General features: G+C 44.7%; 2 long non-coding RNA genes and 1 pseudogene across 2 annotated transcripts; 2 read left to right on the plus strand and 1 right to left on the minus strand.

The window, feature by feature from the left end:
- Positions 1 to 21,965: 21,965 nt before the first annotated feature.
- Positions 21,966 to 22,951, minus strand: LOC146026275 (uncharacterized). Its single transcript, XR_014454406.1, has 4 exons — positions 22,592 to 22,951; positions 22,402 to 22,490; positions 22,250 to 22,311; positions 21,966 to 22,144 (listed from the first exon to the last, which is right to left on the minus strand). It is a non-coding gene; the product is annotated as an uncharacterized LOC146026275 (long non-coding RNA).
- Positions 22,952 to 25,770: 2,819 nt separating this feature from the next.
- LOC146058429 (uncharacterized) lies at positions 25,771 to 117,413 on the plus strand. The gene is made up of 5 exons (XR_014469860.1): positions 25,771 to 26,066; positions 26,713 to 26,793; positions 38,954 to 39,101; positions 64,825 to 64,879; positions 116,642 to 117,413. It is a non-coding gene; the product is annotated as an uncharacterized LOC146058429 (long non-coding RNA).
- On the plus strand, positions 87,415 to 87,531 carry LOC146040925 (5S ribosomal RNA; annotated as a pseudogene).
- Positions 117,414 to 144,179: the final 26,766 nt, after the last annotated feature.

The raw sequence follows: 144,179 nt of genomic DNA on the forward strand, positions 1-144,179 counted from the left end.
AAAATCGCATTTTTCAGCCTAAATGCGCATATTTAATGTGATGCGCATTGGAGGCTGAAAAGTGCGAATAGGGGCGATTTGCAGCGAAGTGGTGCGCTGTTTTTAGTCCTGAAAATGTGCGATTTTCATGTCTGAAAATCGCACATTTGCAGGACAGCGCAAGGTTGTAAAAAAAAGAACCGAGCGCGGGGTCCCCCGCCCGAGTCTAACCAGCCCCGGGCTCACTGAGCCGGTGCTGGTGACATAAAATCAGGGTCCCCGACAAATAGGGGTCCCCTTGATTTTATGAAACCAGCACCGGGCTCAAGGTCCGGCGCTGGTTCCCAAAATACGGGGGACAAAGTGACTAGGGGTCCCCCGTATTTTAAGAACCAGCACCGGACACAACCAGCCAGCAGGGTAATGCCACAGCCGGGGGGAGACTTTTTATACAAGTCCCCCGGCCAAAGCATTAACCCCCTGGCTGGTCAGCATGGGCAGGGGTCCTGGGGAAGTGGGGACCCCCCCAATGAAGGGGTCCCCCCCCCTCCAGGTCTTACCAGCCCATGCTGATAGTCCGGGGCTGTCCCCGATGCCCCTGGGCGGTGGGCATCGGGCTGATGCTTTGTGTAAAAAAAAGAATGAAAACTATTGTTTTACACTGGCGAACTATGAGTCCCAGCAAGCCTACCCCGCATGCTGGGACTTGGGGAACCACAAGTCCCAGCATGCGGGGCATTAAAGGGCCCGCTGGCACTTGTAGTTCTGCAGTGTAAAAAATAGTGCACAAAATCACACTGACACCCTGTAAAATAAAACTTTAATACACACAAAACACACACACACTGATACTTACCTACCTTGAGCCCGTAGGTCGGTCCCTGGATCCTGGGTCCGTCCTCCGGGGCTCCAGGGCAGAAGAGTCCGGTTCCGGGGCCTTGGTCCTGGTTCCGGGGCTGGTCCTGGGGTTCCGGGGCTCCTGGCGTGAAGAATCCGGGGTCCGGGATCCGTGGTAGTCCCCAGGGGTACCTTGGGAGGAAAATCCAACTCACCTGCTCCCCGGCGGCGACCTCCGGTGACAGCGCTGCTCCAGACTGGTACCCGGCTTGCAGGAGTTTGTCCGGCGCTGAGATGTTTCCTCCTCGCCGTCTCTGCACAGAATGATTTCTCGGCCAATCAGGAGCCGAGAAAGTCGGCTCCTGATTGGCCAGAAATCATTCTGAATACAGACGCCGAGGAAGTAACATCTCAGCGCATCCAGAGCAGAGATGTTACTTCCTTGGCGTCTGTATTCAGAATGATTTCTGGCCAATCAGGAGCCGACTTTCTTGGCTCCTGATTGGCCGAGAAATCATTCTGTGCAGAGACGGCGAGGAGGAAACATCTCAGCGCCGGACAAACTCCTGCAAGCCGGGTACCAGTCTGGAGCAGCGCTGTCACCGGAGGTCGCCGCCGGGGAGCAGGTGAGTTGGATTTTCCTCCTTAGGTACCCCTGGGGACTACCACAGATCCCGGACCCCGGATTCTTCACGCCAGGAGCCCCGGAACCCCAGGACCAGCCCCGGAACCAGGACCAAGGCCCCGGAACCGGACTCTTCTGCCCTGGAGCCCCGGAGGACGGACCCAGGATCCAGGGACCGACCTACGGGCTCAAGGTAGGTAAGTATCAGTGTGTGTGTGTTTTGTGTGTATTAAAGTTTTATTTTACAGGGTGTCAGTGTGATTTTGTGCACTATTTTTTACACTGCAGAACTACAAGTGCCAGCGGGCCCTTTAATGCCCCGCATGCTGGGACTTGTGGTTCCCCAAGTCCCAGCATGCGGGGTAGGCTTGCTGGGACTCATAGTTCGCCAGTGTAAAACAATAGTTTTCATTCTTTTTTTTACACAAAGCATCAGCCCGATGCCCACCGCCCAGGGGCATCGGGGACAGCCCCGGACTATCAGCATGGGCTAGTAAGTCCTGGAGGGGGGGGACCCCTTCATTGGGGGGGTCCCCACTTCCCCAGGACCCCTGCCCATGCTGACCAGCCAGGGGGTTAATGCTTTGGCCGGGGGGACTTGTATAAAAAGTCTCCCCCCGGCTGTGGCATTACCCTGCTGGCTGGTTGTGTCCGGTGCTGGTTCTTAAAATACGGGGGACCCCTAGTCACTTTATCCCCCGTATTTTGGGAACCAGCGCCGGACCTTGAGCCCGGTGCTGGTTTTATAAAATCAAGGGGACCCCTATTTGTCGGGGACACTGATTTTATGTCACCAGCACCGGCTCAGTGAGCCCGGGGCTGGTTAGACTCGGGCGGGGGACCCCGCGCTCATTTTTTTTTTGTATTTAACTATTTCTTTTATTTTTTACAGCAGAACCCTGCACGGAACATTGCGATCTGTGCAGGGTTCTGGCTAATTCGCCTAACAGACCCAGGTCTGAAATAAGTGCGATAATTAGTCACTTAAAAAATGCGATGTGCAAATGCGCATAGCATTAAATAAGCGACTTGTATACTTTTCTGTGCGAAAACATCTGGATGCGAAAAAAATGCGAATTAATCTTGCATTTTTATTCAACAGACCTTAACGCACATAATATGCGATTTCAGCCCCTGTGCGCATCCCATTAAATCAACGATTTAATGGGAAAATGCGATATCGCCATTTTGTGGTCTAATTACAGCAAAATAACGATACTCGCATAGCATAGAATGTCACCCTTCACCTCACATGTGGAATTGAAATGGTAGATATTAGTAGTTTTTATTTTTTTGCATAACGCTTATAAGAATTTTTGGTACTTGTTTTCTAGCACGGCGCCACCGATTTTGATCGAAGTGCATCTTATTGCATTGCATGCAAAATAGCGACATACGATGCATGCGATGCAATTCGATTTTAATTGTACAAGCACCCTGATGGGTGCTTACAATGTTAAATGCACCCCAATTGTCAACGCCACCCCCACTATCAATGCCCACCCGAAGCGTGGCGAGCGCAGCAAGCTCGCGAGGGGTGGCGGTACGCATCCTCCGACCTTTTCATACCCCCACTATCCACGTCGGCGTGGAGTTAATTTTAGATAGTGTGGCGAGCACAATGGGGTTGGCGTTGACAATGGGGGTGCATTTAACATTGTAAGCACCCATCAGGGTGCTTGTACAATTAAAAATCGCATTGCATGCCATTTGCTGGCATGCGATGCTATGCGATATTTCATTGTACAAGCACTCCTGTTAATTTAACGGGAATATCGCATCACACGCATCGCATTCCACTAAATACGGTATGCGATGGTATGCGATGGTATGCGATGAGGGCCGAATTTTTTCTTTATTTTACTTTATTTTATTTATTAAGATGGTATCCATTGTTTAGCTGTTTTCTATGTAGTATATTGCCATTAGATTGCTTTCTGTTTTCTATAAGGAACACCAGAATGCTTTTCAGTTGTATAAGAAAGTTTTTGCCCTCTTCCGGATTTCTTATATTTTTGCGTATTGGTCAGACTTAATTGTTTCAGATTTTTGATTTAAAATTTAATATAAGATGAGGTCAACCTGAGTAAACACAAATACAAATTTTAAATGATTATTTATTTTATACATGAAAAGAATTTGCACTTATGTTAAAATAAATTGCCCTTCTAAATATAATAACTGGCTGTGCAACCTTTAGCAGCAACAACTGCCTACAAATACTTCTGTTAATTTCAGATCAGTCTTTCGCTGTTTAGGAATTCTGTTCCACTCTTCTTTGTAGAATTGCTTTAGCTCACATTGGTGGGTTTATGAGCACGAACTACCCATTTAAGCATCTCAATTAGATCATTCAAGTCTGGACTATGACCACTTCAAAATGCAGTTGCGCTTGAGCTTAGGATCACAGACATGTTCGGACAGTTTCCCTGAGAATTTTTTTCTGGTGTAGAGTAGAATTCATGATTCAGTTAATGATGATAAGTTGTTTAGGTCTTGAAGTACAGTAGCAAGTCATCTCCACCCCATCACACTACCAAGTTGGGGAATGCTGGGTTAGCTTAATGCCATGCTTCCAAAATGTTCTAGTTTTTACTCATCAATTCACAAAACACTAGCCCCTGGCTTGGGGGTTATCTATGTCTTTTTTTGGCAAATGTGAAGTGAACCTTCATGTTCCTCTTGGTTATCAGTGGTTTTTGTTTTGTAACTCTCAGCAGAGGCGTAGCGAGGGTGGAGCCGGCGGAGCACACGCTCCGGGCGCTGGAAGATTGCATGGCGCCGGAGCTGTGCTGTGGCACCGCCAGCTCGCCCTCTCGCTCGCCAGCCAGCTCCCCCGCCCGCCCGCTAGCTCCCCCGCTCGCCCACCAGCTAGCTCCCCCACTCCGTCCGGTGAGAGAGATGTGCTGCACGCTGCTGCTATGTAAAATTCACGGGTCCCGTTGGACCGCTAGCCAATGGGCGCTTGCAGTCCAGCAGCCAATCAACTGATGGCTGCTGGACCACTAGCGCCTATTGGCTAGCGGTCCAGCGGGAGATATGAATTTTACATAGCCGCATCTCTCTCCCGGACACAGCGCAGCGGGGAGTGCCGTGAGTGGGCGGGCGGGGGCGGTGCACACTGGCAGGGGGGAGGAGAGGGGAGGAGAGGGGAGGGATGCACAGCACACATGCTGCAGTGCATCGACTGTCTCTGTCAGCACAGGCAGGGGGGGGGGGCTGGCTGTCTAAGTATGGTGTACTCATACCCTCCACCCACCCTGCTGCACCCACCCTGCTGCATCCGCCCACCCTGCTGCACACTACTGCAATCCTCCCTGCTGCACCCACCCTCCTGCACACTACTGCACTCACCCTCCTAACCACATAACCCACCCACCCTGCTGCACCCACAAACCCACCCTACTGCACCCACCCACGCTGCTGCATCCTACTGCAAGCTGCATCCTACTGCAAAACCCTGCTGCATCCTACTACACCCTACTGTACCCGCCCACCCTGCTGCACCCTACTGCCCCCTTGGCATCGAGCATGAAGCCCCTTGGCATCGAGCATGAAGCCCCTTGGCATTGAGCATGAAGCCCCTGGCAATGAGCATCTAGGTAAGTGGCACATGTGTCAAATGTGTAATCGGCATTATGGTGTGTTGTATGTAATGGGCATTGCGAAGTGTTATATAGTATGTCATGGGCATTGCGGAGTGTTTTATAGTATGTCATGGGCATTGCAGAGTGTTATATAGTATGTCATGGGCATTGCGGAGTGTTTTATAGTATGTCATGGGCATTGCAGAGTGTTATATAGTATGTCATGGGCATTTTGGAGTGTTTTATAGTATGTCATGGGCATTGCGGAGCTTTATATAGTATGTCATGGGCATTGCGGAGTGTTTTATGGTATGTCATGGGCATTGCGGAGTGTTATATAGTAGGTCATGGCATTGCGTAGTGTTATATGGTATGTCATGGGCATTGCGGAGTGTTATATAGTATGTCATGGGCATTGAGGAGTGTTATATAGTATGTCATGGGCATTGCGGAGTGTTATATAGTATGTAATGGGCATTGCGGAGTGTTATATAGTATGCAATGGGCATCATGTGTGGGCTTATGTGTAATTGGAATTACAAAGTTCACTAAAATGTGCAATGGGCATTACGGTGTGTGGTATAATGTTGGTCCATGCCCACTTTTCACTGTGCAGGAGCCTCACCCACTACAAATTGGGGGGGAGGGGGCGCAAAACATGCCCTTGCTCCGGGCGCCGTGGCACCTAGCTACACCACTGACTCTCAGGATACCATTTTTATACAGTCTCTTTCCTAAATGGTGACATTAACTGAGGTTATCGAGGCAGCTACTTAGATGTCCACCTTCTGTAACTTCCTGGATGAGTCATTGAGAAATTTGGTAGACAGGCCACTCATGGGTAGATACACCAAATTTTCAGGATTTCTACATTTGAAGATACAGTATATCTTATGCTGTGTACACATGGGGTAATATGATTGCTGGGGATATATTGCTATGCTAGCGATGAAAAGGAGACACTGCTACGGGGCGGAGGGGGAGCGCAGCAGCAGCAGACGCTGCTGCTGTCACTTTGATCGGAGGAGGGAGGGAGCAGCGGCACGGGGCTGGGGAGATCAACGCTGACCTCCCGGCACAGCGATCGCCGGGGAAAGCCTCTGGTCGCAGGAGCATGTCCCTGCGACCAGCGACCATTAGGCAGTGCACACGGGAGGGCGCAGCTGGCGATTTATCACCAGCTGCGCTCCAAATCACTGGCAATATGGTCGCTCAGCGACCATATTCCCAGCGATTTTACATGAAATTGCACCCGTGTGTACTCACCTTTACTGTGATTTGCTGGAATCCCTGGACATTATAAATACCTTTGTAAACATTTTTGAGACAGACATATTTTATTATTTTCTAATTTCTTCTTCTTTTGATCATGGTATACAGTGCTGTATGTTAAGATCTTTAAGTTGCTATTGTTGAAAAGGTTCTATTTGAGTGATGTTTTAGATTCATCGGGGCTTGAAGTAATCAAGCCCGATTAACCAAATCTCATTTAGGCTGATTTAAATTCAGTGTAAATATTTTCTTACCATATTACAAGGATTTGGTAGCAATTTCAAATCATTGGATGGCTGATTTCTAATGATAATTAGGCACTTGTTTCCTAGCACGGCGCCCAGATTTTGTACATACGGTAACGTACTAAAATCGCATCGCATGCCGCGATATAGTGACATACTGTACGATGCGTGCAATGCGATTTCACTCACTCCTGTTCCCGCTCACTGTCTCCCGCTCCCTGGCTCACTGTTAATCCCGCCCTCTGTCACATCCTCACAGAAATCACTCTGAGGTGATTTTGTTAGAGGAGTGGACGTACATTTGTGAGCTAGTAATTTGTTCTTGGTGTTTTCCTAATTTCGACTGCTAATTTGGTACTTATGTATTATCTGGGCTCCCATGTTAAATGCACCCCATTTTTTCATACCCCTACTATCCAACTATGCATGGAGTTGATTTTATATAGTGTGGCGAGCGCAGCGAGCCACCGCGCCCGAAGCGTGGCGAGCGCAGCGAGCCCCGCGAGGGGACGCGGTCTCATAAGAAAAATGGGAGCCCAGATATTACATAAGTACCGCTAATTTCAACTGAAATTGCTGCTGCGCTGAATTTGTTTTCATTGCCGCAGACGGAGGCAATTAATTTCTTTCAGCGCAATCATCTACTGCCGGTGGCGGTGAATTGCGCCAATGGACACAGTATGCGGCTGAGTCTTAAGGAAGGTATGTGGCAGTGCCATGTGAAGGTTTGTCGGCTAAAGGCAAGCCTTAGAGCGGCACACTTTTTCCCAGGGAGCCACTTACCCTTCCTCACATTGGTAAAGTTCATCTTCTCCTGGGCGCAAGAGATGACCTCGATAGAGTACTGCCAGCAACAGCTGGATATGTCCAAGAAAACAGCAGTACTCTACAAGAAGTGGATGCAATGGCCTGCTTGATGGATCTAATGGCGCAGCCACACCGTCGTATCGGTGGCCCAGACCGCATAGTGGAGGTGGATGAAACCTTATTCGTCAGGAGGCAAAGCAATGTAGGGCGGATGTTACCCCAGCAGTGGGTATTTGGGGGAATCTGCAGGGAAACAGGGCAGTGTTTCCTGACGATGGTGGCGACACGCGATGCCACCACATTGATGTCGGCTATCATCGACAACGTAGAGCCTGGATCTACTATATACACGGACTGTTGGAGGGCGTATAGCACAGAGCAGCTCCAATTAGCCGGATATGAGCACGTCCAGGTGAACCACTGATACAATTTCATCGACCCATCAACGGGTGTCCATACACAGAACATTGAAAGGATGTGGGGCGCATGTTAATGGCGCAATAAATGCCATAGGGGCACTGCAAGGCACATATTACAATCATACCTTGAGGAGTTCATGTGGCGGAAAACTTTGGGTGGGGATGACCCTTTTCAGCGTATCCTCCATGCCCTGACACTGCTACCGAATGTCAATTTAATTATTTGATCATGATTACATTTCCTTAATTAATCTTTACTGTTTTAAATGAATTGTTTTTATTACCTGTTATTTTATGGTTTATGAGTTGTTTAAGTAAATTATACTTCTTAGTCAACGCATGTCGTCCTTACTGTGTCAGTTGCATGATTTCGCAGGGGTGAATGTGTTCATAAAACACCACTATCAACGCCACCCTGAAGCGTGGCGAGCGGCGGCGGAACGCATTCTCTGATCTTATCATACCCCCACTATCCACGTCGGCGTGGAGTTGCTTTTATATAGTGTGGCGAGCGTAGCGAGCCACCAAGCCTGAAGCGTGGTGAGCGCAGCGGAATACATGTAAAGTAATCCGCGTCCCCTCGTGGGGCTCGATTCGCTCGCCTCGCTACGCTCGCCACACTATCTAAAATCAACTCCACGCCGACGTGGATAGTGGGGGTATGAAAAGGTCGGAGGACGCGTTCTGCCGCCGCTCGCCACGCTTCGGGGTGGCGTGGATACTGGGGTTGATGCTAAACAATGGCGTATGTGCAGGTGCTTACAATTGTACAATTGTAAGCAACCATCACATCACATACTGGCCCTTATTCAGATCTGATCGCAGTAAAAATTTGATCTCAAAATGGGAAAAACCATGTGCACAGCAGGTGGGGCAGATGTAACTTGTAAAGAGAGAGTTAGATTTGTTTGAGTTATTTTGTTTTTGTGCAGGATAAATTCTGGCTGCATTATGTTTACACTGCAATTTAGATTTCAGTTTCAACACACCCCACCCAAATGTAACTCTCTGCACATGTTACATCTGCCCCACCTGCAGTGCAAATGGTTTTGCCTATTTTGAGAACAAATTTGTACTGCGATAAGATCTGAATAAGGGCCTTTATGCACACATCACATCACATAACATCATATCTCATTGTAAGCACCCATCACATCTTGTGGCATGGGTGCTTGTGCAATGAAATATCGCATTTGGTGCCATGCGATCCTATGCGATATTTCATTGTATAAGCACTCCTATGCAGTTAACATGGACATCGCACCGCATCGCACGCATTGCACAGCACTATAGACGGCATGCGATGCAATTTTCCTACTCAGAATAGCACACTAAGCTATTTGCGTAGTAGGTACCCTGCTAGGAATCAAGTACTGATAATTAATTTTCATCTAAAAGGCTTGTCAGCTTTCTACAGATTGGAATATAGCAATTCATAGTATTTTAATGAAATTAAAACTTATCAGTCCTTCAGTTGTGTAGAAGTGAACTAGAACAATAGTTTATCCTAATAAAAGAAAATTCTTAGTAATTAGTAATATTTCAAAGAGTCTCTTTTCTGTTGCATAATTCTTATTTAATATGTAAATAATATATCTTGATGGCAGAGTACACTTAGACAGCTATTAGTTCATTTCCTTTTAATATATATTTTTTCTAATGAAAAAGTTAAATGATGTATATCTGGAACATTTAAAGTATATTAAGTGAGCTGGTAATGAAAAGAGCTGCAATTGTTGCGGCAAAATGATCAGATTGTTTCTTTTTCATTATCAACTCAAATGATGAGGTTTTTTTGTTTGTTTAATCATTCAACGTATAAATGAACTTTAATTGTAATTTCTATTCAAAACTATTAATAACTGTTTATGACAGAAAGAAAAATTCAACATTACTTTATTTTCTTCACGTTAATGATGAGCAACTTGATAAACTTCAAGTGCCATGTGTGTTGCCTTGGTCACTGAAAGACTAGCCACTAAAGTTATAGATAATTATTGGGGATCTTGGGGAACTTAAAGACAACCTGCACCTACTCTTTGTACAACTAACTCTATGATCATACAATGTTGTATGGGACGGCATGGTGGTACAATGGCTAGGGTTGATGTCTCACAGAAAACTGGTCCTGATGAAGCTGCTAGCGACACGCACGTCGACCATACGCACGTAGTGTGTGAACCCCAGTGTCCCCTTCCCCAATTGAATGCATTTTGATCTGTGATAATACTTATTTTCCACAGCCTCTGGTCAGAAGGGTTGCCAGGTGCAGAGACGTGGGTTACTCATTGACAGTGATCTCTCTCACCACACGCCACACTATCAGCGTGTAGGCGCAGATACACGCGCACCTCACGCTGCCCCTTCTAGACGTGTGGTGACCGGCGGACACTCGCTGGCAGGCTGTGTGTGACAACCCTGTTGATAGCAGGACTTGTGTCCGCCTTGGGGGTGTGCCGCAGCAAGGACCTGCCGGGAGCATGTCCCCAGTCGCTCACCACTGTTATTAAACAATTACAGCTTTATATCAAAATCTTGCAGGCAGATACGCAGAATTTAATGTTTGATTGATGGTGGCATAACCTTCCATTATACAGGAAGGTGGTACTCATAATTTTTATGTTGAATCACTCACATTGCTGAATAAATACTCAGGGCTTTTTCACTTTTTTCCATGACATGATATAGAGTGCAAGGGAGTACAATACTTGGACAGCAAGTTAAATCATATACTGTAAATAATTCCAACTTTATTTAAAACCCTTGTTTACCACAGGGGGATAGTGGAATTTGCCCTTAATACATAGAGTAACCAGTTACTGATAACGGACATATAACCCATGCATATAACGTGGTTAATAATGTCCACAAAGGTTACACCTTTGAGACAGCTTAACCAGGGTAGCTTAGATATAACATATTGAACATATAGTCCCATTGCAGGACAGAACCAAGGGAGTACCAATCCACCATAACACCCACGGACTCACAATTTTTGCGATATCTGCCTAAACAGATGAATATAGCTATATGGTAAAGTGAGAAGATGCACTACTGTACTGTTATGTGGATTCATTATAACGTAGCAAATTGGGATATCAGTGACACTGGGGTCCCACCATGTTAAGATTTACATCCTTTTTAAGACACTTGTCCCATGTCTTCATCCCTATATGTAATTGGTTTTATATGTCGCTTTTTTAATAAACACGAATAAAAGTTAATTTTTACCATCCATTTTCTTCTTGGTGCACCACAAATAGACAATCTTTTCTTGTCTTTATTTACTATTGTCTGGTGGTAGAAAACCCCCACGATACAACCATACCATAGAGTATAAATCCATTACTAAGGGGGTCATACTAAAAAACTAACATCACCTATCCAGTGCCACCGGCAAAACCCTTTGGGGCGGGAAGGAGGTGGCAAAAGCCTCCATTTCTTAAAATGGAGTTGTGTCGCCGGAGTTGTGGGGGCGAGAATAGGCCAGGATATCCGTCAGAGGAGGTGATTTCCTGGCCTCTCTGTACCAAATGCAGATGTCAGCTTGCACAACCACAAGGGTCAGGCAGCCAACTGTTGGTGTTTATTACTGCTTCCGTTTGAAGCAGAAGGTGTGATGCCTCCTGCTACATTACCGTAATAGAGCTTTCACTGCTGCTTCCAAGGAGCAGTGATAGCAACTCCAACCATATATGAATGAGGGCCCATGTATGCACAGAGCATTTCAATCTGTTGTGGAGAAATAGTAACAAAAGGTTGACAAATGAGAAATAAAGAGATAAAATGTACCTGGTATAAATATTAATTATAGTTATTATATGGCCCACTTGAGTCTCAATACTAGAGAGCATGCAAACTTTCTGAATAACTTGCTGCAAAGTGTCATAACAGCTTACTTATCATCACTGCAGATTCTCCAGTCCGGGCATGATCAGTTCTGGCTCCTTATATTGTACTGTAGCTAAACTTTCAGTAAATCAGCCAGATAATGAACCCTCTGCACTCAAGTGTTAAAGCAGAGTCCAACATATATTGCAGTTGAAATTAATTAACAATACTGCAGCTGTCATGTTAGATGGGGCAACTGTGATTCCAAGTAAAGAAGATTAGGCTAATTCACTAATTTGCACTAACCTATACCAAGATGTTAATGACCCCATACTAATTATACTTTAAAATGCCAACATTTGTATTAAATCAAGGATTGTTAGTTTCAAATATATCAATATGTTGGCCAAGCTAACTGTGTGTGCAGTGTGGGTAATTATCTAGGTCTGCAAATATATTTATAACATGAGGATACTGCACATACACACAATCTAAGGCTATATGCACACAATCCATCTAACCCCAGCTGCCTTTTTATGTAAAAAATGTCCCTTTAATATAATTGCAATATCATTCTGAATGAATATCATTTATCATTGTGTAGATGTACAATGACATTAATTATAAATGATTGAGAGACCATAACTTTCTGTATCATATTGTGATCATGGTATTATGTTTCCACATGTACTAGCAGGGGTATGCCGGGCCCCGGTAAAATTTGGGGGGTACGGCCTAATTGTGGGAGGCATGGCCACCTCCCTCGATTTGGGGTGTTAATGGGTCCTCCTTCCCCCTCAGCAGCAGCACACCTACAGCATGTGCAGGCTCAGCATGAGCTCTCACGTTGTCAGTGAGACACCCATGCTGAGCCTGCTGTCAGCACAAATAATACTTATTCAAAGAGTTATATTAACATTAAGTTGAAGTAGCTAAATGTAGTTCACATTGGACAGACCACAGAAGTTGGACTGGGACATGAAGGGTCTCCTTGGGTAATGCAGTGGTAGGAATCCACATGGTAATCCATCCATATATATATATATATATATATATATATATATATATATATATATATATATATATATATATATATATATATATATATATATATATATATATATATATATAGTAATATACAAAGAAAAACAAATTGATAATGCACAAATGTTTCTCTACCGGTCCTTCTTGTGGAACTACAAGTCCCAGGTTCAGAGAAAAGTGTACTTTTCCTCTCCAGACAGCTTCTTTGCACTTAGACCAAAATTGAAGTTGGCTGCTCCTAAATTACCCAAACTCCTCCTGGATCCAAATGACAACAATTTTCTAGAACAATAAAAAGGAGCGCTCCATAGTGCGATTATCAGAGTTAAAAAGTTTTTATTTCCTAAAAGCATTCCACGATACAGATGGGCATGAATCACATACCATGTGGGGCAGTATCAACGCCGCAGGAAAGACAGCATAAACCGGCAGTAACAGACTGCAAAGTCGGAGTGGTTACACTCTCCCGTCCTTCTCCTCCAAGTGATTGATGCTAGGCCACGCCCCTACTCATTTCATCACTTCGGACTTCGCAGCATATGTTTCATTAATAATTCAAGTTTACAGTCTGAATTTTGATCCCTAGATAGCAGAAGGGCCCCACCTTTAGGCATTGGGACACACTAGGGTTGTCCCCTGTACCCCTGTGGGCCAGTCAGGCCCTGGAAGCAAGCACCAGTGACTGTAACACTCTTACATATATCCAGAGATTGATGTTATTGATAGTCTGACTAAGGAGGGTCCCATAGGCATGGCTGGCTCTACCAATAGTTAGCCAGCTGCCTAGGTTGTTGGCATCTGGGGGATCCATTGAGTCGGCCTATCACAAAATTGAGAATGTCTATTAGGAAGAAATATTTGTTGTAATACAGGTGGAAGCTGTGGAACTTCTAAGATCCCATCTTCATACTTTCATTTGAAGGACAGCAAAGTGGGTATTAATGGCAGTGTGTGGTTGTGGTAAATACAGATTTTAATTAAGTTTAGGAGCACAGAAACAGGAGCCAACTCATTTATCCGGTAAACTTTACTAAGTTTACCCCATAACCATCTCCAAATCTCCAATATATTACAGGTTGAATATCCCTTATCCAAAATGATCGGGACAAGAAGAATTTTGGATAATGGATAATTCCATATTTTGAATATTTTTATATTTGAATGAAGTATCTTGAGGTATCTTGCATTTATGTTGTATACACCTCCAACACATGAAATACACACAAATATATTTTATTTGCACATGAAAGAAGGTTTCAAAACATGAAGCAAAGTTTGTGTACTATCTCAGGCACTGATTTTGAATGCCAAGCAATCATGTCCTTCCACATATTTAGTGCCAGTTACATGTTGTTTCCTCTGTAGTGCCAGTTATAGATGTAGCCAGTAGGTTTTTAGCAAAAAATTAAACATAAAAGTATATTTTGGAGACTATGGTTTTTTAATTAATTTGGATAATGGATATTTGGATAAGGGATACTTAACTTGTAATAGCAAACAGGTGATTTTGGGCCAAAAGTAATAGGGTGTAAAAATCAGAAAGTGAGAAATATTTTTTTTTAAGCAGCAATCAAAATCAACCTGACTATTCAGTTGCTGCTTTAAACAAATGGGAAAACTCTCCCAAAATCTCTCACTTTCTGATTCGCACAACCTATAACATTTGGCCCGTTAGCTTCTAAACAACATTCTATTTCCTAAACCTTCATTATGATGCAAATGTGGAGTGGAGATGATGGACACGCCGATGATTTTGAAATTAAGCACATGCGCCAAATGTTCTATGGGGAAAATTGTGATTGTTTTTTCATGTGGGGCTAATGTGATTGATTGTTTGTTCATTTGGGAACCCATGGGTTTGTTTTTTTCCTGTGGGGACCAGTGTGTGGGTGTATTTCCCCATGGGGGAATGATGGAGTGCCTTGGCAATTTTAAAATCTCGTTCGGTGCGCTGCGAAAAAGGTTGAAAATCAATGTATTACAGTATACTTTACCCTACAGTATATATAAAGCTGTTTTACTCATTAATTTTTAACATACCTGCTTAGTCAATACATAATGGCCCTTATTCTAATTGTCACAGGATGGTGAGCGATGTGCATATACCGTTATGCGCATTTGCAGCCACTTGGTGCGACTAGGCATGGCAAACTGCTTGTTGACTGTCCCTACGCACCAAGCAGGGTGGGGCGGTGGGTGGGGCAGCGGTGATGGGACTCACCCATTGGAACGCCCAGCATTTCATGGCATGGGTGTTCCCATGAAAACGCTGGGCATTCCCATGCTAATGCTCCTGTGATGCAGGTGCGGGGGGCAGGCAGCTGACATCAGCGAATGTCAGCTGCCAGCCTGCTTCCTGTACAGGGCACCAGCAGACCTAAGACCGAGGAGTTTTAGGTCTGCGAGTGCTTGCAAAATCACACGATGGTCGGTGACCATCGAATAATTTTTTCCCCGCACGCAAGCCTATGAATTGATGTATATGCAAAACATCCATTTGCATGCGTGCAGGGATATTCGGCATGCGAGGGGGGGGGGGGGCTGTGGTAGTGTGGGCGGCGTTTGAATGACACACAAATATGCGACTTGTGCAGCTTTGCATGTCAACCAGAATAACCTCCAATGACCCAAACACAGAGCTAAGGACAGACCACTTATACTGCCCATTCCCACTATATATACTATATATATATATATATATATATATATATATATATATATATATATATATATATATATATATATATATATATATATAATCCGGAGAGAGGGAGGCACTCAGAATAAAGAAATCAGACATCTTTGCAGCAAAACATGTGTATTAAGCGCCTAGCGCTTTCAGGGTTCCTGAGCTTCTCTCTGTGTATTTGCTGCCCTGAGGATGGGGGGAACCCCGAAAGCGCTAGGCGCTTAATACACATGTTTTGCTGCAAGATATCTGATTTCTTTATTCTGAGTGCCTCCCTCTCTCCAGATTATACATGCAAGTTTTCTGGGATTGGCACCTGTAATTTATGTATTTATGTTGAGTGCAGGCAAATTGTGGATGTATATATATATATATATATATATATATATATAAAAATATATATATATATACAGTATATATATATATATATATATATATATATATATATATATATATATATATATACAGTATATATATATATATATATATATATATACATATATAATTATCTTAATGTGTGTCATGTGATGTTATTCATTCAGTTAATCTGCGCAGCAAATACAGTATCAGGGATAAAAACATTACTGTATGTCAACATATTTTGGGTGTCAGTTCTACAAGTACTGTATTTTGAACTGCCCTTGTGCTGTATAATTTATTTATTTCTTTGGCTATTTTGTTACGACAACTTGCCGTCAACAAGAATCTCCTACTGCATTTTGATTTGTTTTGTAGGTACTTGTTTCCTAGCACGGTGCCCACGATATTCAGTCGTATGGCATCTTATGCATTGTATCGCATCGCATGCCATATACCCGCATGCGATGCGATGCAATATTAAATTGTATAAGCACCCTAATGGGTGCTTACAATGTTAAATGCACCCCCACGCCACCCCCACTATCAACGCCAACCCGAAGCGTGGCGAGCGCAGAGAGCCTGCGAGGGGACGCGTATTACTTTACATGTATTCCGCATCCCCTCGCGGGGCTCGCTGCACTAGCCACACTATCTAAAATCAACTCCACGCCGACGTGGATGGTGGAGGTATGAAAAGGTCGGAGAATGCGTACCGCCACCCCTCGTAGGCACGCCATGCTTCGGGTTGGCGTTGATAGTGGGGGTGGCGTAGGGGTGCTTTTAACATTGTAAGCACCCAATTATACAATTAATAATCTTATAGGGGGCCCATTTAACATTGAAAACACCCATTAGGGTGCTTATACAATTTGACATCGTATACCATTGTATATGGCATACAATGCAATGGTATACGATTTAAAATTGTATAACATCGGCTGCCATCGCGTAACATCGCATCGCATACCATTGTATGGCTTATGGTATGTGATGCGATGGGCGCCGTGCTAGGAAACGAGTACCGTTTTGTATGCTTAGAATATTGCCAGAGAGACTCATGTTTTTTATGAAACAGCTAATGTTATGGCTGATATGTAGTATAAGGAGTAACTAGAGCCAAGTGCAAATGTAAGTTATCTTTGTGTATTTCCTAATTTCTGATTTTGGAGAGAGCAAAAAAGAAAAATACTTTCCTCTCCTATAACCCTACACTCAGTTGAAGGGAACTGCAACAAATTGTATATTAAGACATTAATAAGAACATTGACTCCATGATTTACATTTTCCGCTACTCAAAGGTCCATGGGAGGAGCTGCTGTGGTTGGGCATGACCAGTGGCTCCCCTTGACAATCTTGAATACAGTGCACATATTGATATTGATATATATATATATATATATATATGATATTTTAATTCCCTACAAATGAAGGACTGACCAGTGTCGGATTATCCAAAGGCTGATTAGGCTACCGCCTGGGGGCCGCTGGGGAGGTGACAGCCAAGGAATAAAATTAAGGCCTAATTTATTCTTTGCTTGTTAGCTATCACCTATTCTGATGTACTATGTGGGGTAAAGCTTTTAAGGTGACTGCCAGGTGGCTGTGCCAATGTAACTTACTGATGGAACCATTACCTTGTATATTGTGCTACAGCGCCAGCTGGGCAGCCTAAAGCCAAAGCTTCCTTCAGACACCATAAGCATTAGATCATACATGCCAGTAATAATAATATAATGATAATATATATTTATATATATATATATAATAAGCTTATAATAATAATATATACCGTATATACTCGAGTATAAGCCGAGTTTTTCAGCCCTTTTTATTTGCTGAAAAAGCCCCACTCGGCTTATACTCGAGTCAGTGGCTTTAATACTGTAGCCGTGGCTTAGGGAAGATGGCCGCGGCTACAGAAACATGGCCGCCGGCCTCCTGCATTTAGGACATCTATGGTGCAGGAGGCCTGGCCATTACAGAATGGAGCAGGGCATCTGCGCCACAATGGAAGTCAGCAGCTGCCGCCGCGTACCCCCTCCCCCACATGGAGCCGGTCAGCGGCACCCGGCCTCTACCTCCCTTGGACACTGCGAGCAGGGCATCGGCGCCGCAAAAGGAAGTCAGCGGCTGCCGCCGCGCACCCCACTCCCCTGTGGAACCGGTCAGCGGCACCCGGCCTCTACCTCCCTTGGACACTGCGAGCAGGGCAGCGGCGAGCAGGGCAGCGGCGGACACACCAGGAGGACAGCGGCGGCCGTGCACCCTCCTCCCCTGCCTCTCTGTGGAGCCAGACAGCGCGGCAGCTGCACCCCCCCTCCAGTACAGAGGTCAGTAAAAACCGAGCAGCCTGTGGTGTCCCATCAAGGGTGAGAAACCTGTGGTGTCCCATGCAGGGGGAGAAACCTGTGGTGTCCCATGCAGGGGGAGAAGCCTGTGGTGTCCCATGCAGGGGGAGAAGCCTGTGGTGTCCCATGCAGGGGGAGAAGCCTATGATGTGCTGTCCCATGCAGGGGAAGAAGGCTGTGGTGTCCCATGCATGGGGAGAAGCCTGTGGTGTCCTGTTATTATGTAGGGGGAGCAGCTTGTGGTGTCCTGTTATTATGTAGGGGGAGCAGCCTGTGGTGTCCTGTTATTATGTAGGGGGAGCAGCCTGTGGTGTCCTGTTATCATGTAGGGGAAGCAGCCTGTGGTGTCCTTGTATTATGTAGGGGGAGCAGCCTGTGGTGTCCTTGTATTATTATACAGGGGAATTTACCAGTAGCTGCTGCATTTCCCACCCTCGGCTTATACTCGGGTCACTAAGTTTTCCCAGTTTTTTTAGGTAAAATTAGGTGCCTCTGCTTATATTCGGGTCGACTTATACCCGAGTATATACGGTATATATATATATATATATATATATATATATTTATATAGCAAATGATGCGGCACTCAAGGATTTCCTTCTGTTCAAAACGTGTGCAGTTTATTGCATACTGGTCATCCTACATCAGAAATGTCCAAACTGTGGCCCTCCAGCTGTTGTGAAACTACACATCCCAGCATGCTTTGCCATAGATTTAGCATTCCTAATAGCAAAACGGTGGCAAGGCATCGAGGGTCATAGTTTGAACATGCCTGTCCTACATGTTTCGAGCGTAGCCCGTCCTCAGGGATCACTGATCCCTGAGGACGGGCTACGGCTGGAAACATGTAGGATGACCAGTATGCAATAAACTGCACGTTTTGAACAGAAGGAAATCCGTGAGTGCCGCTTCATTTGCTATAGGAATGTATTGCTTGGCAGTGCATAAAGTGGAGTGCCGGAGTCTATATGAAATATATATATATATTATTTACAAGACCCTTTGAGTGCCGCAATTCTTCCGCAACATATATATATATATATATATATATATATAGAAAAAAGATACTGTTGTGAGCAGCGCTGATGATAAGTCCAATATTAGTCCAACCACAACTTTTTTTCACAAGAAGGGTATATGTGAAAAAGTAAGCACTAAAGTCCAATTTGATGAACTGCTGCAACCTCTCACGCAGGGGGCATCCAGGGTCAGGATGAAACAAATATCTAAAATATACAGGAAAGAGAGGTGCGCCTCATAGTGCAGGTAAAAGACTTTTTTTAATGATACATATAAAATGAATCCAGGTATATACAGACAATTGCTCGTACCATATATAAAATCACTGTGGGCTGATTACCACATGATATAAACAATACCCAAGGCAAAGCAGCTCCTCTCACGCCAAGGACGTCTTCAGGACAGGTAGTGGGTGCAGACGCTGGATTGCGCCGCAGGAACCAACCGCACAAGCCGACGGAAAGGCAGGTAAGCCGGAGAGATGCCAGGGGGTGGACAAGACGGGTGTCACAAGCCAAGTGGCTTGTGACACCCGTCTTGTCCACCCCCTGGCATCTCTCCGGCTTACCTGCCTTTCCGTCGGCTTGTGCGGTTGGTTCCTGCGGCGCAATCCAGCGTCTGCACCCACTACCTGTCCTGAAGACGTCCTTGGCGTGAGAGGAGCTGCTTTGCCTTGGGTATTGTTTATATCATGTGGTAATCAGCCCACAGTGATTTTATATATGGTACGAGCAATTGTCTGTATATACCTGGATTCATTTTATATGTATCATTAAAAAAAGTCTTTTACCTGCACTATGAGGCGCACCTCTCTTTCCTGTATATTTTATATATATATATATATATATATATATATATATATATATATATATATATATATATATATATATAAATAATAGCAATGATAACTTGTAACATTCACAGATTTATAAAGTAAAGTTCAATACTAAATGAAACTGGCCTTTACTGTAAATGGGTTTTATAGAACTGACTGAACTAAACAACAGGTGATTTTTACTTTACTTTCTTTGTGTGCTGTATACAGTGGTTCCCCATTTATATTAAGCGAAGCCATTTATACTGTGTTGCATTCATGTGAAGAGATTTTTAATAGTGCTTTTAATACCTCAAATAATGAATAAATAACTAAAGACGATTTTATTTCCGAGCAGTAGAATGTTGCTAGTCCCCACATTAAGGCACCAATTAAGGTATTAGAAATCACATGAAGTTATTTTACTCTAGTAGTAGCCATTTAGGTTTTAAAAGGCTTCTTTTAGGATACTGCAATCAAGATGTTTTGTGTACATAGAAAAATGCTTTCAGTCTACTGGTGCATTAAGGCGCCTATTGGATTATTGCGCTTTACCTTAACATAAAACTGATTACCCCTAGAAATAACTCACACGGACACCTTATCTAAAAATAAACACGCAGACAACAACTGCATAAGTTTAAAGGTCAACAGTATTTATTGCTGGTATGAACCTATTGAAAGGGATGGCCAGGAGAGCGCTTGTAGACCAGCTAAGTCACAAACGTTACCAATGGCAGCGACTGCAACGCCCCAACTTGTAACCAGGGCGATGAACTGCCCCCATTGAAATCGAAACACAGCCTGCACTGTGACGGTCTTACCAATCCTCCTAGTGCATGGTAAGGACAGTTCTAGTAAGTGGCCATCGTCCCCCCTCGGGAGCAGGACTCACCAGCCTTCCTGGCAGATGGTGGCAATACCGCACAGTGACCTCCTGCACTTCAAACTTGACCGCTGGTCGAGAGTGCCCTCCCGCCACAGCTAGGTTCAAAAATTGCCACTAAAGGCAATTACTTATAGAACCGCCGCCCGCCAACCCTAACAATAGCCTATGCTTAGACCTAAACAGAACAAAAAACCCCTAACCGAAAACTCTAAACAGGTCCTGAAGAAGAACTGTCATGCCTGAGTCTGATAATGCACTCCATCCCTCCTGTAAAAGGAAGGGGACTCCCGGACTAAAGAAGGGTGCCTGACGGCGATGCCGCCCAATGATGATACAACTTTGGAAACCGCAAAACTCACCTTACGCCTAATCTTTTCCAAAGCCTTAGGATCCCAGCAACCTCTCCAATTAAATCGAGGAACAATGTCGGACCAAATAATCCATAGCTCAGGCCAACGGCTGACTAATGACCCGAGATCTGCCTCAATCCTCAATATGAGGCCAATGCTGGTACCCTGGCCCAAGTCGTTACCCCCTAGGTGAATCACCAACACGTTGGGGCGGCCCCACTTCCGCTCCTTCTCGCTAAGCAAGGACGACAAACCATCCCACTTGAGTCCCCTGACCCCAAACCAATGTACGGACTTAGCCCTCAACACTGCTTGAGCCCCGGCCGCTAGCTGATGTTTACACGCCCAGAAAATGTAGCAAAACGGTGGCAAGGCATGGAGGGCCATAGTTTGAACATGCCTGTCCTACATGTTTCGAGCGTAGCCCGTCCTCAGGGATCACTGATCCCTGAGGACGGGCTACGGCTGGAAACATGTAGGATGACCAGTATGCAATAAACTGCACGTTTTGAACAGAAGGAAATCCGTGAGTGCCGCTTCATTTGCTATAGGAATGTATTGGGACCTTACAAGTCTTTGTGGATGGCACCGGGTCTGAGATTGCTTGGCAGTGCATAAAGTGGAGTGCCGGAGTCTATATGAAATATATATATATATTATTTACAAGACCCTTTGAGTGCCGCAATTCTTCCGCAACATATATATATATATATATATATATATATATATAAAGATACAATCAGGCCTACGTATTGCGCTAAAGGATCGATTAATAGCTGCTACTCCGATAAGGCTCCCCTGTTAGTGAGAGTCTAACAACAAAGATACAAGAAAAAAGAATTTATCGGAGAGCGCTGGACTTAGTACCACCTAGTCAATTATACACTGGTTACTGAATGAAACACCAATCACATTTCATTTGACAGTTCTTTGTCCCCTTCCAGAATGATACTTGAGATTCGTTCAAGATTGAAGTTCTTTATTAAAAACCCAACGCGTTTCGTCAGAAGACTTCATCAGGGGTGTGACTAAAAGTGGTACAGAAAGGAAAAACGGGGTGTACTATAAGTATTACAGTACATAATATCGATAGTGATACAGAAATGTACAAACAGTTTACAAAATATACATACCAAAAAGGTTAATTTATTAGGCCTGCACGGCAATTAATATTTCATTCACGACAACGTAAAATCTAAAATATTAAAAATTATAAAAATCAATGAATATATGAGACAGAGCAAGCAAGAGGATATCATAACTGGCAGGTGACTGAATTACATACCAGTAATGTGGTGGATAAGAGGGAAGCCAATTCGGCTTAATAATTAATTCCTGTGGGGATACGGTCCTTCAATGGTGGGCTCACAGCGCCTGAAAGTGTTAAATCACCACTGTATTAAAATCTCGATAGAATATAATTTACAAAGATTAGGAGTTTTTGTATATAGAAGAGAGATAACCTAATTACATACCAATCCGGTGATAGATTGGGGGAACCCCGTCTGGTTCAGTTTGTCCGAAAATTACTGTAGTATTGAGGTCTTCAGATATCGGGCTCACAAGGCCAATAAAGAGATGGATTTTAAGGGAAGCCAATCCGGCCTATTTTGTCTGTAAGTGTGAAACCATTGAATATTAGGCTCGCCAGGCCTGAAAGTGTTAAATCACCTCTGTATTATTATGTGGATGTAATTACAATTTTTCATACATATATAAAAAGTGGGGGGGGGGTGGGTAAGTATAGAGGTGGTATTAGAACCATCCACACCTACCGTATTCATACGAATGGACTTTTTAGATCCAATAGAAAAAAGGGGAGGGGTCCAGATGTGAATGACACCTCTCAAAATCACCTAAAGAAATAAAGTCAAAAAGATAAGGGATTTCAAGGACCAGTAGCATGGATCCCAATTGTCAACAATTCCTTTATATAATGGCAGTTAGGTGCACTCTATGCCAATCAATAAGCGTCTTATCATGAAGACAAATTAATAGACGGTATCCCGTGTGCATGCATGTATTTATCTCAGTCATGGGATGACAACCAATGTGCATATAAATATTCCATGAATTCATCATAGATGCATAATGGTAGTGAGCCTATGGTGTTCTGTCAAATTTATAAAAGTCATTCATTTCTACACAATATGTTCAGTCTATGGTCATATTCCATGAATTCATCATAGATGCATAATGGTAGTGAGCCTATGGTGTTCTGTCAAATTTATAAAAGTCATTCATTTCTACACAATATGTTCAGTCTATGGTACATCAGGGCTAGATTTTTCAATGCAGACTCTGCAAGCTGATACATCATATAAAGCAGTAACACATGTTGTTCTAAACAGAGCTACTCCTTTGGTCTAAGGCACAATAGGTATTCCAATGTAGATTTTAAATGCAGACTCTATGTGAGTTGAAGAGTATACAGAATGCAAGATAGTGACACATATGCTTCTATACAAAGTAACAACATCTACTCTGAAGGTATGCACTCACCACAGTGTAGTATAAATCCCAAGCTCCTTCACTGGCTGATAGTAATTGCCTAGTGAGCTATTGAGCATTTTTATAGGAAAATGTGACCAGACTCACTTCCGGTTCTAATTGTTACAGGATGGTGTTAGTGAGACGTGATTATATGTTTCTAACTATAGGGGAAGGACATCCAGTACCCGATTCTGCCTATTTAAATGTAGTCACGATTAAGGCCATAGTGATGTGCTAATATAGCTCATATCTGCAGTGGAACGCACGCCCGCCGCTGTGCGTTCCACCCAGCTATTTCCTGTGTGTCTTAGGCCCTTATTCACATTGGCGCGTACACATGCGAATTCGCACGTTTCACCCTGCTACCCCCATTGCGCATGTGCAGCTAGCGCACTGCGCATGTGCAATGTAATGAAAAAATACTTGCAAGCAAACTTTCGCGGAGACTTCTCCGTGCGAATGAGTGCATCGGTAGTAGGCGTGCAGTGGGCGTTAGCATGGGCGCGACCATTATAATGAGCAAAAGTGGGCGTACACATGGGCGTACACATGGGCGTTCACTATGAGTGGTGGGAGTGCTTTCGCATGAGTGCAAGAGGGATTGTTCCCCTCCATTGCAAAACTTTTCGCCAGCTCAAAGCAGGTTTTTAGTTTCGCACACCTTGCTCCTTGTAATGTGCTCATTCGTACGGAGAAAACACACGCACAAAATGGCTAAATCAATGGGTAAATCAATGGCACCTGCACACTATTGACACCAATACATGGTTGATTTCATGAGACAATTACCTCAGCACAACTTCTGATTGCATACTACCAGCAATCAAGTGTTAGCATATACAAACAACTTCTGTTGCTAAAGTTATTTTGACCAAACCAATGCGCTAAAACCAAACAAATCCCACCCTTATAAATTTGCCTTATGTAACATACCACCACTATTGTCATTTCTACTCTGCTATATTTAGCATGTTGCCCCTGTCAACATTAGTCGACATGTGTCACCTCACATGCAACATAGATATCAGATACTTCCTTTACAACACAACACATGTGCATACTAGTATTTGGTTTGCTAACATTTGGGGAGTAGAGCATGTTCGTTAGCAGCTTGAGGTGAGTGTGCGTGCGCAAATGTGTGGGTGCGTGCGACCAGTTACACGTACGCGCAATGATAGACCACCCCCCTTCTTAGTATGGTTGCGTGCGAATGATTTCGCAAGCACTGTAGGCGTGCCTTCGCCCGATGCGTGCGTGTGGTTTTTTCCGTAAGAGTGCTTGCGAATGTGCATGCGAGCGCATGAACCTGAATGAGGGCCTTAGTCTTGTGCATGGCTAAATCCGTTCCCGCTGATCCCGGAGGACAGTTCCGCCGGGTATGTGATATTAGCTAGTAGGTTAGTATTATAGGGGAGCGTCATGGAACGCACGCCCGTCGTTGTGCGTTCCACTTAGCTACTTCCCGTATAATTGGAGATGTATAAGGCTTAATCAGTCCCTGCTAGTCCCGGAGAGTAATACCGCCGGGTGCATAATACTTAAAAGGAGGTGCACATCCCTACGTGGTATTTTGGAACGCATGCCAGCCGTTGTGCGTTCCACATAGTAGTTCCATATGTTAAGGTCATCTCTACTGGTACTAGAGATGTGTTCACTCGGGTGTATATATTACCATCCTAGAAATAATCTGACATCTATATTAACCCCTTGAAAGTGAATGTGCTGGTAACCCTTGGAGTGCCATATAAAGCACCTTCGCTGTTATTTATACTAATATGCTAGACTATTATAGTATATGGAGTTAAACTTATTATTTTTTTTTTTTTTAATTCTCAGTGGGATAACTTAGGAGAAGTGTGTGCCAATCTTAATGAGATATTAGCTGAGACTTGGCTCATGGTGGTGCGTTCCAAAATACCACGTAGGGATGTGCACCTCCTTTTAAGTATTATGCACCCGGCGGTATTACTCTCCGGGACTAGCAGGGACTGATTAAGCCTTATACATCTCCAATTATACGGGAAGTAGCTAAGTGGAACGCACAACGACGGGCGTGCGTTCCATGACGCTCCCCTATAATACTAACCTACTAGCTAATATCACATACCCGGCGGAACTGTCCTCAGGGATCAGCGGGGACGGATTTAGACTAAGACTAAGACACACAGGAAATAGCTGGGTGGAACGCACAGCGGCGGGCGTGCGTTCCACTGCAGATATGAGCTATATTAGCACATCACTATGGCCTTAATCGTGACTACATTTAAATAGGCAGAATCGGGTACTGGATGTCCTTCCCCTATAGTTAGAAACATATAATCACGTCTCACTAACACCATCCTGTAACAATTAGAACCGGAAGTGAGTCTGGTCACATTTTCCTATAAAAATGCTCCATAGCTCACTAGGCAATTACTATCAGCCAGTGAAGGAGCTTGGGATTTATACTACACTGTGGTGAGTGCATACCTTCAGAGTAGATGTTGTTACTTTGTATAGAAGCATATGTGTCACTATCTTGCATTCTGTATACTCTTCGACTCACATAGAGTCTGCATTTAAAATCTACCATGGAATACCTATTGTGCCTTAGACCAAAGGAGTAGCTCTGTTTAGAACAACATGTGTTACTGCTTTATATGATGTATCAGCTTGCAGAGTCTGCATTGAAAAATCTAGCCCTGATGTACCATAGACTGAACATATTGTGTAGAAATGAATGACTTTTATAAATTTGACAGAACACCATAGGCTCACTACCATTATGCATCTATGATGAATTCATGGAATATGACCATAGACTGAACATATTGTGTAGAAATGAATGACTTTTATAAATTTGACAGAACACCATAGGCTCACTACCATTATGCATCTATGATGAATTCATGGAATATTTATATGCACATTGGTTGTCATCCCATGACTGAGATAAATACATGCATGCACACGGGATACCGTCTATTAATTTGTCTTCATGATAAGAAGCTTATTGATTGGCATAGAGTGCACCTAACTGCCATTATATAAAGGAATTGTTGACAATTGGGATCCATGTTACTGGTCCTTGGAATCCCTTATCTTTTTTACTTTATTTCTTTAGGTGATTTTGAGAGGTGTAATTCACATCTGGACCCCTCCCCTTTTTTCTATTGGATCTAAAAAGTCCATTCGTATGAATACGGTAGGTGTGGATGGTTCTAATACCACCTCTATACTTACCCACCCCCCACTTTTTATATATGTATGAAAAATTGTAATTACATCCACATTATAATACAGAGGTGATTTAACACTTTCAGGCCTGGCGAGCCTAATATTCAATGGTTTCACGCTTACAGACAACATAGGCCGGATTGGCTTCCCTTAAAATCCATCTCTTTATTGGCCTTGTGAGCCCGATATCTGAAGACCTCAATACTACAGTAATTTTTGGACAAACTGAACCAGACGGGGTTCCCCCAATCTATCACCGGATTGGTATGTAATTAGGTTATCTCTCTTCTATATACAAAAACTCCTAATCTTTGTAAATTATATTCTATCGAGATTTTAATACAGTGGTGATTTAACACTTTCAGGCCCTGTGAGCCCACCATTGAAGGACCGTATCCCCACAGGAATTAATTATTAAGCCGAATTGGCTTCTCTCTTATCCACCACATTACTGGTATGTAATTCAGTCTCCTGCCAGTTATGATATCCTCTTGCTTGCTCTTTCTCATATATTCATTGATTTTTATCATTTTTAATATTTTAGATTTTACGTTGTCGTAAATGAAATATTAATTGCCGTGCAGGCCTAATAAATTAATCTTTTTGGTATGTATATTTTGTAAACTGTTTGTACATTTCTGTATCACTATCGATATTATGTACTGTAATACATATAGTATGCCCCGTTTTTCCTTTCTGTACCACTTTTAGTCACACCCCTGATGAAGTCGTTCTGACGAAACGCGTTGGGTTTTTAATAAAGAACTTCAATCTTGAACGAATCTCACGTATCATTCTGGAAGGGGACAAAGTACTGTCAAATGAAATGTGATTGGTGTTTCATTCAGTAACCAGTGTATAATTGACTAGGTGGTACTAAGTCCAGCGCTCTCCGATAAATTCTTTTTTCTTGTATATATATATATATATATATATATATATATATATATATAAATAATAGCAATGACAACTTGTAACATTCACAGATTTATAAAGTAAAGTTCAATACTAAATGAAAACTGGCCTTTACTGTAAATGGGTTTTATAGAACTGACTGAACTAAACAACATGTGATTTTTACTTTACTTTCTTTGTGTGCTGTATACAGTGGTTCCCCATTTATATTAAGTGAAGCCATTTATACTGTGTTGCATTCATGTGAAGAGATTTTTAATAGTGCTTTTAATACCTCAAATAATGAATAAATAAATAAAGACGATTTTATTTCCGAGCAGTAGAATGTTGCTAGTCCCCACATTAAGGCACCAATTAAGGTATTAGAAATCACATGAAGTTATTTTACTCTAGTAGTAGCCATTTAGGTTTTAAAAGGCTTCTTTCAGGATACTGCAATCAAGATATTTTGTGTACATAGAAAAATGCTTTCAGTCTACTGGTGCATTAAGGAGCCTATTGGATTATTGCGCTTGACCTTTACCTTAACATAAAACTGATTACCCCTAGAAATAACTCACACGGACACCTTATCTAAAAATAAACACGCAGACAACAACTGCATAAGTTTAAAGGTCAACAGTATTTATTGCTGGTATGACCCTATTGAAAGGGATGGCCAGGAGAGCGCTTGTAGACCAGCTAAGTCACAAACGTTACCAATGGCAGCGACTGCAACGCCCCAACTTGTAACCAGGGCGATGAACCGCCCCCATTGAATTCGAAACACAGCCTGCACTGTGACGGTCTTACCAATCCTCCTATTGCATGGTAAGGACAGTTCTAGTAAGTGGCCATCGTCCCCCCTCGGGGGCAGGACTCACCAGCCTTCCTGGCAGAGGGTGGCAATACCGCACAGTGACCTCCTGCACTTCAAACTTGACCGCTGGTCGAGAGTGCCTCCCCGCCACAGCTAGGTTAAAAAATTGCCACTAAAGGCAATTACTTATAGAACCGCCACCCGCCAACCCTAACAATAGCCTATGCTTAGACCTAAACAGAACAAAAACCCCCTAACCGAAAACTCTAAACAGGTCCTGAAGAAGAACTGTCATGCCTGGGTCTGATAATGCACTCCATCCCTCCTGTAAAAGGAAGGGGACTCCCGGACTAAAGAAGGGTGCCTGACGGCGATGCCGCCCAATGATGATACAGCTTTGGAAACTGCAAAACTCACCTTACGCCTAATCTTTTCCAAAGCCTTGGGATCCCAGCAACCTCTCCAATTAAATCGAGGAACAATGTCGGACCAAATAATCCGTAGCTCAGGCCAACGGCTGACTAATGACCCGAGGTCTGCCTCAATCCTCAATATGAGGCCAATGCTGGTACCCTGGCCCAAGTCGTTACCCCCTAGGTGAATCACCAACACGTCGGGGCGGCCCCACTTCCGCTCCTTCTCGCTAAGCAAGGACGACAAACCATCCCACTTGAGTCCTCTGACTCAAAACAAATGTAAGGACTTAGCCCTCAACACTGCTTGAGCCCTGGCCGCTAGCTGATGTTTACACGCCCAGAAAATGTAGCAAAACGGTGGCAAGGCATGGAGGGCCATAGTTTGAATATGCCTATCCTACATGTTTCGAGCGTAGCCTGTCCTCAGGGATCACTGATCCCTGAGGACGGGCTACGGCTGGAAATATGTAGGATGACCAGTATGCAATAAACTGCATGTTTTGAACAGAAGGAAATCCGTGAGTGCCGCTTCATTTGCTATAGGAATGCATTGGGACCTTACAAGTCTTTGTGGATGGCACCGGGTCTAAGATTGCTTGGCAGCAGTGGCGGATTCAGGGGGGGGGGCACCTGGGCACGTGCCCCCCCTGTCATTCAACGAGCCCAGCCCCATGTCTCTAGCCCCCTGGGAACCGGAGATATCGCCAGGCAAAGCTGTAACATTTTTCCCCCATAGGATAATATGGGACCCGTCAATTCCGACCCCCACCCGGTTCCGACGGCTGCCAGTTCCCCCCCTGGCATCACAGGAGCTTGTGGTTGAAGTCATTCAATTCCAAATCGCTGGTCCTTCAATATGATACCAGGATGGTCCATATCGGTCAATCGGTTCCAGAGATATAGCATTTTTTTATTTTTTTGAAATGTAATTTCATGGCTGTTCATGTTTTTTGAGGGCAGATTACTCTGGAACCAAACGTTCCAGTTTCACTGGACCAAAATCATTCAAAGCCCACTCAAAAGTTCTTCAATATGATACTTGTCTCATGTAAATGGGTCAGTTAGTTCCGAAGATATAGCCGGTTAAATGAGATAACTGGTTAAAGTTGGGGAGGGGTGGTTTTCTCTCCCCCTCACACCAGAAAATGCAGGGACTAGGCTGGTGTAAAAGGGGCCAACCTGGGAACGCATTTTCTGGTGTGAAATGGGTATTATTTCAAATAGCTGGGACCTGCAGTGCTCGGAATACAGCCAGGCTCTGCCACTGTCAGTGGCTATCACTTCTGCCTGGCGGCGGCTGTCCCCCATTTACCACGAGCATGTATTCCCCGTTGGCAATGAGCATGTAATCCCACATGACAACGAGCATGGAATCTCTAGCAATGAGCATGGAACCCTTGGCAATGAGCATGTAGATAAGCAGCACTTACTGTATGTAGCATAATTTTTAATAGGCATTATGGTGTTTGGCATAATACATAATGGACATCATGCTGTGTAACTTAACGTGCAATGGACATTATGGTGTAAATGTTTAATGCGCGCCTTTGGTAGACAATGTCCATGTTTATGAATTTTGTCTTAATCTGTGTGGCATTATGTGAATTCTGGCTCAATCCATGTGGCATTATGTGAATTTTGTCTCAATCCGTGTGGCATTATGTGAATTTGGGCTCAATCCGTGTGGCATTATGTGAATTTTGGCTCAATCCGTGTGGCATTATGTGAATTTTGGCTCAATCCATGTGGCATTATGTGAATTTTGGCTCAATCCATTTGGCATTTTATGAATTTGGCTCAATCCATGTGGCATTATGTGAATTTTGACACAATCCATGTGGCATTATGTGAATTTTGGCTCAATCCATTTGGCATTATGTGAATTTTGGCTCAATCCATTTGGCATTATGTGAATTTTGGCTCAATCCGTGTGTTATTATGTAAATTTTGGCTCAATCCGTGTGGCATTATGTGAATTTTGACACAATCCGTGTGTTATTATGTAAATTTTGTCTCAATCCGTGTGGCATTATGTGAATTTTGACACAATCCATGTGGCATTGTTTGAATTTTGGCTCATTCCATTTGGCATCATGTGTAATGGGCAAGTATAATGGGGTCTAGTATTTTGTTGCATAATGTGTAGAAGTTGTATATGGTGTTGTACACTACACTCAAGGACATGCCCCCTGTTGAGTGGCCACACCCCCTTTTCCAGAGCGCGCCTTCGGCGCACGCACAACTACACCCTTCACTTTTGTTGCCATGGTGGGCCTGTGCACTTTAAATGCCAGGGCCTATTTTTAATCCTATTGCCACCCTCTCTCTGCCGATCTCTTAGCATGTACACTGGCACCACTAACACTGGCCCTCCCCCACCTAAACCCTCTATTATCATGGTGCCCCCCCTGTCATTTTATCCTGGATCCGCCCCTGCTTGGCAGTGCATAAAGTGGAGTGCCGGAGTCTATATGAAATATATATATATATTATTTACAAGACCCTTTGAGTGCCGCAATTCTTCCGCAACTTATATATATATATATATATATATATATATATATATATATATATATATATATATAAATAATAGCAATGACAACTTGTAACATTCACAGATTTATAAAGTAAAGTTCAATACTAAATGAAAACTGGCCTTTACTGTAAATGGGTTTTATAGAACTGACTGAACTAAACAACAGGTGATTTTTACTTTACTTTCTTTGTGTGCTGTATACAGTGGTTCCCCATTTATATTAAGCGAAGCCATTTATACTGTGTTGCATTCATGTGAAGAGATTTTTAATAGTGCTTTTAATACCTCAAATAATGAATAAATAAATAAAGACGATTTTATTTCCGAGCAGTAGAATGTTGCTAGTCCCCACATTAAGGCACCAATTAAGGTATTAGAAATCACATGAAGTTATTTTACTCTAGTAGTAGCCATTTAGGTTTTAAAAGGCTTCTTTCAGGATACTGCAATCGAGATGTTTTGTGTACATAGAAAAATGCTTTCAGTCTACTGGTGCATTAAGGCGCCTATTGGATTATTGCGCTTGACCTTTACCTTAACATAAAACTGATTACCCCTAGAAATAACTCACACGGACACCTTATCTAAAAATAAACACGCAGACAACAACTGCATAAGTTTAAAGGTCAATAGTATTTATTGCTGGTATGACCCTATTGAAAGGGATGGCTAGGAGAGCGCTTGTAGACCAGCTAAGTCACAAACGTTACCAATGGCAGCGACTGCAACGCCCCAACTTGTAACCAGGGCGATGAACCGCCCCCATTGAATTCGAAACACAGCCTGCACTGTGACGGTCTTACCAATCCTCCTATTGCATGGTGAGGACAGTTCTAGTAAGTGGCCATCGTCCCCCCTCGGGGGCAGGACTCACCAGCCTTCCTGGCAGAGGGTGGCAATACCGCACAGTGACCTCCTGCACTTCAAACTTGACCGCTGGTCGAGAGGGCCCTCCCGCCACAGCTAGGTTCAAAAATTGCCACTAAAAGCAATTACTTATAGAACCGCCGCCCGCCAACCCTAACAATAGCCTATGCTTAGACCTAAACAGAACAAAAAACCCCTAACCGAAAACTCTAAACAGGTCCTGAAGAAGAACTGTCATGCCTGGGTCTGATAATGCACTCCATCCCTCCTGTAAAAGGAAGGGGACTCCCGGAGTAAAGAAGGGTGCCTGACGGCGATGCCGCCCAATGATGATACAACTTTGGAAACCGCAAAACTCACCTTACACTTAATCTTTTCCAAAGCCTTGGGATCCCAGCAACCTCTCCAATTAAATCGAGGAACAATGTCGGACCAAATAATCCGTAGCTCAGGCCAACGGCTGACTAATGACCCGAGATCTGCCTCAATCCTCAATATGAGGCCAATGCTGGTACCCTGGCCCAAGTCGTTACCCCCTAGGTGAATCACCAACACGTCGGGGCGGCCCCACTTCCGCTCCTTCTCGCTAAGCAAGGACGACAAACCATCCCATTTGAGTCCCCTGACCCCAAACCAATGTACGGACTTAGCCCTCAACACTGCTTGAGCCCTGGCCGCTAGCTGATGTTTACACGCCCAGAAAATGTAGGAATGCCTGACGAACCAGACAGTGGCATGAGTCAAAGAGGGATGGGAGGGGGCTGAAAAGAGAAAACCTGACCTGTTAGCATCAATATAACTGTACTGTAACACAACTTAAGGTTAGGACAGGTGGTACACAACTTAAATTAGTACACTAGGACCCAAGTGAAGGTGAAAACCTTAAAAAACCTCCGGTGGGCTTGGGGGGGGGGAGCCAATTGTAATTAGCCCACTATCGGAGGAAAAAGTAAAAAATTCCCTTCACACCCTCGATTCTGGAACGCTGCCGTTCCAAAACCGAGTGTAAACTGCGTTTTTGGATCCTGCGCAACAGGCGCGTGCTAAATCGTATCTAAACGTATGTAAGATTTATAAGCGGAGGACTTCCAGCGGCCGAGCTCTTGTATGGCATTCACTGGAAGTCCCGCCGCTGCTGCGCTGGTGGCCGCACCCATACGGAACGGATGCGTCCCGTAATCGGCGACCTCCAAACCCAGCGCAGCCACACAACGCTTAAATACAGCATTAAACTGAAAACGCGTTAACAGCGATGCGTCAGCATGCGCAAGGAATTGAGTCGGCCCCGTAGGCCTCTTAGGCAAATAAGCCCTGGCCAGCTGGACGGGACATATGTCCCCCTCTGGCTGAGTCTTTAGGGTCACCCAGCGGCCTCTGCCCAACTGATCGGTTTTAGACCGGCGGAGCTTACATAGGACTAGATCGTCCCTGAAGACCATGTCTTCATACCGCAAACCGGAATCAGAGGCCCTCTTGTTGGCTGCTACCAGGTCGCTGACCCTAAAAGCTCCAAAAAACGCTAAAGAGAACGCCACTCGAAAGAGTGACGCCTCCTCAGCGTTTTCTGCTACACCCTGGACACAGGCTATCAACCTGCGCAGCATCTGCCGGTCGACTGGCTTCCGCGAGTCTGCCGCTGTTGGCTATTCTTTGGCCCACCCCTTCAAAGCCTTCGACAGCACGAAGGATTTGGTGGGATACTGTTCACCGCTAAGCCTTGCGTGGAAAGCTATCCCTGCTAAGGCCGCCGCCATGGCAGATTTTGACCGGCCTGCGCTATAGTGACCCCACACGAATGCCAGCAAACGGTCTTCGACCGACTTACCGCCATTCCCTGGGGCCTTCTGAAATGCCACCCAGTCCTGTTGCGCTGCTGCGTATGCTCTACGGGTGGAAGGGGCCAGGGATCGCAAGGCTAGTCCCATCATGGCTGCTCTACGATCTGCCACACAGAACATGGACAAGTGAGCCCCAGAGGCGACAAGGTCGGGACTAATTCGTGAAATTTCACGAAATTGAACCGAGACAGAGCGTCAGCGATGCTGGTCTCGACCCCCGGAACATGACGCGCCATGAAATGTATGTTATGCTTCAAGCAATGCAGTACCAAATGCCTGAGCAACCGGAGGGCAGGGGGCAAAGAGGTGCGCTGATTGTTAATAGCGTGAACTACACACAATGGTCTGGTTTGCCAACCAGGGAGCCCATAATTCCACTGCCACAATGATGGGGAACAGCTCTAATAGCAAGAGATTAGCCGTGAAACCCCTCTCTACCCATGATTGGGGCCATGGGGCGACGCACCAATCCCCTTGGAAGAATGCCCCGAAACCCGTGGACCCTGCTGCATCCGTAAACAGCTGAAGCCTAGCGTTAGGGGAGGGTTCCGAGGGCCAAATGAGTTCCCTGTTAAAGTTTACCAGGACCAGACTGAGAGGTCGTCGCGTATCTCCCGGGTCAGCCTAACCAGGTGATGGGGTTCCCGTGTACCCGCAGTGGCACGTTCCAACTTGCGACAAAAGACCCTCCCCATGGAGATGACCCGGCAGGCGAAGTTAAGGGATCCCAACACAGTGGCAAACGCAGGATTTTCAGAAGGGGGTTTCCAGAGGGGTGGAGAAAAGCATGGAGATGGACACATAGGTGACCCAGTATATGCCGGGTCAGTTAAACTATTATAGATAGACCAAATGTATATAAATAATAATAATAGTAATATACACACACACACACACACATATATATATATATATACATATACATACATAACAGCAGTGTAGACCCCTGGGCATAGCAATGTATAGGGGCCCCTACCGATCCTGCAGCGGTAGGAGTTGGGGAAGCTTTGATGTCCCGCGGGTGGTAGGGGGTATTATATCAACCGCTCAGCATGTAGGGCCTGGATCAGTAATTTCCACTTATTACCCCTTTACTGCACAGATGGTGGGAGATGGGGTGGGAGAAGGGGCATTGGGCTGAATGAAGGGGCCCTGATATATAACTTCCAGGGTGGTAGAGGATGTTTAATATGCAGAGGAGGGGTGTATAGTGGAGTGGGCTTATTATTCATAATTCTCTGGTGGGAGGACAGCTTGCTTGACTGCAGATATCTCCAGTTCCCAGAAATAGATTTCTTAGATTTTAATGGAATTAAAATCTAGAGGATCCCACCTACCAAATGGTATTGGGGACTAGAGGATCAGAGTTCAGCAGAGCAATCTGCCCACGAGTATATAAAACTACATACCAGGTGTGTGGAGCTGGAGCAGTAACCAGCTGCTGGAAGGCTGATATCTCTGGTTCTGGGCATAGTAGAGACAAGCTACTAGTGTCCATCAAAGGGGGAGAGTCCCAGATTTTGGAATATACCCTCAGAAAAACTCTAAGTCAGAGAGAACCTGAAATATCTGACTGGGAAAAGCAATTAACAGGCTTGGATGGGGGCCACTGCTTTGAAGTCAGATATCTCCGGTTCCCAAGGGCCGATTTTTAAAATTCTTGTACCCATAGAAAGAGGGGACCCTCAGCTTTCAGCCTAAGGCCCTTAGACTCCTTGGGGGGTTTCTGGGTACTCAGAAACCCCCCCTGCGTGCGCTACTGTCAACAGGGACTGAACCTGGCGAAGCCTGGTTTTCTTCCTGGGGGCGCAGTCCTGTATGAGGAGCAACAATTTGCTGACCTTGTCGGCCGGTAGGCGACAGCAGCCGGCAATCGTGTCGATCTCGATGCCCAGGTAAGATATAACGCAGGTGGGTCCCTCAGTCTTGTCGCAGGAAATGGGCACTCCTAGGCCCCAAAATACCTTGATTGCCGAGGACAAGATGAGGGAGCAGGTGCTGCTGTCTCTTGGCCCCACAAAAAGAAAGTCGTCCAGGTAGTGAGCTACACCCTGGCAGCCGGTAGCGTCCTGGACGCACCAATGTAGGAAAGTGCTAAACCTCTCAAAATAGGAGCAAGAGACAGAGCACCCCATGGGCAAGCATTTATCGAAGTAGATACCCCCATCTAAATGGAAACCCATGAAACAAAATGAACCTGGGTGCAACGGGAGGAGGCGGAAGGCGGATTCGATGTCCAACTTGGCCATGAGCGCCCCCCCTTCCAAAACTGCGGACTAAACAGAGTACCTCATCAAATAGTTGATAACGTACACTGCAAACCTCCTGAGGAATGGTGTCGTTGACGGATGCCCCGTGTGGGTAAGACAGGTGCTGTATGAGCCGGTATTTACCCGGCGTCTTTTTAGGAACTACCCCTAGGGGCGAAAAACACATGTTTGGCAATGGCTCCGATGTAAAGGGGCCCACCATCCTACCGAGATCAACCTCGGCCTGCACTTTCTGTCTTACCACCTCCGGGAAATACGCTGCCGACTTTAAATTCCTATGGGAAACAACTCTAACGGAGTCGGGGATGGGCAAAGGAAACCCGTAACTAAAACCCTGAAGCAAGAAAAGAGCCCCGTTCCTATCGGGGTATGAACGCAAACGGCGCTCCAATTCTAACAGAACAATGGGAGATGGGGCCTTACTTAGTGCCTGGGTTGGATTCGCCAGGGGCAGAGACCTTGCAGGTTTTTGCTGGGTGATTGGCACTGCAATTGCGGCACTCATGACGAAAGCGGCATTTTGCGCCCCTGTCGCACTTCGAGTCGTTAAAGGCGAAACACTTTCCCTTGGCGGGGGGGGGGGGTTTCGCACCCTTCTTGCTAGCAGGAAATGGCTTTTTGGTCTGAGTGTCGGCAGCAGCGTGGCCCTTGCCGATAACCTCCAACCATATCTCCACGTGCTTCAGCCCCATGGGCATGACGCGGACGCCATCGTGGGCACAACGAAATTTCTCATCGTAATCCCGCCATGCCGTGCCCTTGTACGCGAGAAAAGTCTCGTTTACTAGGAAGATATACCGGAGAACATTATGATGTTCCCCGGGACTGGTATCCAAGTAGCAAGAAGCAAAAGTGAGAAACCCCCTGAGCCAATGGTGAAAGCAGTTGTACGTATTTTCCCCGGAGCTAGATGCTTTTCTGGCCTTGTCAAACTCAGATTTGGTGTCGCTCATCAACGTGAACACGTTGACGAACTTCCCTTTGGCTATTTTACACTTAATGCCCTTCCTGAGCCCCCTAGACACCGCCGTGTTGCTGCAGTGAACCATATCTGAGGATGTCTGAGGCTCCGCAGGGGTTTTGGCCTTGCTAGCACGCTTACCTACTCCCATTTTTTTTGCCACCGCACGCGCCACTAACTTGGCCAATTTGCGGGGGCGCTTCCTAGCACCTGACTCATTGCTGCTAGCCGAAGAATGCCCCGAGGAAGAATCAGAGGTATTATCATCATCATCATCATCATCATGAGCATGCTCACCATCACCCGGAAGGTTAACTTCTTCCATCGAGCAAGCTTCCTGTGATGTCCCAGCCGTAGCCGACCCGGCCCTGGTGGTTTCAGCACCTGAAGAAGCAGCCGCCGTCGTGGACCCCTGTCCAGCCGCCCCCACTTCTGCCATGGCTCCTATTTCGGAAGTATTCACTCCTGATGCGTGTTCTTCCTCAGTGGCTGCCTGCCGGGCAACCGTGGATACCTCTCCAGAAATGCACATAGAGGTTAGCGGTGCACCCTGAGAATGTGACCAACCCACCCCACCCCGTGAACCGGTGGGAGCGACTGTACGGGCTAATTGAGGAGGGGCCTGTAAGTGGTGGGACCCTGACGAGGCAGGAGGGTATAAGAAACCGCCCGTGGCCTCTGGCTGCCACGTGGGGGGGGGGGGGCGTGAGGTAAGGAACTGATGGATGCTGATGTTGTGGCCCTCCCCCCACGGGGGTATGTGAACCCGGCTGCATTTGCCCGGGGAACAAACCCCCGAATGGCAGGCTGAAGGGGCCATGTTGCAGGGCACCTGCAGATAACGCACCAGCAGAGGGCAGCAATGCCCCACCACTGGAGTGTATGGTGCCCTGCAGGGGATCCAGGAAACCCTGATATCTGGGCGTCCTGGATCCACCCTGAATTACTATAAGGTCAGCCTCCCCAGGCGTGGACGCCCTGGGGGGCTGTAAGGGCGATGAGTCATTGCCAGGCGATCCCGCCACCCCGCCCGCAACCCCCCCAGCCGCCGCTTGACTGTTGGCATCATCGTGCGCGGCGGGGCTGGGGAGGGGAATAGGAGGCCGGGTAACAGGGGCCGCGCCGCCAGGCGAGGCGCGCGCTGCAGAGGGCACAGGCGACGGAGCTTGAGTGAGGACCGCACTCCCCCCACCCGCCACAGCGTTGACGCTGCGTGCGGACAGATCCAGGGGGGAGCGCGGCGGGGATGCACCTGACTTAGAAGATGCCGTGGACGGAGACACGTCCACGGCGGTGCGACGCCTGGCTGGTGCTGGACTGGGCTGGGGGTAGATAGGTGGCCTGGCCGCCCGCCTGCCACTGCCTCGTGCTGCAGCCGCAGACAACGGTCGAGCTGACTCGGCGAGCCATCGGGGAGGGGGAGCAGTGCGGCCGGAGCGTCTCATGCTGCACTAGTATGCTAACTGCTTAACAGAGGGCAGTTGAATGGTTATGGCACACTTAACTTTTGCTTTATGTCTCCGCAGTCAACTCCTCCAGCACCTTGATCCAGATTACAGCAAAATCCGGACTCAAAGAGGAAGTAGAAAGCCCTGACTACCCTTTATATAACCTGCCCAAGCTACCACCCATTCTACACCTGATTGGCTGCACCTAACTGCCGTGGATTCTGGGGTAAGAAACTTTATCAACTACCTTTATCTGACAATCACAAAATCCTCAGGCTCTTAAATGCCCTCGTGCCTATGCAGCCCTCGCTTAATCTAGCCTTTATTTTATAAAATGGCAACAAGCTCTATTCAGGGGGCTAGACTGCACACACTTATACCAACTATAATGAGAGATGCTGAGACTTGTAGTTCCACGCAGAAAGAGGACAAATTGTACAGTACACATCCTTGGCACCAAGCACTGCTAGTAACAATAATAATGAACAAAAATAGAGCATAGAGCAAAGATTAGGGGGGAAATGTAATAGGATGAGAGAATCAGAAAGTGAGAGATTTGGTAAAGAATCTCCAGTTTTTTAAAGCGGCAATCATTTACACTGCAAAAAAAAAAAAGGTTTGATTTTGAAATTTAAATGATTCAAACTTTAAAAAACCCTGGATATTTCTTACCAAATCTCTCACTTTCTGATTCTCTCATCCTATTACATTTCACCCAAGGTGTTTGGAATCATTTTTGGGCAGAAGTATATGGTCCTATCCACTGCGTTCAAGTCCAGGGTGCAAGACTTCCAAATCAGCATACCAGCTGACCAGGGCCAGCAACAGAAATCTCGGGATGAGTTACACTGATATCTCTTAATCCCTCTCATTCTGATACCCCAAACACACTCACAAAGGAACATCTGATGTTAGCGGGTCCTGACCAAGTGACAAAGTAACGAGGGGGTCGGTTGCACTACTAGCAAGGTAAGTGTGGCCAGCCTAATTTTAGTTACTTGGCAGATAGAAAGGGCAGTTTAAAATCTTCATCAGGCGCTGCAGCCCCACTAGGGCCCGGTACAGATGTCCACATTGTCCCCTCCTGTCGCTGGCCTAGGGGCCATCATTCCCAATGCACCACATTAGTGTAAGGTTAAAGTGTTAGTAATTGGTAATACAGTAAGAAGTAGTAGGTATGCATAAAAACTGTTATATGGGCGAGGGGTAATCTTATGCCGTGTTCACACTGCGAGTGTGAACAACGCGGCTTTTACCCGTTCTCACTGCTAAGGCAAATTCCCGGGTGAAGCAGTTGTACCCGTTTTTTTTACACAGGTTTTTTTGCAGTGTGAACGGGTCAACCCGTGTCTGCATACCTGGATCTCAAACACAGGTAAATAGAAGGAGACCCGGGAATTTTGACACTAGGGCCCGGTACAGATGTCCACATTGTCCCCTCCTGTCGCTGGCCTAGGGGCCATCATTCCCAATGCACCACATTAGTGTAAGTTTAAAGTGTTAGTAATTGGTAATAAGAAGTAGTAGGTATGCATAAAAACTGTTATATGGGCGAGGGGTAATCTTATGCCGTGTTCACACTGCGAGTGTGAACAACGCGGCTTTTACCCGTTCTCACTGCTAAGGCAAATTCCCGGGTTAAGCAGTTGTACCCGGTTTTTTTTTACACAGGTTTTTTTGCAGTGTGAACGGGTCAACCCGTCTCTGCATACCTGGATCTCAAACACAGGTAAATAGAAGGAGACCCGGGAATTTTGACACGGGTTGACCCATTCACACTGGAAAAATAACTTGTGTTAAAAGGTAAATTACTGGGTCGACATGCTAGACCCAGGAATTTGCCTTGCAGTGAGAACGGGGTATTAATAGGTGTCACAAAGGTTGTAATATAACAGGTCCTAAAAAGGTCTTCTAGAGTCCTCTAGTGCTCACAATGACTATGCTGCCGGCATGAGAGAAGAGGCCCTGACGATGACAGCACATGGCCCCCTCCTCTCAATGCGCCCGTGCATACAGGGTAACAGTTATCTGATCTGGTTTTGCTTTTCATGGCACTGAATGGCCATTTATCCAAATCACTCCTACAGTAGCTTACCAGAGCAAAGGTTAATTAAATGGTAAGACATGTATTGCACATAAATATTTCTTATTTTATATAATAGCAAGATGCTATTTAACCCCTTCACGACATTTGACGTATATATACGTCATGGTCGGGAAGTACTTCCCGACACATGACGTATATATACGTCATGACTTCTAACTGTCACTGCGTCTAGAGACGCAGTGACAGTTAGGTGATGTCTGCTGTCCCTGACAGCAGACATCCCCCCTCGTCGCCCAGGGGGGGCAGGGGTGCCCCCCCCGGTCGGCGATCGCTGTGATTGGCTGTTCAAATCTGAACAGTCAATCACAGCGTTTTCTGTGTTACCGGCGGCTAAGCCGCTCGGTAACACAGAAAACGGTGGTGATCGGTGCAGCACCGATCACCACCGAGCGGCAGCACCCCCCTCCCACCCGCCGGGCACTCACCCGGCAGCAGCAGCAGCTCCAGCGGCTCAACCGCTACGTCCGGAGCGCACGCTGCGCTCCCCTCCTCCCCCCTCCCCCCCGCAGCAGCAGCAGCAGCAGCAGCAGCATCATGCTGCTGCTGGAAAAGTTAAAAATAAATTAAAATTAAAAAATGTGCAAATGTGTGTATATATATATATATATATACACACACATATATATATATATATATATATATATATGTGTGTATATATATGTATATATATGTATATATATATATATATATATATACACACATATATATATATATATATATATATATATATATATATATGTGTGTGTGTGTGTGTGTGTGTGTGTGTGCGTATACCGCACCGATCACCAACGATCGCCAGCCCCCCCCCCTCCCACCCGGCAGCCCCCCTCCCTCCCACCCACCCGGCTGCCGCAGCGCCAGCACCCCTCCCACCCCCCCGCCAGCCGCAGCGCCAGCCCCCCTCCCAAAGCTGGTGACCAAAATGGGGTCACTTGTGGGGGGGTTCCACTGTATTGGTGCTTCGGGGGTCTTGCTAATGCGACATAGCACCCGCCATTCATTCCACCACCAAAAATCACTCCTTCCCTTCTGAGTCCTGCCATGCACCCAACTGGTATTTTTTGGTCACATGTGAGGCATTGCCGTACCCGGGAGAAATTGGGGCACAGATTTTGGGGTGCTTTGTCTCCTTCATTCCTTGTGAAAATTAAAAATTTTGAGCCAGAACTGCATTTTTGTGTAAAAAATTACATTTTTTTACACAAAAATGCAGATCTGGCTCAAAATTTTTCATTTTCACAAGGAATGAAGGAGACAAAGCACCCCAAAATCTGTGCCCCAATTTCTCCCGGGTACGGCAATGCCTCACATGTGACCAAAAAATACCAGTTGGGTGCATGGCAGGACTCAGAAGGGAAGGAGTGATTTTTGGATTTTGCAGCACAGATTCTGGTTGAATGACCCCCGAAACACCCATACAGTGGAACCCCCCCACAAGTGACCCCATTTTGCAAACTACACCCCTCAGGGAATTCATCTAGGGGTATAGAGTACATTTCAAACCCCCCGGGGTTTCACCAATTTTGATACAACTGAGCTGTGAAAATGAAAAATTATTTTTTTTCATTTTCACTGCCCAGTTGTACCACAATTGGTGAAACCCCTGGGGGTTTGAAATGTACACTATACCCCTAGATGAATTCCCTGAAGGGTGTAGTTTGCAAAATGGGGTCACTTGTGGGGGGGTACCTAACTTTTAGCATCTTATGGTGCCTAGAAACCTACATGGTGCCTAAAAAATAATCTCATAAAAAGGAGGCTCCAAAATCAAGTAGGTGCTCCTTCTATTATGAAGCCTGTGGTTTGGTCACCGTGCACACTAGGGCCACATATAGGATATTTATGAAAACCAAAGAATTGGGGGAATCAATTTTTAGTCACATTTCTCTAGTAAAATCTACTGTGTTCCTTAGAAAAATGTATTAAAATTGCAAATCTGCAAAAAAAATGAAATTTGGAAATTTCACCTACACTTTCTTTTAATTCCTGTGAAACACCTAAAGGGTTAACAAACTTCCAAAATGCTGTTTTGAATACTGTGAGGGGTGCAGTTTTTGAAATGGCATCATTTATGGGGGTGTCTCACATACAAGTCACTCAAAGTCACATCATAACTGACCTGGTCCCTAAAAAAATCAGAGTTTGAAATTTTCTTGAAAATTTGAGAATTTGCTATTCATATTTGAAGCCTCCTAGTGTCCAAAAAAATGAAAATGAGGTTGAAATAATGATGGCAACATAAAGTAGACATATGGTCTATGTTAGTTATTCACTATTTTGAGTGGTAAGATTATTTGTCTCACAAGCAGAAAATTTAACATTTTGCAAATCGCAAAATTTTCCATTTTTTTACGACATTTTGGTATTTTTCACAAAAAAACACAGACTGTATCGACGAAAATTTACCACTAACTTGAAGTACAATGTGTCACGAGAAAACAATCTCAAAATCACTGGGATAAGTAAAAGCAAAAAAAAGTTATCCCCACTTAAGTGATACATGCCAGATTTGAAAAAAAGGGCTCTGTCAGGAAGGCAAAAACTGGCTCTGTCATGAAGGGGTTAAGATAATTTGGACACAGTAATTTTACCTTCCTCAGAACCCTCTGCTATTATCAATAATTCTGTTCTTCCATCTGTCAGCAATGTGGGCGACGTAGACAAAAGACAGACCTCTGCACTTATCATACTGAAGCTATAATTCTAATATCCAACATAAAGACATGTATTTGCTGTGCAAGCTAACTTTATCAGTTGCAGTGCATGTCTTTAGTGTGCAAATGTGTGCTAATTTTGAAGAACATACTAGTTTTTTTTTTTAGGTCATATAACCCTAGTCAGTATGAGGGCTCTCATGGAATCATTATATATGATCACACCATGATTAACTCATCTATTCTTTGTTAAATCTATGGAATCTATGATTATCGACTTTTTAAAAGTTTCAAATGTTCTGAAATGGTGTAGGAGTCTTACATTGTGCTGTTCTAACCATGTCTGCATTTCTGGGTGAGAGGCGTTGGGCGAAATTTAATAGGGGGCGATTTTTAGGCATGTTTTAAAATCGCTCAAAATCGCAATTTTTTAAATCGCATTATTGGGCAGATTTTTGCATATTTATTGATATGCGAATTCGCGGCAAAATAGCGCTATAAAATTCGATATAGAGCGATTTTTCAGTCATGAAAATGTGCGATTTTCCGTCATGAAAATCGGCACATTTTCAGAAATGTGCGATTTTGGTTTAATAAAAAAGTGAAAAAAAAAAAAACTGCGTGGGGTCCCCCCTTCAGAGCATAACCAGCCCCGGGCTCAAAGAGCTGGTCCTGGTTTCATAAAATCACTGGGCAGAACAAATAGTGTTCCCCTTGATTTTCCAAAACCAGCACCAGGCTCAAGGGCCGGTCCTGGTTCCCAAAATACGGGGGACAAAATGAGTAGGGGTCCCCCGTATTTAAGAACCAGCACCGGGCCCAACCAGCTAGTAGGGTAATGCTACAGCCGGGGGGAGACTTTTTATACAAGTCCCCCCCGGCCAAAGCATTCAGCCCTCTGACCGGTCAGCATGGGCAGGAGTCCTGGGGGAGTGGGGACCCCCCTAAAGAAGGGGTCCCCCCCTCCAGAACTTACCTGCGCATGCTGAAGCCCGGGGCTGTCCTCGATGCCCCTGGGCATTGGGCATAGAGCTGATACTGGTGTAAAAAAATTGATGAAAAACTATTATCTTATACCGTGGAACTATGAGTCCCAGCAAGCCTCCCCACATGCTGGGACTTGGAGAACCACAAGTCCCAGCATGCGGGGCATTAAAGGGCCCGCTTGCACTTGTAGTTCCACAGTAAAAGAAATAGTTAAATAAACACACTGACACCCATTTAAAATAAAACTTTAATACATACAAAGCCCATACATACTGATACTTACCTATCTTGAGCCCGTCGGTAGGTCCCTGGGTCCGGTCCAGGGGCTTGGTTCCGGGGCTGGTCCGGGTCCGGGGCTCCAGGGCTGAAGAGTCCGGGGTCCTGGATCCGAAGATATCCATGGGGGACCTGTGGAGGGAAATCCTACTCACCCAAGTCCTCTGGCGAACATCCCGACATCTATTGGCCGCCTAGCGGGCAATCAGGAGCCGAGAAAGTCACCTCCTGATTGGCCGCTAGGGATGGGATGGTCGCACATGCGCAGTAGGAAAATCATCTGGAAATTGGCCATTTTTCCTGCAGACCTGCACATGCGCACTACACTGGCACAGTGCTAGAGTCTATTAGTGACCCTAGGGCTCGGGGTCCACTGCTGTGGGGGCCCTGTTGGGAACTGTAAAAGGGTTTCCTCTTCTCTTAATATGCCCCTGTCCAATAGGCATATACATTGGTGGGTTTACCATTGATGGTCACCGATGATGGTACCACTGGTGGGATGCAGTTACAATCCCGGCGGTCGGGATCCCGGCGTTCAGAATCCCGACGCCGGAATCCCGACCGCCGAAATGCCGACACATTCTCCCTCCGTGGGTGTCCACGACACCCCTGGAGGGAGAATAAATTAGTGTGCCGAGCGTAGCGAGGCACCAGGCCCACTGCATGGCGAGCGCAGCGAGCCCGCAAGGGGGGGCGATCCACGCCCCCCCCCCCTTGTCGGCATTTCGGCTGTCGGGATTCCGGCGTCGGGATTCTGAACGCCGGGATCCCGACCGCCGGGATTCAATACTGAATTCCCACTGGTGAATAACCTTGATTGTATTAAACCATTGTTAGGGGACCAGTAATGGTTTTGCCAATTGCTGCTCTCTTACTCAGGGGCAGATTTATTAAGCTTGGAGAAGAGATAAACTGGAGATAAAGCGGAGAAAAGGTAAAAGGAGATAAAGCACAGCCAATCAGCTGTGTTTGAAAAAGACAGTTGGGAGTTGATTGGCTGGTGCCTTATCTCCTTTTACCTTTTCTCCACTTTATCTCCAGTTAACTCTTCTCCAAGCTTAATAAATCTGTCCCTCACTGTGCAGAGGCTAAGCAGCTGTGGAGGCGGGACTTCTCCATGCACCCTCGCTCCATGTGATTACCGATTAATTACTGTTGGTGCTGACTCTCTCCCACAGCAAACACTGAAGATCAGATCAATGTAGTATTATTAATATATGTAAGTGTATGTGCCTGGGTAAGTCATTTTTGTAATGTATGTGGTGGTGTAGCGAGTGTATACGGTGATAAAAATAAATTGTGTGTGCGGTGGAAGGGCAATTGTATTCATGTAAAACAAATCTGCCTATTTTCTGGGTGCTCTCTCTAGTAGAGGGGAATGGAGACACAATTTATTCATCACATTACAGGCATTTGTAAGTCATCGGGTGGGGCTATGATGATGAAACTTAGATATCACTGCAATCTATAACACTGCTACTTCAATAGCCTTGTCACTTATAACCCCCAAGGTAATGCATGCACACAGCCAATGCTCACATAAAGCCAGATATACTAAGCTTGAAAAGTGATAAAATAGAGAGTGCTGACAACAGGAGCTGGCATCAGGGGAGCAGAGTCACCCTACACAGCCACTAGAGCAACATACAGTAGGTCTGTGCACCCAACCCTCTTGTGTTTCTAACATGAACCAAGGCCGGCGCCACCACTAGGCAAGGTTAGGCATTTGCCTAGGGCGCCGGCCACTGGAGGGCGGTAGTGAGCTGCAGCTGGCCAGCAGCAGCAGCAGGAAGCTACGCTACCGCAGAGGAGAGCACGGAGGAACTTTGAAGTAGAAGCTGCCTGCAGCGTCAGCGATCATCTGCAGTGACAATAAGCATCTATTATAGGTGAGATAATTCCGATTCCCCCCCCCCATCTCCCCCGCCGGAGCCTGCCCGTGCACCTTGCTGCGGCTGACAGACACAGTCAGTCCCCATCCCTGGCTGCCGCCCGGTCACCAGCTATAGCAGCCAGCGGCAAACTTTGGCGGCGGGCGGCGGCATCCGCCCCAGCCCCCGCTGGCCAGTCACTACAGCCAGCCTCAATACACTGCCCCCCCCCCGGTGCGCTGGACAGTCACACAGGCGGCACACTCAGAGCAGTGCTTCTTTGAATCTCCGCCCGCCCGGCTACAGTGACTGTCTGTGCTGCCTGTACATACTGATAAATAATCACTGTCTGTAGTAGGCAGCTGCTGGCCTGTGTGCCCACTGCCCAGTACAGTATAAACATGCACCCACCCTGCACATAGAAATGAATGGACAGCCAGTGATTGGCTGAGAGCTCTCTGACTGAGAGAGCTCTCAGCCAATCACTGACTGTCCATACATTTCTATGTGCGCCCGCTGCTACCCAGCTTCCCCTACGCCAGTGGCGTAACTCCAATGCGACAGACCCCCGCGGTGGCTTGGAGGAGCCAGAGCCAGCGCTGCGGGATCTGCAGAGAGCGTTCTGAAAAAATGCGTCACTTGTCTTCACCAGTACATGTAAATCAGGGATGCTGGCAAGTGCACGCATCCCTGACTACTCCTGCTGACAGTGACCGATTCCCACAAAGCCGGCCGTGCCGCACCCTCTCTCCCTGGCCGCTGAGGATGGAGAAAGCAGCGGCGTACACATGGGAGATGGGGTTATTTAATAGTCAGCTGGCTGTTTCACAGAAGCATCCCTGTAACTGCACAGATGGAACATAGCAGGGAGTGTGCAGCCTAACTTTAACCCCGTACCACAGACTAACCATCACCTTCCCTGCTGCAGCCTAGCCGTCACCTTAACTGTCACAGCCTAGCCATACCCCCCTTGGCGCAGCCTAATGCTAACTTCCCCTGACACATAGCCGCCACCTACCCTGCCGCAGCTTAACCGTCACCTTCCCTGCCGCAGCTTAGCCGTCACCTTCCCCGCCTCAGCCTAGCCGTCACCTTCCCCATCGCAGCCTATTGTTAACTTCTCCTGCCACAGATATTTTGCTTCTACTGTGTGGGGTAATGTGATTTTTTGGCCCTACTGTGTGACTTAATGTGATTTCTGGCTCCTACTGTGTCTCATAATGTGATTTTTGGGCCCTACTGTGTGGCGTAATGTGATTTTTGGGCCCTATTGTGTGGCATAATGTGATTTGTGGCCCCTACTGTGTGGCGTAATGTGATTTTTTTGGCCCTACTGTGTGACTTAATGTGATTTCTGGCTCCTACTGTGTGTCATAATGTGATTTTTGGGCCCTACTGTGTGGCGTAATGTGATTTTTGGGCACTATTGTGTGGCATAATGTGATTTGTGGCCCCTACTGTGTGGCGTAATGTGATTTTTGGGCCCTACTTTGCAGCATAATGTGATTTCTGGCTTCTACTGTGTGTCATAATGTGATTTTTGGGCCCTACTGTGTGTCATAATGTGATTTTTGTCTCATACTGTGTGGCATAATGTGATTTGTGGCCCCTACTGTGCAGCATAATGTGATGTTTGACTCCTATTGTGCAACTTAATGTGATATTTAGTCCCTACTGTGCGGCGTTTATGTTGTTAATCTAAAAATATAGCTAATAAAAATGTTAAAAGTCAATTGTGTATGTAAGAAGTTGGGGGGTGGGGGCGGGGCGGGGGGGGGCGGTATCCTGTAGGTTTGCCTAGGGCGCCTAGATGCCTTGCACCGGCCCTGACATGAACTGCTACTTTACATAAGTGTACACTGAGCATGGGCACATATATAACCTCTCACCTATTCCACTGCATATTCTGCATCCAAAAGTCTGTGTACTACATAGTGCAAATACATTCATCTAGCCCTCATTGCAGGCAGTAAAGTTGTCCCCAGGAATCACTGAGCTGTGGTGCAACAAGTACAGACCTCTGCGTTTCCTCAGTGTCTTTAAAGTGCACCATAGCCTATTGTAGTTTGGATGTATTAACTAAAGGACAGTGTCCTTGTATGTTATTCCTCCAAAACTGTGTGAAGTGTCAGCACTTGGTTGTAATTTTTCTGTGATTGTATTCTATACTGTATATATTCTATATATAGCCTTTCATGCTATACCTGAGAGTTCTGGGACTGCCCATTGCATCCAGGGCCGGCGCTACCCACTCAGCAGCTCCTGCAAAGCAGGGAGGCGCCATGCTGAAAAGGCGCTGTCTCCCTCCCTGCTCTGCTAAAGCTGCCTCAGCCCTCACTGCCACTGCCTCCTGCACACCGCCCGCAGCACCTGTCTGACAGCAGGCGGCAGTATGGAGAGGCTCAGCAGCTCCCTGCACCACGCACACACTGTCCTCCTCCTGTGACCTGCCCCATCTTACTCACGGACACTTGCGCTGAGGCATGTAGCGCTGTCTGTGAAAGCCTGGATGACATGTCATGTCAATCAAATGACGAACAGGCAGCGGCACCGCCTCCCCTTCCTTCCCTCTTCTCAGTGTGCTGTGCCAGTGCCACTGCCAGTCCTCAACACTCCACCCCCTCAATCTCCTCCCCTCTTCTTCCATCTCCTCCTTCTCTCCCCTCCTTTCCACCTCAGTCACGAGTGCTGCACATACTTTTTGTACTGCTTTCGGATCGCATCGCACAAACATTGCATACATGCTGTGCAATGCGATTTAGCCCATAACGTATGCAATTCTCGCAGTGTGTGTGGGCACCTTTAGTGCCTGCAACATTTTGCGGACACAGCACTGAGATGGTGTATGCATACATGTATATGCACCCGAGATCCTCCATAGGATCGTATGTTGCATACACTCCCACAATCGGGTTGCAGCTTGTTGCAATGGCAATGTGAAAGGGCGCAAAATGTATGGTTTGCAGGAGGGCGCCGGACACCTTAGCACCGGCCCTGATTGCATCTATGTATAAAGACACTCATTCAATACTAAGCTACATGATTCACAGTTACCTCCTGCCCACATCTCAGGAGTCCATTTCTTTGCCAGGACTGATTGTGCCAAGGTTCAATATATTTGCATTTACGGAGTAAAGAGTCATTTGTTTTTTGTTAGAGGACCTCATTTTACAGTGAATGTTAAATAACAGTATGATGTTTTGTGAATGTATTTGAACTGATGCATTACTATGTTTTTGTATGGTTACATATATCATATTCTTTAGTGTATTACGGTTCGGCCATGGTGTGTGTTGCTGTATGGCCTTCAGTCGTGTGACTAAATAAGTATTGATGAGTGTACAGTATCAACATTATTTATTATTTGCATATTTCATATTGCATTATTAGAATTGCATAGGTAAACAATGTCAGGCCTAATAGTGTTGCCTATAGCAAAAACCAATATTGTTAGTACTATTGAAAGATAATTTTATGTTGCACCTGTTATTGACCACAGTTTCCATTATTGCAGATATTTTAATTCAAGTGGCAGATTACTTCTTAGTTTCCTTCTTGTTTTAGTGATTTGGGGGTTCTCTGTCCGTCTGCCATGCCATTAAAGGAAGAAGATAACCCTTCTGAGAACATATACAATCCACAGTACACACAACACCCTCCACTAGGGATACATACCACATATCGGCACTGAGGATACCATGACGTCTTGATCTGGAGATCCCGACATACACCCCCCCCTCCACACAACCTTGCCCTAAATTTAATCCTAGTGCCTAAACCTAAACCCCCCCCCTTACTCAGCCTGATTCTAGCCGGCCTCAGCATACTTACATTTGGAACGCTGGCTATTGGGATTCCATCATCTGCAACCTCATCCATGTCGAAGTTCCGGCGCCGGTGTTCTAATAGCAGCCAGGATTCCGGTCAGCCGCCACCCCGACCGCCGTTACTATAACTGTATTCCCACATAAGATCTCTGCACAGTGATTTGCATCAGTTAAAGTACATTTTAGATGAACTCTCCTAAATAGAAAGAAATCCTATTGATCTACAGTATTACATTTATACTAAAAATACCAGTACAGGTGACCAATTTGTGTAAGAAATGCACAAATTCAGTGTACAATATATATTTTAAAATATTGTGACTGTGTGTCTACAAAACAACTGTAATCATACTCCTGTTACAGGTAAGGCCGCAGTAAGCCATAAACATATTTCTCTGGAAAAAAAAAAAACTTTGTATTGTTACCTTTATGCAACACTCTGACAACACTATTTTCAGCAGACAAAACCATAAAAGTGGCAATTACTGTATTTACGAGACATGCAATTGTTGCTTCCACAATTATGCTTGAATGCCAAAAAAAAAGGCTGTAAACTCAGTTGCTATGGCAACTGCCAACTATACCACAAAAATGGCCCCAGAGATTGAATGAGTTAAAAAAAAATATTGTGAAAAAAAATAAGTAAAATATATTTTTAATGTAATTCGCTGGCATAAAGATCCGTAACAATATCTGCTAGGCTTTTAACTTCTTAAGATGTTTCCTGCACATGCTGCTTATATAAAGGCTTCTATTTTTATTGCCTGAACTTCAGTAATGGGAGCTGAGGTAACAGGTGAGGACTTTTTTTTCACTGTCTCAGTAAAATTTAAGATTCTTAAGGGCATCTTTATGCTCTCTTGCTTCCTATGAACTTTGAGAAAACCTTTATTGAAATCTCTGTTATACCGATCAGAAGGTTTTAGAAGCATTAAAAAAATCTAAGTCCAATCATTGATTGTTATTTCAACCTTTGGGTATATCATTGTGCCAAGCGCAGTAAAATCTGGATCTCAAATTACTTTCCATATGTCTATTTATGACCACATAGCAATCGACAAAATGTGTTGCTGGGTTGAATTTCCTTTTTGCACATTACTCAACAAAAAAAAAAATCTCACTAAAAGCAATATATGCAAGTAAGCTTTTACATTCCATCTCTCGTTTTACTTTTTTTTTCTTTGCTTATGCTACAGTAGGTTAGGTGAGGATTCATTAACTCGTTCATTCCTACAGGGAGCAGCTCTGCCTTGTCCTGTAATTTATCACCGTTCACACAGGACTTAAGGGTTTAGCATACTTGATGAATGTTCCTGAATGGAACAGTTCCACATCCTGTTATAGTCTGTTTCTAAGTTACCTCAGGAATTGTATTCCGTTTACAGTGTAGTAGACTGTAAAATAATAATAATTCTGATGGTATTAGTTGACTTGTAATTATTTTCTTATAGATTTTTTGGCCGTGGAAAAATTGTATAATTTGCCTTCTGGATTTTCATGAGGAAGGATAAACATTTTTATGAAGGGTTAAACATATGGGAGCCACAATAAGTTCGGTAGCTTGGCTGAAAACATTCAGATTGTATAAGATGCAGAAAATATGAAATAAAAAATGTTTGCTGTGCTTCCTACAGTAATTTATACTTGCCTAATCTCCCGCAAGTACCGGGAGATTTTTAAGGCAGTCTCCTGCACCCATGGAAGACTGGCCACATCTTCCTAATTCATTGGGCAAGATGTGGAGATAAGCAGGGGACACATGGAGCTGAATGTAGGGGTCAAGTCTAAAATATGTGATTTTTTTTATATGTAGCCCCGCCCCTCCTAGATTCTGACCGGTGGACGGCAGAATTTTGGGGTTGGGGGTTACCGGTGCTTACTTAGCCTGGCCCCGCCCACGCAGTGGCAGATATGCCTCTTCTCCTTGTTCTGAGCGATCTAAGGTACACAAGTATGCAGTAATTCCAAAATTTAAGCATATCCCCTTCCAGACCTGATTTTAAGGATAGCTGTGTATTGAGCACAGGTGGCTTAAACAGTACCTCAGTCATTTTGATGTTTGTACCAGTGCTCATTGTTTGAAAGCTTTAAAAGCTGGATTGAAGCTGGGGTGAACTCAGTGGCATGTTAACAGAGGAGGAGGCCCCCTCCTCCTCACGGTGCAGTAGGCTCTGGCATTGTACTACATACAGTACCTAACACAGTGGTTGCTCAATGATAGCAAATTGCCTGAAATTGTTTAATATGAGCAACAGTGAACTATGGACTTATCACACTCTCCATCCAATTAAGAACTAACCCTAAACCTAAAAGTCCTTGGTACAATAACAGCAAGATTTATTAGAGGGTTTGATTTGAAAGTTGGTAGAATGAGCCATGGTTGATATTAAGTGTTGGGGCCCTTGTAATATACACATAACACAGGGCCTGATTGTACTGTTGTACTGAGGAGAGCGATTATTTGCTAATGTGCATGTGCGGCAATGGTTTTATGATGGCAGTCGCAGTGATGATTTGTTTTCAAAGTGATCGACAGACAAGGAGCACTTGTGGGTGGTAAAAGGGGGCTTGGCCACTAATCCCAGCTGTGCTGCAACCATGTTAGTCCCCTCCTCTCTACAGTAGACTCTGTGCATGCGCATGTTGCCAGAAACATGCCCCCCCCCCACCTCCATGTTACCGATGACGAATCTCTGCCGCTCATGTAGAAATCACTGGTAAAATGGCTATTGCACCATCTGAGTGATTGGGACTCCAGAGAGATAATCATTGAACATACAGATGGAGCCACCTTTATCCATTCCTCTCTTTGCGCGCCATTCGCAGTGGCCTGCCGTGAACCGGGAGCACATGCGTGTGAGACGATCTCACAGCATTCACAGCAATGGATGCTCGCTCGCGTGTGAGATGCTCATGCATCCCTGTATCAGGGAATGGCCTACTGAGATGGAAAGCTGCGGTGCACCGACCAAATTAATGAGCGCAGCTCCATCTGTAGGTGCAGGGTGTCTTGTGCGGGCCCCCTGGGCCCTGAAGCTAGTTTGCATACACTGCACCTATTATACTGTAGATGTCCCTATAACTAGGGTGCACACAACAGTGACAAAAAAAACAATTACGGGCCCCTAGTCTATGTAGGGCCCCTGCTTGAGCCTAATCTGCCTATTGGATAACATAGGGAGCTCGGGGCACTTAAGACATGGCAGCCGGGGGAAAGGTGCTATATTAGGTTGTGCGTACCTTCCAACACAGCCCATTACAGGAGGGACAATAACCTGTATACGATTGGCAATGTAATTGGTAAGAAACACATTTTAACACAGATTATTGCTATCATAAATTAAATCCAGGAAAATCCAGGTAGAGAGCTTTTGTCTCTCCTGGAATGGGTCATGTTGGGAGGTCTGGATGTTGTATATTAAATTTAAAACACTGGACGATGTTACATTTAAAGTAATAGTTTACACTTTTGACTACTAACAAGGTGGAAACCTGCAGGACAGCTACGGGAAAAGTCTGATAGGAGCAAGGGATGCCCTAATTAAGAGCCAACTACCAGTGAGGTAGTGAGATCCATCTGTGTGAGCTACTCTGAACTACATGACTGCTCCTACACAGGTACACTTCCCATCTGTGTGAACTCCTCTGATTTGCACAAATACTCCTACACAGGTACAGGTGAGCTCCTCTGAAATACACAGGTGCTCCTACACAGCTGCACTTCCCACCTGTGTGAGCTCCTCCACACCACTCAGCTGCTTAGTTTTTTACTCCTGCTGCTTGGTCTGCCTCAGCCTCAGGGTCTGCACTCTCTCACTGTCCTGAGTTCCCCTGGCAAATGCCAGCCCCTGCACTACCCCATTCTGCAAGCAAAGCAACCAATCAGCTCTGGGAATTTTCCAGGTTGACTTTGTTGCTGGCTAGCTTGGGTTGCTAGCTTGATCTCATTGCCTATCCTTAGTAGTGGCCAGGAGGGAAGGGTCACACAAAGTTCACCTGCGGCCTGATAGGATTGAATGGGACAGCACTAAACTAATGTTAATAGCATACCTCCCAACATTTGGATAGTGGACGCAGGCCCCTTGAGCTGCTGGCCAAGCCCCAGCCCCTCTGCCTCCTCATGCACACAGCATCTATTCACCGCTGCTCATCAGATCCGCAGGTAGTAGGGGGGACTACCAACCCCAAGTGGAACGCAGGACCGTCCCATAAAAAAGGGATTGTCCTGCAAAAATCAGGAGTTGGGAGGTACGTAATAAAGAAAAAAAACTGCAGGGCTTCAGTCACATATATTAGCCTTTGCATTAAAAGTGGGGGACAGGTGTGCTTTCACCTAGTGCCAGCGCTTGCCTTATGTTTAACCCCTTCCCGACATTTGACGTACATTTACGTCATGGCCGGGAGGTACTTCCCGACACATGGCATAAATGTACGTCATGAGTTTAAACTGTCACTGCGTCTCGAGACGCAGTGACAGAGGGACGATGTCTGCTGTCCCTGACAGCAGACATGTCCCTGCATGCCCAGGGGGGGCTGCGATGCCGCCCCCCCGTCGGCGATCGCTGTGATTGGCTGTTCAGTGTGAACAGCCATTCACAGCGTTTTCCTGTGTTACCAGCGAATCAGACGCTCGGTAACACAGGTGTCAATCACCGCCGGGCGTCAGGGGGCATGAGGGGGTCATCGGTGACGATGACACCTCACCCCACCCTCACCCCACCTGCCCCCAAGGCTGTGATTGGTCCGTGGGACCCACGGACCAATCACAGCCAAGGCGCGACATTTAAACTGACGGTGACTGCGCTGCAGATGCCATTCCGGTCTGGAATAGCGTGCAGAACGGTCACCGTGCCTGCCTGCCGTGAATACCGACCTGATCCTTGCTAATACTTACCTGATCCTTGCAAATACCTTACCTGATCACCTTATCACTGCTTGTAGCGTGCTGGACGCTTCCTGGATCTGACTTCCTGAGACTTCCTGCTGCTGCTGCAGTGTGATAGAGAGATAGAGAGATAGAGAGAGAGATAGAGAGAGAGATAGAGAGAGATAGAGAGAGATAGAGAGATAGTGACAGAGAGAGCTATATTTTGTGTCTGCTACCCCCCCTTTTTGGGGGTGCAGGGGTTTTCTATATATAAATAACTGTCAGTGCTGCTGCTGCAGTGTCATACAGTGATAGATAGTGATAGATAGTGATAGATAGTGAGAGGTAGAGAGATAGAGAGATTTGTGTCTGCTACCCCCCCTTTTTGGGGGTGCAGGGGTTTTATTTTATATATATAACTGTCAGTGCTGCTGCTGCAGTGTCATAGAGTGATAGATAGTGATAGATAGTGAGAGATAGAGAGATAGAGAGAGATAGTGACAGAGAGTGATAGAGAGTGTATATTTTGTGTCTGCTACCCCCCCTTTTTGGGGGTGCAGTTTTTTTTTATACATATAACTGTCAGTGCTGCTGCTGCAGTGTCCTAGAGTGATAGATAGTGAGAGATAGTGAGAGATAGAGAGATAGAGAGAGATAGTGACAGAGAGTGATAGAGAGTGTATATTTTGTGTCTGCTACCCCCCCTTTTGTGCTGATCAGTATATCTGTGCTGATCAGCAACTTTTTGGGGGCGCAGAGGTTTTTTTTTTATATATATACCTGTCAGTTGCTGCCAGTTGCACTGTCAGTTGCACCAAAGGTTGTGCACCTGCTGTCCCTCACTGGTAATCAGTGTCGCATCACTGATCACCTTTTTTTTTTTTTGTGAGTGCTGTGGGGTCTTTTTTTAATTTTTTTTTTACACACACTGATTTTGTGGGTGTCCTGTGGCCACTGTGCGCCGATCAGTGACGTACATCACTGATCAGCTTTTTCGGCACAGGGTTGATCAATTTTTTTTTTTTTTTTTGATCAGATTCCTGTTGCCTTTGAGCGCTGTTCAGTGACAGACGTTACTGACCAACATCTGTGCTCAATTTTTGGCGCAGGACCTTTTTTTTTTTTTTTTAACCCCTTCAATTTTTTATTTTTAACCCCTTCATTTTTTTTTTTTTTTATTGGTATAAAGTATTTTTTTTTTTCTGCACCACATACACACTACACACTACATACCCCCCGGATTGAAATAAAGTTTGTACCCCCCCCTACACTATACACGTGTTGAAACATTTCACTACCAGTAACACAAAAATAAAAATGGCATCCCAAATGTCCTCCCAAATGTCCTCCCAAATGTCCTCCCAGTCATCCAGGAGAATGTATTCAGTGGAGGAGGCATATGCCATGCTTGCCTCTGACTCTGACACAGGCAGTGATGCAAGCGGGGAATTTGAAGGATTCGTCTTAAGCTCCTCTTCCTCCTCTGGTGATGAGGGACCCCCTCAAAGACGCCCCCGTAGATCAGCTGAGATTCCCCCCCCAATAATTGATCTAGTATGGACCCCACCACCAGACAATTTTGAGCCCCAGGTTCCTGAGTTTTTGGCCATGCCAGGAATCCAATTTGATTCCACAGGTCTCAGAGAAATTGACTTTTTCAAATTATTTTTCTCTGATGATTTTATAAATTTAATGGTGGACCAAACTAATTTATATGCCCAGCAGTTTATTGCTCAAAACCCCACGTCATCATTTGCTAGGTGGACCCCTGTAGATGCAGTAGAGATGATGACGTTTTGGGGTCTGGTGTTTCATATGGGCATAGTAAAAAAGCCAGAAATTAGGCAATATTGGAGTACAGATGTTCTGTACAGTACTCCATTTTACCGTATGGCCATGCCCCGGACTCGATTTGAGACAATTCTTAAATTTATACATTACACCGATAATGCACAGTGCCCACCCAGAGATGATCCCACCTTTGACCGGCTATTCAAAGTCAGGCCGGTCATTGATCATTTCAGTGCCAAATTTGAAGAGGTGTACATCCCTGAAAAATTTATTTGTATCGACGAGTCCCTTATACATTTTAAAGGAAGGGTTAAATTCCGCCAGTACCTTCCCAGTAAGAGGGCAAGGTATGGCATAAAAATGTATAAACTGTGTGAAAGCACCTCAGGGTACACCCACAGGTTTAGGGTTTATGAAGGGAAGGATTCAAGAATTCAACCGCCAGAATGCCCCCCCTCCCTCGTAGGTGTTAGTGGGAAAATTGTCTGGGATTTAGTGCACCCCTTCCTGGATAAAGGTTATCACCTCTATGTGGATAACTTTTACACTAACATCCCCCTGTTTAAGGCCCTTGGTTCAAGAGGTACAGCAGCTTGCGGTACTGTGCGCAAGAACCAAAGAGGCCTCCCAAAAACGCACATTGCCCAAGTAATGAGAAGGGGTGAAAGCAGGGGAATATGCAACGAAAATATGTTGTTGGTCAAATATAAGGACAAGAGGGATGTCCTTATACTGACAACAATTCACGGAGACAGTACCACCTCCGTCCCTGTACGAGGTACCAGTACCCACACCGCAAAACCTAATTGTATCCTGGATTACAATAGGTACATGGGCGGAGTGGATCTTTCAGATCAGGTACTGAAGCCGTACAGTGCCCTGCGGAAAACAAAAATCTGGTACAAGAAGGTGGCCGTGTATATCATCCAGATGGCACTGTATAACGCTTACGTGCTATTCCGTTCTACCGGCCAGAGGGGGACATTTATGCACTTTCAAGAGGAAGTCATAAAGGGCCTAATATTTGGGAACCAGCAGGCAGAGGGCCCCAGTACTTCTAGTACTGGCCCCCGTATTGTACCAGGGCAGCATTTTCCTGATGAAATCCCCTCCACTGGAAAAAAGGGCAGGACACAAAAAAGGTGCAAAGTTTGCTATAAAAAGGGAATAAGAAAGCAAACTATTTTCCAGTGTGACACTTGCCCCGACAAACCCGGCCTATGTATAAAGTAGTGTTTTAAAATATACCACACATCTATGGAATATTAGGTTCATAATTTCACCGTGCTTCGGGGGTCTTGCTAATGCCACATAGCACCCACCATTCATTCCACCAGAATCTGAGCCGCAAAATCCAAAAATCACTCCTTCCCTTCTGAGTCCTGCCATGCACCCAACTGGTATTTTTTGGTCACATGTGAGGCATTGCCGTACTCAGGAGAAATTGGGGCACAGATTTTGGGGTGCTTTGTCTCCTTCATTCCTTGTGAAAATGAAAAATTTTGAGCCAGAACTGCATTTTTGTGTAAAAAAATGTAATTTTTCATGTTCACTGCCCAGTTTTATCAAAATTGGTGAAACCCCTGGGGGTTTGAAATGTACACTATACCCCTAGATGAATTCCCTGAGGGGTGTAGTTTGCAAAATGGGGTGACTTGTGGGGGGGTTCCACTGTATTGGTGCAACATAGCACCCACCATTCATTCCACCAGAATCTGTGCTGCAAAATCCAAAAATCACTCCTTCCCTTCTGAGTCCTGCCATGCACCCAACTGGTATTTTTTGGTCACATGTGAGGCATTGCCGTACTCGGGAGAAATTGGGGCACAGATTTTGGGGTGCTTTTTCTCCTTCATACCTTCTGAAAATGAAAAATTTTGAGCCAGAACTGCATTTTTGTGTAAAAAATGTAATTTTTCATTTTCACTGCCCACTTGTATCAAAATTGGTGAAACCCCTGGGGGTTTTAAATGTACACTATACCCCTAGATGAATTCCCTGAGGGGTGTAGTTTGCAAAATGGGGTCACTTGTGGGGGGGTTCCACTGTATTGGTGCTTGGGGGGTCTTGCTAATGCGACATAGCACCCACCAAAATTCCACCAGAATCTGAGCTGCAAAATCCAAAAATCACTCCTTCCCTTTTGAGTCCTGCCATGCACCCAACTGGTATTTTTTGGTCACATGTGAGGCATTGCCGTACTCGGGAGAAATTGGGGCACAGATTTTGGGGTGCTTTTTCTCCTTCATACCTTCTGAAAATGAAAAATTTTGAGCCAGAACTGCATTTTTGTGTAAAAAATGTAATTTTTCATGTTCACTGCCCACTTGTATCAAAATTGGTGAAACCCCTGGGGGTTTGAAATGTACACTATACCCCTAGATGAATTCCCTGAGGGGTGTAGTTTGCAAAATGGGGTCACTTGTGGGGGGGTTCCACTGTATTGGTGCTTGGGGGGTCTTGCTAATGCGACATAGCACCCACCAAAATTCCACCAGAATCTGAGCTGCAAAATCCAAAAATCACTCCTTCCCTTCTGAGTCCTGCCATGCACCCAAATGGTATTTTTTGGTCACATGTGAGGCATTGCCGTACTCGGGAGAAATTGGGGCACAGATTTTGGGGTGCTTTGTCTCCTTCATACCTTCTGAAAATGAAAAATTTTGAGCCAGAACTGCATTTTTGTGTAAAAAAATGTAATTTTTCATTTTCACTGCCCACTTGTATCAAAATTGGTGAAACCCCTGGGGGTTTGAAATGTACACTATACCCCTAGATAAATTCCCTGAGGGGTGTACTTTGCAAAATGGGGTGACTTGTGGGGGGGTTCCACTGTATTGGTGCAACATAGCACCCACCATTCATTCCACCAAAATCTGTGCTGCAAAATCCAAAAATCACTCCTTCCGTTCTGAGTCCTGCCATGCACCCAACTGGTATTTTTTGGTCACATGTGAGGCATTTCCGTACTCGGGAGAAATTGGGGCACAGATTTTGGGGTGCTTTTTCTCCTTCATACCTTCTGAAAATGAAAAATTTTGAGCCAGAACTGCATTTTTGTGTAAAAAAATGTAATTTTTCATTTTCACTGCCCACTTGTATCAAAATTGGTGAAACCCCTGGGGGTTTGAAATGTACACTATACCACTAGATGAATTCCCTGAGGGGTGTAGTTTTCAAAATGGGGTGACTTGTGGGGGGGTTCCACTGTATTGGTGCTTGGGGGGTCTTGCTAATGCGACATAGCACCCACCAAAATTCCACCAGAATCTGAGCTGCAAAATCCAAAAATCACTCCTTCCGTTCTGAGTCCTGCCATGCACCCAACTGGTATTTTTTGGTCACATGTGAGGCATTGCCGTACTCGGGAGAAATTGGGGCACAGATTTTGGGGTGCTTTTTCTCCTTCATACCTTCTGAAAATGAAAAATTTCGAGCCAGAACTGCATTTTTGTGTAAAAAATGTAATTTTTCATTTTCACTGCCCACTTGTATCAAAATTGGTGAAACCCCTGGGGGTTTGAAATGTACACTATACCCCTAGATGAATTCCCTGAGGGGTGTAGTTTTCAAAATGGGGTGACTTGTGGGGGGGTTCCACTGTATTGGTGCTTGGGGGGTCTTGCTAATGCGACATAGCACCCACCAAAATTCCACCAGAATCTGAGCCGCAAAATCCAAAAATCACTCCTTCCGTTCTGAGTCCTGCCATGCACCCAACTGGTATTTTTTGGTCACATGTGAGGCATTTCCGTACTCGGGAGAAATTGGGGCACATATTTTGGGGTGCTTTTTCTCCTTCATACCTTCTGAAAATGAAAAATTTTGAGCCAGAACTGCATTTTTGTGTAAAAAAATGTAATTTTTCATTTTCACTGCCCACTTGTATCAAAATTGGTGAAACCCCTGGGGGTTTGAAATGTACACTATACCCCTAGATGAATTCCCTGAGGGGTGTACTTTGCAAAATGGGGTGACTTGTGGGGGGGTTACACTGTATTGGTGCAACATAGCACCCACCATTCATTCCACCAGAATCTGTGCTGCAAAATCCAAAAATCACTCCTTCCCTTCTGAGTCCTGCCATGCACCCAACTGGTATTTTTTGGTCACATGTGAGGCATTGCCGTACTCGGGAGAAATTGGGGCACAGATTTTGGGGTGCTTTTTCTCCTTCATACCTTCTGAAAATGAAAAATTTTGAGCCAGAACTGCATTTTTGTGTAAAAAAATGTAATTTTTCATTTTCACTGCCCACTTGTATCAAAATTGGTGAAACCCCTGGGGGTTTGAAATGTACACTATACCCCTAGATGAATTCCCTGAGGGGTGTACTTTGCAAAATGGGGTCACTTGTGGGGGGGTTCCACTGTATTGGTGCTTTGGGGGTCTTGCTAATGCGACATAGCACCCACCAAAATTCCACCAGAATCTGAGCTGCAAAATCCAAAAATCACTCCTTCCCTTCTGAGTCCTGCCATGCACCCAACTGGTATTTTTTGGTCACATGTGAGGCATTGCCGTACTCGGGAGAAATTGGGGCACAGATTTTGGGGTGCTTTGTCTCCTTCATACCTTCTGAAAATGACAAATTTGGAGCCAGAACTGTATTTTTGTGTAAAAAAAATAATTTTTCATTTTCACTGCCCAGTTGTACCACAATTGGTGAAACCCCTGGGGGTTTGAAATGTACACTATACCCCTAGATGAATTCCCTGAGGGGTGTAGTTTGCAAAATGGGGTCACTTGTGGGGGGGTTCCTAACTTTTAGCATCTTATGGTGCCTAGAAACCTACATGGTGCCTAAAAAATAATCTCATAAAAAGGAGGCTCCAAAATCAAGTAGGTGCTCCTTCTATTATGAAGCCTGTGGTTTGGTCACCGTGCACACTAGGGCCACATATAGGATATTTATGAAAACAAAAGAATTGGGGGAATCAATTTTCAGTCACATTTCTCTAGTAAAATGTACTGTGTTCCTTAGAAAAATGTATTAAAATTGCAAATCTGCAAAAAAAAAGAAATTTTGAAATTTCACCTACACTTTGTTTTAATTCCTGTGAAACACCTAAAGGGTTAACAAACTTCCAAAATGCTGTTTTGAATACTGTGAGGGGTGCAGTTTTTGAAATGGCATCATTTATGGGGGTGTCTCACATACAAGTCCCTCAAAGTCACATCAGAACTGAACTGGTCCCTAAAAAAATCAGTGTTTGAAATTTTCTTGAAAATTTGAGAATTTGCTATTCATATTGTAAGCCTCCTAGTGTCCCAAAAAATTAAAAGGAAGTTGAAATAATGATGTCAACATAAAGTAGACATATGGTCTATGTTAGTTATTCACTATTTTGAGTGGTAAGATTATTTGTCTCACAAGCAGAAAATTTAACATTTTGCAAATCGCTAAATTTTCCATTTTTTCACGATATTTTGGTATTTTTCACAAAAAAACACAGACTGTATCGACCCAAATTTACCACTAATTTGAAGTACAATGTGTCACGAAAAAACAATCTCAAAATCACTGGGATAAGTAAAAGCAAAAAAAAGTTATCCCCACTTAAGTGAGACATGTCAGATTTGAAAAAAAGGGCTCTGTCAGGAACGCAAAAACTGGCTCTGTCAGGAAGGGGTTAATGCTTTTTCCTTCAATATATAGACTTACAGTACACTGGTCAGAATAGCTCTGATAACTTTTTGGTATCCAAAGTCACGAAGAACACACTGTACTGGATATCTATTATGGCGCTAGAACTAAGGTACTTCCTTATCTTATGCTATGGAACGTACGTAGCATCATCGTCCCCGCGGACTCGCTTCACTCACCACGCTTCGGGCTCGGTGGCTAGCTCTGCTACACTCGCCACAACTTTACTAAAGGTAATAGATGGTGGCATGGACACAGGATTTGTAACGGTTCCCTTGCCGAAAATCCTTATGTACCGGGGGACAATGATGAATATATTGGCTAACGTAACTAGCGTAGCGGTGTCCGCAAAGATGAGGAAGTACTAGAAATATTGTACAGTACAGCAAACATTTCAGCACCTAATTCCAACATAGACTGACAATACTGTATTTGGAGATGTTGAAGATCTATACTTCAGACAACACCTTTATTATCTGATTAAAGTCAGACCTTTATATCTTCAAACAAATTGCCTCATAATTCTAAAGCTAAGATTGAAAACCAATATAATGTCATCTTTTATGAGCTTTAAGGATGTCCAAGACTTTGCCCAATTACTAACAGAAAAACCACCTCAGAAATATTCCCCAAAGCCTAGTGATGCTGAAGTATTGATACACAATTAAAAGCTAACATTTAGGAGTTCTCTTGTCATTATATGTATTTGTAAAAAGAAAAACTGGTTTCTAAATCTGTTTATCATTGCACTCATATAACAAAAACTAATGTTGAACAATATAATATAAAGTTTATTCCGCTATCTTGTATTTGGATAACAAGAAGTTGGCTCTGGTTTATAACTCCCCATGTCTGTCATATCTCAGAAGAGCAGCCAACCGGCAGATGTAAATCCCCCCCCCCCCCCCCCCCCAGCCCCCGAGTGTATACTAAGCCCCTTGGGGACTTCTAATGTAAAGCATGGTACACATATGACAATACTGGTCGAGTCCCCCGTATTTGAAGGTCTCATCTGAAATATTCCAAAAACCGTGTTTTTAAAGAATATTTCAGATTTTTATTTTTCCCCCTCTTGCCCCTTTTTTCATACTTACCAAGTCCCCCGATGTCCACGGCAGCCTTCAGGATCCTCTTCAGTGTCTTGAGCGGTCCCAGGAGTGCATTGTGCGGGTGCACGGGCGCGCAAACTCGCGCAATGCACCCATGGGACCACTGAAGAAGTTCCTGAAGGCCGCCGTGGACGCTGGGGGACACAGTGAACACCGCGGGATGCCTGGGGAACATCGGGGGGATCAGGTAAGTATGTTAATATATATATATATAAAAACGTAAAAATCCCTTATCCAAGATGCTCATGGTCCCGAGCATTTTGAATAAAAAATTCTCAACCTGTATAACAATATCCAGATGATGGAAGTGTGTATCGTTAACAATATAGTGCATATACACATACACACTAGACCTCACCTTATGCACAACAATAATTGTTATCTTTAATCATAACCCACCATGAGCATTATTTATGGTGAGTTGCATTATCTGACATTCAAATGCAATTATATTGGGATTGGTATGTATTTAAAAAGTGGTCAAATATACCCTAGATGCAGCAACGCCAATGCAATAATACTAGTACTACTGTATGTACTAAGTAGCCTGATATAAGACAGGTATAATGTGTCTTACTGCACAGTAGGGAAATCCATATATAAATCCAGTTATTAGATTGATAGAGGTAAAATACACAGAAGCTCAATATTCACATTTTGCAAGATTCATTGTAACAAGTGTGTTTTCTGTACTAAGCAAGTTGATATCAGAAGACTACTTATTCTGTAAAAGATGTCCACTATAATTCTCCTCTTCCGCTGTGCGGGGAAAAGTATTATTACGTCAATTTATATTTCTTCTCCCCTCTACAGACACCACCAGCAGAACACAGGCTGATTCTGAAATGCAGCCGCAATTGGATGAGAAGTAAATATAATACAGTATTATTTATTTTGTCTCAGTAGTCAGTCTATAACCCAGGATATCAGAGATCAACATCAACCATTATGTTCGCCTTGGCTGCTTCTGCATGAACTGTAAAATAGATTCTTGCGAGACACTTCTGGAGAACTGCGGACTAGCTATCCTGTTCCCAACCCTCAATTAACCTGAGCCTTGTTAGAATGATTGTTATTGGTTTACAAAGTTTATAATGTAGAATAGTTATTATAGTTTTGACTTAGGTTGCTGACTATATCATGAAAACAATATATAAACATGCACACATTTTATATACTGTACACACACACATATATGTATAGTATATTAGAGATGTGCACCTAACACTTTTCGGGTTTTAGTTTTGGATCTGTATTTTTTTTATAAAATTCATAAAAACAGATTTTTAGTTTTTAGTAATATTAACCTCAATAACATTAATTTCCACTTATTTCCAGTCTATCCTGAACACCGAACACCTCACACCTCACAATGGGCCTTATTCTAGTTCACTCTTTCTGACAAAATCCTTCTTAGATGGACAAAACCATGTGCACTGCAGGTGGGTCAGATGTAACTTGTGCAGAGAGAATTAGATTTGGGTGGGTTTTACTTCAAAGTGAGATCTATATTGCAGTGTAAAAATAAAGCAGCCAGTATATACCCTGCACAGAAACAAAATAATTCACCCAAATCTAATTCTCTCTGCACATTTTACATCTGCCCCCCTGCAGTGCACATGGTTTTGTCCATCTAAGAAGGATTTTGGCAGAAAGAGTGAACTAGAATAAAGCCCAATATTGTTTTTAGGCCAAAAGTTTGCACAGAGGTAGCTGGATGACTATGCTAAAAGACACAAGTGGCCCGCACAAAACGTGGCACATCTAGGAGTGGCACTGCAGTGGCAGACAGGATAGCAGTTTTAAAAACTAAGCCCCAAAGAGCGAATAGGGCGTGATTCTAGTCTGTTTGGTCCCTGGTGAATTCGCTCATGTTTACGCTCTGCGCATATTCGCATGTCCAGGACTGTTTGGATGCCTTCTGCGACTTGCATAGTTGCCAAGGCGTTTGCACAGGGGGGGCAGGGGTGTTTGCATGGGAATTGCCCAGACTTTCCTGGGTGTTCCCACAAAATGCTGGGTGCATCCAGGAAAATTCTGGGCATCTCCATGTGAACGTCACAGGATGTCAGCCACCAGCCCCATTTTCAAACTGGATGGCACAAATATAAAGTCAGTCAAGACTGACTCATATTCGCGAGCAGAGAAAAAATCATTTGATGGTTGCGACCATCGAATGATTTTGGCCTCCGTCCGCGCAGAGCGAGTCAATCAGAATTGCCCCCATAATGCAAAGAATAGAGGAGATAAATTCACTGCATCTTTGTAGGAGCTGGCAAAGACAAGATGGAGTTGTTGAGGAAAAATCAATGGATGCTCAATGTAGGCTAATCTGACAGACATCCTGGAGAATGATACAGGCAGGTGTGGGATAATATCATTGCGTCTTTCTTTGTAGGAGCTGGCAAAAATGTGGGCAAGTGTGAGATGAAGTCACTATGTTTTTGTAGGAGTTGGAAAAGATGAGGAGGAGCTGAGGGAAAAAAATGGATGCTCACAGTAGGCTAAACTGATGTATAGATCCTGGAGTAGGATACAGGCAAGTGTGAGATCAGGTCATAGCATCGTATCAGCGGAGCTCCAAAGAGCACATAATGCAAAGAAAAGAGGTGCAAGATGGAATTGTCCTTGGGCCCTCCCTCCCTCACTTATATTGTATGAACAGGACATGCACACTTTAACAAACCAATCCTTTCATTTACAGGGTCTGCTACAACAATTTCAACCACACAGGAATGTGGCTCAAAAATTGGTTGATTTGGGCCCCCACAAAAAAAATCCTCATCCTCCAATTCCTTAACCCCTTTAGTGTGTACTGTACATCCTCATCCTCAGTATTAATTCATCCCCACTGGAATCCGCCATCACTGGTCCCTCTGTACTTTCTGGAAGCAAACTTTGACGGCCATCCCTGACAAAGTTCCTGGCTGCACTAAAAACTCTTTTGTCTGACAGGCCTACTTATATGCTGTCACCAATATATTATCCTATACCATTCTTTCAATGGTGACAGCATTATATGCACTGACAGAATATATGTCAGTAATTGAAGGCAGCTTGTTCAGTCCAGACCAGATGTCCAGACTTGGAAGGGCTCCATCCACAAGTCCCACATACTTAGCAGAATTGCTCTGGTTTAGCTCTTCCTTGACTTTCAAGCTGGCAGTGTCTGAACTGACTTCAGGTGTGGCAAATTCGAAGGGTTGGAGAACCTTGCATGACATGGAAATCATTCTCCACTGCACTTGAGCCAGGTGCATCCCCCCTCCTTTGCTATGTCATATATGGATATAAAGATTTTAATGTCATTTTGCTGCTCCTCCAACCTCTGAAGTATATAGAGGTTAGAATTCCACCTTGTTACTACCTCTTGCTTCAGGGGATGGCAGGGCAGGTTCAATAGGGTTTGTTGGTGCTCCAGTTTTTGACATGCAGTTGCAGAATGTCGAAAGTGGCCAGAAAATTTTCGAGCCACCAACAGAATCTCCTGCACTCCCCTGTCATTTAAAAAAAAAATCTGCATGACCAAATTAATTGTGTGAGTAAAACATGGGATGTGCTGGAATTTGTCCAGATGTATTGCTCGCACAATATTAGAGGCATTGTCAGATGTCACAAATCCCCAGGAGGATCTAAGCGGGGTAAGCCATTGTGCGATGATGTCCCTTAGTTTCTCTAAGAGGTTACCAGCAATGTCACTCGTACAGAAACCAGTGATACACAGCGCAGCCTGCCTAGGAACGAGTTTTATTTATTTATGAACAGTTTCTTATATAGCACAGCATATTCCGTTGTGGCTGCTACTGGTGCCACTGCTGTTGTTGCTGCGTAAGGCAATATATCTACCCAGTGGGCTGTCACAGTCAAGCAGTCCTTAGATTGCCCTGTTTCACTTGTCCACATGTTTGTGGTTAAGTGGATCTCGGAGATCCTAATATATCAGTGGGGGTTTCCAACTGTAATCCAAAGTCTCCCACTCTGCAGCACATTGGAGTAAGTACGGGAGTCTGGGTGAGTGGTAGGTAACAGCCCTGAAAATTAGAGTTTGTATACACTGGATACAGTGTAGAATACAGTATTAATATTTAACAGTACAGATGGTCTTTAGTACAGGCTGTTTCAAACATTTAAATAAGATAAGTGATCAGGAAAAGGTTAAACATGCCATAATAAATAAATAAGTACACAGACATAATAGAACCAGTATGCACTTTCTAAGCTCACATTCTCCCACCTCATATTAAGACTCCTGTCTCTTCATCCTGGCAGCTACTCTCTGGTTTATTGCTATGTTTGAGGGCTCAGATCCACACACACACACACACACACAGAAAACTTGGTAGAAGAAGCTGCTCCCACTGGGTATGTGCAGCAGCTCTGCATTGTCCCTTACACTGCATGATGTGGTGGCAGCTTTATTGATCATCGTATATACCAGTGTTATTGATGTCATAATTTAAGGCACTTGCCAAGAGGAGGGGGGTTTCTGTGCAACTAGAACCCCCCCCCCCCCGTGTTTGCCTATGTATATATAGAGAGAGAGAGAGAGAGAGAGAGAGAGCGTGATAGTCATATTATAAGCAGCCACATTTCAAACTTAATAAAAAAAAATACACATATATAAACAGCTTTTCAGCACTTATCCCTGGAGCACCTTCTGTTTCAGGCAAAGCCGACCTGCAGTTTTTCCATGTGACCTGTTTTTGTTTTTGTATTTGAAAATTAAATGATCCCATTTAGGGGTATTTACTGGTGGATGTGATGGATTTCAGTAGCATGTCAGCAGAATTACCCAGATATTATAAGGAATCATAAGATGTTTTGTGCAATTAGTTTCTGGTATAAAACTGTGCATATAGCAGATGTATTCTCGGTGAGGAAGACCGAGAATAAGATAATATTTATCTGTGTCAGTTAGTACAATGCAGTGTTCTAACCCAGTACCCAGAGGGAGTCCGTCCTATAACGAGGAAGTTACAGTAGCTATAAAAAGTATTATCCGCCTTTGGCATTTTTCAAATTTTACTTTTTTACATGGTGGAATCAAATGGATTTATTCTGGAATTCCTAGCAGTCATCAACAGTGAAATGTCAAATAAAAAAAAAAAAAAAAAAAGTACAATTGTAAAGCAATAATTAATCACTTGCATAATCACCCCATTAATTTAAGTTCATTTAATACTTGGTAGAAGTAATTACAGCTTTCAATCTACTTGTATTAAGCTGAGTACACACTATGGTCCTCATTCTAGTTTGTTCGCGTCCCTGCGCGTTTGCACAGCGGAGCGATGTTTAGTGACTGCACATGGGCATAAACATGTATACGCATGTGCAGTCACATTGTGCGAGCGGGTGCAGCTAATTGTTTATTCGCCGACCTGTTTACAACTAGCGGTGCGGGTGGGGGGCAGTGCCCATGGGAACGCCCAGCATTTCATGGATGTCCCCATGAAAACACTGGGTGTTCCCATGCTAATGCACCAGTGATGGGGGGTGGGCAGCTGTCATAAGCAAATGTCAGCTGCCCGCCTGCTCCCCATACAGGGACCTCCAGATCTAAGACACCAGAAAAGTGTCTTACTGTAGGTCTGAAAATGGTCAGCGACCATCAAATGATTTTGCCCCGCATGCAAAGCTGCGAATGGATGTTTATGCTTAACATCTATTTGCATGCATGCAGGAAAATCAGCTTACAAGGGGGGGGGGTGGACATTCATGCTGGCCAGGGGTGGCATTTAGATGACACGCAAAGCTACAAATTTTGCAGCTTTGCGGGTCAACCAGAATTAGGATCTATATATGCTCCATGAGCAATATCATAAGTGTTTGTTAGGACTCTGCCAAGTACAGCGTGCACCGAGGGTTACCTTTCAGTTTTCTCGCAGGGAAGTGAGTAAAGGGTATCAGGGGCCAACACAGGGGCGTAACTAACTATTTAGCGCCCCCCCCCCCCCCCGCCGCACGTTTATTCGGCGCCCCCCACCCCCCACCTAACCTGCCCCCCCTTCTTACCCGCGATCTGCGTCGTCTCGCCCGGCTCTCTGTCGGGACCTTCCTGACGTCACGGTCCCGGCCGGCTCCTGCTGCTACAATGAAAACGGACTCTTAGAAAATGGCTGCCCCCATACTGCAGACAGAAAACTGTTTGCAGTATGGGGGCAGCCATTTTCTAATTGTCAGTTTTCATTGCAGCAGGAGCCGGCCGGGACCGTGACGTCAGGAAGGTCCCGACAGAGAGCCGGGCGAGACACAGACCGCGGGTAACTATAGCCCCGCAGCCCCCCGGCGGCGCCCCCAATTTCTCTGCGCCCCCCCGCCACCGCGGGGGCTGCGGAGCTATAGTTACGCCACTGAGCCAACAGGTAGCTGGGGGGGGAACTTCTCTTCAGTACTTGGTGGGTCGGATCCCCCGAGTACAGAACATGGGCTGTTCAGATGACCATGTCAGCCTACCAGCTTTTGCCAGTTCCCATCAGCCAATCACAGCCCTCTGAAAGGTTTAAAGCTGCACATTCATTTTCGGCAAAATGCCAGTGCAACCCTTTAAACAGCTTGTATGTGAAAAAGTGCCCTAAGCTCCTTTCTCTGTGTTTCAGCATTTCTTCAGCCTGGTAATTCTGCAGTCCATCTGGTAATTCCCCAGTCCAGTCTGTCTTGTAATTGTCCATTCCGTCTGGTAATTCTCCAGTACAGTTCTTGATTCTACAGTTCATCTGGTAATTCTCCAGTCCAGTCCATCTGGTAATTCTCTGGTCCAGTCCATCAGGTAATTCTCTGGTCCAGTTCTTCAGTCTCCATTCAATCTGGTTATTCTCCGCTCCAGACATATAGTAATTTCCCGGTACAGTTTTTCATTCTCCAGTCCATCTGGTAATTCTCCAGTACAATTCCTTAGTCTCCTGTCCATCTGGTAATTCTCTGGTCCAGTCCATCTGGTAATACACCAGCACAGTTCTTGACTCTTCAGTCCATCTGGTAATTCTCCGATCCAATCCAACTGGTAAGTCTCTGGTCCAGTCCACCTGGTAATTCTCTGGTCCAGTTCTTCAGTCTCCAGACAATTTGGTAAGTCCCCGGTACAGATGACTAGTAATTTTCCGGTACAGTTCTTCAGTCTCCAGTCCATCTGGTAAGTCTCCTGTACAATTCTTCAGTCTCTTGTCCGTAGTAGTAAAAATAATTTTGATAACTCTTACAATTAATATGGAGTATAATTGAAGTTCTTAGCACACATTTGCGCAAATATGTGGGCCCATCCACCACGTCCAGGTGAACTTCATTAGATGGGTCCCTAACATTTCTAATACTAACACATTATTCAAATTTATCTAGGTCTTACCTTCAAATAGAGCCCATATTAACATGCAGTCAGCAATGTAGGAACCTATGCTAATTAAAACACCTGAGGGTAGATGGGAGGGGTGCCAGTGCCAGAATGAAGGAGCCTTACCTTCAGTGTACAATATATACACAAATATTTGGGAAAGAGGGGGGGACTGGACTGCACACCATATTTTTTAACATAATGAGAGGTGCTACCAAGTTAAGGCTTCTAGTACCATACAGGAAAAAAAGAACAATACTGATGCACACTCTAGGTGCTAAGAACACTGATAGTAAAAATAATTTTGATAACTCTTACAATTAATATGGAGTGTAATTGAAGTTCTTAGCACACATTTGCGCAAATATGTGGGCCCATCCACCGCGTCCAGGTGAACTTCATTAGATGGGTCCCTAACATTTCTAATACTAACACATTATTTAAATTTATCTAGGTCTTACCATCAAATAGAGCCCATATTAACATGCAGTCAGCAATGTAGGAACCTGTGCTAATTAAAACACCTGAGGGTAGATGGGAGGGGTGCCAGTGCTAGAATGAAGGAGCCTTACCTTCAGTGTACAATATATACACAAATATTTGGGAAAGAGGGGGGGACTAGACTGCACACCATATTTTTAAACATAATGAGAGGTGCTACCAAGTAGTCCCATACAGGAAAAAAGAACAATACTGATGCACACTCTAGGTGCTAAGAACACTGATAGTAAAAATAATTTTGATAACTCTTACAATTAATATGGAGTATAATTGAAGTTCTTAGCACACATTTGCGCAAATATGTGGGCCCATCCACCGCGTCCAGGTGAACTTCATTAGATGGGTCCCTAACATTTCTAATACTAACACATTATATAAATGTATCTAGGTCTTACCTTCAAATAGAGCCCATATTAACATGCAGTCAGCAATGTAGGAACCTGTGCTAATTAAAACACCTGAGGGTAGATGGGAGGGGTGCCAGTGCCAGAATGAAGGAGCCTTACCTTCAGTGTACAATATATACACAAATATTTGGGAAAGAGGGGGGGACTGGACTGCATTAAACCTGCAAGACTTTTATAACATGGAGCCTGTCAGTAACCACGACCCAAAGCCAGACCAGCAAAAATGCAACTTTTATTTGTAGGGGAAAGCTTTCAACTTTTAGTGAACTCATATGCAATTACATTGGCCTACTTTGTAAAATGTTCGATTTTTGTGAAAAAAACAGAAATTTCACAAGACCTGACAAAAATCATCTCTCATTACATCCCAACATATATATTCTTTCCCTATTCTTTGATCCTTATGATGTATTCACCAAATTCATGCAAATGCACCAAGTAAACTCTCACAGATGTTTATTTATTATAAAATTAATTGAGACACTTTAATCGTACTCAGATGGATTTTGGTCAGATGCATGACCTCTGAAGATAAACTTATTGCAGCAAAGTTTGTTTAGTCTATAATTTTTATTTTTTGTTAACATGACTGATTATGAGTTTTATTTAATGTCAATTAATATTTACTTTTATTTAATTGACATTGTAAAGCAATTTGTGTTGTACAGTGGTACAAATTCCTGACTAAGGGCCTGATTCAGCACGGATCCCAAAAGTAAAATATTTCTCTACTTGGCAAAACTATGTGCATTGCAGGAGGGGCAGATGTAACGTGTGCAAAGAAATTTAGATTTGGGTGAGGTGTGCTCAAACTGAAATTGAAGTTTTAAAATAAAGCAGCCAGTATTTATCCTTTTGATAAACAGTTCTCATGACTGTTGGCAGTAATGCTCCTATGGAGTGGCCAATGTAATCAAAGATACAGTTGTTTCAGAGGTGGCCGGAAATAAAAAAATTCTTGCAATGGGCTGATGGTTGTCGCACACACCGTGATTTGGCTAGACATCTTGAGTAACCTGGTGGCTACTCAGATGTTCGTTGTTCCTCAGATGCATTAGCGGAGCACAGAAGCTAACAGTGGGGGTCTTTTTAATAAAGATGCCTTCTGCAGCTTTACCAGAATTTCACAACAGCCGCTATATGCACAGACATGGGCCCTTATTCTGGTTGGTGCGGATATGTCCGCGTGCGTTCGTTCCGCCGATGTTTTGTGTCTGCGCATGTGCAGAGGCATATCTGTGCATGTGCGAAAGGGACATACGCAGGGCCGGTGCAAGGGTATCCGGACTATTTGTAGACAACAAGTAGATAGACAGCCATTAGGTCGACACCATTAGTTCGACAACTCAATAGGTCGACATGCTTTTAGGTCGACATACCATTAGGTCGACATACCATTAGGTACCCCCCCGGAGCATAGGTGGTGCCGGCTGAAATCCCCCCAGCGGGGAGCGGGCGGCGCGGGGGGAGCAGGGACCATGCCACGGGCGGGATAGGAGAGGGGAGAGGGAGGATGGATCACACAGACTTACCTGCTCCCCGCTCCCCGCTCCCTGCTTTCGGGTACCTCTTTATGGTACCTCAGCGTCTCAGTACCGCCCTCCAGCGGCCGGCGCCCTAGGCAAATGCCTAGTCCTGCCTAGTGGTGGCGCCGGCCCTGGACATACGTCCAAATTCCACATGAATTGTTTACACTACGAACAGGGGGAGGAGAGGGGCGTGAAGGGCTGTTTGGCCTCATTAACATATGCATACGCCCCGCGTTTCATGGGCGTTCCCATGAAAACGCTGGGCGTACATATGGTAATGCGGCCTTGACGCACGTGTAGGGGGCGGACATATGACATTGCCGGATGTCAGCTGCCCGCCCAGATCCCTGCTTTTGCATGGAGAAATGCCCGAGTGGTCTAAGCTTGGGGGAGCTGCCTGACCGCTCGGTCCTGCATTCGATGGTATGCGACCATCGAATGATGGGGGAGGTTCCCAGAGATGGAGGAGGTGTATACATGAGAAATCCACTCGTGCTCCGTGCGGTCAGCGGCTTACCGCATTCGGACGGAGTGAGCGATCCGTACGGAAGGCGGGTTTTAGGACGCACGGTCCTGGCCGCATATTCGGCTCCGGTCGCACAGACCAGAATAAGGCCCATAGAGCCTGTGCTATAGATTCCACCTGTGTATCAACCTCTTTTTTTTTTTTCGAGATCTGAACTGACAGGAGACAAGACCAACGTGTTTCCGGACTTGGATTAATTCAGTTTTGAACCCCTAAGTCAGGGCCGGCGCTACCCACTCAGCAGCTCCTGCAAAGCAGGGAGGCGCCATGCTGAAAAGGCGCTGTCTCCCTCCCTGCTCTGCTAAAGCTGCCTCAGCCCCCACTGTCACTGCCTCCTGCACGCCGCCCACAGCGCCTGTCTGACAGCGGGCAGGCGGCAGTATAAACAGCTGCTCCCTGCACCGCGAGTGCACACAGCCTGAACGCCGCCCGCAGTGACTGTCTCACAGCGGGCGGCAGTATGGAGAGGCTGAGCAGCTCCCTGCACTGTGCACACACTGTCCTCCTCCTGCGACCTGCCCCCTCTTCCTCACGGACAGTTGCACTGAGGCATGTAGCCCGTGAATGCCTGGATGACATGTCATGCCCGGATCCACCCCCTACCCATTGCTCCCTGTGCCTGTCAGCTGTCAATCAAATGACGAACAGGCAGCAGTGCCCCCTCCCCTTCATTCCCTCTTCTCAGTGTGCTGTGCCAGTCCCACTGCCAGTCCTCAACACTCCGCCCCCTCTATCTTCTCCCATCTCCTCCTTCTCTCCCCTCCTTTCCCCCTCAGTCAAGAGAGGGGTGTAATGTGCTGCATATACTTTTTGTACTGCTTTCGGATTGCATCGCACACACATTGCATGCATGCCGTGTGATGCGATCTAGCCCATAACGTATGCGATTCTCGCAGCGTGTATGGGCACCTTTTACTGCCTGCAACAGTGGCGTGTGGTGGGGTGAGGCAGGTGAGGCACAGCCTTTCCTATCATACTAGCGCATATGCCGGCGTTTTGAATTGATAAAGTATGTCAAAAATACAAATAATTTATAAAAAAAATCTTATTTTTATTATTCTAATGATTTTTATAGTCAAAACGCTGGAGTAAAAAGTCTATGGCAAGTGAGGCAGTGCCTCAACTGGCTACCTTTTCTGCACATCTCTTATCAAAACTCAGTGAATCTCCAGCAGAACACACTGCTGCACATGTGTATAATGCTGGTATGTACCCCATGGCTCATATATGGCCCTTATTCTGATCGGTGCGGATATTCCCGCATTCTTACGGTGCGGTCCGCACGCCACGGTGTTTTGCCGCGTGCGGCCATCGTCCGTAGAAACGCCCACGGGTCCTCCGCATTCGGACGGACTCACTCTTTAAGAACAGGGCGTGTTTACGGACGACATACAAAGCATGCGTGTGCGGGAGAAACACTCCGATTCGGCACGGTATTACAGAGTATTACAGAGTATGCTCGGGAATACCGCATCCGAACGGGAGCCAAGCGGTGCTACCGCACGTAAGCGGAGTATTTACGCCAAACAACCCACTATGAAGTATCTTCTGCTATACATCACATGACCCACTTATTCAATTACCTATCCTCATAAAAAACTGCTTATTTGGAATTGGAATCAATTAGATTCCAATATATCCTTACAAGCATGCCTAACACATGCATTGCACACATTAACCCTTACAGCAATTGAAGTGCAATGGTTTGTATTACACCCTGTGTAAAAGATTATAAACAATCTACACATATACTATTTAAAGTGCAAATAAAACCAACAACTGTGAACTTGCATAAAGAATTTATTAAACCACACAATTAACATAACTAAAAAAAAATAGAAAATTATAATTTAAAGAAGCTGATCTTTCAGGTCCTGCAGGTCTGCTTGAGCCAGCCACAGATGGTGCTCCAGTCGCAGGAGGGCCCCACGCACCCCCTCATCTGCCGGTGTGGTGTCATCTGTGGGCATGTCAAAGGGGCAACAATTAGTCATGTTATTCTTGCATACATTTCACATACTGCGACATAAATTGCACAAATGCTTGGTGACATGTGTGTATATATATATATATCTATGTAGAGCATGGGTCCTCAAACTGCGGCCCTCCAGATGTTGTGAAACTACAAATCCCAGCATGCCTTGCCACAGTTTTGCTATAAGGAAGTGTTAAAACTGTGGCAAGGCATGCCGGGATTTGTAGTTTCACAACATCTGGAGGGCCGCAGTTTGAGGACCCATGATGTAGAGAGATAGAGACACACATAGATAAATAGATATGACACATACATATATACATACATGCTAACTTATTTACTACATACTGTCTTTTTCGGCCTATACCCTTTACTCTGCAGAAGACATAACAGTCATATTGTTTCTTCTCAGTCACAACCCACCCATGACTAACCAATGACAAGCAGGTCATGGCCTCCGTCAATAAGAACTTGTCACAATCTGCTCAGTCTAAGTTCAGTGATGGTTCGTGGCATGGGAGTAATGCAAATGTCAGGAATGCACAGTACACATCCTCAAAATCATAATTCTGTCTAAAGCAACCTACAATTCTGTGAGGGAAAAATAAAAATCAGAACTACAGGGGGTGTTTAGGTAGAGGAGGCTCCTGGGACACTGGCAACTTCTGACTCCATTCCAAGGTAGGCCGGGACATACTCCATTTATAGCATACATCCTAGAGTTTATAAATAACATTCACCAACAATATAGATTCCACTATTTGATGGGTCATAATCAACGCTTGCAGCAGGTGAATTTAATCCACAAATGATCCACTCATCCCTTTACGCCAGGATCCTGTTTAACTACAACGGTTATGTGGCAGTCAAAATGGAGCTCCACGCCATCCCACAAACCGGTGTAATTCAGAGGTGTCCTGGATGAAAGGGATGCCTTGGACACCCCATCTAACCCGTACCTGTATCTGTAGCTACCCACTTTGGGGTCTATATGAATAGTATGGGAAAAAAATTTTTTATCACCAGTGCTACATAAAAAATACCAGTACAACTACTTCATGAATGATGCATTATGTTAACATACCGATCTGCTGATCTTCCGGGGCCTGGCACGCCTCCTCCCCTTCATCATCCGAGTCCTCCGGGGCAACCGTGGCCTCCTCCGAACCCTCCTCCGCCAGCTCCTCTGCACCAACAACCTCCTCCTCCAACACCTCCTCCTCCTCCTCCAACACCTCCTCCTCCTCCAACACCTCCTCCTCCTCCAACACCTCCTCCTCCTCCAACACCTCCTCCTCCTCCTCCTCCTCCTCCTCCTCCTCCACCTCCTCCTCCGCCACCAACACCTCCTCCTCCGCAACCAACTCCGCTTCCACATCCTCCTCCACCACCTCCTCCTCCTCCACCACCATCTCCTCCTCCTCCACTTCCTCCTCCTCCACCATTGCCGCCACCTCCTCCTCCTGGTCTTGGGCCTCCTCCTGTGCCAGGGCAGCCTCCGCCTCTTCACGGGCCTGTTGTGCTTGGGCTCGTGCTGTGTGTTAGAAAAAAACATCATGGTCAATGTGGGGTCATTGGGGCACATGTATTAATCCATAACAAGACATACATGGAAGGGTGATAATGATGGCAAACGATGCAGGAAAGTAGCTCCTTACTGTTAATGGATTCAAAATTGTGACATTTAAAGTAGTATGTGATTGGTAGTAATTTGTTCACACATTACAACCCAGGCATTTAGCAATGTGTAACACATATTAGATCTGGCACATTGTATGCATCATAATCCTCAATGCTATGGCATTACATATAAAAGCCACATGACTGCATGTTAACCAGGAAGAAGCACACATAACAGTCTATGGACTTTTAAACCCATGGACACCCACTTATCATGAGACACATTTTATTGTTTATATATGCTATGTTGTAAGTGCGAAATTTCATAGCTAAAATACTCACATTCAGCAATTTCGCCCCTGAGTTGCTCAAGCAGCTGGGGCTGGCGCCTGCGGAGGTCCGACCACCGCCTCTCCAGCTGCCCGAGGGACCTCCGCACCCGAGTGCGGGCGTAAATTCGGCGCCCTGCCGCTGCATAGGCCCTCCGCTTATGCCTGTTGGTTATGAAGGGCCCTGCACGGCCCAGCCTTGTCTCCATGACGGAGACAAGAACCCTCAGCTCCGCATGTGTGAAGGGTTCTGCCCTTCGTGTCTCCGCCATGTTGACAATGGCATCTATCAACCAATCAGCTGGTGGCATTGGTTGATCACAGTTATTTGTGTTAATAACTTTATTGTTCATCTTTACATGAACAGCGTCTCTGCGCCAACACAAATGGTGAAAAATTCGCTTGCCTTCAAAACAGTAGTGTTGATGTATGGCAATGAACAAATCTGATATATATAAAACACAGTGTGTATGCACTTAGCAAATCCAATGACGCCTCGCTCCGCCAAGCAACGCGTGCTATAGCTTAGCAACGCATAGCTGTACTTAGCATTATTTACTCTATGCATCTATGTGTATGCGTACATTTATGTGTAAAAGACACATACACACACTTGCAGGTATCCTGAGACCAGCATTATACAACAGCCCTGCCTGCCTGCCTGCCTGCCTGCCTGCCTGCCTGCTCCTTGAAATGTTGAAACATGTGAATAAATTCTAATATCATATATATATAGATATATATATAGATATATATATATATATATATATATATATATATATATATATATATATATATATATATATATATCTGCAAACAAATCAGACATCAACACATGAAAAAATCCAAAACACATTACAGAATAAATCAATGTACTCACCAGTCATCAGGGATAGTATCAACTACAATAATGAAGATATAACAAACACATAAGATCCCTTTAACAAGGTATAATAATTAGCACCAATATTTATCTTCCCCCCAAACTAAGCACATATGATAAATATCTCCTATTTCTTTGCCATTAGGAGGGCAGGCTGGCTAATTTTCGTGTTGTAACACTGACAACTAACACACTGTACTTATTTGAAGGGGTGATTTGTACAATAATTGGTGTGTTCTGTCAACTCAATAACATGTACCTGAAGTATCTTTGCGCCACAGAGTCCCGCAGCTGGTATCCCCTCCGGCATTCAGGGGCGCGGGATGGGCGCATGGGCGGATCTTGCGGCTCAGATGGTACCTCCCACTCATCAAAGGGTATCTCACGCCGCACAGCAATGTTGTGGAAAAATATACACAGGCCCACGATCCTCGACACCATTTCAGGCGCATATTGTAAGTCACCACCAGTGCGGTGGAGCACTCTAAATCGACCTTTTAAAAGGCCAATTGAGCGCTCCACCACTTGCCTGGTGGCAACATGCGCCCGATTGAATGCCTCCTGTGGGCCCGGTGCTGGGTAGCTGTACGGCGTAAGTAGCCAGGGCGTACATGGGTAACCGGAGTCACCCAGAACCCACGCATCACGGCCTTCCAGCTCTTGGAGTCTATGCCATATCCCGGTTTGTCGGATGACATGAGAGTCATGGGCACTTCCGGGAAACTTCGAGTTGAAGGCGAGAATCTCCATGGATGGGCCACATACCACCATCACGTTCAGTGAGTGGAACAATTTGCGGTTCCTATATATCTTCTCACTTCGAGATGGAGGCACAAATGGTACATGGGTGCCATCCACAGCCCCTATCACATTAGGGAAGCCAGCAATTTGATGGAAGGCCTGCTGGCTTCTGCGCAGGGTCTCGGTGGCAAATGTCATGGCCATGAAGTGCCCCTTGCGCCTGAACATGGCCGACGTCACACGCCTCAGGATTCGGCAGAAGGCCGGCTGAGATATTCCAGCAAGTACTGCCACTACTTGTTGGAATGATCCTGAGGCGCAGAAATGCAACACCGCCAGCAGCTGTGTGTGAGGCGGAATTGCTGTCGTGATCCCGTGTAGAGGTTCCAGATCGCTCTGAATTAAGGTGAGCAGATCCAGAATGACATGTGGCGGTAACCGGTACCTAGTAAGTACCTCATCATCGGGCATAGCAAACAGAGTCACCCGTGTGCGATAGATTCTAGCACGTCCTGGCCTCCTTGGCCGACGAGTGGGGAGAGCCGCAAGTGCCCTTAGCCTCCTCTCCATGTAGCGCATAATAGCTTCAGCAACCTATAAAGAAATGAACATAAATACTGATGCACCTATGCACATAATGGCCATATCCCACTACAAATAGATTTGTAGCCTTCAATACGTACAATAGATGGGCGCCCCATGAAATCCCGCAGATCCATTTGACTCTCTAATGATGACACAATAATATGAACTCAATACACACCGTCCAAAACACACAGATAAAGGTGTCAGCATTTTTTGCCGACATCATGTACTATGACACATTTCATCTATTGCTGGGACATGTTGTCCTGCAATAGATGAACCCACACAGGTTTAAGCCCTGTGAGTGAAATAGTGAACATGTGACATGTTGCAATAATAATACACCACTTTGCTGGCCCAACAATCTGTAGTCAGTGAGGCAATAGTGCATACATTCATACACTTACATTGTTAATGGATATCATATCTACAAGGAGCATGGAAGAGCTTACCTTAGACCCTGACAAGTCCAGATCTGAAGACAAATGATTCTAGCAGGAAGACATTATTTATAGGGCTCTCACATGTGTGGTCTATAACAGTAGAGATGAGTATTGCATGACTTGTGGCCTGGATTCTCTAAGGGAATGGGCTACTTTTAGCTTGCACTAAAACGCCACAATACCACAGTAGTCATGAATGAAATGTCATGTCATGCTAGCAAATAGCATGTGTATTGAGCAATAGTCACAGGTGTATCAGAAGATTCTATGCAATGTTAGCATTGGTGACCAGTATTTCATGTCGAACTTTCGCCAGGTTTTACACAATGGAATTTCCGCCACCGTATGCGGCGCGAAAAACCAGCGACGTACGCTCACGCACGGAACGCAGCTGCCGCTGATGTCCGCCAAACAGATTACACAAACAGTATATAAAGGTGTATTAGAAGGTGACAATGTTGTTGCTAACATGTCTGGATCCCAACCAGAGGTGGACCCAGTGCTGCAGCAACTATTTGACCAGATGGACTCCAGCACCACCTATGTGCCACTGCACATGCGGGCAGTGGGTAATGAGGAGGCTGCTGGCCCTTCTCCAGCAGGGGAACCTGCACCTGACCATTCTACAGCAGGGCAACCTACACCTGGCCCTTCTGCAGCAGGCCAACCTGCAGCTGGCTCATATCCACCATCAGCAGAATTGTTTGGAACACAACAGGGGACTTCACAAGGTAGTACCATGGCCAGCACTTCAAGTGCAGCGACTGGTGCCAGGGGGCGTGGCCAGGGACGTGGCAAGGGGCGAGCCAGTGCAACAGCGGAACCACCCAAAAAAAATAAGGCATATGAAGCACAGGAGCTGGCCATCCTGGTTCCCCGAGCACGTGATTGGATAGAGTGTCCATCCGAGAGGCTGACACACACACGCAGATGGAAGATTTGGGAACAGATAACGGCAGAGATTAATGAAGTAGCGCCACAAGTTCGTGAGACGGACCATGTGAAGAAGAGGCAAGTTGTTTTGTGATACATGTGGCCAGTAATAGCCAAGTAATGATTGAATTGATGCTTAGATGCATTTAGCAAATGGCCCGTGAGGTTGTTACGATACACATACATTATTGCCATGTAATTTCATTGTGAGTTAGAGTAGGGTGATTGTGAATGTGTATTGTAACGGTTGATATCATAGTTGCATGTAATATTATATATGGGACAATAATCACATGTTGTAATATGTAGCACAGAGCAATGGCTGCAACAGCTAACATTGGGAGTGACATGTATTAATATGTCAACTTACATTGCAGGTGGCAGGACTTCAAAACCAACCTGAAGAGGAAGCTGACCAAGCGGTGGGACCACAGCCAGACATCTGGGGCCGGCCCCATGCCATCAGGGCTAGAGCTCACCCCCCTGGAGGTGATGGCCGAGAGCTGCATATCAGTTGAGGAGACCTGGGGGGTGAGCACTATGGATAGCGAGGCCCCAGCTGAAGTGTTTGCGTCTTTTCTGGAAGGTAAATATTGGTCATGCCATAAACTTGTGCAAGTAATTATCGTAGAATGTCTCCTAATTGTGTTTATCTTTGCCCACAGACACCCCACCGCTTGGTGACGACTCTGTTCAGGAGGTGGAGGAGTCCGTGCCACCTGGCCCCAGAGGTAGGCCTGTGCAGCAGCAGGCATCGGGCCAAGCCGATTTGGCCGCCTTGGCCGAGGTGCTTGGGGACATCAACCAGCAGGGAGACTTGGCATCAGAACGGGTGCGTAGGACCGAGGAGATTCTGGCGAGCTTGGTCAGCACCCAGCAGTCCATGGCTGCGAGCATGCAGGCCATGGCTGCAAGTGCTCAGGTGCTGGCCGAGCAAGCCACCCGCCAAAATGATCTCCTCCTCCACCATAATGAGCTTATGGTGGAGCTGGTTACCAGCAACAGGGTCCTAATGGCATCCGTTTCTGGTGCATTACCAGCGGCAACACTCCCTGCTGGCAGGAGGGGTAGACCAGCCAACCCCTCCACATCATCTGCTCCACCTGCCCCAGCATCTGGCCGTCCCCGAAGAGCTGCTGCACAGGCCAAGGAGCCTACCAAGGCCAAACGTGGTCGGAAATGAACTTGTGGCTGCATTAATCTCTGCCGTTATGTGTTCCCAAATCTTCCATTGTGCTGTGTGTGTCAGCTTCTTGTGTCCAATCACGTGCTGAGGGGAACCAGCTGAGCCCTTGCTTCATATGTCCTTTGTGGTTCCCCTGTTGCCCTCTTTTGCCTGGCATTACTGTCAGCTGTACTTGAAGTGATGGCCATGGTACTATCTTGTGAAGTCCCCGGTTGTGTTCCAAATGATTCTGCTGATGGTGCATATGAGCCAGCTGCAGGTTGGCCTGCTGCAGAAGGGCCAGGTGTAGGGTGCCCTGCTGTTGAATGGTCAGGTGCAGCTTGCCCTGCTGTAGAAGGGCCAGCAGCCTCATCATTTCCCACTGGCTGCATGTGCAGTGGCACATAGGAGGTGCTGGAGTCCATCTGTGTGCAATTATATTTGTTTTGTATTATTATTTATTTTGCGGCATTCCTGCCATGTTGTTTATTGTTTGTATGTATTATTTTATGGTCATTGCATCACACTGCCATTGACTGTGACATGAATATAAATAAATGTGTTTACTTTACCCAAAATGTGTGGTTTCATGAGTACATGTCAAATACACATGTGTATTGCTAGTATTAATATTCTGTCATGTCCATTGTTAGCAGTTTGAAAGTGTCTGACAAGTACAGCATATGTGGGTGTTTAGTACGGGTTCCTTGAAGCAGCAATGGTTTCAATTAAAGCACTGACAAGCGTCCTATTAGTGAGTAATGAGTAAAGGAGTAGATTCTATTGGGTTCAGGTGTTAATGGTTGTAGTCATTAGGCGTACGTTCGCCTACCGCATGAACGAGTGGTGTACGCAAAGCAATAGTACACTTGTGGACACCGCACATTTCTGCCCTTTTTGATCGCGTGCATTCGGAGTGGTTTCCGAATGTACGCCCCCCAACATAAGTGTACTCCCCCGTGTCCGCCCATGTTTCCGCCCCGTTTTGCCCACTTTGAAACTACGCCCATGTGCCATTCCGCATGACGCCCATAATACGCCCATATTTCCCGACTGATTGCGGGCAACAGTTTTGGACGGGATTTTGCCGAACTGGTACGGAGTCTAGGCGTGGCACATGCGCGTTGCGTTCTCCACGCATGCGCAGACGGCGAAAAGACGCGATCCGTAAGAATGCGGTAAAGTCCGCGTCAATCAGAATAAGGGCCATTGTGTGCATATCTGGCTCTGGTACTTGCCAGGGACTCTTGAGCCATTTACATCACCACACGTCCATGGCCTGCAACATTTTGCGGACACAGCACTGAGATGGTGTATGCATACATGTACATGCACCCGAGATCCTCCATAGGATCGCATGTTGCATACGCTCCCACAATCGGTCTGCAGCTTGTTGCAATGGCAATGTGAAAGGGCGCAAAATGTATGGTTTGCAGGAGGGCGCCAGACACCCTAGCACCGGCCCTGCCCTAAGTTCAGGTGTGTTCGTATTTCATGAAGACCAAACTGCACATTTCTAGAGACAACACCACATGGGGTGTGACCAGTGGTAATCAATTACACGGGGAACAAAAAAACAGGTTGATTTTGCCATGCACATGATTGCTGCTTTAAAAAATGGGAATACTCTCCCCAAATCTCTTAATTTCTGATTCTCAGTCACACCCTATTAAATTTGGCCCACTGTGTCCATCCACCTTTTCCCAATGTCTGACATTTTTCTTTCTTGATGTCTCACACATCACTGCTGCTTGTTTTAATTCCTGATTCCTTTACTTAACCCCTGCACCACGCATACCTTTTATGCGTCACTCCCTCTATGCACCCCTTGCTCCCTCCTTCTACCCCCTGATCTTGTGCCTCACTTCCTCCTTGCACCATTCAGCCCTGCACCTCACTCACTCCTTGTACCCCTCCATCTTGTGCCTCACTACCTCCTTGCACCCCTCACCCCTGTACCTCACTCTGTTCTTGCACTCCTCACTCTCTCGCACCTAATTTTCTCAGAGATCATTAATTACCCCTTAGTACAAAATGTACCCTTCCCCCTCAGACACATAATTATCCCCTCAGCACAGAAATGCTCCCCTCCTACTACAGAAGATTCCCCCTCAGCCCCCTGATACAGAAATACCCCCATCAGTCTGGGCAGCTCTGCAGGCATGTACCCTCTATGGTAACATAATAATGTGTCAAACTTCCAGCCACAGACGGCTGGGGTATGTCTTCTGTTTTCTTCTCTTTCGGCCAGGTAACATGATAAACAGGAGAGGGTGAGCTGTAAGAGACATGGGGCATGGTTAGAGGAGGAACTAGCTGGACTAGTCTAGACTGAGGTCCCCAAGGGTAGGGGACACACAATGCCCAGTGGTCACAGGCTGGCAGAGGTTCCCCTGCAGCTGCCGACCCCGACCCCCAGCTGCTTCACACTGTCACAGGCAGACATCCCCCTGTGAGAAGAAGGCTGCAGCCACAAATTATCAGCAGTGCAGTCAGTTCACCCCTCTGTCAGTGGTACAGCCCATTTTACCCTTCTGAGTCTGCCGCTCTGCACAGGCAGCTGATAACTGCCTGAGAACTCTATTACTGTACAGCCCCCTCAACTCTGGTCACCACAAGTCTACAGGCTTGTGTCAGGGTGGGAGAACCAAACATTCGGGTGTGCCTGTGCACACCAGACACACCCTGTGCACAAGTCTCTGTTCCTTTATCATCTCCAAGTTGTCCTGCAGTTCAAATACAGGCACAGATTTGGAATGTTTTTTCAGGCTGACCAGAAAATGGACACACCACAATCACAACATTTTGTGGCTCCCAAGCCAACTGCACAATTTGCAACCAGAACATTTTGCCAGTTCCTGTGGTTTGCAATCTCCGGCTCTGCTCAGGTTACCAAATGTGACAAGGAATCACATACACGGGATAAGAATAAAGTCTGTTTCTTTATTGATAGCAGTCAGACAGCATACAGGATAGACAGTTTTGCAAATCAGATGTCACAGCCAGAATGGCAGGTCTTCCAGCAGGCAACAGATAGTCTTCACAATAAGGGTACACTCCAGAGATCCTTAGCTTAGTTCTCCACATTCCCCTAGCCTATTGCCCTACCGCTAAAAGGCATTAGGGACACTGATCCTCTGTTCTTAACAAACATAGAACAGGAAACCACAGTTGCTGTTAATTAGTCAAACCATGACGTCACTGTGATCAAGCCCTATTGCGGCGAAACACGTGTCTCCGACGTCAGGGCATTCCAGCCACATGGACCACTCCTCCACTATCTCCCCCCGGCAAGCGCGGTCAAGCTCCGATGGTGGAAAACATCACGGACAGACTCCGTGTCTGTTGCGGGACCCCCGCCGCTATACTGTACATACAGGTACAAAAGCCTCATGCTCGCACCTTAGCCGGCAGGGTGACCTTAACGAGCAAATTATCAGCGCTCCGTGCCAGCGCTATTTCGAAGCGCTAATGATACATCGTTCTCAGGTTAGCTCAATACCGTTTTCTTGTATATATATATAAGGAATTCTTGTGTCTCTTTATTAACTTCTATGTGCACTATGCAGGTACAACTCTCATATTACTAAGAAATATTGTCACAGGCTCGTTAACTTGTTGCTAATTTTTGCTATTATCTAACTGGCAACACTCTGATTTAACAACACAACGCTCACTGCCTAGAGGGAACCTTACAGACAGATATATATTTATGGTGGTTTTTTGTCTGTGTCTTAAGGAGGCCACACACGCACCGATGTGGGCGGTGCGATGCTGTACGATGGGGTGCGCGCTCCCGCGGCACCTCATCGTACAGTACAAAAAGTATGTGCTGCACATACTTTTTGTACTAGCTTTTTCTAGCACAGCATCGCATCGCATGCACATTGTATGCACAAGGCATACGATGCGATGCTATGTGTGCTAGTTAAGCCCACAACGCACGCCGGGATCGGTGCGTGTGTGGGCTGCATTAGAATATTTCTCAGGAATAACCTTGATCATTGCAATTTTTTCTCCATCTGTTGCTATTTATGTGATATCTGATGCTAATATACCAATCATAAATAGTGCCAGCATTTCTCTGCTTTTGTGTCTGTGAAAAAATACGATTTATCTTGTTTTGCCGCTATCGATTTTATAATCATTGCGCATATTCACAAATTTATCGATCATAAAGATCCCACTCACCCCTGCATGTACTACGGTGCACAGCATCCTCCATTACTGGCACGGTGGTTACAAACCGGAATATCTAAGCAGTGGGCACATATATATATCTTTTACCTGTGTACCACTCTTTCTTCCTCTGCTTATTCCATCCTGATTACCATCTGTCATCTGGACTCGCTCACTCTCTCATTTACCTGGCTGACACCAGATGAAAAGCAGAAGTGACATCTGGCTCCTAGTAAGCTTTTGAGGCTCTCTCATCTGTCGATATATACTGCCATACATCGCTGTGCCGCCTGATCCCATCCGAACTCAGCAGCTAAGCAGTGACTGGCTGGATCAGTACCTCTTGGAAGACCACCAGGGAATATCCAGTGCTGTATTCGCATCCAGACAGCAGAAGCAGCAAGTGCATACGAAAAGCATTCTCCTATCTTACCTATAAACTTTGATATACCTTAATAACAACCTAACCTGTGACCGCTAAATTAACAGATGTGAAAAAAATATATTGTATCATATCAATTGAGGGTCCGTAGCAAGATTTGATTAAAAAATCAACTGTATTGATACACCAGACACTCATGTTACTATTTTCTCTTGCATAAAAATAACTCTTTGTGACTGGGAAACTCCCTGTATTCATATTCGCCTATCAGATGGACGTTGTGTAATAACCAGTTTAGAACATCAGTGTTTTTCATTTATTCTAATTGATTTGTTACTACGCCTAAGATTTGATGTGTTTATTCTCCTTGCAATCTTTCTTTTTTGCATTAAAATTGAGACGTGTGCATGTATATATTTTAATTTATGAAGAAATAAAGGTTAGATTTTACTTCACCCATTTTTCTCACATACTTTTCACTCATTTATTACATAAAGTGTGCCCCAAAAACCTTTTTTGTTCTCCCTACGTCTTTCTTTAGACATCTATTTTGACTAAACCATGATTCACATCAGATTAAGAAAACCTGGACTGGATTTAATCAGTCCTGCTACTTCTGCTTTAAACCATGGACTGGATATTCTAGGTACTTATGTATTAGCAAGTCGCCCGGCTACGCTACGCTGACAACGTACCTTAGGCTACGTTGTCAGCGCAGCCTAGCTGGGTGCCTTGCTAATATGTGCCTGCCCACTTACTTAGGGCGGGTGGCGAGGCTTCACCGGCAGGTTCGGCCGGGTGGAGATACCGCCAGCAGCCGGTTGACGCCAACAGCCGGCGGGGGGGAGAAATGTCCTGGCTGGGAGGCAGCAATGTACGTAATTCAGCGTACTGCCGCTGGGGGAGCATCACATGGTTTCCCTGCTCCCCCGGCGGCACTACGCTAATTGCATACATTGCTGCCGCTGGGAACTGTCATGGAGGACGCAAGTGTGGGGAGTCGAGTGCCGGAGGCGCCGGGGACATCCTTGAGGGTAAGTATAATGCACTCCACACACACACACACACACACACTACAAACAGACACACACACACACTTACACGATCATATCCCCACTATCCACATCATACCCCCATACCCTCGCAGGGCTCGCTGCACTCGCCATGCTTCGGGCTCGGTGGCTCGCTGCGCTCGCCACACTTTATATAATTATCTCTACGCACACGTGGATAATGGGGGTATGACGTGGATACTGGGGATATGAACCATTATGAATTAGCACAGCGCCAACTATGTAAATTACGGAGTTTACATAAATTACGTAGTTTGCGTAAGTTACGTCGTTTACGTAGCCAGCATAGTGGTGTATTGGTATTATCAATACACCATTACGCAAACTACGTAATGGGCGCCCTGCTAATACATAAGTACCATTTCCTACAAGTGAGGAATTATGCTACCCCTGCGACTATATATCTGAGTCAATATATATTTCCTCAAAATCAGCAAGTCTAGAATCCACCTAGGCACTGTTCTGCTGTAGGAACTTTTATGTATATATTTAAATATGAGGGGCATATATTTAAATATGAGGGGTCTATATTTCAAATAAAATTTGTGGGATATTCATGAAAAATATACTATGGAGGTGCTACAGATATCTCTCCATTTCTGACTGCAGTGCTGTCCTTACAATTTTTATGGGGGTTGCAAAGCTGTTAGTTTTACCAAATGAAGTATTCCAGAGCTTTGCCCCAATAGGATACAGCTAGATAGCATTTCCAATAGTAACCTATAGGCTAATAACTCACATTTCTTTTTCAGTCTAAAGGTGGGTACTCAACTACAGATTTATCTGTCCAATCTATCTGGTGGGAACAAAAAAATGGTAATGTATGGGGGCAAATGACAAATGCTGGAAAACAGAAAAAAAAACATATGCTTGGATACATTTGTTATATCAGTTTGATTTAAACAATTGGTCTGACTGATCATTGCTTTCCACTGTTTGGGAGAACATTTTTGATTGTTTTTTGTTCCCACCAGATAGATTGGTCAGATAAATCTGTAGGTATATATGTACCTTTAGGCATCTTTTGGTGAGGTATGCGCCAGCCAGCTGATGGGAGCCTGAACAATGAAGCAGTGTAATAGCACTATACTATATCATTGCTTCCAGATCTTTACCTGGGAGCTCATCTCCTGGCAAGAGAACATTGGAAAATTTCAGCAAAAATATTTACTTTCATAATAGGAATTTACGAAAAACTATTTACCACATCTGCATTAAAAAAATGTGTCTGTCGGGTTCTTGCACAGTACACATTTGTTATATCAGTTTGATTTAAACAATTGGTCTGACTGATCATTGCTTTCCACTGTTTGGGAGAAAATTTTTGATTGTTTTTTGTTCCCACCAGATAGATTGGTCAGATAAATCTGTAGGTGTATATGTACCTTTAGGCTTCTTTTGGTGAGGTATGCGCCAGCCAGCTGATGGGAGCCTGAACAATGAAGCAGTGTAATAGCACTATACTATATCATTGCTTCCAGATCTTTACCTGGGAGCTCATCTCCTGGCAAGAGAACATTGGAAAATTTCGGCAAAAATATTTACTTTCATAATAGGAATTTACGAAAAACTGTTTACCACATCTGCATTAAAAAAATGTGTCTGTCGGGTTCATGCACAGTACACAATTGTATATGACCTCTATAGTATATGTCTGTGAGGTTTCTACTTTATTATTAGATTTTATGTTCAAAAATATATATTCAACTTTGTGCACCTGTCCAATTGCAGAACATAAAGCAGCTGGGACAAACCTAACAGTGAATCTATTTAGGGAAATGTTTAGTATCATTTGAAATGTTGGGAAATGTATGTTTAATGTTGCACATTCTTGATAAAACAGTATAACAGAAAAAAAGGTCCTTATTGAAATGAGCTTTAATGGTAAATGTATATTCTTAAGTAAATATGTCTAATGCAGTACATAAAAACAGTTCTATTTAAATGTGCTCCTGTGCCAATACCTGAAAACTTAGTAACTCTGCCATTCAGATAAACTTATGGCCACATGTTATATCTAGCTGTAGTCTATTGAGAACCAGATTCATTTAAAACATGGCCCTAGGCAAGGTAGCAGGCTGGGGCCCACTTGCCTTATACACAGACTTAGTTCAACATGTCCATTGTGTTTACATATGTTTATGTACAGTACCAAACCCACAGTGACTAGATCAGCCAGCGCACCTGTTATGTTATTACCAACCAGAACAACAGAGAAATAAGTGTACACCAGTCAGTAGAGCAAAGATTCCATTTTATACCTAGCAGTCAATTGGAGGTGTCCAAGGTAATATGTCAGCCAACATAACAGTAGTGAACAATTCATATTATATCCGCCAGAAAAGCTAAGGTACCTGTCGTGATCAGTAACATTCTCTGATCCCAAAATGAATTGTGTTACTGATCCTTAAACTAAAGTTGGGGGCCAAGGAGCAGCTTGCTAGAAAGATAAAATGTCTGGTGAATCTGTGGCTGCCGTTCACAAACTGTCTTGAATCATGACGCCCTTAGGATAAAAGTTTGTTGTTGATATATTTGGTAAAAAATATAACTTTATGTAAATTGTGCCATCCTGTCCTCCATAGGTTCAGTTATGTGGTGGATTACAGTTGAGCTTCTGATTGCTCACTGAATATGTATGCAGGTAGGTTAATTATAAACTGAAAAAAATAACCTTACTCTATGCACGTGTGTGCAGGTGGTAGGGAATATATATTGTAAGCATCACTGGGCAGAGACATATGTAAATGGCCAAATATTCTCTGTAAAGTGCTGAAAAAACAATGGTTTAAAAAAAATAACTGAAATGGCAGATTAATGCATGCTTACTAGATGGGCAGAACATGCTCAGGCCGTTTCTCTCCCAGAGTGAGACAAAACGTATTATTCACTCACTGGTCATCTCCCGATTCATCTCCTCACTGGCCACTGGACACTATCAGCTCGCTCCCCTCCAGTCTGTCCTCAACTCTGCAGCTAAACTTATCTTCCTCTCCCGCTGCTCCACTTCCGCCAATCTCCTTCAAGAAAATCTACTCTGCTCTATTGCCCAACATACTGTAATTCTCTTAAAACTCCTCAACCTCACATACAAGGTCCTTTCTAACTCAACTGCTCGCCACATCTCCAACCTCATTTCATTACAAACTCTTTCTCACCCTCTCCAGTCAACCAATGACCGTCACATCTCCTCTCCTCTTGTCACTGCATCCCATGCATGCAACCAAGATTTTGCCTGTGCTGCCCCATTCACTGTAATGAGCACCTTGCTTTCACCAACCGTGCAATGCTTCAAACCTTCACTGAAAACCCACCTGTTGATCAAAGCATACCCTCCTGCATAACCTAGTACTGAGGCCACTCTCCCTACTTGTGGCTTCATGTCCTGCCCATCCCTGCCATGCTCACTTTCTGCCATCAGGCCTGTTTGTCTACACCTCATGTCACCTGTCTGTCTCCCCCTCCCTCTAGACTGTAAGCTCATTGGAGCAGGGCCTTCTCTCCTCCCATTCTCACAGCCCCCTTCCAGCATTTCAATTACAGCCATCTATAACGGCATCTCTTCTCACTCGTGTTCATTCATCTCTACCAATGCCAACCTGCCCCTGGTAGCATGCAGGCAACTCATCTGCTTACCTACATCTCAGTTCTATTATGTACTAAGAATTGTGCTGCTGCTATGTCAGATCAATCCTCCCACAAATATCCGTCTTGACTTCCCGAGACCTGATTCTTTATTATCTTTTATATTGTGACATTCTTATACTACTATATATTTGTGTTCGGGCCCCTAGTAAGACATGGAAATTGACCGTGGAAGCCTGGTCACATGATATTCCTTTAATCACATCCCAGAAATCCATTTTGCTTTATTGCAACTCTGCACTGAGGTGACTTCGAAGCTCGTTGTTGCAGGAAGTCCACATACAAACAATTATTTTTGTGTATATTTCCCAGGCACAAAGGAGGCGTATGGTTCTGGGTGAGACTGGGTATTTTCTAAAATGTAAACATCCTAATGCTACCTTTTACCATAATATTTGGCTTTGTCCTAATGTCAACCAATTTTGGTGTAAGATTAAGAATTACATTAACTCTATATTCCCTTGTCATTTTCCCACAGAGCTAACCACATTGTTATGTGCTAACTTCTCTATCTGGAATAAAGGGATAGAAGATAAGTTATGTAGACCTTTACTTACCATAATTGCTACAGTGGCTAAGAAAGTTCTGTTATGTAACTAGTCTTCCTCTACTCCTCCTATTTTGGCTGCTGTTTAATTTGTATTGCTCAAAACATTGTATTATAATAGACAAACCCTTTTACCTGACTTGAAAATAGGGGTAGCACACTTCTACATGAAATGGAAACCTTTTATAGAGTCACTAGTTTAAACTGAAATACTACTACTGAACCACCTTGTGGTGTATACTGCAGAATGTATCTTGATCAGTTGGGAAGTCTGGTGATTGAATGGGTGAAATGAAAATATTTACAACAGAAAAGGGGTGGAGAGCTGCGCTAATGAAAATATCAAGTACCATGGAAGAATACACTTACTGTACACAAAGGGGGTGTTTTTTATATTTTACTGAATATATTAAATCGTATTTTAATTTTAAGAAAAAACAATTGTACATAAAAAATAGTATAAAAATTCATATACTTTCGAGGTGGCCACCTAAAGACATATATCAATATACATTAGTACATAAAAATGCAATTGGATGAATTATAAACGTATACGTTTTATAGTAAAACAGGTGTTTGTACTACACCCTATAATTTGCAAATATAGGAACAATAAAAGAAACAAATCCTGTCTCCGTATTTTGGTACCACTTTAAATTTAGTGGTTATAGTGCAGTCACAGTTTGTGGTTATAATCTGGATTGAAAGTGTCTATGCAGACGCTGAATGCGCGTCTCTCACTTGCGCCTCCGTGCGCTGCTGGCTAGAAGATCTGAGTGTCCCTCCGGAGCAACGGTGGAGGGGAGCTGGCCAGGTGGATGTTGTTGCTGGCTGCCGCTCTTACCCTCCGGACCCGTGCCGCTATTGATGTTATGGGCGGTGTCGTCTCTCTCACAGACGCTGGGTTCACTGGTGCATCATTGGAGTTCTCAGATGTGCCGGATGGAATATGCAGCGAGGTGGCAGGTGGAAATCGCCTGTGTAGGTGCCGTAATTTTTCTGCTAGTTTTGTAAGTTTGCAGGTACAGGTTCCACAAGGCTTTATGCACTGGGCAGGCTGGAAATTCTCCCTCTAACGCGTTTCGCCCCTAACAGGGGGGCTTTTTCAAAGAGCTCTTTGAAAAAGCCCCCCTGTTAGGGGCAAAACGCGTTAGAGGGAGAATTTCCAGCCTGCCCAGTGCATAAAGCCTTGTGGAACCTGTACCTGCAAACTTACAAAACTAGCAGAAAAATTACGGCACCTACACAGGCGATTTCCACCTGCCACCTCGCTGCATATTCCATCCGGCACATCTGAGAACTCCAATGATGCACCAGTGAACCCAGCGTCTGTGAGAGAGACGACACCGCCCATAACATCAATAGCGGCACGGGTCCGGAGGGTAAGAGCGGCAGCCAGCAACAACATCCACCTGGCCAGCTCCCCTCCACCGTTGCTCCGGAGGGACACTCAGATCTTCTAGCCAGCAGCGCACGGAGGCACAGGTGAGAGACGCGCATTCAGCGTCTGCATACACACTTTCAATCCAGATTATAACCACAAACTGTGACTGCACTATAACCACTAAATTTAAAGTGGTACCAAAATACGGAGACAGGATTTGTTTATTTTATTGTCCCTTTATTTGCAAATTATAGGGTGTAGTACAAACACCTATTTTACTATAAAACGTATACGTTTATAATTCATCCAATTGCATTTTTATGTACTAATGTATATTGATATATGTCTTTAGGTGGCCACCTCGAAAGTATATGAATTTTTATACTATTTTTTATGTACAATTGTTTTTTCTTAAAATTAAAATACGATTTAATATAGTCAGTAAAATATAAAAAACACCCCCTTTGTGTACAGTAAGTGTATTCTTCCATGGTACTTGATATTTTCATTAGCGCAGCTCTCCACCCCTTTTCTGTTGTATACATTTTTCCTCTGATTCTCAGCTGGTTATACTATATTTCCAGCTAGAGATCAGTTGCAGTGTACCCACACTTGTACACTCATAGGGCTGCAGCTCTTATAGTATATATTATCTATATATGACCAATTACTGTTTAAAAACACTTTTTTCTGTGCTATAAATTGCATATAGCGCCCTAATTTCGACACTACATAGTGTTGACCATTTTGTCTGTTAAATGAAAATATTTGCAGACACAGTATAGGCTGGAGTAATGTTTGGTATTTCGACATACATTTATAATAGAATTAATATTGTGTATCTTCCTTCCACGCCCCTCTTTTCCCATGTCAAACCCCCCCCCCCCCCATTCTTCTTTCTTAGATTTAAAAAATTGTGATGCTAATTGTTACCTGTGTTCTTCAATTACAGTTATGTTTATTTCTGTGTACCCTGTATTGTTCTTTTGTGCGCCATACTGTATGTACGGCGTTGCAAACCACTTGAGATGCCCTGTAAATAAAATAATTATAATAATAATAATACCTAGTGAAACAAAAAGTATGAACGTTTCAGTAACCTACTTGAGTAATGGGCACAGTAGATGAAAGTGATACACTAAAGTGGCAAAGTTTTATGAAACCATTGAGAGAGATAAAATACAGAAGTTGCCCATATCAGCCAGACAGCTTGTAATAGTAATTCCATAGACTTTGCTAGATAAATACCAAATTAGAATATTGGATTTTCACATTATTTTAGTATTCCAAGAATAAAAGGGAGATTGGAGATTTTGCCTTTAAATTCAATTTTTTTTTGTTAAATAGTCAGATCACATTTTCATACCTTAATGGTAAATGTGTTTTGTCTAAATTTACGCAAATTACATTTTTATAAAATACCAAAGGCAGCTCTGTAATACTAGTGTGACAGCTCTGTGATACATCTTCAGATAGCGTTTTTCTGGCTTCCCTCCAGTCCCGGTAATACAGCTCAGCTTTGGCAAGCAGAGAAGAGCTTAGAGCCAACATAGTTACATAGTTACATAGTAGTTAAGGCTGAAGAAAGACTTGCGTCCATCGAGTTCAACCTTGGTTTAATAGCTTAACCCTTGTTACAGGGGCGTAACTAACTATTTAGCGCCCCCCCCCCCCCCCCCGCCGCACGTTTATTCGGCACCCCCGCACACACCTAACCTGCCCCCCCTTCTTACCTGCGGTCTGCGTCTCGCCCGGCTCTCTGTCGGGACCTGCCTGACCGTCACGGTCCCGGCCGGCTCCTGCTGCTACAATGAAAACTGACTCTTAGAAAATGGCTGCCCCCATACTGCAGACAGAAAACTGTCTGCAGTATGGGGGCAGCCATTTTCGAATTGTCAGTTTTCATTGCAGCAGGAGCCGGCCGGGACCGTGACGGTCAGGCAGGTCCCGGCGGAGAGCCAGGCGAGACGCAGACCGCGGGTAACTATAGCCCCGCAGCCCCCCCAGCGGCGCCCCCAATTTCTCTGTGCCCCCCGCCACCGCGGGGGCTGCGGAGCTATAGTTACGCCACTGCCTTGTTATATGTAGTGAATACTAATATTTTTAAAGACAGATTATTCTTATTTGTACTCCTGAATGTTTTTGACCAATAAATGTTTGTCCAACCTTATTTTAAACGTATTTATTGTGCCTACCGACACCACCTCACCAGGAAGAGAGTTCCATAGTTTGGCTGCCCTGACTGTAAAAAATGTTTTTCTTCTAAGGGAACAATTTTTTTCTTCTAATCTAACCTCGTGCCCACGTGTCCTAGAGTCCATCCTTGCAGTAAAAAGGGTGCTTGACAGTTCCAAATATTGGCCCCTGATATATTTGTACACGTTAAGCATGTCCCTCCTTAAACATCTCTTCTCTAGTGTAAACAGTCCCAATTTGTTAATCTGTCTTCATTTAACTGTAGCTTAAATTCTCCATTCCCATTCCTTATATTAGTTTTGTTGTTCATCTTTGGATTTTTTCCAGTTCTATGATGTCCTTTTATAGTGTGGGGCCCAGAACTGTACTCCATATTCTAGGTGTGGTCTAACCAATGCTTTGTACAGTGGCATAATTACTTTTGAGTCCCTAGTTTCCATACCCCTTTTTATACATGCTAGTATTCTGTTTGCCTTGTTGCTATATGACATTAAGCACTACACCCCAATTTGTTATCTATTTGGACTCCTAGATTCATTCCAAGTTCTGAATTTCCCAATGCCTCCTCGCTTAAGTTATAACTAGCACATTGGTTATGTCTCCCAAGGTGCATATCCTTGCATTTATCAACATTGAACCTCATTTTCCACTTTTTTGCACACTCATCAAGTTAATTAAGATTGTTCTGAAGTGCGGAGACATCCTCGGTTTATTTAATTACTGCTTAACACTTGTGAATAGAAAGAAAATAATAAAACTTACTTGCACACAGCTGCCACCAGGGGTTGGTGTCTGGCTCCTCCTCCCTGTCACCCTGGTTAGCTGATGCCATGAAACTCCATGCCAGCATCTCATCTGTCTGGGGTCAGAGAGAGAAGAAGCCTGGCACTGATTCCTGCCAGAAGCAGGTTCGTTTAGCAGGGTGGTGGTGGTGGTGGTGGTGGTCGTGGGGGAGAGGGGGGGTACGGGGCAATTAGGGGTATAGAATTCGGGTGCATTTAACATATCCAATCCCCATCTGCAATGCACATTATGATAAATAAGCTCTTTAATGACATATCTCTTTAGCTCATAAATCTTCAACTTGGATTCCATTCATAAAATCATTGATGTATAGAAGTGTAGTACTTTGTCTTAAAGTACTGTCTAATGTATTTTAGTTTTAGTGTCCTTTTAAACATTGTAACAGAAATAAATAGCTACTTTTTCATCAATTACTGTAAGTATCGCTAAGGTCTAATGTAGATATTTTTATAATAACGGTGTTTTGAAATGCTAATTTTCCTTGTTTTACTTAAGACCATCATTTTGTTTAGCTTGTACTGATTGACAACTCTGCCTGGCTTGCACATACATAAAAATGTTTATGTGGCAATTTACAGGCCTATCTCAGAATTTCAAAGGACATAATGTTGTTTTGATCAATTTCCCTCAAGTCCCTTATTGATTTAATGTATTTTCCTCAACGTGCAGACTTAGAATGTGTAGCACTGAGGAAATGCAATGAACAGAACACATCTGGCATTTTAAAATAATTTTATTGTGTGAGAAAGGGGTTATTATTTTTAGTTTCTCTAGGTAATTAGTTGTGCATTGTATGCATTTTAAGCCAGGAGGCTGAACCTACTCACACAACCAAGGCTCTCTCCAAGCTTAGTCTGGAAGTTTTGTTTAATAAACACTCAATATAGAATTGTTGAGGTCAGCAGAAGGTTAAACAAAATCCTGAACATAAAATGATTGCTTGTAAATGTAGAATTTAAAAAAACAACATTGCAAGGGCTCTCCTACCCAGCTCATGGGGGTAGTTTCATAGTGATCCCAATTCCAGGGCATTTTTTTTAATCCAGTGATTGTAGACTGAAAAAATGCTCCATCCCAGGCCTCCCTAACAAGAAAAAAACACCCCCGGGTGGTACAGCTGGGAGCGTGGTGTACAGGAGCAGTGTGGCAGTTTGGCGGTGCTGCCAGGAGTGGCAGAGTGGCAGTGCTGGGGTGCAGTGGCCAGTGAGCTACCTTACGCAGTGCAGAGCCGCACAGTCGGAGATGGGAGCAGCTTCAATTTGCAGGGTGTTTATGAGGACACTATAGCTATAGTATTTTTGTGTACTAAAGGTGATAGGGGTCAATCATCCTCATTTCAGAGATTGTCCATGTCATCTGTGGCTGAAGGGATATGGCCAGCCTTTAAAAGGGAGTGGCATTGCCCAAGATAGATCTGGATTGGAAATGTTGGCATATTGTCCCCATTTAAGCTATTGGTCATAACTATAATGCCACAGTTCCTTAATATATCTAAACTACTGTATGCTATTACGGGTGCCGGACAGGTTCCCGACAGTCGGGATCCCGACAGTCGTTTACCCGACGTCAAAATGCCGACAGCCGGGTGCCCGACGGCCACTCGCTATTTTCCCTCGTGGGGGTCCACGACCCCCATAGAGGGAGAATAGAATAGGTGGCGAGCGTAGCGAGCCACCGTGCCCGCAGCGTGGCGAGCGCAGCGAGCACGCAAGGGGACTTGTTGCGCTCGCCATGCTGTCTGACTCCAGGCAGTCGGGATAATGACTGTCGGGATCCCGACTGTCGGAGTCCTATACCACACCCTGCTATTACACAATCCACAACTAGCTTGATTACACTATTTGAAATTAATGAAACAAATCCAGTATAATCCATATATATATAGTATACAAAAAATGGTTGAGTACAATCCCTACGGAATCTCACAAGGTGGAGTGTGGTTGATGAGTGGAGATTGGAGAAGCATATTTCAATTACCATTTTAGTGGCCAGTATTCAACTATGAACTCCATGAATTCCACCATCTGCCTAAGTACTGTAGGTACATTAGCAGTTCCTTATTAGTTTGACTGGATGCCTTATATGAGGTAAAAGCCACAAAGGGACTTTGTTTACTTCAATGCATAGTAACTATTATTCAGAACAATTGGGAATATTCACAATACTGATACTTTATAAGACATAATGGAACCTGGATAGGGGCAATATAAATATCAGATAGCTGGTTCCTATGCTCCATCTGGCATCCAGTCGTTAGGTTGGAAGGGCCTAGGTTGACCGACAATAGGTTGGCACCATATGGTCGACATGCACAAGGTCAACATAAGCAATGGTCGACACAAGCAGACGGTCACCACATGAAAAAGTCAACATGGTTGTCATTTAAATTTTTTTTCAGTTTTTTAGACTTTTCCATACTTTACAATCCACATGGACTTGGATTGGGAATGGTAAAGTGACCAAAGCAAGGCAAACAAAGCAAGTCACTCGAGGTGATGTGATACACTGATTAGGAGTCCATATGATGAAATGTAGAAATTGACACAGAAACATGAAAAATCCATGTCAACCTTTAGTTTGTGTCAACTTTTTGTTTATGTCCACCTTGTGCATGTTGACTTTTTAGTGTCAACTTTTTCAACCTCGACAATGTCCCCTCTTTATACCATAACCGCTCCATCTACAGTCATAGTTCTATAAAAAGTTCAGTTAATATGCTATCGCCGCTAGATGATGCTTATCACCAATACCATCGCCGGAACCAGGATTTTGTCACTCAGCACGAAGCAGTCATTTGGGGCATATTTATTATAAATGCATTGTACCATTGAAATTAAAAATACGGTACTTGTTTCCTAGCACGGCCACAATCTTAAGTAATCGTGTCCCTTAATTAAGGGACACGATTACCCCCGATGGACCCGATTTCTTTTGAAATCAGGTCCATTTAGCCGGCTAGGAGACAATATCGGGGGCATCGCGTCGGTCGGGACCTTTAACATTGGTCCCGACGCGACCGACGCGATGCCCCCGATATTTCCATAGACTTCAATGTTAAAAAAAAATTTAACATTGAAATCTTGTCGGGAAAGGTAAAATATCGGGGGCATCGCGTCGGTCGGGACCATTAACATTGGTCCCGACGCGATGCGACGCGATGCACCCGATTTTTGCATAGGCTTCAATGTTAAAAAAAATTTTAACATTGAAATGCTGTAAAAATGTGAAAAAATGTGAAATGGGCCAATATGACCCATTTCACATTATAGATGTCCCCGTCGTCACCCCACGATAGACGCCAACCCGAAGCGTGGCGAGCGCAGCGAGCCCGCGAGGGGCGGCGGTACGCGTCCTCCGACCTTTTCATGCCCTACTATCCACGTCGGCGTGGAGTGAGAATAGAATAGTGTGGCGAGCGCAGCGAGCCACCGAGCCCGAAGCGTGGCGAGGGGACGCGGATACCTTCACAGTTATACGCGTCCCCTTGCGGGCTTCACAGGTGTCCGTGGCGACGCGGACACCTGTGAAGCCCGCGAAGGGACGCGTTTACCTGTGAAGGTATCCGCGTCCCCTCGCGGGGCTCGCTGCGCTCGCCACGCTTCGGGCTCAGTGGCTCGCTGCGCTCGCCACACTATTCTATTCTCACTCCACGCCGACGTGGATAGTAGGGCATGAAAAGGTCGGAGGACGCGTACCGCCGCCCCTCGCGGGCTCGCTGCGCTCGCCACGCTTCGGGTTGGCGTCTATCGTGGCCTGGGGTTAACGCGCTTTAATTTGGGGGGGTTGGGAATTTTTTTCATTGAATCCAATGTAAAATTGGGTCCCAGGGACCCAATTTACATTGGATTCAATGAAAAAAATCGGGTCAAAAATCGGTCGGTCGCGTCGATCACATCGCATGCGACCAAATCGCATGCGATGCGATCGACCCGATTTTTCCGACACGACCACCCCGATCTGAATCGGTGTGGCCGTGCTAGGAAACAAGTACCAAAAATACTTATCTCTCCATGTCATGGCAATAAGTAATATTTTTTCATTGGAACGCAATAACATACAGCTTAGATATCTCCTACTTTGTATATTATTCCATTGCAAGGATACCTCATTTTGAGGTAGATTTATTAAGCTCAGTGAAATGTGTCTGGTTTATATCACCGACCAATCAGCTCCAACCTGTCATTTTTCAAACCAAGCTTGTAACTTCACAGTTAGGAGCTGATAGGCCGGTGATAAAAAACAGACACTTCATTACTTCACCCATCTAAATAAATCTGCCCCTTTGTCCCTAATCATGCCAACCAGCTTTTCCATATTTTAAGGGAAGATTTGTCTAATAGATATGCCCCTTATTCTTAGGGGTAGCTGAGTATCTGGAAATTAATCTAATTTTACAAGAAAGGCAGCTGCAATAGGTGAAGTCCTTGGAACGGTTATTCTAAAAGTTTATTAATCCTGACTAACCTAGTAGTCATGTAAGTAGTTAATAACTAAAAGGGTATTGATGAATCTCTCGGCGCTAATACTATTTATAGGTCGCCTGCTAGGAGCAAAAGGGATATTTCCTTTATATCCCCAGTATTAAATGCAGAAAAAAGATTTGTTTTTACTCCCAGCTTGGCGCCCCTTTCACAGACATAAGAATGAGGTAAATAGTAATACTCTCCTTCTCTCCACGTTGATTCCTTCTGTCCCCTTCTCCCTTCTTTAGATGATCCTCGGAGATGATAAGAATCCAATGTGTAAAGAATTTTGTATATTATTCAATATTCGTGATTATTCTGTGTATATATCACGGGAGCGTACATCAACTCACTATTGGTAAGCTGAGACACACATATCTGGGTTTCTTTAATAATGGGATATCGTGCCCCTACTCACGATGAATCGTAGATTTCCAAGTACATAAAGGTATCTTTCTGATATTTTTCTCATAAAAATCGATTTATTCAAATACAAACTCCAAATGAAAGCATAAAAAATACACTATTATGCCGACTCAAGTTGGAGGGCAGTGGTGCAGTGTAGTCTACACACAGATTTTCCAGAATTCCGGACCTGAAAAATGTGTGGACAAACACTCACCCACTTACCCTCCTGCCTTATAATCTGATGTATAGGTATCGATGATAAAAACAAATGCAAAGCACTATTCCAGACACAACATGTTTCGAGACTAAAGTCTCTTCCTCAGGTCCCTGGATAGTGCTGTGAATGACATCCGTTTAAGTACCTTCCGGTAATTCACAATTCCTTACAGTTTGCCTTTTTTACCCAATATGATAAAAATCATAAAGACTTTGAAAAAGTGGTGAGAAAACACTGGCATCTCTTACAGGAAGATCCGGTTTTAAAAAACTTGATTCCGGATCGACCGAAATTTATTTATAGAAAATCCACAAATTTGAAGAATCATTTGGTCAGAAGCAGTTTACCGGAAGAGAAAAGGAATTCAATACGCACAAAGGGATTCCCTTTATGTGCTTGGAAATCGAGTAGGGGTACGATATCCCATTATTAAAGAAACCCAGATATGTGTGTCTCAGCTTACCAATAGTGAGTTGATGTACGCTCCCGTGATATATACACAGAATAATCACGAATATTGAATAATATACAAACATTATTTACACATTGGATTCTTTATGTTCTCTATTTGCATATCATCTCCGAGGATCATCTAAAGAAGGGAGAAGGGGACAGATGTAAGTAGTTACGCTTGAGTCCTTCATAGATAATAATACTGTACGTTTCCATTATTTTCTTTACTTTGTTCATGATATTCCTTTAAGTTTAAAAAGAAAAATCATTGCGCTCTTAAAATTACATTTATATTTTCTGAATTGTTTTCAGACATTTATCCTGTTTTGTATAGTGCCAGCACATGTTAATCAAATCCACTGGCTCTTGAATTCCTGCATATTTGATTTTTGTAGAGATTATCTAATTTAAGAGCTGGCAGGGTAGGTCAGTGTTGCCTTTTATAGAGCAATATCAAATGTAATTCTCCGTGATTTTAAAAAGTGCTATTGTTATCTTAATCATAGTGATTATAAAAACAGCATTATTCCATTGTGGTTTTGTGTTTCATGCATTTGATACTTAAAAAAGTCCTGTGTTGCATTAGTAGGCAATGTTTTTAATGTTGATAGAAAGAAAAATGTCATTGCCTCATACTGCAAATGTCTTTGTTGCTAGGTCTAGAGGATTCTGGAACCTTATTCTGTCATTCAAAATGCACATTGGGCTAATGGCCTCATTTGCCCCAATTTAAATGAGTGTGGAAATTATCTAAGCACCGTAAGGGGCCATGAAATGCAAATATTTAGATTGACCTAGGTCCAAATTTGTGAAACCAATAGGTGACCAGGTTGCAATGATCTTGCATGCCATTGGTGGAATGGTATTATTCTTTGCAGCACAAACAAAGGGATCTGATGACGGATAAACATACAGACAGGTTAGGTGTTTGTCTTGATTTTCATGGATTATCCTATAGGATGACCTATTAGAGTTTGTAGGTTTTTTGCACACATAAATGCTGAAATTTTGGCCTAAATTAATGTAATAGGTAACAAATTTATAGCATCACTGGGCAAGCCTAATTAATACCATTGTATTGGGTGTCCCTCCTCTGGTTTCTGATTAAGACAGATCCAATATTATTCAGTTAATCATCCTAAAACTCCAGAGGCTTTTGGGATCCAAGGAAGACTGCAAACGAATGGTCTTTACCCCAGTGGTGGCTAAAAGAGGCATGGGGGTATAGTCAATTGATGTGGAAACTGCCACCTTGCCGAAAAGATGGCAGTTTTCGACATGAAAAGATCGGAAGGGGTTCCAATCTATTCAATGCTAGATTTTTTTTTTCAGCAAGTCAAAATGTTCCGTCCTGCCGAAAACCAGATGGATTGACGGAATAGCATAATTCATTCTAGGGGCCTTCCAGCTGAGGTAGATTGGGCTGTGTGCATCTGCCTCCTGAGCTTCTTGGGAGGCAATAGAGAATTCTGCCTGTTTGCTCTGATTGTGAATTACACACAACTCGAACAGCCAGGCAGCATTCTCTTCCTGCTTCCCAGCCTGCAGCCAGACCATCAATGGCTGTCAGCATGCTGATTGGTGGATGGCTGGAGCTATCCACCAATCAGAGTGCTAACAGCCAATCACTGTATGGGAGAAGGTGGAGAGATGGCACAGGACCACAGGAGGGTGCATGTTATCTTTTTTATATATATATTTTTTTTTTCCCATGAATGGGTGTGAAGGGGCCCCAAATGCTTTGTTTTGCCTGGAGCCTACAATGCTGTTAAGACAGCTCAGCGAGTTGCAGGCTTGGCTGGGATCACATGCCCTATATTTTGCATACAGAGGAACCACATGCAATATATCACAAGCGACCCTGAGTAGGTACAAATAGGGAACACCAGTAGCTAGCATATTATTACTATTATGTTGCCACACATCTTCCCAATGAAGCCAAAACCTATTTTTAGTGTGTGTATGTGTGTCTTGGGGGGATTGGCCAATTCCTTTTCTGGTATAGAATACAATTAATAAAAAATTAAAGACCATCAAAATGTTCCATATTCAATATAAAACACTTCTACTAGCATATAAAGCTATTAACCATACTGCACCAGCATATATCTCTCTACTTATCACAAAATATCTCCCATCTCGACCACTCCGCTCTGCACAAGATTTGCGTCTCTCTTCTGAACGGATCACTGGCTCCCATTCACTATTACAGGACATTCATCGGGCTGCTCCCACCCTATGGAATGCCCTTCCACGCACAATAAGACTCTCCGCTAGCCTCCAAACGTTCAAAAGTTCCCTAAAAACTCACCTCTTCAGGCAAGCCTATCATATTTAAGTTCTACACACATAACCCTCTGAGGCACTTATGTATTATATAGCTTCCCTTCTGGACTTGTAACTTGGTGGGACTGCTATGCTATTACTGGTGCCTGTCCTTGTGTTTCCCTCCTATATCCCTATAGATTGTAAGCTTGCAGCAGGGCCCTCTAACCCCCAAGTCTGTCTGTTACCCAGTTTGTTTTATCACTGTCTACTATTGTAAAGCGCAACGGAATCTGCTGCGCTATATAAGAAACTGTAAATAAATAATAAATAAATGTTTCATATTTTAAATTGCGTGGACCTGCATTTGGCCCCTATGGAGGTGCTGTGCTGCCACTATGTCACATCATACTGGGAGCATAATACAATTGAAACTGTATATCAGAATCAACAGAATTGAAGAACTCTAAATGAAGAAATCAACATTGATTCCCCATATAATTGAACTATATGTCATATCTACAAGAGATGGCGCCCCCAAGAACTTCTTCACAGGGTAATACAGTGGGGTATATTCAATGCTCTAGCGAGCTGTGATGACAGGCAGTGCCAATAGCTCGCCCTCACAGCTCACGGGTCAGTATTCAACTGACCCCTCTCCAGTGAGGTGGAAACGGCGAGTGCATCTGTAAAAACGGCAAGGCTTGCGGCTAAATGCATTGTGCTTGCTGCATTAGCAGCGAACCTTGCCGTTTGGGGGAATCCTCTGACAGTGAGTAGTCCCCTGGAACGATGAATAGGTCGAGCAGCTGGCGCGGGGGTTAAATGTCGAGGATGGCTTGTTTTTGGTGATCCTTGCCGAAAACAAGCCACCCTCGCAGCCTCACAGCAGACACCCCCTCATCGACTACATTTAATGCCACCCAGTGTTTGCATCTAAAAGAGCAAAATATACGTTTTCAGAAGGACCCAAATGTATGACTGTTCCAATCCATTGTCTATGGAATTTTTATTTCAATACCAAAATAAAACTGCATATTTAAATAACTGTAAAAAAATGTATAGACACAGAAAGAAATTATCTGTTATGTTTCCGAAATAGCCAACTGCTGATGTAGCTTTATGAGTGCTGATGTTGGCATAGAAAGAACTAATATCAAATTGCACATCCATATAATGCAATTTCTTCCGTAAATCACTGGTATCACACACATTTTCAGGAAGCTGTTGAATAAATTGCAACATTTATGAAATTGACTCCGCACTGTAGCGGAGACGGAGACCCTGTGACAGGGTCTCCATCTCTGCTACAGTGCGGGTCATCAGTGCGGCTGTCAGTGGCGAGTGCGCAGTGGCAGAGAGGACAACGCTGGAGCAGGTGAGTATGTGCGAATGTTATTAAAGTGCAGACAGGGAGATGCCTGCTCGGTGCAGGAGGCTGATGTCATGTGATATCAGCACCTGCCCTGTCTTCGGCGATCATCGGAGGAAATAAAAGGTGACCATGGAATTATTTCTCCTGTTAATGGACACATGTGAGGACACTGGTAGCCCTTCACATGGCAGCTAAGGGATGTGGGGGGAGGCAGTGTTATGGTACTCGCTAAGCAGTGAACAACCACTGCTTAGCAAGTCAACCTGAATTAGGCACTATACATCTACAGTAATACATTTCTAAAGAACACGGAATTAGCTGGTCAGAATGTAAGGACATATGTGTGAGAGAAGAGTGGAATATGCTCAGTGATACGGGCATATTACAATACTATGTGTCCTTACCTCAGTCTGGGGGTTGATTATAGACAAAAATTGATTGTTACCAAAATAATGAACTTTCCTTCCAGTGTTCATGCAATCAAAATTAGACAATGGCAAAAAAGTAGTGTAGTGCTGGCTCTCAGGGGTTGGGGCAGTCAATGAATCAATGTCTGTTGGTTGAACTGGAACCTGGATCAGCGATGTCTGGAACAATAACTGTAGGGTGGGTGTTGTGGTTTGGTGTCCGAAGCAGAGGGAACAGTTCATGGGGTGGTGTGATAAGTGAAGCTGTCCCACGACGGGTGGGCACTCACAGCTGGCAAACTTGAGGCTGGGGGTTCACCAATGTCAGCCCTTGCATCAAGGTTACTCTGGATGTTGATACCTCCGGTATAACAAGGGTATGGATCAGTGTGATAAATGCGTGCAGGAACAAACATAGTGGTAGCTTACTAGAAGGTGTAGGTCGATCAGCATGCTCTCTGGTTTGCGTGTTCCATGCAGTGGGGGTGAGGGGTTAGGGGGATGAGTTGTACCGAATAAAGACTGGAAGACTGGTGCTTAAGTAAAAGCACAGTTTAATTTGCAACCTTATGTATAATATCACAGAAGGTGGGTAAATACGATCAAAATACACACTGTCTAGTGCATATATAATACCAGTATAGGGGCTAGGGTAGGTGTCCCAAACGCGTTTTGTCCCACTAAGGACTTTTTCAATGGGTCTATGACCCATTGAAAAAGTCCTTAATGGGACGAAACGCGTTTGGAACACCTACCCCAGCCCCTATACTGGAATTATATATGCACTAGACAGTGTGCAGCTAAGGGTTGAAACTCTCAGAGCGCTGTGCAATCACCCCCATTCTAGTCAAAATTAGACAGTTACAAAAGGTAGATACAAGAAAAATGGTTGACATAGAAAAGGATGACACATGCAAAGGTCGACATCAGTTTTTTACAACGTTTTAAATGTATTTGGATTTTTTTCATGCTTTACCATCCATGTGGTACGGTATGGGAACGGCATAGTGTGCATTGGCCCAAAGCATAGCAAACACAGCCATGTAAAGGCACACAATACAATTACAATTACATGCTGAAGTGTCAAGATCGACACACAAAAAAATTAAACACTCAGTTTGACCTTTCCATTTGTCGTGCTTTTGTCACTCTCGACATTCTGACTGGATACCTTTTGTCAATGTTGACTTTTGACTGTCGATCTTTTGTCTTTGTATTTGTATGTCTATTTTTGCATTGTGACTTTTTTATATGTAATTCCAGTTTAAAAAGTTGATGTCCTTATTGCTGTAAAGATATCCATAGTAGGCTGTTCAGAAGAGGCCTTATGAACTGTAAAAGGAATATGTATTAACCACGACTATAACTAGGGTGGTGGGACAAGTGCAGTGGCGTCTGTCAAATTTCTGTTTTAATCATCTCACTTGTAGCCTTTTTCATCCGCAACATTTCCCAGGCAAACTCCTTATTAGTGTGGCCACCTACCGTTCACATTCCCAAGCACCTTCAGTTACATCCAGGTATGAACTGGGGTGTCTGAAATGACCCCAGCACTCTAGCAGGGTGGCACGCAGCAAAGAGGCTTGGCCAGGCTTTTGTACCACTTCGGCCCATTAGGTCATTGGCCATTCTGACATTTGCTAGAAATGCCAAATGGCCCACCTGGCTGTTTCTGGCCAAGGGCACCAAATAGTCTAATCATAGCTCTGGTATTAACTGATTAGCTATTTGATGCACAGTTGCAACATTCTATTAAGGTGCAGGCTTGTAGTTGCCTTCTTCACTGTGTGGTGGCAGTTACAAGGGTTCCAAATAAGTTTTGTATTATAATCAGTGACATTTTCAATTAATGATTACATTAATCATTAATGGTACAGGAGGTGATTGGTCTAAATAACTAAATTTGTAAATGCTATCAGTGTTGAAAGATGAAATTTATTTTCACTTTAAAACTGCAACTCAGCCAGTATTTAAATTTTAAGTCTCTTGGGGTCAGAGAGTTAAACTGGAATATTCAAAACTGTCTGTAAAGCAAATGTCTGGTTCTATCATCTCCTAAAATCAATATCCATACTTTAAAGAATACAAACAAGATGTTTATGCCAAAGCAAATGTTCAGAAAAAGGGTCTTATCAAGAAATGGTCAATCTGCACCAACGCGCTCTAAGCAGAAGCTCCTCTTCCTTGTGTGTACTAATGTTGATGGGCTGGCTGGACATATTATGATTCTCTTTGTAGTTAGATAGTAGACCAATATTTCCTAGTTATACTGAACACATGAAACAATACAGTTTAGTTTTTTTTTTTACTTAATGGTGATTCTAAAAAACTTTTTATGTAATTGAATTGTAAAGCATTGGGTTTATGTGTGCTTATTATTTTATTTATGTATAAAATGCCTTTTGACATTATTAAAGGGGCTTCCTATTTAAAAATATGTAAAAGGTTGCTGTACATATATGGAAATGCTGGTTTCAATCACTTGATGTCCTAACCCAGGGGTGGCCAAACCTGTCCTCAAGATCTACCAACGGTGCATGTTTTCCAGGCAACCTGTGGATCTATAGTAGGAATTAATGCAGCATGTTTTAAAATGTGACAGTTAGTAATGACTGCAGCTGTGCACCTGCTAGGTAACCTGGAAAACATGGACCGTTGGTAGATCTCGAGGACCGGTTTGGCCACCGCTGTCCTAACCCATGGTTGCAAGATTATTATACAATAATAATGCTCAATAACAACCAGGGCCGTAACTTTGGGTATGCCAGCGGTGCCTTTCCCACAATGCATATGCATTGTTGATGTACAGTATCACGGGCAGTACCCTCCCTCAGGACTCTGCCGCCTGTCCGCCTCTTACCGTGGTTGGAAGTTGCAGTGGCAGCACTGCCAGACTAGGTGGCTACTTCTCACAGCATCATCAGGGCTGCGCAGTGGCACTAAGGCCCTCATTCTGGTTGACTCAGTAAGCTGCGAAGCTCGCAATTTACCAAGTCCAAGAGAGGCCACCTCAGCGAATACACACCTCCCTGCCACCATATCCCCTCAAACCATGCGAGGGTTTGTGTTATGAAAACATATCCCCTCACATGTCCTGTAGCAGGAGAAATCATTCGATGGTCACTGACTTGTGGGACACTCCATGGCAGTGGCACTAATGAAGATGAGTATACTCCAGATGACACTCTATCTGACCTGCCAGCTTAGTACTTTTCCATGCAGTCCACAGAAATTTTTTAGACACTGAATCAGAAGCACATGGTCCACAGTATCAAATGCTGCAGAAAGATCAAGAAGGATTAAGATTAATCTGTCTCTTGCCATCAGAAGATTATTTAGCACATATTCCAGGGCTGTTTCAGAGCTATGTCTTCTCCTGAATCCTGATTGGAATGGATCATACATATCATGAGTTGTCAGGCAGGTTTCCAGTTGATTTGCAACCACTTTTTCAATTACTTTTCCTAGAAGAGGAAGGATTGATACAGATCTGTGGTTGGTCATGCAGTCTGAATCTAAATTAGGTTTTTTAAGAAGAGGTCTAACAATTGGTAATGTAATGTAAAATACGGGGGACCCCTACTCATTTTGTCCCCCATGTTTTGGGAAATCCCACGCCGTTTTTATTTTTTTATTTAAATAAATCCACACACTTCAATTTCTAAAAAAATTGCAGTATCTTTACTAAAAATCTCACTTTTTCCTTACTAAAAATTGCACTAAATCGCATGCGAATTCTGACTTTTTCTAAAAAATCGCACCCTATTATGTTTGCGAGTTTTTTATAAAAATGTGTAATTTTTTTGCATCCAATTTAGTGCGATTTTAATACATGACTTACATCTATACTGTATAATGCAATTTCTTCCATAAACCACCAGTATCATTCACATATTTGAGGAAGCTGCTGAATAAATTGCAACATTTATGAAGTCCCCAATATAACTGTTCTTACAGTTCTCTTTTAATTAGGATACATTTTTGGAAGGCCATATATGGATGATCTTTCGAAATGAACTCTCTCTCCTTTTTTCTGCTTGCTGGTACCTGTAGTCTGCCTGTAAAGAACAATTTTATGATTCTCTCAATTATCCCTGCACGACTGCCACCAGGGTGGCAAGGGATTAGATCCAAGGTTTCTGCCCAGTCCAGCTGTTTGTTTGGGGGGGGGGGATCCTACTGACTTCCATGCCTGAGTTTACTTTTTTGGAACTTGTTGCTAATATGGAAGGGGAACCCTAATAGTATGTTCCCCTGCCATAGCTTTAACCAAGCTGGTTCAGTGCATGTGTGGAGGACAATAAAGTAATTTTTACCCCTATTTTCCCATACCAACCCTGGCTTAGAGGTCTGGGGCTGATTGGGGATGGAAGGAGGAAGGACAAGGACATGTATTTATTTTTAAACAATGGAACTTTGTTTTTGCCTTGTGCTTATGTTTTCAAATGTAATGATCAAGACCAAATTCATTAAAGGCCTATACACACTTTAAATTAACTTTTTCCAGCATGGCTGGTTGGAATGAAAATCTGGAAATTTCTGGAAACAAATTACAAACAACCATTAGCTCTTCTACATAAACTGATTTAACCAATTTGTCTGAATTACCATTTTAATGTTTTCCATGTCAATTCTCATTTGCTCTCCAAAATTTCCAGATTTTCATTCCAACCAGCCAGATTGGAAAGAAAATGTTATAGTATGTATGGGCCTTTAGTGCTGATAACAATGACTGACATCGACATCAGATTTCTATTGAAGCTGAAACCTGACAGATGATATATCGTCAGCTTTTCACAGCTAAATCCTGTCAATGTATGTCAGTTTCCATAGGTTTTGCTTAGAACATGAACCCCTTAAATTACTAAAGTCATAAAAAAGTGTCAACTAAGAGCAATGGGTGCTGACCAGTGGCGTAACATAAAATTTTGCTCCCCCCCCCCCCCCCCCCGCCGGGACAATATCGTCTCCCCCCCCCGTTAAAAGACAGGGGGGGGGCGCCGCAGGTGGGGTCCGTGCGGCACGGGGGTACCTGTGGTCAGGGACTCGGGAGAGCCTGGAGGACCCTGCGGCGCTGATTATGAGTTGCCGGGGTCCCTGCAGCGAAGTGGAAATACTGCGCTACCGCCGTGCAGCGGCGCGGGAAGCACTTCTGACTCTGAAAACACTGGGCACATGCTGATTGGCTGAATCTCAGCCAATCAGTGTGCGGCCGCGGCCAGTGTTTTCAAAGTTAGAAGTGCTTCCACTTCGCTGCAGGAACCCCGGCAACTCATAATCAGTGCCGCAGGGACCTCCAGGCTCTCCCGAGTCCCTGACCACAGGTACCCCCGCGCCGCACGGACCCCCCTGCCAGCTCCCCGCTGCACCCACAAGCAGTGGGGAGCTGGCGAAGAAACAACAGCGCCCGCAGACCTCCGGCGCCTCCCCGCCACCGTGGGGGCTGCGGCCCTTTAGTTACGCCACTGGTGCTGACACAGAGTTGCATAAGGTACCTTCCGCCAATATGTGCTGGGAATGCTCAGAATATAAACATGTGCAAAGGTGAAAATGAAGAGTCAGATGCCTCCTGTTTCCATCTACACTTGCAGCATAGAGAGGGAATGTGAAGGCACTGGCATACCTTTGGGTGCAGAGTGCACAATAAACATGGCTATAGGGCAATGCACCACACACCCTGCACCCAGAACAGTATATACCTACATAGGGTATTCCTGTCCATTTACTGGCAGTGACATCTTTCATCTGATAGATTTGCAAAGATAACACCAGTGCAGGTCATAGTAAAGGATGTGACGTGATGCCATATCCTTTTTTGGCTTATGCATATGTACCGCATAATCTCTTACCATTGGATGCTATGCTGAAGAGAAGAAATGTTGCAAAGTAAGAACGCTTTGCAAAATAGAAGTGTTAATAGTTTTTTTTTTATCAACAAATTGGTGGTCCCACCAAATATTCATTTGATTTAGTCTTCACTTCTGTTCATTCACTTTGCATTCTCTTAATTGGTAAAAAGAAACCAACACCCTCTTTTAATTTTTTTTACCACATCTGCATAGAACTTTTGCACAGTATTATGCGGGACATTTACCAAAATGGATTCGTAGAAAAAAGGTGTATTCGTAGGGAGAAATACACCTTTTTTTTACGAATTTGTATTTTCGGGATTTACAATCCCAAAAATACAACAATTCGTATTCCTAAAGATGGAACATTCATATTTGTATTTACAAATACGAATGTCTACACCATCGATAGAATACGACAGAAATCACCATTCAAAAGAATGGTGGTTCCTGATGTACTAAGCAGCCGTACTGATAATACGGCTGCTAAGTGGTGTGAAACACCCACGCAAATACGACAGGAAAATACACCTTGCTTTCCCTGTCGTATTTGCTTAAGCCTGCACGGATCAGTCAGATCTGTGCAGGCTTTAGTGTAAAAAAATATATAAAAAAAAAAACGGCGTGGGGTCCCCCCCACAGCTGTAACCAGCACCAGGCTGAAGGAGCCGGGGCCGGTAATTAAAAATCAGGGAACCCGACAAATAGGGGTTCCCCGATTTTTAACAACCAGCCCCAGGCTCCAGGTCCGGGGCTGGTTCCCAAAATACGGGGGACAAAATGACTAGGGGTCCCCCGTATTTCAAGAACCAGCCCCAGGCACAACCAGCCAGCAGGGTAATGCCACAGTCGGGGGGAGACTTTTTATACAAAAAAAGTGGGGGGTCCCCACTCCCCCAGGGCCCCTGGCCAGGCTGACTGGTCGGTAGGGTTAATGCTTTGGTCGGGGGGGCCAAAGCATTAACCCTACCGACCAGTCAGCCTGGCCAGGGGCCCTGGGGGAGTGGGGACCCCCCCCAATGAAGGGGTCCCCCCCTCCAGGACTTACCTGACCAGGCTGAAGCCTGGTGCTGTCCTCGATGCCCCTGGGCGGTGGGCATCGAGCTGATAAATGGTGTAAAAAAAAGATTAAACTATTGTCTAATACTGAGGCACTATGAGTCCCAGCAAGCCTCCCCCGCAAGCTGGGACTTGGAGAACCACAAGTCCCAGCCTGCGGGGCATTAAAGGGTCCGCTGGGTCTTGTAGTGCCACAGTATTAAAAATAGTAAAATAAAACACACTGACACACACTTAAAATAAAACTTTAATACATACAAAGCCCACACATACTAATACTTACCTATCTTCTTTCCGTAGGTAGCCCATGTCCTGTGTCGTCTTCTGGTCCTGTGTCGGCGGTCTTCTGGATCCATGTCGACGTCCTTCTTCAAGTCGACGTCGCTGTCGGCGATGGCGTCCGGATCCGACGAAATCCATGTGGAAGCTGTGGAAGGAAACCATACTCACCTGTCCCAGCGCGACGTAGTCCAGGTAAGGGTCTTGGCAAAAAAACAAACCGACACCCGAAACCAGCCCGGACATGTGTTTGTGTACATCGTGCGGCTCCGCCTCCCGAATGCCGCTATTGGCCACCTTGCGGCCTAGCGGCTCCTGATTGGCCGCTAGGCCGCAAGGCGGCCAATAGCGGCATTCGGGAGGAGGAGCCACACGATGTACACAAACACCATGCGGCTCCCTCTGTCCGGGCTGGTTTCGGGTGTCGGTTTGTTTTTTGCCAAGACCCTTACCTGGACTACGTCGCCCTGGGACAGGTGAGTATGGTTTCCTTCCACAGCTTCCACATGGATTTCGTCAGATCCGGACGCCATCGCCGACAGCGACGTCGACTTGAAGAAGGACGTCGACATGGATCCAGAAGACCACCGACACAGGACCAGAAGACGACACAGGACCAGGGCTACCTACGGAAAGAAGATAGGTAAGTATTAGTATGTGTGGGCTTTGTATGTATTAAAGTTTTATTTTAAGTGTGTGTCAGTGTGTTTTATTTTACTATTTTTAATACTGTGGCACTACAAGACCCAGCGGGCCCTTTAATGCCCCACAGGCTGGGACTTGTGGTTCTCCAAGTCCCAGCTTGCGGGGGAGGCTTGCTGGGACTCATAGTGCCCCAGTATTAGACAATAGTTCAATCTTTTTTTTACACCATTTATCAGCTCGATGCCCACCGCCCAAGGGCATCGAGGACAGCACCAGGCTCAGCCTGGTCTGGTAAGTCCTGGAGGGGGGGACCCCTTCATTGGGGGGGTCCCCACTCCCCCAGGGCCCCTGGCCAGGCTGACTGGTCGGTAGGGTTAATGTTTTGGCCGCGGGACCTTATATCATAAGTGTCCCCCGGCTGTGACATTACCCTGCTGGCTGGTTGTGCCTGGGGCTGGTTCTTAAAATACGGGGGACCCCTAGTCATTTTGTCCCCCGTATTTTGGAAACCAGCCCCCGACCTGGAGCCTGGGGCTGGTTGTTAAAAATCGGGGAACCCCTATTTGTCGGGTTCCCTGATTTTTAATTACCGGCCCCGGCTCCTTCAGCCTGGTGCTGGTTACAGCTGTGGGGGGGACCCCACGCCATTTTTTTTATTTATTTAATTTTTCTATTTTTTTACACTAAAGCCTGCACGGATCTGACTGATCTGTGCAGACTGCCAGAAACATTCGTATTAGCGGGCATATATATGTGCCGCTAATACGAATGGTTACACCATCGGAGGGTTACAAAGCAGTCGTATCTGACTGCTTTGTAATTTCCCCTCCGGAACACGACTTTGCATACGACTGAAACAGTCGTATGCAGCCGTAGGGGAAATACCAATACGAAAAACTAGGTTTTTCATATTGGTAAATTTCCCCCTATATGTCTGAGACCATGTGGGAAGTGAAATACAGTAGATGCCTTCTGTTTCCTCTACCCAGAAAACACTGTGAAGCTTATTAAGGTGGCCTATGAGGTTCAAAAATAGGCTACTAGGCTGACCACTAGAGGGAGCTTAACTGTCATAGATCATACTTGCCTACTTTTGAAAACTAGTTTCAGGGAGATTATAGTTGATAATAGAATTTTGCACAGCGATCCATTGAGGGGGCGTGTCATGCTCCACCTAAACGGCGTGTCTAGTTCCATATATGGAGAGATTGTGAAAAGAGATTGTGCGCATTGCACCTTGAAGCGTGTGTGTGTACTGTTACATATGAGAGGAATCTTGTAAAATGACTTATATCCAAATGTAGATGAGCCCCAAAGCAGTTAGTAAGAGCTACTATACTTGGTAAAGTACTGGGAAATAGTTCTGATGATTCAATGTAAATGTATCTATCTCTCTCTCTTTTTCTCCCCCAAAATGTAACAGTGTAATGTGGGCTAGGTGACATGAGGGAGATTGCTAGACTAATGAGGGAGAGAGGGAGATTGCTGCTATTTCAGGGAGTCTCCTGCAGAATGCAGGAGGGGAGGTAACTATGTCATAGATCCATACTGTATGTACATAGAAGTGATATGTGTATAACAAATATATATGCCAAAAACATGACAGGAGATATAGCAGTTTTATTCTTCTCTCTCAAAGTAAGGTGGGCTTAGGATCAGAAATTGTCTGAGGAGGGCCCATTATTTGTATGGACAACCGTCAGTACAACCTACAGATGGAGCCTTCTTCAACTAGCCTTCTCCGGATAGCCATGGCTCACCAAGGCCTATTGTTCTCAGCTGCAATACAAAACATAGAACAATACAGTAGCATAGGATTAAGACCGACAGCTCTGGCTCACTTAATCCTATTAAAGGCCTAGATGAGGATGGCTCTATCTGTACAAAACCAATGCCTCCGCTGTATGACAGCTATGTATACACTGTAATCTCCAAGCCTAATGATTGTGGTGTAAATACATTTTTAGCTACTGTATGCCATATAAAACAGCTTCTTTAGCGTGTATTGTAACATAATCTATCTTCTTTTTTTTCCGTAGAAAGGCAGAAACAAGGATGCAACACCGACAAAAATGGATTAATAAAGAGCAGGGTTTCAAATCAATAAAACTTTCTAAAAGATTAAACCTGGCAGAGTGTATTTATGCAAGTTTATGTAACATTAAGTGTTATGACCTTGAAAAAACATTTAGAAGTACATATATAATAAAACTGTTCTGATGATGTAGTGCCCTTCAGTTCTATTACTGTTCTGTTTCACACTACCTCAAGGAGACTTTCAAGCATTCTCTAGTGTTTGTGTGAACTCTTGTTGTAGCACTTATCTTATTCTGAACAATTTATTTCCTCCGATAGTTCCATGAAGGTAAGCATGCCTCGCTAAGCAGATGAGGTTACAATTATAGAGAAACCATTTTCCTATTAAGTCACTTCTGGAAAATTCTTCCCATGATACAGCCCCAACACTGCAACTCCCGGTTAGCAAAGGCTGGGATTGCAGAATAAAAAAATCAGTATGTATTACTGAGAGAATGCAGGCATGTATCATGTAATCCAGATGACAGACTGCATTGGTCAATAGGTCAACACCATATGGTCAACTTACATAAGGTCCACAAGTACAAAAAGTAATACATATGGTCAACGCATGTTTTAGGGTTTATCACATGTTTTATCAACATTTTCTTAATTTACATGGACATCGATTGGGAAAAGTAACCTGCCCAAAATGTGTGGCGCTAAGAAAGACCAAAAGACTCTCCATTTGTACTGATGTTGGTCACACAAAATGAAATTACAAGATTTGGCCAACCCCCCCCCCCCCCCCAAACAAAGCCCTTTGTCGGCCATTATTTGTTGACCTTTTGACCGCATTGCCTTATTAAACCTGTGTACCTTAACCACTCTCAACCTTTCATGTCTAAGCCTATTCTGTCAGCCTTTTGTACCTGTTGACCTACTGCTTGTTGACTATTTAGCGTTGACCTATTGACTGCAGACCTTAACAACCTTGTTAAGCATGTAATACCCCCATGGACAATGAGCATGTAATCGCCCATGGGCAATGAGCATGAACCCCTGTGGCAATGACCATGCAACCCCTGGCATTGAGCAAGAAACCCCCGACATGTAACAATCCCTGGCAATAGGCATGTAGGTAAGCGGCACTTATGTGGTGTAATGTGTAATGGCTTCACAGAGTGTTCAATAATGTGTAGTGGGCATTTTGGAATGTGCCATAATATGTATTGGGTATTACAGAGTGTTGCATAATATGTAGTGGGTATTACAGAGTGTTACATAATGTGTAGTGGGAATTACAGAGTGTGCCATAATGTGTAGTGGGCATTATGGAGTGTGCCATAATGGGTAGTGAGCATTATGGAATGTGCCGTAATGTGTAGTGAGCATTATGGTGTGTGCCAAAATGTGTTATGAGCATTACTGAGTCAACCATAATGTGTAATAGGCATTATGTAGTGCGCCATAATGTATAGGGGGCATTACGTTGTGTGCCATAATATGTAGTGGGCATTACGGTGTGTGCCATAATGTGGAATGGGCATTACGGGGTGTGGCATAATGTGTAACAGGCATTACCAAGTGTGCCATAATGTCTAATGGGCATAACAGTGTGGCATAATGTGTAATGAGCATTACGGTGTGCAATGTAATATGTAATGGGCATAATGGTGTGTGACAATGTGGGCATTATGGAATGTGGGATAATGTGTAATAAGCATTATGGCATGCAACATAATATGTAATGGACATTATGGTGTGTGACAAAGGGTGTTTTCCTAATTCGAAATTGAATTCTGACTTGTTCTGACGGCTGAGGGACTGTGTATGCACATGGTCTTTTATGCTCATGTGCAGGTCCCCTTATGGCTTTGTCAACTTGCATAGTCACAAAGCCGTTTGCAGGGAGCGGATAGCGGCGGGGTCGCGATCTCACCCATGGGAATGCCTGGCATTTCATGGGCATCCCTATGAAAACACTGTGCATTTCCATGGGTACACGGGCAGGACGAAGTGTGCCGAGGGCAGACGGTTGACGTCATATAATGTCGGCCGTCTGCCCTGTCTTCATACCACTGCCAGGAACATGCAGCAGTTATACTTTCCAACAGTCTTGGCAGGCAGGGCAGAATTCCTGGCAGTGGAAACATCGGGACAGTCTGCTAGAATCAGGTGGGGGATGTATGAACTAAGCAAAGGTCAAAATAAAAATAACTAACAAGCATTTGTGTTCTTGGATCTAGATGTTTTGCTTACACATAATATGGTGGATATGGCGCCCGAGAAAATGAAGATATAGGGCCCTACATTTAATCTAGTCATACTAATTACATATCATTCCCACATTTTATAACATAATACAATTGATAATAATATATAGATTATGGCTTGCAATCAAATTACTTTTATAACAGTTTCTTGTGTCATGCTTGTGGGGAGCCTGGCTTAGAGCCTTTCTCTGGGTATTCTTGTATCTTAATCATACATATAGTTGCCCCACTTGTAAACATATAATGCCCTGTAGATTCTTTACAAAAACATCCATTACACCGAATACATTTTTAAACGAGAACACTTGGAGTAGTTTCAAATGACTGTTCCAAATCAATGATTACTTATTGCTATCTGCCAGGAAGGGTCAACCTGCCAAAATGCGCACCTGTTCCACAAGACTTTGTATTTTCAATCTGTGTTTATTACTTTGTAGTTCTACACTATTAAAGGGCACTTCATATAGTCTACCTTGATTAATCTTGTGCCCTTCATCTATTTACTGTAAACTTTCGGAAAGATCAGATGCATATTTTACAACGTGTATTTGTCTTTCTTTCCTTTCTACGACTGTGGCCCGGTTTTGACAGGTATCAGGATCACCATTAATTTGCCTGACTTGTTACGGAAAGTAATGGATCTTTTGGTAATGCAGCTTGAGTGCTATTTTTTCATCTATTAGACTCTCATGAGCTTTTTTGATGTTCTGCCAAACCTGCTTGTTCTGCTCCGTTTCTCTTCCTTTGTTCGTCTGATATGCTGCTGTTAGCTTGCTATTCAGACCTAGCAAACTTTCATTGACTTCTCTTTTTCTCTTAGAAACATATGCAATTATATACCCTTTCATCGTATATTGCCTCTTCTTCTACTAATTGTCAACTCTCCAAATCCTAGGAGATATTTTGGGGCCAAGGTTGATATTCTGTATATTTTTTCCTTGACGTAGAGAAAACCAAAGTGCATATTTCAATGTTTGTACAGTGTGCTCCACTGCATAATACTAAAATGCATTAAAACAACTAAATCAGAAATAATAACAAAACAAAAAAATCAGTGATAGTGCATTCTGGGTATTATGGGATCTGTTTCAGTTTGGTGTTGTGGAGGATATCAGTTATGTATATAAAAAAAAAAACAATTGAGCGATTGACCTAAGGCAGGGGTAGCCAACTCCAGTCCTCGAGCGCGACCAACAGTTCACGGTTTCCAGCTCACCTCACAGGTACACAGGTGCACTCATTACTGTCTAACACATTTTAAAAGATCCACAGGTGGAGCTAAATACTTCACTTGTGATTCTGTGAGGAGACATGGAAAACATTAACTGTTGGTAGCTCTCGAGGACTGGAGTTGGCTACCCCTGACCTAAGGCAACCAATAGATACAGAAAAAGGCTACTAAGTTGCTGGAGTGAATTACCTCTATGCAAAGGATGGATGGCTGTTGAGGTGGTTCCTGTGCAACCATGGGAGCCAAGAGAGGGTTTGTGGTGGTGGTGGTGGTGGTAAAGCAAACCAGGCTCTGTCTATTCATGACACACAATGAGTAGACTGTGTGTGGAGAAGAGACCAATAACTTACTTTCATAATATTTTCCCTGAACCTGTTCTAGTACTTCTCTTCCTTTGAAGAATGTCTCCATCCTTGACCTTGTTTAACCCCTTGAAATACATAACAATTTCTATCATGTACCCCCTTTCCCTTCTCTGCCCCAAACTATACATGTTTGTGATGTGACCATTCTTGATTGTAATTATCCTTTGTATACTCTCCAATGTATTTATATCCTTCTGGAGATACAGTATAGGGATGATTCTGGTAGGTTTGCAAAAGCAAACTCTTTCTTTAATGTACAAAACCATGTGCACTGCAGTTGGGAGTTAGATTTGGGTGAGGTGTGTTCAAACTGAAATCTAAAATTTGCATTGTAAAAATTAAGCAGCCAATATTTACAGAAACAAAAAACTCACCCAAATGTAACGCTCTCATCACATGTTACATCTGCCCCACCTGCAGTGCACATGGTTTTTTTCCATTAAAGAAGGAGTTTGCTTTTGCAAACCGACCAGAATCACCCCCATAGTCTCCATAACTAAACACAGTATTCCTTCCCCATACATTAATTATATATTTTTTTACTTACATGCTCATTACCAGGGGTTTCTTGCTTGTTACCAGGGGTTTCCTGTTCATTTTCCAGGGGGTTTCATGCTCATTTGCCAGCAAATTCATGCTCCCTGCCAGGGGTATGTAACCTCTGACAATGAGTTTGAGAGCGTGGGGAGCGGGATTATAGCGTGGAGGAAGATCACTCTGAATGCCAGACGGACCAGCAGGTGACGGGAAGATCATCTGAGTGTGTAGCAGGTGAAAGAGTGCTCTCAGCCAATCAACGGCCGGCCTGTGTTTTGAATTTTTTTTAATTATGCTGCCACTCAACGCTCCCGACACTGTCCGGTCACCCCCGGGTACTCACTGCTTCTTGGGACCCGCCGCTGCTCCCCCACCCCCCAGGGCACTCAAAGCAGTTCGGCACCCACCTCTGCCCACCCCGCCATCCATACCTGCACATAGGTGTGTGCTAGCGTTGCTTCACCACTTGCACACACCTATGGAATCGGATCGAACACATCAAGTGTGCTAAAAAGCCCCTGTGATTTGCCGCTGATGGGTCCAATACGATTGAACCTGCAGCAGCATCTGTAGTGTCTGACCCAATGCGCACTGGACCGTGCATTGAGTTCGGAGGGGATGTCAAACACATCCAATTTGAGCTGATTTCTTGTGCCGATCCATTGGGAACGGGTGAAATCGGCCCAAATTGTACTAGTGTATGGGGACCTTTACTCCCGCCCAGCTTGCCTCCTCATACGTTGCTGCACAGCAGACACAGAAAAGGACTGCTTCAGCGCAGAGTTCCACATAATTACACTGCCGCATCATTGACTATTTTTCATGCATAGTTGCAAATCAAAGAACACATGTAACTGGGGGAGTTATTCTTTATGGTTTGTTTTGCTTAAGTTAGTATCACACAGCCCAGTCAACCAGCCTGTGCAATCTCTTATAGTTATCAAAGCTCAGGGTCCTTCTGAACCTTGGAGCTCTGTACAGGTTTACCACTTGAAATCATCCTTTTACCATGCCTGCAGTGGCTCCCAGCATGGCAGAGACTGTAGTATCAGTTTTGCTTTTTTAGCAAAACTGCAACTGAACCTGAACCAGGCCACTGTACACAAACTTTGTACCATAAACAAAATCATTAGATATATTGTATAAAATTTTAGTGTTCATTCTAGCACCCGCTATCTCTGAAAACCCATGCAGTTCCTCTTCCCTGCCTGGGGTGTTGCTGTCTGCTGTAGTGCTTCTAACACAGTGTGGTCTGAATATCAGCACTGATATGCAAACCAAAAACACCACAGCAGACAGCGACACCCCGGGCAGGGAAGAGGAACTGCATGGGTTTTCAGAGATAGCGGGTGCTAGAATGAACACTAAAATTTTATACAATATATCTAATGATTTTGTTTATGGTACAAAGTTTGTGTACAGTGGCCTGGTTCCGGTTCAGTTGCAGTTTTGCTAAAAAAGCAAAACTGATACTACAGTCTCTGCCATGCTGGGGGCCACCCAGCACAGGGCAAGACCACACAGCCTGTAGAAATCACTGTGACTGCTACCCAAGGATAGCCCCTTGCCTTTGCGGCGCCGCCATTTTTCATCTTGTATTGGCTGCATGTGAACCACCTTAATGCTGCGTAGCCACCCCTTCGCCTCCCCCCTGCTGGCAAACAGATTAGCAGTTCAACACTTAGTGCATGCACGCTGCAAGTGTGCGCATGCGTGCTGCGATTTCTGTGCATGCGCAGAAGTACAAAAATCACCTGATAGTGATTTTCGCACTTCTGCAGGGCAAACTGATTTCTCTCCATTAAACCATCAGAAAGCAAAGATGTCACTATCTCCATCACACTCGGATTTCGGAACTTATTGGATTTTCGGATAAGGCACATCCTGTACTGCCCTAACCCAGGATATGAAATATTGTCAATAAACTGCCTTGCAGTCAAATTGCGAGGGGATTGCGATTAGATCCTTCATAGTTTTTTTGTGCTGTTTGGCCTTGCGCATGCTCACCTAGTTTTGCCCATCAATAATATTTGCATGTAAATAGGATTCATATATGTGACATATTTCTGTGTTGTTTACTCTCTGTTTTTTATCCATTTTAGCAAGTTTTTTATGCTATTGTATTGATCATTGTATTATATCAATTGTGTCTCTTATTTCCCTAAAGTATGACATATGATATACATTTGTTGTGAAAATATTGCATTCCAGATAAACTGTATTTCCTATATAGTATGCACCATTTTCTTTGTAAATGTTTCCATAAAAATCATGAATTAACCCGTGTCCTTGAAGAGCCACTCTACTACTGAGTAGTGTTATGCTTCTGGTTACAATGTTCTACAGAGTAAAGAATGCTCCTGTTTCTAGATTTTTTCTAGATTTGTCTCACATGTTCTGATAACACTCCTACAAATACAGGATTTCCAGAAGGGATTTTCAAATTCTTACTTTTTAGTAATATTGATTATTGATTTATTCAATGTTTGCTGTGCAACATTGTTCTACTTCAGCAGGTTAATTATTTGCTAAGACTTGCAAAGGATTGTGTATTATATGTTGACAGCCAAAATGTCAAGATTACATATGTAGACAGTGATGAAATGGGTGTGGATTATTAGGTCTACAGTTTCTAACTCCATAGTCAATTAGGCAATCACTATTGGTCAATAGACAAAAGGTTGACACGTGAAAAAAGGTTGACATGCACTGGATCAGTGGTCCTCAAACTATTTTGCTCTGAGACCCCATCCGACAATAAAAATAATTACAGGACCCCAGCAAGTTACTGCAGGAGGTCATCACATCACACGTGTAGTCAGCAGACAGCACATACATGGCAGCAATGTGGAGGCACAAAATGATGGGAGGAGTCTAACATAACAGACAATCCAACAGATTTTTCAGGACTCCTTGAATCACTGACCAAGATTAGAAAAGTCATCAGCCTGATTGTCAGCAGCATGGGGTCGCTACCCCATGTTGAGGAGATTGGGACCCACATTGGAGTCAGGACCCACAGTTTGCAAATCGCTGTACTAGATTGACATAGTCAAAAGGTACAAGCAAAAGGTTGACATGGGATCAGTCGAAAGTTTTTCACTTTTTTTCTCGCACATGCCCAGTGAGCCAGCTGGGCCAGCAGAGACAGCGCATCAGTCTGAACTGATGCGCTGTCTCGAGGAAGGAACAGGAAAAAAGTAAACTAACATTGCCACAATTGCACCAACAGAGGTTAGAATTGGATGGACTGATGTTATGTAATGAGGCTGGAGTTATATATATTTGGTGAAGTAATTTAAAGAATTGCTCTGAGTGGGAGAGGAAAGTGTATTGTCCAACCAATTAATGAGGATAATTGGATCATATGTTTTAAGACTTGTTTCAAAGTGAAGGAATGTTTTTACTATCTTTCAGCCTGCAAACAACTTTTTTCCTTGTCATTGTTAATGTCTGTGTCCTAGAAGAAAACGTTCTCCTGCAATACTAAGAGCTCTCCAAATCTCTGTTCTGCATTTATTTTTGTAGCTTGTGTATTGGGGGCTGTAGCTGTCTCTAAGGGGTATGTTCCTTTTGGTGGCTAGGACAATAAGGACCCCTACCATAGGACCCCTTTATGAGGGGCCCCCACTCCACCAGGGAGCCTGGTCAGGGCTGTGTCAGTTAAGGGGTTAATGGCACAGTCGGGGGACCCATATAAAAGTGACCCCCATCTGTGTCATTATTGGAGCCAGGGGGGAACCCCACAGTGTTTTTTTTTAACATTGTGCAAAAAACTAAACATTCACCTCACTGAAAACAAAAATCGCACCCTGCTGTAAAAATCGCACTTTCCTGTTACTAAAAAATTGCCAGAAATTGCTATTGATTTTTGGTCTGCCCTTAAAAATCGCACCCTATTACACATGCAGTTTTCAAGAGAAAACTCGCACATGTCACACATTTGGCCCTATGGTATAAAATATATTCCTATTTGATGGTCTTTTGATGAAACATTTTCTACTTAAAAGTTTTATTATGAACAATAATTTGAACATTAGTTGAACGGCCTACCCACATTCTTTGGTCTTTCCCATTGACCTGTGAAAAAAATAATCCAACCATTCTTTACCATATCGTCCCCTTTGTTTCAGCTCCTTCTGATAATACAGTGCAACAGTCTGATCAGATGGAGATGATTCAATCACTGCAAGTCTTATCCCTGCATCCTGATTTAATTAAAGGACCCTCCACAGCTCCTAGTGCTGTGCTCATCCAGAGACTCATTCCTGCCAAGATCCAATTAAACTGTCAGCTCAGATTGCAGTCATTAAAGAGCCTCAGACACCAGTCATCACTGTTACTCCAGCACAAAGTACAATGGCAGCACAAATACCTAAAGTTAATCTTGACCCACATAGTCCTCTCTCACAAGACCTTTCTTTAATTGTGCCGCGCTATACTGTACATACAGCTTTGTCCATACCAAAAACCAAGAGCCGGCCAGAATATATATTATCCTGGATTTACCTCTGGTATCCTGGATTCACCTCTGGTATGTGCTTTACAAAGATATCCTGTCCTTCAACTCCACAATGGATCAAACTGTATACTGGGAATTCTGTTTCTGCACCTAGTTCTCAGAGAATTCTGCTCATAGATGATTGGTTTCTGCTTCCTGCACAGAGGGTCCATTATCTGCATCTGCTCCATGTGATCCACTCTAGGAGTTTGCTCCAGATGGTCTGTTATCTTTATCTTTTTCACAATCCCCAAAGCAAACAGCACATTTCTTTGATGGTAACTTGATGAAATTTAATGCATTGTTATTTCAAACTCTAGATACAGTTATGTGCGGCACCAAAACTATATGCTGACCTTAGTGGGAAAATACATGGTGAGTCTTAAAGAAGAGGCATTGGCACGGCAACTACCGGCGGCCCGGATTCCGATATCGGTATACTGACTGGCGGGATCCCGACCGTCAATCAGTCATCCCACACCCCTTCAATGGGTCCAATCATCTCACGCTCATTTTCATGTAGCGCACACTATGCAGTTCCTGTTTCTCCACGAGAGTCCAGTCCGTACACTTTAGTATTCACTGCAGCCAAATGCAATTCTCTGCTACTAAAAATGTGCGCTCTGAGTGCCTGATTCAGACCTGATCGCTGCTGGATGAATTTGCAGATGTCTTCGATCAGGTAACCTGCTGCCGCCCAGAGTGAAATCCGCCCCGCACAAGTCTACGAATGACTTGCAAATGGATGGCTGATCTGCAAATGAATTAGCAACTGGCTCACCATTGAATGATTTCCCAAGTCTGCGCGTACCTCTGACCCTTCTACCACCTCTGACCCTTCTACCACCTCTGACCCTTCCACCACCTCTGACCCTTCCACCACCTTTCAACAGAGATAAGCTGACCGAGGCCAGGACTGATATCACACACACTCCCTGAAAACACCTGGGCACACCTGCGTTTTTCCTGACCCCCAGAAAATTTTTGAGTAGCACCCGCAAACAATGACTTTCTGTCAAACTTCAGGGTGACTGTGAATAGTTTGATTGCTGTTTCTTGTAATGTTTATAGTTGTGCACGCTTCGCTGTGATCCAGAAGCATGCACAGTCATTCGATAATCGATAGGCTTGCAAAGTAGCACAACAGCAATAAGATCATAATGATCCCCAAGTGTTCAACATATACAGTGGAAGACTTATGGATGTGAGCGTGCGCATTGTCCAGTTTAATGTACAAAGTAGGCAACCCTTGTTCATATGTAACTTGAATTACAGCAGACATTAATGTTACCTCTACTAAGTAAACACTTACTAAATGAATGTACCGATTCAGGGTCTGATTCAAACCTGCAAGCAAAGCAAAAAAGCACACAACTGGTCAAAACAATGTTGCACAGCAGATGGGCTGATATAAAAGGTGCAAAGAGATTTATATTTGGGTGGGTTCGATTTTTTTCTGTAAATACTTGATGCTTTTGCCTGTAGAATACAAGAATGACTCTCTGCACATATAATGGTTATGTTTAAGTTTGAAAGAATTCACATGACAGTAAAAATAATTAAAAAACTTGAAATGTTTATATATTCTTTGGTAATGTCCGGTCATATATCACGTTTTACACAATGGGGGTTATTTTGGTTCACTCTTTCTGACAAATTCCTTCTTAGATGGACAAAACCATGTGCACTGCAGGTGGAGCTGATGTTACTTGTGCAGAGAGTTAGATTTGGATGGGGTTTTGAAATTGAGATCTATATTGCAGTGTAAAAATAAATCAGTCAGTATTTACCCTGCACAGAAACAAAATAACTCACCCAAATCTAATTCTCTCTGCATATTTTACATCTGCCCCCCTGCAGGGCACATGGTTTTGTCCATCTAAGAAGGATTTTGTCAGAAAGAGTGAACTAGAATAAGGCCCACTATCACACATGAATTAATACAGACATAAAAATAAATCAAATAATAAAGAAAAAAATATCACGTTTTACACAATGGGGGTTATTTTGGTTCACTCTTTCTGACAAATTCCTTCTTAGATGGACAAAACCATGTGCACTGCAGGTGGAGCTGATGTTACTTGTGCAGAGAGTTAGATTTGGATGGGGTTTTGAAATTGAGATCTATATTGCAGTGTAAAAATAAATCAGTCAGTATTTACCCTGCACAGAAACAAAATAACTCACCCAAATCTAATTCTCTCTGCATATTTTACATCTGCCCCCCTGCAGGGCACATGGTTTTGTCCATCTAAGAAGGATTTTGTCAGAAAGAGTGAACTAGAATAAGGCCCACTATCACACATGAATTAATACAGACATAAAAATAAATCAAATAATAAAGAAAAAAATTGAAAAATAAAAATAGAAATGAAAATAAAAAATAAAGCATGAAAATAAAGGATATATATATATATATATATATATATATACACACTGTATATATAAATTATATATATATATATTCTTAATTTTGTTTTATTTTTATGTCTGTATTAATTCATGTGTGATATTGTGTAAAAAGTGATATATGACCGGCTATTACCAAAGAATATATAAACATTTGAAGTTTTTTTATTATTTTATTTTTTTATGTCATGTGAATTCTTTCATGTCAGTAAGCGTGGTCATTATGAATTTTTCCTGGTTGCTTTTGCATGTAGCTTTTAACACTAAATTATTTTAATCAAGATGTACACTTACAATATTGAGGGTAAAAACAAGCGTGAATGGGGACAACCCAGGGCAAAACAGGAGGCAAGTGTATCCTCAGGCAAAATCAGTCCAGTCTGAATCTGGTGTGCGCTGTCCTGAGGTCCCGAACTCCCTGAAGTCCCGGCAGTTGTAACAAGGTCCAATAGGTGAGGCAAGACACGCCAAACTCATTTCAGATTGTTTGGATCCTTCTTCAGATGCTACTGTATATAGCAGAGCGGATAACCGGTGGTACTCTGAGGAACTTTTTCAAATAAAGTGTCTTTTCACAGCATAATAATGCTGAACACATGTTTTGGGGCTGGTACGCCCCTTTGTCAAGGTGAGAGTGAATGAAACATAATAAAACTGTGTACAGTTTTAATATGTTTGATTTGCATTCACCTTGAAAAAGTTCCTCAGAGTGCCACTGTTTATCCTCTACTAATTTATCTGCAGAGACCATGCGCCCCCACAGCGCCAGCTCCCCTACACCACCACTTGGGCTGCAGTGCCATTGTTAAGCTACTGCCCCTGGCACTCTCTGAAGTTTATGCATAGTGTGAGTGTATGCAAAGCACATGTCCCACCATGCCACGAACAGTGTGTACTAGGTGTAATATGGGTGCCGGACGGCTCCCCGACAGTCGGGATTCCGACAGTCATTCCTCCGACGTCAGAATCCCGACTGCTCCCTTGTGGGGGTCCACGTCCCCCTTAGAGGGAGAATAAAATAGGTGGCGAGCCCACAGCGTGGCGAGCGCAGCGAGCCCGCAAGGGGCTTCATTGCGCTCCCCATGCTGTGCAGTCGGGATTCCGACATCTGACTAATGACTGTCGGAATCCCGACTGTCGGGCTAATATACCACACCCGATGTAATATGGGTGAGAGGTACTTGTGTTACACTGGAGCCCCAAGAAAGCCTGCATTTACCACTCATCAACTAAAAAGAATGAGCAGCAAAACTGTTCTTTAAAATGGACAAACTTTCTCACGCCCCAAATTTAAAAAAAAATTTGCGATGTTCTGCAAACCATTGTTTCTACATTGCAACAATCTCCCATGGCCCGCCCATCTCATCTTCTGCTTCTGAGCAAAATGCCATCAGCTTCTTTTCTAAACACACGTGCTTCATCCACAATCTATGTACAATTGGATTTGACACATTTAATGCACAAATATTAAAAAGAGAGCATACAAAGTAAAAACAATAGATTATTACTAATGGAGGCAAATACTGTATTTCGATTAATAAGACTTACTCCTTGTCTTGTAGAAATCATTACGCCCCCTCTTTGCTTAGCATTTCCTAAGGACTTGTTTTATTTCCTAATCCTGGACTTTATGATCTCATAAAGTCTGAAGGTAGAGTTATAAATCACAAAAAATAAGATCTAAACTCTTCCACACAAAGTTGAAGAACGAGATTGTTTACTAACACCCTAAAGTAATTTCAGCATTATGCCAATGAGCAAAATGATGAGGATGTAATTCAATCACTTTCCCCGGAACCAGTCAAAATGACTGTATCCTAAACCTCCTATCTAAAGTTCAATATCTGCCAAGGATTTCTGAGCTTTGTGCCCGCTCGCCTATATGCTTTCTCAAGTGGTTGTTTCCCAAGAGATTAAAGGGGAAAAAAAGACTGAATGCTTTTAAGTAGGAAGCCATTTCAAAGTGCAGAAGTAGTTTAGGCTTTGCTAAAAGGTTTATGTTCTCAGAGTTTGTGATGTTAAGGATCCCATAACCAATAAAAAATCATTGCTACAAATAAATCATTCTGTAACAGCTGTCAGGTGCATAACAGCAAATGTAACTCATGCTTTTCCCAATTGCATTCCCTCCTCATTACATTTCCACCATAAGTAAGAGATGATTTATCCTTGTAATATACATAAAGGTCTTCTCTTGGAAACTGGATGTTTTTAGAGAGACAGAATTGTGTTCCCAATGAACTAAGACAGTAATTACTAGGAAGTGTAGAATTAACGCTGAAGACAATATCTCACCATGGCTTGGTCTTTACAAATCAGAGCATTTTCTAGTTTCTATCTGTGCCCTCACTTGGGAGAACTCTACTGGACTGGGTGATGATGTCATGGTGTGATGTCATTTCCAGTATTTATATTTTTTTCTGTGTTCTGATAGTAATGAGGTGCAATGCTTTACCTAACTGAGACCAACCACATTCCTAGCTACATGCATTATACAGTAGATACCATCAGAGGCGTAACTCTGGGAGTCATCTTCCACCAGGCTCCTGCTCCCAAGGGGGCACCTCTCATCCCCAGCAGGTTTGAATCAGTTAATTAAAAGACGTTGATTCAGTTAATTGAAAGCCATCAATATGGCTTCTGTGGCTGACTCCCCCTCCTAGCAGAACAATACACGTCACACTCTCTTTATTCTAAACATATTTTTTGCAAGTGTTGCACTCTGTATTTCAACAGTTGACCTGTTCCACTAAAGAGCTATTTGATCCTGCATAGGAAGCATGCATATTCTAGTTATTACACTACATAGCTCTGCTTAATAGTAATGGTTTTGAACTAATGGTGCGTACACACGGGTGCAATTTCAGCACATATCACTGGGAATATGGTCGCTGAGCTCCTGTGTGCAGCCCCTGATGGTCGCTGGTCGCAGGAGCTTGCTCCTGCGATCAGCTATTTCCCTGCCTCTTCCCCCGGCAAAGTCTCCTGATTATCAGCGACCATCTCTGGTCGCTGATGAACAGGAGAGACACTCAGCAGTATATTGCTCAGCAATATATTGCTAGCAATATATTGCTGAGCAATATATCTCCCCCGTGTGTACGGGGCATTAAAGTTATACAGTCAGAATCTGCATGCTTACAGTGCAGGAGCAAAAAGCTCTATCAGTAAGATGTCTGCCTCCTGTGAGACAGGTCAGAAGTTCTAATCCTAGGTGCGACTGCTAAGAAATTGATTTGTTTAAAATAAATTATAATGTAAATAAATGTTGTGCAATGAAACAAGATTTATAGAAATATTTTCTGAATTGTTATTTTATATATGTATATCTTGCCTCCAGGCTAATTGGACGAACTTACACCAATGGATACCATTCCTGGTAGATGGTATCAAGAAGGCATATTAATACCCTTACAAAGACCTAAGGATCAAATAGCATTTAGGTTACTTAGAAGTTAAAAAACAAGTGGCAGACTAGGGCCCTTATTCTGATCGGTGCGGATTTTTCCGCATGCGGTCGTACCGCCGATGGTTTTCGACTGCGCATGTGCAGAGGTCACTCTGCGCATGTGCAAGCGGTTTTGCCGTACGTATTCTTTAGACGCCGCACAGGGGGCGGAGAGGGGCGTGAAGGGCTACTTAGCCTCATTACCCTATGCATACGCCCCGCGTTTCATGGGCGTTCCCATGCAAACGCAGGGCGTATGCATGGTAATGAAGCCGTGACGCATGTGTAGGGGGCGGGCATCTGACATCGCCGGATGTCAGCTGCCCGCCCCCATACATGATTTCATACGGACAAGTGTCCGTGTGGTCTAGGGTGGCGGGCGCTGGTGGAGCGTTCGGCCCTGCATTCGATGTTCGGCGACCATCGAATGCAGGGGCTGCTCCCAAGATGGAGGAGGCGTATCCCCGTCCACTTTCATGCGGACCGCCACATATCCGCGTACGGACGGAGGTGGCGATCCGTATGGAAGGCGGGGATTCGCCTGCACGGTCCTGGCCGCATATTTATGATCTGGCCGCACCGATCAGAATAAGGGCCTAGATGAGCCAAGTGGTTCTTATCGTCAAATTTAATGTTTTCATGTAAGAACACTTTTGCAGTTTACTTTCTTTTTTTTCCTTTTAACTTTTGCAAAGTTTACTGCAGGATGTTAGGGGTGCTTGGACACTGATATATATGCAGCATCATTACTAATGGGCATACACATGTGACAATGCAGGAATTTTTTGTATTATTTTTTTATTGAATTTTTGGAAATATATAAAATACAACATTTGGCATTATGCCCCACGCGCCGGGTAAGGGAGGGAGGGGGGAGCCGCCGGGTCCTGCTAACTCACCGCAAAGGACAGCTCTTAATGCAAAAGCTGTCCTTTGCCATAATTATCGCATATGCGATCATTATGAATGCGATGGGCGGTGATGGGGGGGCGGAGCTGGGGTGCGGATGTTAGAACATCCCCCATCTGGACAATACAGGTACAATATAAGAACATACCTTAAAGGGGAGCCAATCATGATGCGATAATGTCTTATATGTTTTTAACTTTCATTTCTGTGCCAGTAATATGATGATTGTGTTGTTCTATAAAATATTATTGTAAGTCAATCCCATTATTTATAATAATTTTTTTTAAATATTGAGTCCAGCGCTGCTTATGTGTTTTTGTTTTGGTTATATGTGCAGGAGTAACGTCTTTGTGTTTTAGTAGCTGCTTGGTGTAATACTGGTGTTGAGCACCACCGCAATCTTTTCTCTTTGGAAACATTTCTCTTTATTATGTTTTAGAGGAGTGTAAGCATTTCATTGTAGCATGATAAATAAATGCCAGTATACAGTGCCTTAATGCATCAAAAAATGAAGGCTAAATGACTGAGTAAGACTGTAGTAATACCATCAATTGAATATACCAGTAATGTTACACAATTTCAAATAGCCTATTTTGCAGCAGTCAGCAGCATGTAAATATAATGGGGAAATTTACTAAGCTAAATACACATAAAATATGCGTATTTGTATAAAAAAAAATACGCCTATTTTATGCGTATTGGTATTTTCGCATTTACTATGCCAAAAATACCACAATTTATATTCGCATTCATGGCACATTCGCATTCGTATTTACGAATACGAATGAACAGATGAAGTGCCTCTCAGCCAGCGCCGGGGCTCGCCAGATTGCCATCTGACTGGGACGGGTGGCGGGGGACGCGAACCCTGCCCGTCTCCGCTTCTGGGACCGGGACCGGTGGGGAGCTCCCCTTCCAGTGGCTGGTGGGGGCTGGCAGATGGCGATCTGACCGCCAGCCCCTGCAAGAATGAAGAGCGCTCCATCTGTATACGGCATAGAAAGAATAAGAATAGGAATCACCATTCAATTGAATGGTGATTCCTAATTTACAAACCGGACGTATGCAAGATAGGGCCGGTAATTGCCATGAAAATATACCTGGAAAATACAACTAATTTACCCGGCATGATTGGCTGAAGCCTGCACGGATCAGTCGGAACTGTGCAGGCTGCAGTGTAAAACAAATATAAAAATTAATAATTTAAAAAAAGGGCTTGGTCTGCCAACTACACCATTGACAGACATATTGATGGTACACACTGACTGATGGTCCAATATATAGGTCCAATATATATGCCCCTGCTACCTCCCTCTTTCTCACATATATCGCAGTCATCTCTGTATGAATTACACATGTATACACGCACCTGCACCCATCACCCTCCATCACACACCCAGCCCTGCACCCATCACCCTCCATCACACATCCATACCCCAGCCCTGCACCCTCTCTCACACACCAATACCTGCACCCAGCACCCTCCCTCACACACCCATACCTGAGCTCTGCACCCTCCCTCACACATCCATACCCCAGCCCTGCACCCAGCACCCTCCCTCACCTATACCTGCACCCCCCCTCACACACCAATACCTGCACCCAGGCCAGCACCCTCCCTCACACATCAATAACCCAGCCCTGCACCCAGCACCCTCTCTCACACGCCAATACCTGCACCCAGCACCCTCACTCACACACCCATACCTGCACCCAGCACCCTCACTCACACACCCATACCCCAGCCCTGCACCCAGCACCCTCTCTCACACACCAATACCTGCACCCAGCACCCTCCCTCACACACCCATACCCCAGCCCTGCACCCAGCACCCGCTCTCTCACACATCCATACCCCAGCCCTGCACTCAGCAACCTCCCCCACACTAATATCTGCACCCAGCACCCTCACTCACACATCCATACCCCAGCCCTGCACCCATCACCCTCCATCACACACCCAGCCCTGCACCCATCACCCTCCATCACACACCCAGCCCTGCACCCATCACCCTCCATCACACAGCCATACCCCAGCCCTGCACCCTCTCTCACACACCAATACCTGCACCCAGCACCCTCCATCACACAGCCATACCCCAGCCCTGCACCCTCTCTCACACACCAATACCTGCACCCAGCACCCTCCCTCACACAACAATACCTGCTCCCTCCCTCACACATCCATAACCCAGCCCTGCACCCAGCATCTTCACTCACACACCCATACCTGCACCCAGCACCCTGACTTACACATCCATACCCCAGCCCTGCACCCAGCACCCTCACTTACTCATCCATACCCCAGCCCTGCACCCAGCACCCTCCCTCACCTATACCTGCACCCCCCCTCACACACCAATACCTGCACCCAGGCCAGCACCCTCCCTCACACATCAATAACCCAGCCCTGCACCCAGCACCCTCTCTTACACGCCAATACCTGCACCCAGCACCCTCACTCACACACCCATACCTGCACCCAGCACCCTCACTCACACACCCATACCCCAGCCCTGCACCCAGCACCCTCTCTCACACACCAATACCTGCACCCAGCACCCTCCCTCACACACCCATACCCCAGCCCTGCACCCAGCACCCGCTCTCTCACACATCCATACCCCAGCCCTGCACTCAGCAACCTCCCCCACACTAATACCTGCACCCAGCACCCTCACTCACACATCCATACCCCAGCCCTGCACCCATCACCCTCCATCACACACCCAGCCCTGCACCCATCACCCTCCATCACACACCCAGCCCTGCACCCATCACCCTCCATCACACAGCCATACCCCAGCCCTGCACCCTCTCTCACACACCAATACCTGCACCCAGCACCCTCCCTCACACAACAATACCTGCACCCTCCCTCACACATCCATAACCCAGCCCTGCACCCAGCACCTTCACTCACACACCCATACCTGCACCCAGCACCCTGACTTACACATCCATACCCCAGCCCTGCACCCAGCACCCTCACTTACACATCCATGCCCCAGCCCTGCACCCAGCACCCTCACATACTCATCCATACCCCAGCCCTGCACCCAGCACCCTCTTTCACACACCAATACCTGCACCCAGCACCCTCCCTCACACATCCATACCCCAGCCCTGCACCCAGCACCCTCCCTCACACACCCATACCCCAGCCCTGCACCCAGCACCCTCCCTCACACATCCATACGCCAGCCCTGCACCCAGCACCCTCCCTCACCTATACCTGCACCTAGCACCCTCCCTCACACACCAATACCTGCACCCAGCACCCTCCCTCACACATCCATACCCCAGCCCTGCACCCAGCACCCTCTCTCACACACCAATACCTGTACCCAGCACCTTCACTCACACACCCATACCTGCACCTAGCACCCGCACTCACACACCCATTCCTGCACCCAGAACCCTCCCTCACACATCCATACCCCAGCCCTGCACCCAGCACCCTCTCACACACACCAATACCTGCACCCAGCACCTTCACTCACACACCCATACCTGCACCTAGCACCCTCCCTCACACACCAATACCTGCACCCAGCACCCTCCCTCACACATCCATACTCCAGCCCTGCACCCAGCACCCTCACTCACACACCCATACCCCAGCCCTGCACCCAGCACCCTCCCTCACACATCCATACCCCAGCCCTGCACCCAGCACCCTCCCTCACCTATACCTGCACCTAGCACCCTCCCTCACACACCAATACCTGCACCCAGCACCCTCCCTCACACATCCATACCCCAGCCCTGCACCCAGCACCCTCTCACACACACCAATACCTGCACCCAGCACCTTCACTCACACACCCATACCTGCACCTAGCACCCTCTCTCACACACCAATACCTGTACCCAGCACCCGCACTCACACACCCATTCCTGCACCCAGAACCCTCCCTCACACATCCATACCCCAGCCCTGCACCCAGCACCCTCTCACACACACCAATACCTGCACCCAGCACCTTCACTCACACACCCATACCTGCACCTAGCACCCTCCCTCACACACCAATACCTGCACCCAGCACCCTCCCTCACACATCCATACCCCAGCCCTGCACCCAGCACCCTCCCCCCCCACACACACACACCAATACCTGCACCCTCCCTCACACATCCATACTCCAGCCCTGCACCCAGCACCCTCCCCCCACACACACACACACACCAATACCTGCACCCTCCCTCACACATCCATAACCCAGCCCTGCACGCAGCACCCTCTCTCACACACCAATACCTGTACCCAGCACCCGCACTCACACACCCATTCCTGCACCCAGCACCCTCACTCACACACCCATACCCCAGCCCTGCACCTAGCACCCTCCCTCACACACCAATACCTGCACCTAGCACTGTCCCTTACACACCAATACCTGCACCCAGCACCCTCCCTCACCCATCCATAACCCAGCCCTGCACCCTCCCTTTCACACCCATACCCCAGCCCTGCACCCAGCACCCTCACTCACACATCCATACCCCAGCCCTGCACCCAGCAACCTCACTCACACATCCATACCCCAGCCCTGCACCCAGCACCCTCACTTACACATCCATACCCCAGCCCTGCACCCAGCACCCTCACTCACACATCCATACCCCAGCCCTGCACCCAGCACCCTCCCTCCCCTATACCTGCACCCAGCACCCTCTCACACACCAATACCTGCACCCAGCACCCTCACTCATACACCCATACCCCAGCAACCTCACTCACACATCCATACCCTAGCCCTGCACCCAGCAACCTCCCCCACACACCCATATACACCAATCCAGCACCCTCCCCTCTCCCTCACACACACAGCCAAAGCCCAGCCCTACCCTAGTAGCCTGTTTTCTCTTACTTCTGGCAGCGCATCAATGTGGTGGCTGGTGGAGTCTTCCTGAGCCGAGTGTCCCTGAGCTGGAGGTGTGTGCTGGCAGGGGGGCGGGCTGCAGGCCAGTGTGTTACTGCAGAATCAGAGCACTGAGGCTCTGTTACTGGACGGAATTAGCCTGCGGAGGCTGTCCCTGCACCCGGAGGAGAGGGTGTAATTGGTGAGGACGGGACAAACACCTCCTCCTCACAGGGGATGACAGGCTGCTGGGGGAAGCGCTCTCTGTCTCTGCCTTCTCCTCTCCTGTGAGCCTCCTGCATGCAGCACATAAAAAAAGGGATTTATCGGCAGCCCGTAGTGCCGCCCTCTAGTGGCTGGTGCCCTAGACAATTGCCTAAAGCTGCCTTGTGGTGGCACCGGCCCTGGGTCCCTGCACCTAAGGCTGTGAATGGCAGTTTATGCAAATCATCCATTTGCAGCCGTGCGGGGAACACACCGAGAAACAAGGGGGCAGGTGGCGTTTAAATCAAACGTTGCGTGTGCACCAGTATAACCTCCCTAGAGTGTCATCCTGGCAAAGGGACCACGACCCCGAAACGTTGAAATAATGTTTTTAACGTTTTCACTACATCACAAGACTTCAAGTGCTGTCTGCAGCTGTGTTGCTATATACTGTATATAAAATGTAACCTAATATAGAAAATGCAGTGTGTTTCACAACTCATCCAATGATATGGCAATTCTACCAGCAACACTGAGAAATACTGAGCTGCCAACACGTTCAGATAAATGATATGAGTAGCCACTCTGCTTTCTCTATAAATATGAATGTCTTCTTCTAGAGAGTTATATTGCACAGTTTTCTCCATCTTATAAAGGTTTTTAACTGCAATATATATAATAAAATATATGGATCACATAAAAGCTAGGGAAACATACATGGCAGGCAATCTATTGTGGAGAATCTACAATTGGTTGGGTACTGTGCTACTGAATCAAGCAAATACTGCCAACATCTTCTACATTTCACAACGTTCTGTGCATCAAATATGGTGGGGTCAGGTGCGATTTATTTGGCATGACAAAAGAACACTCCGGCCTGTGGTCATACGGTTAGTAATGTGTGTCCGTTGATGCAGAATACTGTAGTCGTTGTTAATAATTGTGTTAACCCATGTGCAGTGTTCCAAACCATTACTAATTCTCTATGGCAAGTACAGGGCGGAACACAATTCACAATCCGCTGTGAAATATTTGAAAATACAGACCTGCCAGAAAGTAAGTTATTGTATCATTCGGTACTTGTGTACTTTCACGGCTCCCATCGCATGCCATCGCATGCCATATGTAGTAGCATGCGATGGGATGCGATTTTTGACGTTTTTAAGCATTTTTTAACCCCTTCCCGACATTTGACGTACATTTACGTCATGGCCGGGAGGTACTTCCCGACACATGGCATAAATGTACGTCATGAGTTTAAACTGTCACTGCGTCTCGAGACGCAGTGACAGAGGGACGATGTCTGCTGTCCCTGACAGCAGACATGTCCCTGCATGCCCAGGGGGGGCTGCGATGTCGCCCCCCCGTCGGCGATCGCTGTGATTGGCTGTTCAGTGTGAACAGCCATTCACAGCGTTTTCCTGTGTTACCAGCGAATCGGACGCTCGGTAACACAGGTGTCAATCACCGCCGGGCGTCAGGGGGCATGAGGGGGTCATCGGTGACGATGACACCTCACCCCACCCTCACCCCACCTGCCCCCAAGGCTGTGATTGGTCCGTGGGACCCACGGACCAATCACAGCCAAGGCGCGACATTTAAACTGACGGTGACTGCGCTGCAGACGCCATTCCGGTCTGGAATAGCGTGCAGAACGGTCACCGTGCCTGCCTGCCGTGAATACCGACCTGATCCTTGCTAATACTTACCTGATCCTTGCAAATACCTTACCTGATCACCTTATCACTGCTTGTAGCGTGCTGGACGCTTCCTGGATCTGACTTCCTGAGACTTCCTGCTGCTGCTGCAGTGTGATAGAGAGATAGAGAGAGAGATAGAGAGAGATAGAGAGAGATAGAGAGATAGTGACAGAGAGAGCTATATTTTGTGTCTGCTACCCCCCCTTTTTGGGGGTGCAGGGGTTTTCTATATATAAATAACTGTCAGTGCTGCTGCTGCAGTGTCATACAGTGATAGATAGTGATAGATAGTGATAGATAGTGAGAGGTAGAGAGATAGAGAGATTTGTGTCTGCTACCCCCCCTTTTTGGGGGTGCAGGGGTTTTATTTTATATATATAACTGTCAGTGCTGCTGCTGCAGTGTCATAGAGTGATAGATAGTGATAGATAGTGAGAGATAGAGAGATAGAGAGAGATAGTGACAGAGAGTGATAGAGAGTGTATATTTTGTGTCTGCTACCCCCCCTTTTTGGGGGTGCAGTTTTTTTTTATACATATAACTGTCAGTGCTGCTGCTGCAGTGTCCTAGAGTGATAGATAGTGAGAGATAGTGAGAGATAGAGAGATAGAGAGAGATAGTGACAGAGAGTGATAGAGAGTGTATATTTTGTGTCTGCTACCCCCCCTTTTGTGCTGATCAGTATATCTGTGCTGATCAGCAACTTTTTGGGGGCGCAGAGGTTTTTTTTTTATATATATATACCTGTCAGTTGCTGCCAGTTGCACTGTCAGTTGCACCAAAGGTTGTGCACCTGCTGTCCCTCACTGGTAATCAGTGTCGCATCACTGATCACCTTTTTTTTTTTTTGTGAGTGCTGTGGGGTCTTTTTTTAATTTTTTTTTTACACACACTGATTTTGTGGGTGTCCTGTGGCCACTGTGCGCCGATCAGTGACGTACATCACTGATCAGCTTTTTCGGCACAGGGTTGATCAATTTTTTTTTTTTTTTTTGATCAGATTCCTGTTGCCTTTGAGCGCTGTTCAGTGACAGACGTTACTGACCAACATCTGTGCTCAATTTTTGGCGCAGGACCTTTTTTTTTTTTTTTTAACCCCTTCAATTTTTTATTTTTAACCCCTTCATTTTTTTTTTTTTTTATTGGTATAAAGTATTTTTTTTTTCTGCACCACATACACACTACACACTACATACCCCCCGGATTGAAATAAAGTTTGTACCCCCCCCTACACTATACACGTGTTGAAACATTTCACTACCAGTAACACAAAAATAAAAATGGCATCCCAAATGTCCTCCCAAATGTCCTCCCAAATGTCCTCCCAGTCATCCAGGAGAATGTATTCAGTGGAGGAGGCATATGCCATGCTTGCCTCTGACTCTGACACAGGCAGTGATGCAAGCGGGGAATTTGAAGGATTCGTCTTAAGCTCCTCTTCCTCCTCTGGTGATGAGGGACCCCCTCAAAGACGCCCCCGTAGATCAGCTGAGATTCCCCCCCCAATAATTGATCTAGTATGGACCCCACCACCAGACAATTTTGAGCCCCAGGTTCCTGAGTTTTTGGCCATGCCAGGAATCCAATTTGATTCCACAGGTCTCAGAGAAATTGACTTTTTCAAATTATTTTTCTCTGATGATTTTATAAATTTAATGGTGGACCAAACTAATTTATATGCCCAGCAGTTTATTGCTCAAAACCCCACGTCATCATTTGCTAGGTGGACCCCTGTAGATGCAGTAGAGATGATGACGTTTTGGGGTCTGGTGTTTCATATGGGCATAGTAAAAAAGCCAGAAATTAGGCAATATTGGAGTACAGATGTTCTGTACAGTACTCCATTTTACCGTATGGCCATGCCCCGGACTCGATTTGAGACAATTCTTAAATTTATACATTACACCGATAATGCACAGTGCCCACCCAGAGATGATCCCACCTTTGACCGGCTATTCAAAGTCAGGCCGGTCATTGATCATTTCAGTGCCAAATTTGAAGAGGTGTACATCCCTGAAAAATTTATTTGTATCGACGAGTCCCTTATACATTTTAAAGGAAGGGTTAAATTCCGCCAGTACCTTCCCAGTAAGAGGGCAAGGTATGGCATAAAAATGTATAAACTGTGTGAAAGCACCTCAGGGTACACCCACAGGTTTAGGGTTTATGAAGGGAAGGATTCAAGAATTCAACCGCCAGAATGCCCCCCCTCCCTCGTAGGTGTTAGTGGGAAAATTGTCTGGGATTTAGTGCACCCCTTCCTGGATAAAGGTTATCACCTCTATGTGGATAACTTTTACACCAGCATCCCCCTGTTTAAGGCCCTTGGTTCAAGAGGTACAGCAGCTTGCGGTACTGTGCGCAAGAACCAAAGAGGCCTCCCAAAAACGCACATTGCCCAAGTAATGAGAAGGGGTGAAAGCAGGGGAATATGCAACGAAAATATGTTGTTGGTCAAATATAAGGACAAGAGGGATGTCCTTATACTGACAACAATTCACGGAGACAGTACCACCTCCGTCCCTGTACGAGGTACCAGTACCCACACCTCAAAACCTAATTGTATCCTGGATTACAATAGGTACATGGGCGGAGTGGATCTTTCAGATCAGGTACTGAAGCCGTACAGTGCCCTGCGGAAAACAAAAATCTGGTACAAGAAGGTGGCCGTGTATATCATCCAGATGGCACTGTATAACGCTTACGTGCTATTCCGTTCTACCGGCCAGAGGGGGACATTTATGCACTTTCAAGAGGAAGTCATAAAGGGCCTAATATTTGGGAACCAGCAGGCAGAGGGCCCCAGTACTTCTAGTACTGGTCCCCGTATTGTACCAGGGCAGCATTTTCCTGATGAAATCCCCTCCACTGGAAAAAAGGGCAGGACACAAAAAAGGTGCAAAGTTTGCTATAAAAAGGGAATAAGAAAGCAAACTATTTTCCAGTGTGACACTTGCCCCGACAAACCCGGCCTATGTATAAAGGAGTGTTTTAAAATATACCACACATCTATGGAATATTAGGTTCATAATTTCACCGTGCTTCGGGGGTCTTGCTAATGCCACATAGCACCCACCATTCATTCCACCAGAATCTGAGCCGCAAAATCCAAAAATCACTCCTTCCCTTCTGAGTCCTGCCATGCACCCAACTGGTATTTTTTGGTCACATGTGAGGCATTGCCGTACTCGGGAGAAATTGGGGCACAGATTTTGGGGTGCTTTGACTCCTTCATTCCTTGTGAAAATGAAAAATTTTGAGCCAGAACTGCATTTTTGTGCAAAAAAATGTAATTTTTCATGTTCACTGCCCACTTGTATCAAAATTGGTGAAACCCCTGGGGGTTTGAAATGTACACTATACCCCTAGATGAATTCCCTGAGGGGTGTAGTTTGCAAAATGGGGTCACTTGTGGGGGGGTTCCACTGTATTGGTGCTTTGGGGGTCTTGCTAATGCGACATAGCACCCACCAAAATTCCACCAGAATCTGAGCTGCAAAATCCAAAAATCACTCCTTCCCTTCTGAGTCCTGCCATGCACCCAACTGGTATTTTTTGGTCACATGTGAGGCATTGCCGTACTCGGGAGAAATTGGGGCAAAGATTTTGGGGTGCTTTTTCTCCTTCATACCTTCTGAAAATGAAAAATTTCGAGCCAGAACTGCATTTTTGTGTAAAAAATGTAATTTTTCATTTTCACTGCCCACTTGTATCAAAATTGGTGAAACCCCTGGGGGTTTGAAATGTACACTATACCCCTAGATGAATTCCCTGAGGGGTGTAGTTTTCAAAATGGGGTGACTTGTGGGGGGGTTCCACTGTATTGGTGCTTGGGGGGTCTTGCTAATGCAACATAGCACCCACCAAAATTCCACCAGAATCTGAGCTGCAAAATCCAAAAATCACTCCTTCCCTTCTGAGTCCTGCCATGCACCCAACTGGTATTTTTTGGTCACATGTGAGGCATTGCCGTACTCGGGAGAAATTGGGGCACAGATTTTGGGGTGCTTTTTCTCCTTCATACCTTCTGAAAATGAAAAATTTTGAGCCAGAACTGCATTTTTGTGTAAAAAAATGTAATTTTTCATTTTCACTGCCCACTTGTATCAAAATTGGTGAAACCCCTGGGGGTTTGAAATGTACACTATACCCCTAGATGAATTCCCTGAGGGGTGTAGTTTTCAAAATGGGGTGACTTGTGGGGGGGTTCCACTGTATTGGTGCTTGGGGGGTCTTGCTAATGCGACATAGCACCCACCAAAATTCCACCAGAATCTGAGCTGCAAAATCCAAAAATCACTCCTTCCGTTCTGAGTCCTGCCATGCACCCAACTGGTATTTTTTGGTCACATGTGAGGCATTGCCGTACTCGGGAGAAATTGGGGCACAGATTTTGGGGTGCTTTTTCTCCTTCATACCTTCTGAAAATGAAAAATTTCGAGCCAGAACTGCATTTTTGTGTAAAAAATGTAATTTTTCATTTTCACTGCCCACTTGTATCAAAATTGGTGAAACCCCTGGAGGTTTGAAATGTACACTATACCCCTAGATGAATTCCCTGAGGGGTGTAGTTTTCAAAATGGGGTGACTTGTGGGGGGGTTCCACTGTATTGGTGCTTGGGGGGTCTTGCTAATGCGACATAGCACCCACCAAAATTCCACCAGAATCTGAGCCGCAAAATCCAAAAATCACTCCTTCCGTTCTGAGTCCTGCCATGCACCCAACTGGTATTTTTTGGTCACATGTGAGGCATTTCCGTACTCGGGAGAAATTGGGGCACATATTTTGGGGTGCTTTTTCTCCTTCATACCTTCTGAAAATGAAAAATTTTGAGCCAGAACTGCATTTTTGTGTAAAAAAATGTAATTTTTCATTTTCACTGCCCACTTGTATCAAAATTGGTGAAACCCCTGGGGGTTTGAAATGTACACTATACCCCTAGATGAATTCCCTGAGGGGTGTACTTTGCAAAATGGGGTGACTTGTGGGGGGGTTCCACTGTATTGGTGCAACATAGCACCCACCATTCATTCCACCAGAATCTGTGCTGCAAAATCCAAAAATCACTCCTTCCCTTCTGAGTCCTGCCATGCACCCAACTGGTATTTTTTG

The sequence above is a fragment of the Crinia signifera genome, chromosome 1, assembly GCF_055691185.1.
Source record: "Crinia signifera chromosome 1, ASM5569118v1, whole genome shotgun sequence".
Lineage (NCBI taxonomy): Eukaryota > Metazoa > Chordata > Amphibia > Anura > Myobatrachidae > Crinia > Crinia signifera.